This window comes from Brachypodium distachyon, chromosome 3 (genome assembly GCF_000005505.3).
Source record: "Brachypodium distachyon strain Bd21 chromosome 3, Brachypodium_distachyon_v3.0, whole genome shotgun sequence".
NCBI lineage: Eukaryota > Viridiplantae > Streptophyta > Magnoliopsida > Poales > Poaceae > Brachypodium > Brachypodium distachyon.
Genome location: NC_016133.3, coordinates 30,761,688 through 30,868,683, shown reverse-complemented (window position 1 = coordinate 30,868,683; position 106,996 = coordinate 30,761,688). Strand labels below are relative to the sequence as shown.

General features: G+C 44.2%; 9 protein-coding genes and 1 long non-coding RNA gene across 12 annotated transcripts; 5 read left to right on the top strand and 5 right to left on the bottom strand.

Moving 5' to 3' along the window:
- Positions 1 to 15,049: 15,049 nt before the first annotated feature.
- Positions 15,050 to 16,452, bottom strand: LOC100836656 (protein RESTRICTED TEV MOVEMENT 2). Its single transcript, XM_003571856.4, has one exon. The coding sequence runs from the start codon at positions 16,320 to 16,322 to the stop codon at positions 15,318 to 15,320; it is 1,005 nt and encodes a 334-aa protein (XP_003571904.1). The 5' UTR covers positions 16,323 to 16,452; the 3' UTR covers positions 15,050 to 15,317.
- A 5,079-nt stretch (positions 16,453 to 21,531) lies between these two features.
- Positions 21,532 to 24,228, top strand: LOC100836351 (probable N-succinyldiaminopimelate aminotransferase DapC). Of its 3 annotated transcripts, none has more exons than XM_024461610.1 (10): positions 21,532 to 21,853; positions 21,969 to 22,099; positions 22,214 to 22,299; positions 22,396 to 22,490; positions 22,694 to 22,790; positions 22,879 to 22,993; positions 23,113 to 23,219; positions 23,363 to 23,488; positions 23,584 to 23,684; positions 23,797 to 24,228. In XM_024461610.1, exons 1-10 carry the CDS (start codon positions 21,672 to 21,674, stop codon positions 23,903 to 23,905), a joined length of 1,149 nt encoding a protein of 382 aa, XP_024317378.1. In that variant the 5' UTR covers positions 21,532 to 21,671; the 3' UTR covers positions 23,906 to 24,228. The 3 variants fall into 3 exon arrangements, with proteins under 3 accessions (XP_024317378.1, XP_014755661.1, XP_010234839.1); XM_014900175.2 differs by having other exon boundaries at positions 21,533 to 21,853; positions 23,113 to 23,267; positions 23,584 to 23,656; positions 23,769 to 24,228; XM_010236537.3 differs by having other exon boundaries at positions 21,533 to 21,853; positions 23,113 to 23,267.
- A 3,172-nt stretch (positions 24,229 to 27,400) lies between these two features.
- Positions 27,401 to 30,132, top strand: LOC104583673. Its single transcript, XM_010236536.3, has 2 exons — positions 27,401 to 28,745; positions 29,714 to 30,132. Exons 1-2 carry the CDS (start codon positions 27,834 to 27,836, stop codon positions 29,747 to 29,749), a joined length of 948 nt encoding a protein of 315 aa, XP_010234838.1. The 5' UTR covers positions 27,401 to 27,833; the 3' UTR covers positions 29,750 to 30,132.
- Positions 30,133 to 30,269: 137 nt separating this feature from the next.
- LOC100835425 (pentatricopeptide repeat-containing protein At1g09820-like) lies at positions 30,270 to 33,164 on the top strand. The gene is given in 3 exon segments (XM_024461609.1): positions 30,270 to 32,025; positions 32,028 to 32,186; positions 32,475 to 33,164. Coding segments are annotated over 2 exon segments (1,725 nt in total). The 5' UTR covers positions 30,270 to 30,336; the 3' UTR covers positions 32,064 to 32,186; positions 32,475 to 33,164.
- Positions 33,165 to 34,562: 1,398 nt separating this feature from the next.
- LOC104584158 lies at positions 34,563 to 38,510 on the top strand. The gene is made up of 3 exons (XR_002965062.1): positions 34,563 to 36,978; positions 38,040 to 38,083; positions 38,231 to 38,510. It is a non-coding gene; the product is annotated as an uncharacterized LOC104584158 (long non-coding RNA).
- Positions 38,511 to 40,029: 1,519 nt separating this feature from the next.
- On the bottom strand, positions 40,030 to 41,042 carry LOC100821945. Its single transcript, XM_003574035.4, has one exon. It carries the CDS (start codon positions 40,915 to 40,917, stop codon positions 40,324 to 40,326), a length of 594 nt encoding a protein of 197 aa, XP_003574083.1. The 5' UTR covers positions 40,918 to 41,042; the 3' UTR covers positions 40,030 to 40,323.
- Positions 41,043 to 54,854: 13,812 nt separating this feature from the next.
- On the top strand, positions 54,855 to 58,946 carry LOC100834814. The gene is made up of 5 exons (XM_024462178.1): positions 54,855 to 55,006; positions 55,488 to 56,978; positions 57,053 to 57,266; positions 57,382 to 58,309; positions 58,388 to 58,946. The coding sequence occupies exons 2-5, from the start codon at positions 56,432 to 56,434 to the stop codon at positions 58,826 to 58,828; spliced, it is 2,130 nt and encodes a 709-aa protein (XP_024317946.1). The 5' UTR covers positions 54,855 to 55,006; positions 55,488 to 56,431; the 3' UTR covers positions 58,829 to 58,946.
- Positions 58,947 to 66,583: 7,637 nt separating this feature from the next.
- Positions 66,584 to 70,911, bottom strand: LOC100834512 (cytokinin dehydrogenase 3). The gene is made up of 5 exons (XM_003571850.4): positions 69,876 to 70,911; positions 69,622 to 69,749; positions 69,266 to 69,526; positions 68,924 to 69,186; positions 66,584 to 67,261 (listed from the first exon to the last, which is right to left on the bottom strand). Exons 1-5 carry the CDS (start codon positions 70,447 to 70,449, stop codon positions 66,922 to 66,924), a joined length of 1,566 nt encoding a protein of 521 aa, XP_003571898.1. The 5' UTR covers positions 70,450 to 70,911; the 3' UTR covers positions 66,584 to 66,921.
- Positions 70,912 to 84,010: 13,099 nt separating this feature from the next.
- LOC112271892 lies at positions 84,011 to 88,378 on the bottom strand. The gene is made up of 8 exons (XM_024462110.1): positions 88,049 to 88,378; positions 87,788 to 87,937; positions 87,551 to 87,697; positions 87,305 to 87,453; positions 86,795 to 86,895; positions 86,169 to 86,239; positions 84,543 to 84,663; positions 84,011 to 84,446 (listed from the first exon to the last, which is right to left on the bottom strand). Exons 2-8 carry the CDS (start codon positions 87,795 to 87,797, stop codon positions 84,329 to 84,331), a joined length of 717 nt encoding a protein of 238 aa, XP_024317878.1. The 5' UTR covers positions 87,798 to 87,937; positions 88,049 to 88,378; the 3' UTR covers positions 84,011 to 84,328.
- Positions 88,379 to 92,959: 4,581 nt separating this feature from the next.
- Positions 92,960 to 97,825, bottom strand: LOC100834213 (cysteine-rich receptor-like protein kinase 2). Its single transcript, XM_010236533.3, has 7 exons — positions 96,885 to 97,825; positions 95,990 to 96,115; positions 94,986 to 95,113; positions 94,614 to 94,827; positions 94,143 to 94,374; positions 93,921 to 94,071; positions 92,960 to 93,485 (listed from the first exon to the last, which is right to left on the bottom strand). The coding sequence occupies exons 1-7, from the start codon at positions 97,660 to 97,662 to the stop codon at positions 93,174 to 93,176; spliced, it is 1,941 nt and encodes a 646-aa protein (XP_010234835.1). The 5' UTR covers positions 97,663 to 97,825; the 3' UTR covers positions 92,960 to 93,173.
- Positions 97,826 to 106,996: the final 9,171 nt, after the last annotated feature.

The following is a 106,996-nucleotide window of genomic DNA, read 5'->3' as shown; positions in this document are numbered from 1 at the left end:
GTTCTTTCATAATTCCTGGTCTCTGATTTGAGAAATAAAGTTACTTCTAAGTCCTAACAAACAAGTTTTAGCAGAGTTTTCTTGTCATGAGACATTTGTCTCCTATTCTTGCATCACATCACATTCTAATTATCCCAGCAAAATTGAACTTCATTTTCTGAAAGAACACTGACCTTTATGTCCATTTGGGGAAAGCAAATTTGAACTTTGTGATGACTTTATTTTCTGAAAGAAACTGATCTTTATGTCTGGAGAGTAATAGACTGGCAATCTGTTTGTATGCCAATTGTGAGGTTAATTGAGGTCGACAATTTTAAAAGATGTCATTTGCATACATTGCTTGAAATTCAATGCTATTGCAGATCTTGAGGTGTGTCTTGGCAAATGAAAGACACATGAAGAGAACTTATGCAATGTTGTTATGATAAATAAAAAGGATCTTAAGCTGCAACCATTTTGCTACCTGCACCATTTCTTTTGAAAAATTGGCAGCTCTCTAACTTTTAAAATGATGGTGCTGCAAAATGAATCGAACTACCCTACCTATACATGGCTATCCTCTTTTGAGATTTTATGAATATCCTGACCCGAGCTGCACTTGTCAACCTGCCTCACGTGAATGATTGATTACTGCAATTTAATTCTCTCAGTTGTATACTGTTGTTTCCAACATTGCAGAAAGCCAAACTAGCTAGCTCACTTGCAGGATATATCCATCTCATGTTGTTGTGGATGCAGATGGGCAAGAATAATTTGTCAAAATTGTCCGTTGACCAATTATGATTTCTATATGTAGGATAATATCCTGAATTACATTGATGAATTCTCATCACTAGGTAACTCTGAAGTCAGTTATAGTATGTTCATTACTCCCTCCGATCTATTAATAAGTGTCACTGATTTAGTACAACTTTGTACTAAAGTTGCACTAAATCAAAGACACTTACTATTTAATATGGAGCGGTCTGTCCATGTTTTTGCGTATTTGTGTGGAATTCTAACAATCTATCCTTTGATGATGTATTTGTTCTTAATTTGCTATTCTGATCAGAAGAATATATGTTGAGCTTATGTTTTACTTCACGAGGTTCACCACTGGTATTTGACATCCTACAAATTTCGGTGCATTTGACTATTCAAGTGACTCACTGCGGTTGTTTTTCCAATTCTCTATTGTTGTTTTTCTGAGTGGGAAAAGTAGTTCTAGATGAGCTATTTGTCTTTTTTTTTTCCTTTTTGTGTTATGTTCCTATACTATTGCTTACTAGATAGGCTCATTGTCAGGAGGAACTCAGGACCTGCCTGAATGCTCTGAAATCTGAAACTTTGGTGTTACGGAGAAGTAGGAAAGACAGTCTAGAATCGATTCAGACGAGTGACGGCCCAGCCTGAACATGGCATGTGACGTGGCATCTGAAGGTGGAGATTTTAGCATGTATGTTCATAACTATCTTTTACAATCCATCCCTAAAAAAAACTATATTTTACAATCCAGGCTGAATCGGAACATAGTAGTCTTGAGATGTCTCATGAACTGAATGCTGCACCACCATGTAACTCAGTAATCGGTAAATCTTATTTAGACAACCGCTTATTCTTTCTTCAGTATGAAAAGATTAAGGAGTTCATCTCAACAGCAAGAAGTGAGGGTGGCACAGTTTCATATGGGGGTATCTGACCAAAGGTAAGCATGGATCATTATGTTACATATTCTTGTCCCTCGTTATTCATCCAAGCTACATTTGTGATTTGGCAGCATCTCAGAAGAGGGTTATTTATCGAACCTACATAAGTGATGTTAGGATCAACGCAAATTCGGTGAGAGAAAGTCTTTGGACGAGTCATCTGTGTTAAAAGTATTTAGGACAAAGAGTGAATCGGAGAGCTTGCAAATGATAATCCGTGAGTTGCTTGACATTGCAAGCATAAAAACTTCTGTAGCTCTTACTTCGTTGTCTTGACTTCTCGACCACTCTGTTTTCAGCTATGGCTTGGATGGTGCCGTGGTTTCTGATGATCGGGAAAGGTGTGAGTGCATTGAAAAGATAGATTGAACTTGACTTATAATGTGCCCATCAACTTTAAACCTACATTAGAACAACTCAAGTATATCTAACGACCTGATACATGTGCAACTTGTCAATCCCACACCTGTTGGTTATCACTCGGGAATTGTTTGGATAAATTGCTCGCAACCAAATTTGGCTCAAGCTCCATTGGGAGTGAACAAGCTGAGTGGTTTTTTGGTCGAGAGCTCGGAGAATGCTGAGTTCTACCTCCATTTTAAGATGTTAGCTGTAAAATTGTTCAAAAAAAATGTTAGCCGTAAATCTGTCCGTGTTAAAGAAAAACTGCAAGCATGTCATTAGTCTACTTTCACAAAGTGCTGCTGTGATGAAAAAGCAATGGCTCCTAAACCCTATATATATATATATCCTCTGAATCATTTGTTGTTGTTGAAGCCAGTATCCTCTAAATTTCAGGGTCCTCGAAAACTACTTGAGCGTGAAGCAAGTCACCAAGTACCGCTCATATGAAAAATTGGTATAGTGCATGTCTCCATCTAAGTTGTACATGACTTAAGGTGAGCTACTCAGGTCATGATAATGGAACTATCAATTTCTGAAGACTGAGATAAATCCTCACAGTTTGCACGGACTGAATCTGATGTACATTGCTCTTGTAATAAGCCATTATATATGATATGAGTATTATATTATTTGAGTTATGTCTATTTCCGTTTTATCTCTACTACTATAGTGTAGCAGTTTTGAGTTCGGATTTACCACCCTCGCTTCGGTTTTCCAGCTGCCGTAACAAGATGAAACCAATCCCAACCATCAATTTCTTCTCTTTCAGTGATATCCACCCTCCATCAAACACTGAAATGTTGGATCCGACGGCTAATCTTCCCCGGATTCGCACCTCCGGAACACCTGTGCTCGCTCTAACCAGCTCTCGCACCTTCGCGATAGCTCCGGGCACGGAACAGTCCGGCAATCTAAATTTGAATCCAACCCGTGCGTGGAACACTCCTCGGGCACCACACACGAACCAGCATGCCAAACGCCAGCGTCTCCATCCCCTCCATCTCTTGTCTACACACAGCTACGAATCCATCTCCTTGCTTTGCTTCCATCTGCATCTAGGTTGGGAAGGAGCGGAACTGCCCCAACCCACAGGTGAGCACGTGTGTGACCCCCTCTTGTATTTTCTGTTGATTCCATCTGCATCCATCCCTGTCAACGCTTCTTCCTAACAGCCATCTATTCTTATCCCATTGCAAATCTCAGCGTTTTCTATCCTTTGTGGTGGCTGTGTGTCTTTTTTGCACATCACGTGTTTGTGTTTTTGTCTAAACTGCTATGAGATATTGGATTAGTGTGTGGTTGTTAAGTTGCATAAGGTAGTCGGATGGATGAGTGGAATGGTCTTACTTTTGTATTTTCTGTTAGTTAGTTCAGTACGTGGCATCCATTTGATGCTTCATCTATTTTCTTTCCTTTTTATTACACATGAACACCGTGGCAGTTTAAAAGGTTGACCTATTTGGGAATCTCCGGATCTTTGCTTATTTTCAACTCCCCGAAGCATTTCGTCGCTTGCTACGCCCTTCCTCGTCTCTGGGTGCCTAGGTATCCACCGCAAGCCTTTCTTCTTTTGAACCTCGCCATTAACGTTAAGGCTATGCCATCCTAAGGTGCTACTAAATGGAAGGATCTTATCAACGTCCATGAATGCGAAATCATAGATCGAACTGCCGAATTGGCAAAATTCGGTGCTATCATAGTATCCGCTAAGTTCACGGGCTGGAGATAAGCGGACTCGAACCGCTGACATCCGCCACAGGGTAAACCACCGCCTCTCAGGCCTCCCCGACGGGTTCTACCATAGAGGCCAACGATAGACAATAACTCCCCCCCGAACACAGCTTACAACTTTCATCGTACAATCGTCCGCAGGTACATAAACCGCTTGGATCGAAGTTATAGATCCCTTTTTAGTAGAAGCAATTCTTTCTTGCAAAGAACCCATTTCTGTACTAAGAGTAGGTTGATAACCCACCGCGGAGGGCATTCTCCCTAATAAAGCGGATACCTCCGATCCTGCTTGAACAAAATGAAAGATATTATCGATGAATAAAAGCACGTCTTGCTTATTAACATCTCGGAAATATTCCGCCATAGTTAGGGCAGTTAAACCAACTCTCATACGAGCTCCCGGTGGTTCATTCATTTGGCCATAGACTAGAGCTATATAAAATGTTTTGGTCTGTTCAGAAGTTATACTCATTTAAGAAAAATTGCATATGACCCTCAGTGGTGAGAAATGAGATATTATATGGATAATAATGTTGTAAGTGTTCTGTTATTGACGAGATCAGAGAATAAAAAGTGCAGTTTCATGATTTGCACAGAACTAAATTCTACTTCAGTGACCACTTACATATTTCATAAATTTCTTTGTCCAAATCTCCACGTGGAAATATATATTTTCAGTCAGAGCATTAATTCATAAATTAACTTTATTTACTTTCTAATTGAGATATCCTTTGTTATGTGTATGTAAACGGGGCTGATTTTACTGAGCTAAATCACCATATTGTTGAACCAATAGATGCGCCGATGAATCGTGCAGACCGTAAGCGTTATCATGACCGGGATAGATACTTGCAAATGACACCAAGTCAAAGAGAAACTTACTTACAGAGGAATCGTGAGTACAAACGAGCTAAACGAGAGAGCAATGCAAGTGGTTGAGTGCACAGTCCACAACTGGCCAAACAAATGTGAGCTACAATGACAACATAGACATGCTCATGGAATCTGCTCTGATGACAGAAGATTAGCTTTCTGATGAGTTATAATGGTTGTAATTTAATAACTACTATGTATGCTATGCTGATGGAATATTTTCCTTTTTTTTCAGATTGTTGCATGCACAGTTCAGTGGTCGATCAACAAGGATGTTCCTCAAATATGAAACAAGGTTTGGTAAAATCTATACTGTTAGAATCTGTTGTTTAAATGGATTATTAATTATAATAGTCTAATTCTTTCCCTTATTCCTCATGTGAAAAGCAGTGGCCACATTTGGTACTTTCGAGATATCTGAATCAGGTAAACAGTACATATCTGATTCAGACCATCACATATTTATTCAGTCAAATATGTGCCACCCAATGAAACTCGGCTGACTGTTAGTTCATCTGGAGTACATGGATCTTCTACTTCTCTTAAAGATCAAGCTGCAGATATTGCATTGACAAATAGCAGCCGACGTAAGCGTCAACGTGGCACTAGCTGGTACTCACACTTGGCACCTGAACAAAGAGAAGCATGCTTAGAAAGGAATCGCGAGTATAAGAAAAGAAGAAGGTCTAATAGAGAGGGTTGTATTGATGCACATGATGAGACTGATTTGGCAAGTTGTAGTAATAGACAGAATATAGCCAGACAAAGTGACATCTTTCTTAGTCAACATACTCATATGGAAGTTCAAGAGCATATCGTTTCTGAATCTGAAGACACAATCTATGTGCCAACAATGGATATTTTTCCTACTAGCCAAGGTAATTTCAGCACCATATGAAATGTTTCTAATAAATTACTTGTGATCATGAATATTTTAATATAAATGTGACCACTAATTTTATATTAAACGATTTGATACTCATCAGATAATATCAATGAAAATGGACATGATATAACAGGTGAATATGGGCAAACCCAGGATATGCTTGAAGGTGATGATGAAGATGATGAGAGCTACATATTCAGTGGAAGAGGTAAACATGTTAGTACATATGTAGCCTAATGGACAAAAAAAATATTGATATCGTCATGATCATTACATATTGTTTTCTCACTTCCCAATAATAATGGACAGGTTCTGATTATGTATCATGTCAAGAACCAAACCGTGCTATTTGTGAAGCGCAAGTTGATCCGTATGATCACATATATCAGGATTTACCAAATGGTCATCATGTCTTGGAGGCAGTACCCAATTGCAAACATTGCGGCGCAAAAAGGTTTCAATATGAGAGACCAACATTTTGTTGCATGGGCGGAAGAGTCAATATAGTAACTCCATATGTTCCCGAAGAATTGCGTCGCTTGTACTCAAGACAAGATCCAGAATTACTCAAGACAAGATCCAGAAGCAAATTATTTTCAAGATAACATACGGTACTTCAATTCACACTTTTCCTTTACCTCTCTTGGTGTTATGTTGGACCAACGATATTGCAATAAAAGATCTGGGGTTTACACTTTCCATGCACAAGGTCAGATTTATCACGGAATTGACCAATTGGTTCCAACAGGGGATGGCCCTAAACATCTACAACTATTACTTTTATGACACTGATGTGGACTTGCAACATAGATTCAGACATTCCCCTAATCTTGATAGAGTTCTCATCCGAAAGTTGACGCAGATACTTTTACAAAATCCTTATGCCCAATTATTTCGAAGCCTTGGTTCAGTCTCAAATCTTGATGAATATCAAATTGAGCTGAACATAGACATTTGGTTAGATCAACGGGTATATAATACACCTACTACGTCACAAGTAGCAGCAATCTAGGTAGAGGGAAACAATCCTCAAGGTCACTTCAACAGGAGTATAATTATATACGGTAAATCAGATAAGCCGCAATACATAAAAGCATACCAAGGTTGCTATGATCCACTCTCATACCCACTTTTTTTCCCGAATGGGGAAGTTGGTTGGAACTTGAATATACCAAAAGTGGGAACAAATGCAACTCTTAATATTAACCATCAATTAAATGACCTCACTGATGAAGGTAAGAATAGATATTTTATATTTTGATGGTGTGGTCATTTCTATTTCTTTCGTATTTTTTTTCGTTGTATAGGGCAGGAGTACAACTCTGGTTCTTGTGTTTCACCAAGGGAATATTATTGTTTCAAATTGCAAATACGAGCCAGAGAATTCAATGTCTTACTTTTCGGAAAACGACTCACTCAACAATATGTTGTTGATATGTACATAAAGATTGAATCGATAAGGTCGGCATTCTACTTAAAACCAGCAAATCAATGTTTCATACGAGCAGATCTGTATCAAGGGTTGGTTGATAGTGTTGTCGCTTGTGAGACCCATGCATCCATGATTGGCAAGCGTATTGTACTCCCTCCATCTTTTGTTGGGGGTCCAAGGGACATGCGCCGAAGGTATCTAGATGCCATGGCCTTGGTACAACGGTTTGGGAAACCGGATTTATTTATTACAACGACATGCAACCCTAGGTGGGAAGAGATAGTAAAAGAGTTCGCACCCGACTAATCAGCACAAGACCGACCAGACTTGGTAGCACGAGTCTTTAAGGCAAAATTAGAGGATTTGAAGAAGCTTATATTCAAGAAGAAATTCTTTGGCGAAGTTGCTGCTCACGTGTATGTGATTGAATTTCAGAAAAGAGGACTTCCCCATGCACATTTCTTGATAATTCTCAAGTCAAATTACAAAATAAACAACCCTGATCAGTATGATCGGATTATATCCGTTGAGATCTCTGATAAAGATAAGTATCCTGTGATACATGATTTAGTTATTAAACACATGATACATGGTCCATGTGGTGTTTTGAATAGAAAAAATTCTTGCATGCAAGACGGAAAATGTAAATACCACTATCTCCGCCCGTTCTCGGAGACTACGTTGCAAGGAGATGACTCATATCCAGTCTATAGACGAAGGGATGATGGTCGTCAAGTGCACATTAGGGGAACAGTTTTGGATAACAGATGGGTTGTTCCATACAATCCATACCTGCTTATGAGATACAATTGCCATATCAATATTGAAGTTTGCTCCAGCATCAAGGCTGTTAAGTATTTATTCATGTACATATATAAAGGTCATGACCGTGTCTCTTTTATTGATGAAATCCGTGCCTCTTTTAGAAGCCGCGGGAGATACGGCTATTGATGAAATCCGTGAGTACAGAGATGCCAGGTTTATATCACCTCCGGAGGCAATTTGGAGGATTTATTCTTTTAATCTCAGTGAGATGTCTCCTCTTGTTCTACAATTACAGGTTCACTTGCCAAATATGCATACTGTGCGTTACAAAGATTCTGACAATTTGAAGAATGTCATAGATACAGAATCATCTTCCAAGACAATGTTAACTGAGTATTTCAAAATGAACTCCATTGATAATTATGCCAAAAAAATTATGTATAAGGAATTTCCTGAATTTTATATATGGCAAAGAAACCATAAGACATGGAGACGTCATATGCAGAGGATTCAAATAGGTAGACTTGTGGCTGCTCACCCTGCAGAAGGTGGGCGATATTACTTGAGAGTATTGCTAAACCATCTCAGGGGGGCTACTTCTTTTGAGGATTTACACACCGTTGAAGGTGTTGTTTTTTCCACATTTAGAGAGGCTGCAGAAAAAAGGGGTCTCATTGAAGCAGATAATAGCATTTCTGATTGTCTCACGGAAGCTGCAACATTTCAAATGCCTTATGCACTTAGAAGACTTTTTGCTACGGTATTGGCCTTCTGTGAGGTAACGCATGTTCGTGAATTATGGGATAAGCACTTTGAAGCCATGTTTGATGATTTTCGTATGGAGAGCGTAAGTAATGAAGCAATTGAGCAAAGGGTGCTTAGGGATATTGGAGAATTGTTGTACTCTATGGGGAAGGAGATCAGGAGCTTTGATCTTCCCAATCTATTGGATGCAGATGATTTGGAAAGCTTAGAGCGGAGAGAGCTAACTGATGAGATATCTATTTCAGTTGATAGAGAAGACTTACATTTGTGTGGATATTTGAACAATGAACAACAACTTGCCTTTGATGAGATAATGAGCCATGTTTTAGGAAACAAGGGTAAGGTTTTCTTCATTGATGGTCCAGGAGGTACAGAAAAGACATACCTTTATAAAGTCTTACTGGCTAAAGTGCGATCCATGGGACTAATAGCCATCGCAACAGCAACATCAGGAATTGCAGCTTCACTCATGCCCGGTGGTAGGACTGCCCATTCTAGATTTAAGATACCAATAGATATTCAAAAAGACACTATGTTCAACTTCAGTAAGCAGCGTGGAACAGCAGAATTACTTCGAAGATCGTCTTTAATAATATGGGATGAAGTTGCCATGATAAAACGATAAGCTGTTGAGGCACTTGATAGAACCCTGCAGGATATAACAGGATGTGGATCGCCGTTTGGAGGAAAGGTAATAGTGTTTGGGGGAGATTTCAGGCAAGTACACCCTGTGGTAAGGCGTGGCACTAGAGCACAAATTGTTAATGTTACTCTTAAAAAATCCTATCTCTAGGAGGGTATGAAGCAAATAAAACTCCAACGCAATATGAGAGCACAATCTGATCCATGGTTCTCTGATTTTCTCTTGAGAATCGGAAATGGTACGGAAGAACCAATTGCTGAAGATTATGTGCGACTACCTAAGGAGATAGTTATAGGTTACACAGATTCAAAAGCCTCGGTTATTAAATTGATCAATGATGTCTTTCCTTCTCTTGATCAGAATGGAAGATCATCATCTTATATAAGTGATCGTGCCATTCTTTCCACCAAAAATGAATATGTGGATGAATTAAATGCAATGCTCATAAACCAATTTCCAGGAGAAGAAAAAATATACCACAGTTTTGACTCGGCAGAGGATGATACACACAATCACTACCCATCTAAATTCCTCAATTCACTCACACCTAATGGTCTGCCTCCACATGTTCTTAGATTGAAGATCAATTGCCCGGTCATCTTGCTTCGGAATTTAGATCCATTTAATGGGTTATGCAATGGCACGAGGCTTATTATTAAGGCATTTCAACGTAATGTCATTGATGCTGAGATTATCGGCGGACAACATTCTAGAAAGCGAGTTTTCCTTCCACGAATTCCTTTGTACCCTTCTGAAGATGATGTGCTTCCGTTTAAATACATAAGAAAGCAATTTCCTATCCGTCTTAGCTTTGCAATGACAATTAATAAAGCTCAAGGTCAAACTATTCCAAATGTTGGCATCTATCTTCCGGAACCTGTATTCTCTCATGGTCAACTATATGTTGCTTTGTCTAGAGGGATATCAAGGCAAACTACAAGAATACTTGCCAAGCCAAACAAAGATATCGACCCACTTGGGAGAAGTACTAAAAATATTGTCTATAAGGATGTTTTGATATGATAATGTATTACAGACGTAGTGATGTGCTGGAATGACAAAAAAGGTAATAACTCAAATCAGTATTATTTTGAATCATGTGAACAACACGATGTTTCTTAGCTCCTTTATTTGTACGTAACATTGTGATATGGAAAAAATACTAATTAAGGCTCTTTGTCACATGCACAGCTTTAGCACATTGTTTTAATGCGAAATCATGAATTCGCTTAACTTGGCTTCGTTTTAGATATCTAGGTTGATAACTTTTGCTAGCGATCAAAGATTTCGAGCCCATGTCAAGGTTGCAGATTTGGTCATACTTCAGAATATGTCATTTTTCTTTCCATTGAGCGATGCACTGTACCCTGATCATGAGAAGACTGACTTTCCTTTAGTTTAGTTTAAGCCCTATTTTACCTTCTTTTTTACAACGTCCAGTTGTTATTATGTGCCTTATCATTAACAGAAACTTCTTATCTCACATATTTTATCTCTTTTTAGTTTGAATCCATGGTTCATTTATATATTAGTCAATATTTCCCATGGAGTAGATCACTCAATACTTATAATCTGTATTTTTGTATGTTTTCTACAGGAAGAGGCCAAAGCTGAATTATTTGAGCCTTCTTGCCACATGTATGACATGATCAATCATGTAAGGTGACTAGCAAACATTCAGTTACGTGGTGGCAAATGAAGGTGCTTCACAGCATGTCATCGTGTTCTCCTTCATGTGCATCACATATGTGCCCACAGTTTCTATAACTGAATTGCTTCTTTTTATGTGGATAGACACACAGCCTCTGATGTATAACTTATTTGAGGAAGCTTCAAATATCAAGCTGATACATATATCCTGATCTCCGTAAGAAATTTACATGTCCATTGCTGTAATAATAGTATAATTTCTTCACAACCTAGAGGGCTTGGGTAAGACTAGGTAACAATGTGTGCTCAATAAAGACTCAACTGTTATTTATTTATTTGGAACTGAACATCTGAGGTCCGAGAATCCGCAGATTGCTTATAAATTCATGATATACCACACATCAACTATTGGTTGGCTAGACAGTATAGTAACAAACTTCCTGAGACCAGGGCATCTATGTATTGCCCAATTCAACATGTGGTCCACGAAAAAAATTTGGTTTCAGTTGTTTGTACAATAAAACAAATAATAGCATATGGTATTGTAGAACATGTACCGGAGTGTATTGTCAATGAAACATTAAACTCATTCACCTTACATATATGTATTAACGTCTTTCTTTTGCCGACGTGCACTGCACGTGCATATGTACTAGTATTTGATAGTTACTTGCGAATGTGGTGCATCTGACAAGTTGAGCAGGCTGCTGCATGAATCATTTGCGAAGGCACCGATCCCATATAAACTCTAGGTCACATCTTATGAAAATGCACTACTACAAAACGGTCTATATCTCACGATCTATCAGTAACGGGTCGGGCGCGACCGTTAGTGATGAACAACATCACTGTCGGTCGTGGCCCCGACCGTCACTGAAGAACAGACGGGGGTCTGCCCGCCCTAGCCCAGCCATACATCAGTGACGGTCGTGCGAGGCGACCGCCACTGATGTCCCATCATTCCCCGCGAGAGTCATCAGTGACGGTCGTTGAATGGTCGACTGTTAGTGATGAGTGGTACATCACTAACGGTCCCCCAAACGCGCCCGCCACTAATGCCCCGAGCATATCAGTAACGGTCGCTCGTGGCCCGACCGCCACTGATGTTTAGTACATCACTCGCGGTCAGCCAGACAACGACCGTCACTGATGTCGCCCCTATTATCAGTAACGGTCGCAGGTGTCCCGACCGACACTAATGATGGGACGCGTTTAAATACGCTGGATAGAGCCGCAGCGGTTCGTGCTGTGCGTCTTTACTGACCAGTTGCGGCCACTTCCGCGTCCGGCGTCGGTGAAGCCATGCTGAAATCAACCATGCCAGCCGAGCCCAGCTGAAGGTATCATCTCCTTCCTCCTCTCCCTTCTTCCTCCCTCCCCCAGCTGGCCCCTATCTCTAGATCCGGCCGTCGGCCGCCGGTGAGCTCCATTTTTGGAATCAATAGGTTCCCTTGCAATTAGCAGTGGATACTACTGCTGTCACATCCTTATGAAGAATGTCAGCCTCTTCAAACCTGAGTGGAAGGGGTCAATCGCGGCTGTGTAAGAGTACTGGCGGCCCCGAATGACAATGGCACACAGACCTAATTGGATCATGTAGAACATTCAAAGGGAGTTCGGCCATCTCATCAACAATGAGGTCATCAAGCCGAGTGGGGACTTCTTCGAACGCATGGAACACGTGGTTACTAGGGTTCATCCACAATAATAGCTTCAAACTTGACTTTGCTATGAAATTTTTAAACTTTGTAATCAATGTCGTGAAGTGAATGGTGCATGAGATATATTTGTATGCTTTAAATGATGTGGCTGTGGTTTTAATTCGAAATATATGTGCCATGTATTTTATGTATACATGCTGTGTATTATGTGTTCATATATGTACTGTATATTATGTGTTCTGAAACAATTTAATTATTTATTTTATTACTGAAAACGTATCAGTGTCGGTCGCTTGACCGACACTGATGGAACACAGCGATCGTGAGTGATGATTCCAATCATCAGTGACGGGCGCGTAAACGTGACCGTGACTGATGATGAGAATCATCACTAACGGTTGGGCAGCCCGCCACTGATGATTGTATCATCAGTAATGGTCGGAGCGACCATCAGTGATGATGACCATCATTATTGGCAGGAAGTTAGTAACGCAACAAACAATATATATATATATATATATATATATATATATATATATATTTATTTATTTATTTATTTCATGTTTAAAGAGCAATGTAAGAGGTTCCGAAGCAGCGCAGTGGCACCTTACTAGTGTGGGTAGATATTTGTTTACCTGAAACGTGGTTGATGCTGTGAGCTGTGGGCCGAGAAATGCAGTTGCAGCATGCTATACTGCTGCATCCATATAATCACCGATTTGTTAGTTAAAGCGAACGTCCGTCCGTGCCATGCCAGTGCTCTGTTTGACACCAGCCCGAGATTTTGGAGCTGGAACCTGCAAGGTTTTGTGCTGCCCTAGGATGGATATGCACGCTCTAGAACGAGCCGGAGGTGCGGCGCGGAGCAGGCGGCACAGGCAGCGTTGGCTGCAAAAGAAACGGACAGGAAAAAGGTGCCGAGAGTAGAGGTGCAAAATTGTGACCTTAGGATACCTTTTGACTCTTCTTAGTTCAATCAAATGAACTAAAATTTTCAAATGACACAAATTTTTAAAAAGACTAATTCATTTGTTTGAACTAAGGATAGTCAAAGAGTATCCTAAGAGTCACCATGTTGCACCTCTAGTCGAGAGAGCAGATACTGCACAGAAGCTTAGATCCCTGTTTACTATCTGTTTCCGCCTATTAGCTTTGGGAACACTCTGCAGCCAGGGAGTAGATACTGTGCAGAAACTCCGACCCCTGTATAATGGCACTTCCCTCTTGGAAGCAAAACTCAGACCCCTGTAGAACTTCGACAAAAGAAAATATCAAATGGAAAGGAAGAATCTTTCTCTGGATGTGAAACGTATCCGTGTATGCTTCATGTGACGAAACACCTGAACGTGGTAAGAAAATCCTTCTCTGATTGTGAATCTACCCATCTATGTTCATGCAAGAATATTGTTCTTGGAAGTTGGATCATTAAATCTCCTGTAGCCCAACTTCCTTCATTTCCAAATTATTACAAATATCACTTAACTGAGCGGCCTGTTTGGTTGGCACCCTGGCCGGCTGGCCTCCATGCCTGTGAAAAATCAGTGCCTGAACAAAGCCTGAAAGTCATGACTTTTGTGCCTGGTCAGGCACGGAGTGTTTGGTTCCAAACCTTGCCTGAAGAAAGCATATTCTGACAGCAGCACGTTTTGCAGGAGACAACCAGCTGATTAGATGGAGATTAGTGGCCAGGCTGCTGCACAGGCACGTCCATAGTAGCACCTTAGCATTTCTTTTATTTCAAGCTTCTCTTCAACAGTTCGATTACCTGAAGCACCTGAGCATGATGAACATTAGTTTCACAGTCCTTTTCGATTCATGCATCTAGAGAAATTTCGGACTCAATTTCATTAAAAAAACTAAGAACACTACAACAAAATCTGAACTGGTTCACACAATGTAGAAAGAGCAGTAGTGACAAAGTAGAGGCAAAATGTTTAATTCTTGCCCTCAACGGAGAAGGGGCATCATAATTAACAATGTGCCACTTCAAGAGTGTGTCCACTATCCACTCTTGTAAGCAATCTATCTCAGTGAATCCAATGAAAACTTGCCAGTGATGATCAATTGCACATGCCCCTCACATCCTTGAAGTTTTCTACTAACAGAGCCTACTAAAGAAGCCGCTGATTTGATTATTTGCCTCATGTCCAGAGTCCAAAATAGGACCTGGGGTGCCAGCTGTCCCCAGTTCGTAAAATGAGTTCCAGAAAAGCAATGGAATTTACCCATTCCTCACCTTCTGTTGGAGTTTACTGATTTGTTGGATGAATTGCCGGTCCTGCAGTCTGCAGAAACATATGTGTCGGGTGAAAAGATTGACATTGTGCCTGGCAATCTAAACCAAGCTTAAGAAGAATAAAAGGGAAGCCACCCTAGCTTTGTACAAAGCACCCTCTGCAGTCATGTTTCAAGATTCTGTCACGTGTAACGTTCTGATATATGTCCAGTTTCAACACTGCAGGGAAGAAGATCTCCAATGGTGTTTGGGATAGATTTTCGTGCAAATGGTATGTTGCAGACTGTACACTATACATCACCTGTGGAGATATTGTGTATGCCACCACCTTACTGCAGCTATATGTTGTATTCTCTGGTTTCACCAGTGGAAATGGTAATCTTGGGTGTAGTAGATGTACATAATGTTCAGTTTTTCTAGAGGGTACATTTACATATATGGTATTTACTCCATTTTTTGTTGTGACAATGTACACTTTAATACACAAATATCTTTACATGAGTACATTTATCCACATGCATGTGTGAGGTCGTGTAGATATGTGGCATGGTCGATTGAGGGTCTCATGGACTACTGCAGTACTGCTCACTTCCTGGAGAAGAGCTTCTGGGAGACGAAGAAGCCGAGAGAGAAGGCGGCGATGGCGGTGGCCACCACCTCCTTGTTGTTCCTCGCCGTCTCCACCAGACCCTGCGCCCACTTCATCTCCGCGAGCTCCTCCAGCTCGCTTGCCACACGCTCTTTCCAAGCAACGCACGCCGACGTCATCTTCTTTTGCTCAGCTGCGGCGGCAGCAGCAGCAGCCGCCGCCTTGGCCTTCTCTTCTTCGCTGCGCTGCCTCACTCTCTCCGCTAGGCTCTCTCGGTCAACCGCCTGCCTGGGCTTCTCGCCGCTGGCAACGTCTGGCTCCTTGAGCGGCGCCGCCGGCTTCGCCACCGCCGGCTTCGGCTTCTCCTGTGGAGCGGCTGCTGCCGCCTCGGTCGCCTTGGGCTTCACTTCTTCTTCCCTCGCAGCAGGCGATGGCTTTTGCTCTTGCTCTTGCTTGCGTCTGTCCTCCTCCTGCTCCTTCTGTTTAACAGCCTTCCTCGTGTCCTCGTCCAGCGCTTTCTTCAACGCGCCCTCCTTGTCGGTCTCTTCCTTCGGCTTCACGCCGGCGGCTTCCTTCTTCTCGGCTCCTTCTGTTGGCGGTGGCTTGGGAGCCGCCGCCTCCTCCTTGGCCTTGGGCTTCCTGATCTCCTCGATGGTCGTCGGTGGCGCCGGCGCGGCTGCAGCAGCTCGCTTGGGCACGGTGAGCGTTAGCACGCTGGCGTCGAAGCGTCCGGTGATGTCGTCGAGGCTGGCGGTGGAAGGAAGCTGGAAGACCTTGTGGAAGCTCGGGCCGGAGGCGGGGCGGTGGCCGCGCACGGTGAGCCTGCCGGCGCCGTCCACCTGCACCCTGAAGTCGTCCTTCTTGAACCCCGAGAGGTTGATGCGGAGGACGTAGTTCGTGGCGTTCTCGATCCACTCGAACTTGGGGTCCAAGTCGCCTGCAGCAGCTGCTCCTGCTCCTGATGATGCTGGCTTGGTTGAGCAATGTTGCTTGGCCGCCATGAGGAAGTACTGTAAGCAAGGAATGGTGTACGTGTTGCTGCAGATGTAAGAATGTAAGAATGTGGCTATAATGCTATATGTATGGTCGGTCGACTGAATGATGTTGGGAGAGAGATGAGAAGATTGGAACCATGCGCAGGGCATATATATAGATCGATATGGTTGTGAATGTATACTAGCTTGCCGGTGGACGGAGCTAGTGGTTATTCGAAACGTGTTGCATCAGGAGAGAAGTAAACGGAGGAAATTTTGGATGGAGCTAATCGATCCGGCCGGCGATGTGTAAGGAAGAGCTAGCTAGCTGCCTTTCAGGTGACGAAAGGTTGGGGATATTTGCGCTGGAGGTAAATTGGAAGGGAGGTGAGGAAACAATCCGACCAAAGAATGCATTCTAGCACCAGTAGGATTTGCGCTTGACGCGATGTCGTGTTTTCTCAATAATAGTTACTCCCTCCGTTCCATAATTCTTGTCTCAAATTTGCCTAAAAATAAATATATCTATTTCTAAAAGGTGTCTAGATACATGTAAGATTTCGACAAGAATTATGAAACGGAGGTAGTATGTGAGTAAGAAGTGTTGGTTTTAGCAATATACATGATGTTAAATTTAGAGTGTCTTACGGTACCTTAACCCTTGATTTCGAGGGGCCAAATAGACTTTCTCTCAAAATATATATTTTGGTTTTGCTATATCTAAGTGGTCTGATTTTTAGTTAGAGATAATTTGATTTTTCAGCCATCAGATATGATTTATGTTTTAAGATTCGGAACGGAACGATGGAAACATAAGAGTGAAACGACATCCAAATATTAGTCCAACTCTTTTGATGCATCAACTGAGATTTAAGTTTTTTGCTAAAAAATAAGGTGTCTGAGACTTTTACGGTAGGGATGAATTAGTATAGACCGTCCACCCAGGTCAATCGTAAGGACCAAATCCATTGATCCTAACCCACACCATGAGTAGTATTTGATCGCTGAAAGTATAAAATTGGAAGGCAACGTAGACAAATTCCACGGACATGGCAAAATAGGAAAGTTTGGACCTACCCGACCTGGTCCATCCATCCATTCAAAAAATCCCCCTTTCCTCGGCCCTCCGGTTTTACTATAAACTAGCGGGGTGACCCGCACAGATTGTGCGGCTAGACTTGTGTAACAATATATTTCCTTCGTCCTTTTTTTGTTGGCGTGATTTATTTTCTCACATATCAAGAAAACTTCTGCAAGGATACCGATGATATGTCTATTGACCGTATCATGTGGGTTTCATTTTTTAATTAAATATTTACTTTGCCTATAGAACTCGATATATTCATGTTTTCGTTTCATTCTTCACCTTCCCTGGTCGTGCTTTCTTATTTTCACTGCCATCCAGTAGCTCTTGCCTAACGGCCTCCCCTTGTTTCGGTTGACGGCTTTCATTTATCACCCGTTGTCAGCCTGTTGCATTTAGCTTTGTGTCGTAACTTTTAAATTTAGATAATTTAAGAAACTTTTTTAGGCATCTATCGTACATGTTAATATATGTTGTTTAATCCTTAATTTTTATCTTTTTATGCCTATTATCTATTGGCTATCACCCTTTGTCCGCCTGTTGCATTTAGCTTTGTGTCGTAACTTTTAAATTTAGATAATTTAAGAAACTTTTTTAGGCATCTATCGTACACGTTATTATATGTTGTTTAATCCTTAATTTTTATCTTTTTATGCCTATTATCTATTGGCATGTACAACTTTTAGATTTTTTGGACTACGTCCACACGTAGTTTCTCTTATTCCATCATGTGCTTATTGATCCATAGGTTAAAATTATGTCAATTATACATGTGAAGGTTTGTATAATATTGTTTATATTATTTTCTCCGTTCCTTAAATTAGGACGTATATTGTTTTTTTTTTACCGAGCCTTTGACTAAGTCTATTAATATATATTTTTGTAAAATAAAATTTATATCATTGCATTCGTATTCAAAAGTACTTGCTTGTGATTATGATTTGTATCACATAAGTTGCACGTTGATGGAATAATCCTTGGTCAAAGAAAACAATATAGGTCTTAATTTAAACGGAGGTAGTATAAAATTTGCACGGATACATATAAAGGCCTCGTTTGATACGATTGTATGCCCAGCTACAGCCCGCTATGTATTTTTCCCGTATCCATCGTATTTCTTATTGTAAAAATTTACTCACGTGTAGGATTCTCATGGCACACTCACCTAGCGTTGCACATCGATTCTCACGCACAATCACCTAGCGTTGCACCACTGTCCACTGCTTGCCGCCGCTCGCCGACCGCCTGCCTGCGCTATCTCACCGACGACCGGCCACTCTCTCATCCTGGCCTCCCGTCGATTTCTCCTGTCAGCCGCCGGCCGCCCATTCATCCCCTTTCTTCCTTCACTCGCCGGCCGCCGCGACCTCCCGGCTCTCGGTGTTTCCTCTGGTCCTCCACTTGCTGGGCCGCCGCGGCCACCCGGCACCCGGCAGCTCCATCCCGGCTCCGGCGTCTCCTCTTGCTATCCTGCGAGGCCGATTGGACTGGATATGGATTGATTGCCCTTACCCGAAATTGATTTCCGTACGTAGCAATCAGATTTTATTCGATATGCCTTTTTTGATTGCTTTCCAAGTTTCCATGGCGCACACCGAGCTTGCTTTTCACAGTACTCCGGATTGGATTTCCACACGTACCGAGACTATATAGCAGCCGTATTGGATTGATTTGTTTTTATTGTAATCGGATTGGATTGATTTGCACTATCAGGTGGCTGATCCGGGCACAAATCGTGTATTTAGATTGATTTCCATAATTAGAGCACTTAAATCTAATTAAATCACAGTCCTCCGATGACTTTTGTAAAATCCAGACCATAAATTTTGTGCTACTTTAATTAGATATTAGATTCACTAAGCAATTACTATACAATAGTAGAAAAAACTCCGACGAGCCGGTTACAGCCACGGACCAAGCTACTAGGCCAATTTATACTCAAGATCAAGAACGACTCTATGGTTCGCCCGACGAGCAGCGGGCCGGCGGCAAGACGTGAGATTGCCGACCGTATGATGGATGCAGCCTGCAGGGACGAACGCCTCCACGGATATGCTCTATGGGCGCATATGCGCTTTCTACAAGCTGAACCTTGCGAAATATGAGGGCCAATTTACCCTTTCAGGAAAGGAAAGTAGGGTAACAAAAATCTAAAATATCCTGCAAGTCAATGGTGAATCTGGTTCAATACTACTTCCCATTAGCAGTAGTAAATTGTACCGTAAAAAACTTCGATTCTATATATTTTGCTGCCAACAAATCTCTTAGCAATCTAAAACATTGCCGTGTGGGACAGTTTGTCACCTCCGTCGTGCTCGTTGTCTCACGGCAGCCGCCGGAACGCAAATCTCTTCTTCCCTGCCTCAAAGTTTTCTAATTTTGTTAGGTTTGGTGTATTGCTGTAAAAAATACGGATAGATTTTGTTGGTTGTCGGAACGATAGGTCAAGAAATTAATATTTGCTTCCATAAAAAAATGCCTCACTCCTTACAAGTACGAGCCCTTTGTGCCTTGCTTCCTATGGTTGTTTGTTCTGATTTCCTTCGATATATTCCCTCTATTCCATAATTCTTATCGAAATATTGCATGTATCTAAATACTTTTTAAGAATAGATACATCCATTTTCGGCAAATTTGAAACAAGAATTATGAAACGGATGGAGTACTTCGTTTTGTGCAATGTCCTAATCAAATGCCTAGTGGCATGATCAAAGCCGATGATCGTAAGCTATGTCCTCCATCACGATCTCGAATGAAACTATCCATGGAATCGTGCGCCGTGTGAAACGTAGATCATCGCCGGGAGGATTTGGTCAGGGGGATGCAGAAATAGTGCTTCAGGATCCATTACGCGTCCAAGGGCTTTTGTTCTTCTTCGCATCCGTTATTTTGGCACAAGTTTTTTTGGTTTTCAAAAAGAAACAGTTTGAAAAGGTTCAATTGTACGAAATGAATTTCTAGGTCCCGGGATTTCTTACCATCAACTTGGTAAAAAGCCGGGATTTATTGGCAATTGTTAGAATTATCTATGATCTATTTTGGAAATCCTTTTTTTGTTTAGACTTTTTTTTGTTTGCGAGATGTCTGGAATTCCTTATTTCTATCTCATGCAAAAGAAGAGAATCCAAGGCAAAGGCGAGAACAATAAAAGGATTTCTTCTGATATCAGATATCATGGTCGTAAGCCTGGCTGTTGCCGCTCAAGAGGAGATTGTTATAAGAGCTGACCACATCTTGCCGGTGCGGCTTTGTCTTGGTCTGATCCCCTTCTGAACTTACAACTCGTTTGGTTCCATCGTTGAGATATGGAATGCTGAAATTTATTATAAATTCCAGACACCAATTTGTTTGGTTGGCACAAAATTAGATACAGAAATTCAATACGAAATTTCATAGAATTACACCTATACGAAATACCAATGCTTCTCTCAAAGACACAATTTCTCTAGAATTGTCTCTCATTTTACAAATCCATGTGACTGACAAACATGATTTTCAAATCTAGAATTTAAATTCAACCACGAGATCCTAAAAAAAATTAATTTCATTTCATTTCTACCAGATGAAGGAAATGAGGGTTGCCAAATGATTTGCTGGTTCTTTTTGGATGTTTCGAACTTAGGATTTATATACCTGATAATTTGATGGAAGAATCGCACTGTTCGTGTGGCTCCCATCTTGTAAGCATGGAACTTTTGAACTCATTTTGGATTTTAGGAACCAAACTTGTTTGCTAGCACGGAATTAGACATGGGAATTCAATCTGAAATTTTGTGGAATCACCAATTACTCTCTAAAAGGCATACATCTAGTTCTACAAATCCATGTGACAACACACATGTTTTTGAATTCAAAATTCAAATTCAACCAAATGAAATCCTATCAAAAATTTGATTTCATTTCTACCAAACGAAATGAAATGAGGGCTACCAATCGAGTTGTGCCAGTTTTTTTTCCTTACCAAAATATGTGATATGACTTATATAGTGCGATAAAAAGAACTTTAAGTAAGAGATCATCTCTTGGTCAAAAAAGACTCTGCATTTTTCTCATTTCTCTTGGAAGCAACATCACTCCACAGTAACGCGGGGAAAAAAAAGCATCGGTCTGTCCCAAGGCGTTTAACCATCGAAAAATAAACAGATTGCCAGACATTTGCTTCCTTTCGCTAACATTTCGAGCTCGCGCCGGCGCCTTATCCAAACGTCGCGAGCTTCGAAGCGACTCGAACAGTTCGGCGAAGCAATCGTCTCACCTGGAGCTCGGCGGGACGCCGGGAGCAACGCGAAGCCATGGAGGGGAAGCTGTCCGAGGCGTCGAGGCGGGCGGTGCCGTCGCCCATCCAGCAGCTCTCCCACCTGGCGCAGAGCGTCGGCGCCGTCAACCTCGCCGAGGGGTTCCCAGATTTCCCCGCGCCCGCCCACGTTAAGGCCGCCGCCGCCGCCGCCATCGCCTCCGACCTCAACCAGTACAGGTCCGCACCCTTCCTCCTCCTCTCGCGCCGTCCTACGCGTATCCAGGGGGGAAATGCTCACACGACTATACTGCTACTGATTTGATCAACCCGGATTTGGTTGGTCTGGTTCAAGGCATGTGCAGGGGATCTGCGACGTGCTCTCAGAGACGATGAAGCGGGAGCACGGCCTCTACGTCGACCCCCTCACGGACTTCGCCATCTGCTGCGGGCAATCCGAGGCCTTCGCCGCCGCTGTATTTGCAAGTAGTATACCGCAAAACTACCCGCATTCTGTACGAGCTACTGAATTGTGGCATTGTAAAGGGGAATGCTGCTTAGTACCTGTCGTTGATGCGTATGCGGTTTCTATTCTTGCAGTTATAGACCCAGGGGATGAAGTTCTGCTCTTCGATCCGGCTTACGAAACATATCATACATGCATTGAGCTGGCCCGGGGTATACCTGTAAGTCTGTCATCTAATTCAGAGGTTTATTTTCACATGAATGATGGTGATCTTTTGCTGGTTTTTACATTTTTCTGTAATTTCCTGTACATAAAGGTGTATGTGCCATTGGATCCACCTTCTTGGACACTGAATGGGGATAAATTTTTGAAATCGTTTACCAGTCGGACAAAGGCAGTGATCTTAAATAGGTGAATATTTCCCACTGTTTTTTGGCTGCTAAGTAGCTTTGGCTCTACTACTAACTGAATAGGCATCATTGTTTTGTTCATTGTTATGATGATTGATGATCACCTTTCTAAGTACTACGCAGTGATTTGCACTCAATGTACTAATTGGTTGAGTCCAATGGTGGTGCTTCAATTCGTCACATGGCTAAATCTCACTGCTGCAGCCCACATAATCCTACCGGGAAGGTTTTTAGCAAGGAGGAATTGCTTATTATTTCTGAGGCTTGTCAGGAAAAGGACTGCTTTGCTATTACTGACGAGGTAAATCAGCGTGATGGTTTAGACGGTAACAGCTTGTAGTAGATTAACATCTAAAACACTTTTAACTGAAATTCTGGATATGTTCCAGGTTTATGAGTATATTACTTACGATGAGAACAAGCATACCTCACTGGCTTCTCTTCCAGGAATGCAAGAGAGGACCATCATCACATCCTCACTGTCGAAAACTTACAGTGTAACTGGTGGGTATTATTACTCAGTTGTACAGCTTTGCCATGATGTAGACAAATTATATACCTCATCTTGATGCAAATTCTTATGAGATATTGGGATGTTAAGAATCACTGTCTAATTTGACTAGGCTGGAGAGTTGGCTGGGCTTGTGCTGCAGCAAACATCGCTGCGGCAATAAGAAATATCCATGTCAAGCTGACAGATTCAGCTCCTGCACCATTCCAAGAAGCTGCGGTGATTGCGTTAACAAGCACATCAGATTACTATAAGTCCCTGAAAAAAGTGACCTTTGATGCTAACCTCTTATGATTACCGTCATACTATCAATATAATAATAATCAAATAGCTCATCACGTGTCCATCTTTACTATGGAAAGGACTATGCAGTGAAAAGGGACTTCATCCTTCAGTTGCTGACAGATTACGGTTTCCACATTAGCTTCAGGCCACAAGGTTCAGTATTTGTATTTGCTGAGCTGCCCAGATCGTGGCAAATTTCAGATGTGAGTTCCCTTTGCATAGCGAACTGCTGTTGAAGTATGCAAATATGTTTGCAAATAACATTGCATTTATGCTTTCTCTGTGCTTTGCAATGCAGATAGATTTTGTGACCAACTTGATCCAGAATGCTGGTGTGGCGGCCGTACCTGGCCGCGGGTTCTTCCACACAGATTCTGACGATCAAAGCTACAATCACAGGTATGTCAGGTTTGCATTTTGCAAGAGCGATGAGACCCTTGAGGCTGCTGCCCGGAAGATGAGGATGCTGGCGGTTCCACACAGATTCTGACGATCAAAGCTACCATCGCAGGTATGTCAGGTTTGCGTTTTGCAAGAGCGATGAGACCCTTGAGGCTGCTGCCTGGAAGATGAGGACTCTGGCGGATAATAATGGAACAATGAAGCTTAATGGCAAATAAGATACCGGAAAGCATCATTCACCTCGTTGATCAAACGAAGTCTCAGGCTCTCAGGCATAATGTGATTGTGCGCAACAAACTCAGGTGAGAAGAAAATTGTCTCACACTACCAAACCAAAACGCCGGCAGTGTTCGTCCTGAAGCAAATGGAAACTTGGCTGATTGGAAGAAGGCCTTCTCAAAAGAGTAATTGTACTACTCGGGATGGCTGGGCTGAAACTTCTATTTTCTCCAAAAACACATTTAATTTACACAAGGAAGCCTGCCCAAAATCTTTCTATAGCACCTTTCATGCTTGAATATTCATCAGGATTTATGTTCTACCAGCACTGTAGAAACAGAATATGTCTTCGAGTTTTTGCATGATCGTTTCAAAAAAATAAAAAAAATCCACCTAGAGTACATGTGCTTAGAGAGTACAGGCAGCCAATCACATGCATGATTATGTTACCAAAAGGTTCAAAAAAATTAAATATATTACCAAAATCACTGAAGGGTAAACGATAGTGCTATGCATGTATAGAACCTGCTGACTACTCGCCTAGACTCATTTAAATATGACTTTCAAAGAAAACAGAGCGCACAATAATCTATAAACAATAAAAAAAGAGAGGTAATTTTCAAACTTGGTGATGATTTGCAAACTATTGTTATTCCATGAACGGAAGCACTAGGCTCTCTTGGCAGAAAACTGGACAGAACTTGTACCCGGGTTCAGAATCACCGACGCTGTAGATGGTTTCCAGCTCCACCTTATTCGGATCATAGTAGCCTAGTGAGCAACCTGTGTTGAGCAAAATCCGTCCGTCCGTCGGATCAATACCCAACAGCGTGGTTTCCTCTGCCGAATACTCTGGCGAGAACTTGGCAAGCTCTATGCGGTACACCACGCACCACTCCCCGCCGTCCTTCATCGTCCACACGTCAATGGCGTCCGCGTCCCGGTCCGACCACGCCACGCAGATCCTGCCATGGAGCTCGAGGATGGACACACGACCGAGGCTGCACGGTGGACCTTGCAGGACCTCGAATACCGCGTCTTTGTCTGTCGTGTCCATCGCCATCATCTCACATGCCTCGGAGCTGATCGGCCCGAAGTTAGGATCTACCAGCCAGTAGATCTTGCCGTCGACGTAGGCGGGTGGCACGTCAGCCACCGGCCTCGGCGGGGGGTCGGCCAGGTACCACATGTGGTCACTTAGCCAACGCTGCTCGCAGCGTAGTTTGTAGTCCCGAGTCTCGGGGTTCTTCTCCTCATAAACGAGAGACACCAGCACATGCTCGTCGAGGTCGAAGTCGTACCCCAACGCGACGGGACGGGACAGGCCAACGGAAGCGGAGAAGCGGCGGCGCCATTGTCGTCATATTCCTTGTGGAGCTCTATGTGCTCCTGGAAGTTCATGGCAGGGTTGCACATGTAGTTGTGGTGGCCAAGGTTCCAGACGTTGAGGCCGTGGCAGGGCGGGGAGCAGTGGACCGGTCCGGACGCCAACCCCGGGAGACCAGCGATGGCTTCCACGTTGATGAACAGGCCATTGCAGGGGCACAGGATGAGCTTGACCCAGGGGCGCCTGTGGGCCGAGTTGGCATGGATGGCGTGCGATTGGATGAAACGGTCCGTGGTGACCAGGGCGCGCCATTCCCTGCACACGAGGCTCAGCTCCGAGACCGTCTTGGCTGGCAGCCACTTGAGGATTTCCGACCAAGCCTCCGTGGCCGGCGACGAGAAGACTGCCTCCTCGCGAGTGCGTCCCACTGGCACGAGGCTCTCCTCATATATGCCTATTGCGGGAAAACTTGCGCTGTAATCATCAAAGGTTCCGGCGATAGTCTCCTCCGGACTGAGCAGAATCTCTGGCGCGCTGCCGTTGAGGTCCACCGCGAACATCTTGCGAGTACCCGTCCCGAACATAATCCTCTCCTCTTGTTCGTCGCTGCCGCCGTTGTACATGGCGAGCGGAGTTATCCACTGCGATTGCAGCTGCGTCTTCTCCGGCTCCGGCCAAGCGTTCCGATCGATGCAGCAGAGCATCTCCCACCGCCGCGTCTCGTAGTCTCTGAGCAGCCATACTTGATACGGGCCGTCGCCGCCGGTCTTTTCACGGCAGACGCATAAGCACCCGTCCAGCTCCGTCATCCTGGCGGCGGGAGTTTTCTCCTCCGGGTCCGGGTAGGGCGGCGGCGGCGGCAACGAGCCGAAGGTCTCGTCGCCGACGTCGAAGGACACGAATCCCCCGTCTTTGCAGAGGAAGTGCAGGCACCCGTGCAAGAACACACCGGGGTTCTGCTCCTCCACGACGAACACGGGAGGCTGCTGCGCGGCCAGCCTCCAGCTCGTCGGCGCGCCGAGGACGAAGACCTCGCAGCTCGGGACGACCTGCTCCTGCTCAGCATAGCTGCCGCTGAACACGCGCACCGCCTTGTACTCGCGGGTCGCCGAGCAGTAGCCGAGGCCGTACGCAACGTGCCACCAGTAGGACGGCGCGGGCTTCGTCGGCGTCGACACCCGGAACTTGGCCTTGAGCGGGGACCGGCCGTCGGGGAGAGCCAGAGCCTCACCGGTGGACGGGTTGCAGACGCTGTAGCCGCCGACGAAGGGGCAACGGATGAGGACGAGGCCGTGGAGGGGCCGGGTGACTGGCTTAGGGATCGTGAAGCGGTCGGCCATGAGCTCCTCAACTGGCCGGCCAAGCTGCCAGGCGTAGTAGAAGCGCTCCCCAGAGGGCTCGCTGGTAGGGGTGAAGAAGAGCTTGGGCGCCTGGTTGTTGTTCCTGTTGGCGCACCGGAGATGGAGGTCGATGAAGGACGGAGACGAGAGTTCGGCGTTCCAGGAGCGCGACACGGTGCGGAACTGGCCCACCGACTTGGCCGGCAGGTAGGCCAGGATTTTTGTGATGATGTCGTCAGGCAAGGGTAAGGCCCAGGCGTCGATCTCGTCCTGCTCGTGCGCCATTGCTACTGTAGTGATGGAAGGTCAGGTGGAATCGCTGTTGCGTCCTAGATGATGGTGCCTGGTCCTGTCTTTCTCTTAGATACGTTCCGCTTATGTAGGCAAGGCCGCGCAACAGCACAGATTTTTGTAGGACTCTTCTTTCTAAACGAAATACCTAAACACTCCTCCAGAGACCAGAGACCAGACTCCTGCTCCAAAGAAAAAAGTCCAGACTCCAGACTCCAGGCGTGTTTCCGTTTCCTCCCGCTGGAAAATACCCGGTTGCTCCGCCCCGCCGTATCCTCCGGGGCTGCGGCGGTTGGTGATATCTCCTGCTACGAGTACCTGTTTCTTCCCTGCCCGCACTGGGCCTGCACCAACCATGCAATTTTTCATCTGTTTGGTTTCCTTGGCCGCATCTCCTAACTGCAGCCCGCCGCATGCAGAAATGGGCCTCTCAGCCAGGATCGAGCGTTTTTTCGGTGCAGTCTCTCTTCCTCGGCCTTCTCTCTCTCGCTGCTCCGCTGCCCGCCGACCGCCGCGGCGCCGCTCTGCCCCCCGCGTCTCCGCCAACCGCCCCCTCTGCCCCTCGCGGCTCCGCCTCCGGCAGGCCTCCCGCTGGCCGCTCCCGCCGACCACCACTGCTGCCATTCGCTAATCCGCCGCCCGCTGTCGTTTGCTGTTCGACCTCCGCCATTCCTCCTCCTCCTCCTCCGTTCCTCCGCTGCCCTCTCCCTCCCATCGATCGAATCCGACGGCCGCTCCGCCATCCGCGGCTCTTCGCCCAATCCACCTCCGCCGCCCGCTCCTCCTCCGTTCCTCCTGCTCCTCCTCCTTCGTTCCTCCTGCTCGTCGGCTGCTCTTATTTATCCCTGCATCCTCCCGGTTGCAGCCCGTAGATGCAGTCTGCAGGTACGGTCTGCACACGCTGAGCCTGCATCCGAGATTCCGAGCTAACGCTTCTCCGGCCAGCACGCCCGTGGGGTGTTTGCAGAAATGTCACTTCGGCACCTGCTTCTCCAAGCACGGCGGTGCGCGTCTCAGCCGCCTCCGAAGCTCACCGAGTTTCTCCCAGTCTGCCGTTCACTCTCCATTCTACCATCCAGAGCCTTGGCTGCGCCGTCCCGCTGCTCCGGTCCGCAAATTCAACTGCCCCAAACCTTGCCTTACTCCGATGGCAACCCCCTTGGCGCCGGCTTCCACATCGACGTGGTCGACTCCGACCTCTGGCCCGCTTCCTTCTCCTTCTCTTCTGACAAGGCACGGGGTTTCGAAGAACATGAAGAAGAAGTGCATGACTCTGATGATGAGATAGATGACATGAGGCACCGCAAGAAGCTGTTCTACAAGCTGGATAGGGGGTCCAAGGAGTTTGAGGAGAATAACCTTCCCTTACGCCGCAGATGGAAGAGAGATAAAGGCGAGGCCAAGAATCCATCGGAGTCCAAGAAGGTGGAGCCTGAGAAATCAGCTCCTTCCAAGGTTCTAAAGCTGAAAACAAAGCCTGCAGTGCGCAAAGACGATGTGGTTGAGGTGAAGAGGGAGCGAGTGCCGACGTTTAATCAGATGACTGATCCTTACCATCACCCCTTCTGCCTGGATATACATGTCTCGAAGGGGTCAGTGCGTGCTTGCTTTGTTCACCGAGTGACCAGCAGGGTGGTGTCAGTTGCTCACTCCATATCAAAGGACATGAAGTTTGATCTGGGTTCAAGGAAAGGTATAAAGGCATGTGTGGCGGTTGGGGCGCTTCTTGCAAAGCGTGCATTAGAGGATGACATTCATAATGCAGTTTATACACCTAGGAAAGGAGACAAGATTGAAGGGAAAATTGAGATTGTGCTGCGTGGAATTATTGAGAATGGAGTTGATGTGAAGGTGAAACTCAAACAAAGGAAACCGACAAAGGTATCTCATGATTATGTGTTACTTTATTTTGTTTGTTTGATGATGGATTGCTGTGAATTTATCTACTATACATTTTAATCTTCTTAGCATATAAAATGTGGAAGCAGTTTACAGGACACTATTTCGAGACTAGAAGGATTAACAATGCTTTGGAAATTGAAATGTACAACTATTTTGAGAAAAATTTCAAGAGCGACATGTACAACTAAAATGAAACGGAGGGAGTACTTGGTTGATTATCAAGTGTGTGAATTCATATAAAAAATATAAATAGCATTTCTAATGTAGTACTCCCTCCGTCCCATATTTAAGTGTCGAAATATTACATGTATCTAGACGCTTTCTAGGCATAGATACATCCATACTTGGACAAATTTGAGACACTTAATATGGGACGGAGGGAGTATGTGCGAAACATGTGAAATTTAAAATAAGTTGTAGAAAATTAATCCACACGGCTTCTTGTCGAACTACACAGAAGCATCTATTTATATACTTTATGTTGCAGTGAAGTAGTTTTGTTCATCTACAAACAAGGGTAGTTTCTGAGAACTTAGTAGTAGTATAGTGATACTCATTTATACATCTTAATTTTGGCATGCTGTCAGAACTTAGAAGAAAGATATCACATTTTTGTTTTTGTCAAATTCACAAGCTCACTTTGATGGTTGTCATTTACTCATTTTGGTGGAATGCTCAACTTAGAAAACACTTCAACACAGAGAAAAGCAAAATGTCCAGCATGTTGTGCTACTAAAAACATGCTCTCGTCTGGTATAGTTGCACGCAATATTGTTGTATTGCAGGACAACTCTTTTGTTTTGGTGAGCCCGTTTGTCTCAGGTAAAACTATTTTGGTTTTAACTATGATGCCCAACAACTAAAAACGAGCTCAATTTCAACTTGTATTTCCCGTATTTACCACAAATGCTTGACCTCACTGTTTGGAATTGGACCTTCACTTGCAGAATAGGCCGGTGGTGCAGGACGATCAGTCTCGGTGAGGACCCCCATGTCCTTCACCTGATAGCATGAGCTGCCCGCTGCAGGGCCCGGTTTATATTATTTGGGAGAGAAACCCTGAGATATAGAGCAGCCAAAGAAAATGTGGCAATCCTATTTCAGATCTTTAGCATCCGTGTCCCCTAAGCTTGCAGTTGCAACTCTGATGTATACTCTGTAGTTTGTATACCAAGCTTCCAGTTCCACGCTTCTGTCTTTCGCCTGTTTCAGAACATCAGCGTTCAGGATTGCAACGTACATGACACAGTTTGGTATCTGTAATCTGTAGTACTAGGATTCTGACGGCCTAAAATCATGTAAATTGTTGCTCGCTCAAGTTCAGAGATTTCCTCTGGAAATAATTCATCTTCGGAATGCTCTGTAAGCCGGATTTCTAAAATAAGTTTAGAGGTATATTGAGCTTCCTGTAAAACTGGAGGCATAAAAATGGATTTGCCAGTCCTCCAAAATTCTTACGAAAATCATACTGAAGAGCCCTCTGGTCAGTTCATGAGCGCTCTATTTCCAACCTTTGCCGCACTCACACGGTCACACCCAAAGCGACGCCGCCGCGGCTTCGATTACCCTCATGCCGCTCCGCGCGCTGCTCCGGCACCTCGCCGCCGGGCGTTTCGCGCGCGTGCAGGCGCTCACGGGTGCGTCCACGGAGGCGGCGGCGCACCGCGTCCTCCACCTCCTCCTCCGCACCGCGCCGCTCCCTCCCCTGCCCCACCTCGTCTCCCTCGCGCGCTGGTCGCGCGCCCACTTCCGCGCCCCGCTCCCGCTGCCGCTGCACGCGCTCCTCCTCGCCCGCCTCGCCTCCCACGGGCTCCACCCACTGCTCCGCTCCGAGCTCCACGCTCTCGCCGCCGCCCGCCTCCACTCCCCGGCGTCCATCGTCCGCGCCCTCCCCGCCTCCTCCTCCCCGCTCATCGCGGACTTGCTTGTCCTCGCGCTCGCCAGCGCCTCCCAGCCCCTGGCCTCGTACGAGGCTTTCCTCCTCGCCGGCGATGCCCACCCGCGCCACCGCCCCTCCGCCTTCTCGGTGAACCGCCTACTCTCCGCCCTCGTCGCCGCCGAGCGAGTCGACCTCGCCGAGAGGGCTTTCAAGGCGGCCCTCCGGCGGCGCGTCTCGCCGGACCTTTTCACCTTCAACATCGTCATCTCCGGGCTCTGCAAGACCGGGCAGCTCCGCAAGGCCGGCGACGTCGCCAAGGACATCAGAGCGTGGGGTTTGGCGCCCTCAGTGGTCACTTACAACACTATCATCGACGGATACTGCAAGAGGGGTCGTGCCGGGAGGATGTACCATGTTGATGCGCTCTTGAAGGAGATGGTGGAAGCTGGGATCTCACCGAATGAGGTAACATTCAATGTGTTGGTCAATGGGTATTGCAAGGACTCGAACACTGCTGCTGCCGTGAGAGTCTTTGAGGAGATGAAGCAGCAGGGGATTGCAGCGAGCGTGGTGACGTACAGTGCACTTGTTTGGGGTCTCTGCAGTGAGGGGAAGGTAGAGGAAGGGGTGAAGCTGGTGGATGAGATGAAGGATTTGGGGCTGGTACCTAATTTGGCCACTCTGAACAGTGTGCTGAATGGGTTTTGCAAGAAGGGCATGATGACAGATGCTGAGGGTTGGATTGATAGTATGGAACAGAAGAATGTCAAACCTAATGTGGTTACTTACACTATATTGGTCGATGGGTATCGCCGGCTCGACAAGATGAAGGATGCATTGGCGGTGAAGGAGGCGATGTCAGGGAAGGGGGTTAGGCCAAATGCCAGAATATACAATTGCTTGATAGCTGGGTTTACCCGTAACGGGGATTGGAGGAGCGTTTCTGGACTTCTCGATGAGATGAGGATGAAAGGTGTTAGAGCTGATATTGTTACTTACAATGTACTTATTGGCGCCTTGTGCGTCAAAGGGGAAGTGCGGAAAGCAGTAAAGCTCTTGGATGAAATGTTGATGGTCGGCTTGGAGCCAGTGCATCTGACGTACAACACCATAATAAATGGGTACTGCGAGAAGGGGAACATTAAATCTGCCTATGAAATTAGGACTAGGATGGAGAAAGGTAAGAAAAGGGCAAATGTAGTCACATACAATGTGTTCATCAAGTGCCTTTGCAGAATGGGGAAGATGGAGGAGACTAATGAGCTCCTGAATGAGATGTTGGAGAAAGGTCTTGTTCCAAATGGGGTTACATATGATACTATCAAGGAGGGTATGATGGAAAAAGGTTACACTCCTGATGTAAGAGGATTCACTTGCTCAGAGCCTCAGACGCCTCTGAAAACCTGACATCTTCCTGAAAAGTATGGCACTTATAATCTACTAACATAGCTTCTTTATACCTCCTTATACGTAGCAAATAAAGCAAGCCAATGGAACTTATTGTTCAAATGAGAAATTTTGGTGATCCCTTCTTCTGCAAGGTTAGTTTACCCCCTTCTAGGGTTGGATGTGATCATGCGGCCGGTATGGTATAATGTACTCCCTCCGTCCCATATTAAGTGACGAAATATTACATGTATCTAGACGCTTTTTGGGTATAGATACATCCATATTTGGGCAAATTTGAGTCACTTAATATGGAACGGAGGGAGTAGGAGTTACTCTGTCCTTTGGTATGTTTCAGTCAGCAACAGTGTACTTGGTCCAACTACCTTATCCTGTCAGTTAACAGTTGTAAGTCCAAGTGGTGAGTATTTTTTGGATGCCAGGGGTTGACCTAATTTGGGATTCCAAGGCTCCCACGAAATGCAAGTGCTTGCTCTGGCTGGCGATTCGCAATCGTTGTTGGACTGCGGATAGACTTCGAAGACGTGGATTGGATCATCCTCAATGGTGCCCGCTTTGTGATCAAGAACAGGAGTCCATCTCTCATCTGCTGCTTGACTGCGTGATGGCCAGAATTGTTTGGTTCGTTTGCTTCTGGTATGGAACAAACTCGAATGGATCCCGACGCCGGACAGCTCAATTGCCGGGTGGTGGTCTGGGCTGCAGGTTGCGGGGCAGCAGCGGCAAGATCTGGCTACCGCAGCCACGCTCACGTTTGGTGCATTTGGAAGCAAAAACAAGGTTGTCTTCGATAGGGAGACCGCGACCGCCAACAAGATCCTTCAGGCGATCAATACCGAAGGCTCATGCTGGAGATCTGCAAGGCTCTTTAGAGGTTCTATGTTCAGTGTATTTGGTGATAGCCTAGTAGATTGGAGAGATGCTGCTGGCTGATCTGCCTTTTTACTTTTGTTGTTGTTCTTCGGGCATGTAGCTGCTAGGCAGCGTAACTTTCTTCTTTAATTGATGATACGCCTTGCTTAGGCGTATTCTAGAAAAAAGTATTTTTTGGATGCTGTCTTTTTTTGGTGAATATCGTATTAGCATTGAAGGAAGCAAATTGAAGGGAACTAGTCAAGCCTGAGTATTTTAGTATTCTTCTAGCACTCCCTCTGGCCCATATTTGTACTAAATCAGCGACAACTAATATGAATTGGAATGGTTTTCAGAGTATCTAGCATGACACAACCCTATGCTTCTGATTTAGCATCAGGCCGGAAGTTGAATACTAGAGGTAAGCACTTGCGCAATCCATGGATCTGAAAGTGCTCACCTGGTATTGTGCTTCCTGGACACTATGCTATTGCAAAACTTAGTTTTGGGCCTCCCTTTATAGGTGATGGAAAATAAAACTTCTATTCTATTTAGATTAAAAGGTTATTATGTTATTTGGTTCTTCGAGGCCACAACGAATCTGATGAAAATACCTCACTAGTCCTTAAGCAGAAGACTGAACATGTTTCTCTGGAAAAGAAGTCATGTTCGCAGTCAGCTGGCAATTCAGCAAACACGCCTGTGTCCGCCCTTCTACTTCTTGGTGGCGGCGACGAGGATGATGACGAGCAAGAGCTCGCTCGAGGAGAGCAGCACCACACATTCTTTCACAGACTCACAGTGCACACATCAGATGGCTTTCCTATTTGATGCACCACACAGAACTCCATAGGCTTTGAGATTCTCACTCGTGTTGTTCAGCTTTGCATTCTACGGAGTAGGTATTTTTGAAGACCCAAAATCCAACCCGGACGCCGGACAAGACCGCACGCCGGTTTCAGAATTGGGGAGCGAAGGAAGCTACTCCGTATTTAAACCGTTGAAGCTGTTCGCTCTTGAGTCTTGGACGATTTGAGCTCCTGCTCAAAGACGACATGCGTTAGTTGTTTTTGGACTTTGGTGTGGCAGAGGAAACCAAACATTGCGTCGCATTCGCTGTACAACGTACCACACCGACGTAGACCTTGGACGGAGCATTTGCTCAGTTGCTCCTGCTCCTCCTTCAGCTAGCTAAACCAGGCTGCCACAACCTGCTACAATTGGGGATTGGTTGGTTTTTCATAAAGTGATGACTGTTTTGTTGAAAAAAGATACTCCGATTCATATTAATTTTTTAAATTTGTTAAAATATGGATGTATCTATGCCTAAAAAACGTCTAGATACATGTAATATTTTGACAATTAATATGGATCGGAGGGAGTAGCTGTATTTGGACAAATATTCATGTATCTAAATTTGTTTCATAAGTTTTTAAATATACATGTTTATGACTTTGATAAAACTGTTCTCATACTTTCTAAAAAATATTCATATAAACCGAACATATTGTTCATGTATTTTTGTGCTTCGTATAAAAGATAGGAAAGAAACTGGGTCTTAGTCGGGCCGGTCCGTTTAATCCAGTGGGGAGGGCTAGGCCGGTCCGGCCCGGACAACGAGCCCATTAAAATAACTCGACCTAAAAGGCTAAAATTGATGGACATCCCTGCCGTAATCTATTTTTTCCAATTCCCCATCGCCTTCCTCCACGCTCCACCCCGCCGCACCGCCTCGAGCCCTAGACTGCGACGTCGCCGCAAGTTCCTCCTCCCCCTCGTGTCTGCCGCTTCGGTGCCGGCGTCCCTCCTCTCAAAGCAGCAGCATGGAGCCATCAGAGGCGACAACGGCGGAGGAGAACCAGGACGCCACGCCGCTGCCCAAGGAGATGCTCAATGAGATTCTCGCGCGGCTCCCGGCCAAGTCAGTCGGCCGCTCCCGCTGCGTGTCGCCTGAGTGGGCCGCGTTGCTCTCGTCGGCGCACTTCGTGGACCTCCACGCCCGGCGAGCCAACAGGTCGGATTGCCCTAGGCTGCTCCTTGCTCCAGTGGGCTCCTTGTACGATGACTACATCTATTCATGGCAGCCTGGTGGTCAGGTTGAGAAGCTCATGCCGGACGATTTCGCGGCAAAAGGGTTGCTTGCTCCTGTCACCAAGCCCTGCCATGGCCTTGTCCTGATCCGGTGCACTGACTACGGCGGGTACTTTGTTTGCAACCCTTCTACTGGTGCGGTCTTACCTCTCCCTGACAGCGAGAATCCATTGAAGATGATATGGCGGCGGTCCTCATTCCATGGCGAAGTCGAATTACCGTATTTCCATGAAGTATCTTACGGCCTTGGTTACTGCTCAATGACCAAGCAGCATAAAGTAGTGCGTTTTTTTTTGCCGCAATGACCTGTCAAGCTGTGAGGTCCTCGTCCTTGACACACCTGCATACTGGAGGCCTGCTGCCCAAGAGTCTCCGTTGTGCTATGTCAACGAGGAGAAGCCGGCTGTCTTCTTAAACGGACATCTGCACTATCTCTGCCGTGATGCTGAAATAATCACTTTCAACACTAGCAGCGAGACCTTTGGTTCGTTGCTTCCGCCGACAGGTTTTGAGAATGCATCACCAGTGCTAACGGAGCTGGATAGCTGCTTATGCTTCTGTTATGGAGAGCCTGACAGTGATGATCCTTACCATGTCTTCCTGCTAAAAGATTACATGGAAGGCCGGTGGGACAAGCTATGTTGCATTGACCGAATTGCTTGGCCAGAAACTGAGCGCATGTTACTGCGATCTCTCTGCATTTCCCCACTAGGTATGTATCATTCAGGCGATGGACAGAGGAAGATCATGTTCGGGACAGGATCTTGTAAAGTTTTTGCAGTGGACATTGACAGCAACACCCCGGAGATTTTATTCACACCAGATGGGACCATCATTGGGAGCTGTGAGGATGACTATACCTTGCCGCTTTGTGTGTTTGAGGAGTACCTCGGTCCAGTTGGACGCACACTTGAGGAGATGATCTTCTCGTCACTGACAACTAAAGCTTGGTCAGACATTCTTAAGTGGATGTCTGCACGCTCGGTCTCTGAGTTGAGTTTGGTCTGCAGGGAATGGCGTGCAATGATCATGACTGACCGTTTCATTCAGTCACACGTCATCCATGCAAATTTGAACAAGAACCCTCGGATCATGATAGTTGTTGATGCCCGTTTTGGACACTATATGAATATGAAGGACTTCTTTGATGCGGGTGCACCAGCCTTGTATGCAAATCTTGTATGTAACGCCCAGCCTTGTCACGGCCTGAATGTCGGGAGTTGCGGTCCATGGGATTTTGTGTGTAATCCGGTGATGGGTTATTGTCAGCACATCGAGTCTGTCGATGATGATGTCCCTTTGTTTGCTGGGCGCATTGGTTTGGGTTACGACTCAGAAATTAACAAGCATGTGCTAGTCCATACCACCTACAAAGAGAAGAACCTGGACACGTGAGATTATGAGCTGCAGTGTAAATTGCGTTATGTGAAAGAGCAGCAATGGCGTTCAGTAGATCCTCCTCCTAGACCAATAGCTGATATGCCTCCCACCTATGTCAGTGGCAAAATCTACTGGATGGTAGAGCCTAATCTTGGACCAATTTCTCTAAGGTGTGAAATCGTGGCGTTCAATGTTGCGACAGATGAATTTGAGGTTCTGCAAGGTCCTCCATGCAGCCATGACAATGGCCGTATTTCTATCCTCCAGCTTCAAGGAGCACTTTGTGTGGCTTGTTCAGACAAGAGCATGAATGTACTTGACATATGGATGATGAAGGACATTGACACCTGGTTAATGGAATACCACATAGAGCTTAATGAGTTCTTGCCAGAGTATTTGTCTGAGAATACTACACCTTTGCTTGTTGATCCTAAGGATGGACGAATTTTGCTCAACACTGGTTTGTCACTTGGCTACTATGACCCCAAGATGCTGGGATTGGAGACCATCTACACTGCGGGCATGCCAGAGCATGATGCCAGGTTCTGGCCTATTATCTGTGATGAAAGTTTATTGTGCCCGCTTGGACCGTCCTAATCTATGGTATGTGCTCTCCTACATATATGTAGTACTTGCATCGTCTTGAAATAACCTACTTCCTCCGATCCATAATAAGTGTCTGAGATTTAGTACAAACTTTGTACAAAGTTGTACTAAATCTGAGACACTTACTATGGATTGGAGGGAGTACTTTTGTTTGAAAAAATCCTTAATGAGTGTAGCAGAGTCCTTATTAAGTTTTCTTGACTATATGCTAACACAAGCAAATACATTTCATTTATATATTGATCCATTTTTAAAATTATTATAATCTTTCTGTTGAGGTTGTTTGTGGTTCTATAAAGTATAAACAGTTGTGTTGAGAATTTCCTCTTTCTTATTTTTGAGATGATTATGTAAACTAAATCTGTCTGGCGATACAGATGAATCATGATATGCTCTTAACTTTATCCCAACAAATAAGCACATAACTTTATGACAGCACCCAAAGAACTGATCCTTTGACTGTCTTGAAACTAGCTAAATACATGTGTTGCTATGGGTAAAACTAAGATTGCTCCAACATCTAATCAATGTCGCTGCTGGTTCCATGTCACACCCTCGACTTTGTCTCATCTCTTAGGGGAGATTCACCTTGGACATAATTGGGAGTTGTTTGTGGGGTGCAACACAATGGGCAGGTTACATTTTCCAATTTGGAGTCGGCTACTGAGAAAGACATTTACTTAGGTCTTCCTTTTTACAAAAAAAATGATATAATCCTGAAGAACACACTGCCTGCCACATATTGGCATTTTTGTAGCAAAGAAAATAGTGGACTGAAAGTCCTGAGCGCAGAAAATAACCACGTTCAATGAGCTTTTGCTACTAAGAGTTCAACAAGTTACCTATTAGCAAAACAGAATGTGATTTTTTTTTATCCATAGAGCCATAGCAAAACAAGGAAGTTTCACCTCCCTGGTTAATAGCAGCATTGTTCATTACAGCACATCCTTCTATTTTCCTTCTCTAGATCCTAATTTCACTTTTATTTGCAATATAATGCTTTAGCCTTATCCTGATCCTATGTTTAAATATGGCATGCCGTGTCTGTCTATTTTCAGGTGGAACTACAGCTTCAGCGACCATCTTTCATGACCACGTCTCTGTAAGTAGAACTTTCATCAGTCCATGTAGCAGTGTTCTTTACTCAGCAGTACTTCTAATATATATGTGTGTGTCAGGTGCCTTCGACTCCACCATGTTTCTGTTACCAGAGTCTAATTTTTGGAACCCTCTCTTATGTATGGTGCAGAAAGGGAGCCCTCAGCGAACGCTAGCTTGACGTTTCTGGATGTCTCTTCTATCTTCACTCCCGTTCACCCTTCCTCTATCATCTGCAAAAACTTTGCATTTATGTTACCAAAAATTGTAGTGAAGTTTTAATAATTATCTTGTTGATAGATATGCTCTTAGTCTATATCGTTTCTGCTGGAGAGGTAAAAGTTGTATGGATAATCAAATCGTAACATCGATTATTCTGTAGTCATGCTGAGGCCTGGTCGTGAAAGAAACTACTTGTGGATGCTTGGTTAGGGAGTGAGAATCGTGGCTAGTGTTAAATTCTTAACGAAAATCTGTGTGGCATGGAGCATTTCGTGTGATTGTACAGAACCTGCTGCCAAACTACGGACAAAATTTAGAAACTGAAATGTATATTCTCACTTTGAGACAAATGGGGAAATCATTGGCGAGTTTCATGATACAATAAGATCGATGTACAAGAAAATGAGCTTCATTTTAACTCTGAATGTGTACTACGAAAGCAGCAAGTTAAAAACTGTTTCAACATCACATTTTCTATAGGTTAGTAAAGAATCCCAGAAACTCAAGCTTCAGATAATCTGTAGGTTAGTAAAGAATCCAAGATGTACAAGTAAATGGGGAAATCATTGGTGAGTGTAACATCACATTTTCTATAGGTTAGTAAAGAATCCCAGAAACTCAAGCTTCAGATAATCTACAGTATTGATGAGCAGTATATCGCCTGACCTCCTTGACTGAGCATTAGCTGAATATGGAACAGGCAGTATCTCTCGAACCTCTGACTTTCCCCAATGGAAACTCCGCATAAAAGCAACTCCAGATCTCGCAAGAAAAACGGAACGACAGCATTCAAGCTGCCTTTCCACACAACAGAAGTGTGCATCAGACAAGTATTAACGATACCTGATACAGTTAATTCTGTTTCTGAAGCAACAAAAATGCACATAGGAACTTGAGTTGGCAACAATGGACTGGGCTGAGATGTCATCCAAATCAAAATACAGATACCCAACTCATCCACAACAAACAATGGACTGGGAGTAGAACAGTAATAGAACATGTCCAAGGCTTCTCCAAACCTTTAACTCTCAGGGCAGATAAGAAAGAAAAAAGGACCTATTCCACAGATTGGAGTAATAAAGATTATCATGCATCTTCTGGAGCCCCTTTGCTTGGAAGAGAGAAAGTAATCACATGTAACATGTACGTAATCACCAACTATGGGAGTAGATGCCATGGACATAAGGTTCATGGAAGCCAAAGAGTCAGATACTACTTGTCAACAGCACAAAAAAAAGACCCAAGACATGGCTGACACTACTCCACAGGCCATAGGATCATCAGGTAGCCAAAGCAGCAAAACTGAATATAAACCACCACCCTTCTTCATTCACAATGTTGTGATGATCACCATCCTCTCCTATCACACCAACTGTGGAGACTCCACAAGAAGGCCAAGAGGGGCAGCCAGCACCAGCAGTAATATGAGCTCAAATAAAAATTGAGATCCTTGATGTCATAGACAACCTTGACAAGGAAATCCTACGAAAGAAGAGCTTTTTGTACAAGCACTCCAAAGAGCGGTGGCCGAAGCTGTTGCCTGTGGCCTGCTACTCACCGAATTGATACATTATGCTGCGGTAATGGTGGGTCAGGTTCTGATCATCAAGCACATCTACTACCGTTAGCACATGCTGGCAGTTGGAACTTGGAAGTGCTTGTATCAGCACAAAACTATTAAGATCACCACAGATTCAAGCATCACAATACGGAGGAACACCCGGACCCTTACGAATATGGTTGACACTTTAGCAATAAACAACAGAGCAAACTTGTAAGATTTCACAACATCACCAAGCTTGTGAATCCATAAGTTCATTGGAAACAAAGCACATTTCCCAGCTTAAGTGTGCATCAAGAGCGTGCGTATTCACATGGAGGGCACAGCACTACTAAACCCCAACTACACATCATCATAAGACATATTAGTAGTACGATTTATTACGGGACACATCAACAGCAAATATATAGGTCTATCACGGTGCTTTTTGCCTCTCCTGGGAGAATTACTAAACCCTGGCCCTAGTTCTTACCGCCGTCCTGGGCCTCCATGCCAGGAATGATGACATAGCCGACCTTCTTGGGGCTCTCGTAGTCGGACGCGTCGTCTTCCTCGTCGCCATATAGCCCGTCGTAGTTGGAAGACGCGCCTGGGCCGGCGATTACGGACCAGACGAGGTACATAGAGGCGGCGGTGAGCGCGCCGCAGCCGACGCCGAAGAGGATGCCGACGACGATCACGAGGATATCCTTGACGCGCTCCTGGATGCCGGCGGCGGCACCGGCTGCTGGGTGGGGGAGCTCAGGGCGGCGGATCTGGATGTTCGCAGGGATGGAGTGGAGGTGGTGGTGGTGGCGGTGGTCGGGGTGGGGGTGCGCGTGGCCGCCAGGCTTGGCACGGAGGAGGAGGTGGGAGCCGAAGCGGCGGACGCGGAAGATGGTGAGGACCGTTGCGGTGAGGGGGGCGCGGTGGTCGGGGTCGTTGCTGGGGTTGGCGTTGGCGGAGTAGGAGACCAGGAGGGTGTGGCACGGGCGCGCGGCTGCAACTGGGGAGGGTACGAGGACGGACAAGGCGGCGGCGGCGACGAGGACGAGCAGGAGGAGGCGGTCGGCCATGGCGGCGATGGCGTGGCGCAGCAGCAGGAGGTGGTGGGTGTTCTGATTTCAGGGAAGGGGACTAAGGAAGGAGGGGATCTGTTTTTGGCAAAAATCGGCAGGACGCAAGGGGATCCAAGCAACGATAATTTTGGGAAAGTCGACGGAGATAATATTTAACACTTGATATACTAACTTGAGCGAAGACAAGAATTCGACAGATTATTCGTGGTTTTGGGAAAGTTGACGCAGATAATATTTAACACTTGCTATACTAATTTGAGCAAAGAGAAGAATTGGATAGATTATTCGTGGCATTCTTTTCGAGTGACAATTAATATGTAACAGAGTGAGTAGTATTTTCTCGATAGTTGAGGTGTTTATTTCGTGGATAAGAATAACAGCTTTTGATTGGTTTTGAGTAAAACGGCGAAGGATCCCCTAACGTACTGATCAGGTGTAAAATAGCAGTCGGTATTTCGTCCAAACTGCGGGTTGTCGTGTTCAGCGAAGGATCCCCTAACGTACTGATAGAGATTAGGCGATCAACAATCGAGCTACGACTAAAGCTAGGTCGAGCAAACGCAGGGGTAATATTCAAACCGAAAAAAAAAATCTAGCACTAAACAATACTTTTGTGATTTTCGTTAATGCAAACACCACTGGGCAGATACGATTACTAGGCACAATAATTAATCACAAGCAAACATTTAAGAAAGAGATAGAAGCAGGTTGTTTGAGAAAGGGATAGGATTACATAACATGGCATAAACATGTATATTATCACAGAAAATTAAATCACATTCACTAGTAGATATCACACACAAATCTCAGGCCACAATAGAAAACACACTGGACAGATTTCACAATTATATATCACGTTGACGAAATAATGGCACAAAGTACTCACGACCACAAGCTAATCTGACAATTAACACAATACTACCTCCGTTCCATAATTCTTGTCGAAATATTATATGTATCTAGACGTTTTTTACGAATAGATACGTCCATATTTAGACAAATTTGAGACAAGAATTATGAAACGGAGGGAGTACAAATTATAGCAAGTTTCAACTCAACGTTCCCAAGCACCACAGATTCAGCTAGTACTCAAATTCAGTACACACAGACAACAGCAACAAGCAGCAGGGAGAAGGGGATTAACCCAAGAGATGGGACAGCAAGGAGTTGGGGAAGGGAAGAACGAAGTTGCAAATTTTGGTGAAGAGGATGCAGCAAGCGTCGTCCTTGACTTGGCTGGAGGGCAGGGGCAGAGATGAGCAGCAGGTACAGTCATCGTCGTCGCTTCTCTTGATTGCAGCAGCTTGCAGAGGAAAAGCAGCCCACTGTCCGGAGGAGTGGAGGAGCAGCAGTAGATCGGCGCAGCAGTAGGCTGGGCGGCGGCCGTGGTGGAGCAGCAGTACAGAGGAAGGGGAAGAAGTGACATGCAAAGTTGCACTCGTCAACAGGATAGAAAAAGGAGCCCTAGCCGCCACCCACCGCCGCTTCGATCAGATTGATCTCGTCTCCGGCCGGTTGGGGAACGAGGTCCCTTCTTCTGTGTTTTAGTATGTTTTCAAAAATTAGGATTTGGTCAACCGGCAGCCGAATTATGGTGGTGATGGCGGCACTGTGTGGGTCAATAATAAAGTTTGCGCTACTCCTCATCCACCTCGTCGACGGCGATCCTGCCAATGGCGGTGAGGAGTGCGGGATGGTTGGTCGCTACTCTTCTGGATTGGTGGATCTTGTTCTGTGTTTGTGCTTTGCAGGTTGTCTACGCCTATCGCTTTATTGGTTTTCTTTTTTTTCGATCGATGAGAATCGGCCAGTTTCGTCCTCATCGTGGAGTTAGTGCGTCCAGCTCTTTTTGGATCCGTCTGGCCGGATCTAGGATGGCCATCCAACCCTCTTCGTCGTCTTCTTCTCCGGGACGATGGTCTATTTCTCATACTGTCGCCTGACTCCTACCGGCGACTTCCCGGCTGCTACGTCAACAACGGTTTTCTGGCTCCAATGTGGTTCGGAGGTTCAGAGACAACATCGAGCTTCGCTCACGGCGCGCCACCGGTGAGTGCAGGAGAAAGACAACGACGTTTACGTACAAGAACTTGAGTGTAATTTTCTTTTATTTTAAAGACGGTTTTGTAAGGGTTGGTTGATCTTAATATATGGCCTTGGCCTTCTCGCAAAAAAAAAGATGAAGGGGAAGAACTAACACGCTCAGCTTCGTACGTGAACCGCTAGGGATTTTAATCCCCAATGGCAATTTTTGCATTCCGGTCCTTCTACTGTTCGCTTCTTGCACAAGTTGGTCCTCTTTTCTTTCACTTAAGCACTCGCTTTCTTCTTTCCTTTATGCTCAGGTCCTCATGATATAGCTTCATCTGCAGATTGTCCAAAATGAGAGGAATTTGTGACTTAATGCACTAATCTGCAAAAATAATACACATGGTGTAAATTTGTTCATTTGATCAAATATTGTACTGCTAGCATTCAATTTTGAGGCATAATTAGTTTTAAATGATGCTAAAAGTTAAACTAATTGAGGCAAAAATCATGCAAATATGACTCTTATCACGTGCGGCGCTGTGGCTAACATGTGTGGCCCGGCCCACCCATGGCAGCAACCGTACGTCAGAGGAGCTGCGTCCGACAAAAACGTGTGCTTGCATGTGCGTCGGTACGGCGGTTGATATCATCCATACTTGCAAACTACTTCAATACATGAACAGCTTGATTTGTTGCTTCGTACAAAGTTCATATAGCATATTTGATAATTAAATCTCTCATTGTCATGATTCTATAATTTTAATAAAGTGAGTACAACGTATGGGTAGTTATATCTAAAACATTTAAGATGCATTGCATACGTTGTGCAGTTGATTCACAAACTTGTATGACGAGGACATCACGCTTACAGATATAACCGCAGCGCCTCCAGCACCGGAGAGACACTGACAAATTACAAGAGCTCGTGTCCGACAATTAAATTGTCAGGTACTTCCATTCCTTCATACTACGGGTAATCTAAATGAGAATATGATGCTGCCTAAATCAGACGCTCTTATTTTGATTAGGAATAAAGGACCAAGTCATGAGAGAGAGCATCATCCCTCGGGCACCAACCAACCATCCCTGGATCCCGGCGACCCCTCACTCCATCCCCGGGTCTTGGCAACCACTCACTCCCGGGCGCCCCGTCCCGGCAACGCACATCATCCCCGGGCGCCCCGTCCCGGCAAGCGGCACCATCCGCGGGCGCCCCATCCCGGAAAGCAACCACGCCCAGCGTATCATCCCCAGGCGCTCCCGTCCCGGAAAGCAACCATGCCAAGCGCATCATCCTCGGGCGCCCCCGTCCGAGCCGCCAAGAATAAGAGAAGCTGCAACCACTTAAGTCGCAGGAAGAGAAGAGCCACTTGGGCTGCCACTTTCACTTCGTGTGGGCCTAGGCCACCACCTCCTCCTCTATATAAGAGCAGCGACCACCACTTTAGCTAGTTGGGTTTTGTTTAGTAAAAGTTAGCCTTTGTTGCAATTTCGGATCCACAGTAGTGTTTGCTAGACCTACTGGAGGACCGCTATCGGAACCCCACCTTGTTACTGTCTCCTTGAGACTATTGTACCTCATATTTGTATCCGCAATTTCAGATTGCCTTATCTCGGTTCATGCTTGTTCTCGATTGCAAGCAAGGATTGGAACTTCGTGTTCAAGTCGATGGCTCCTTCGGTTCCGTTGATAACCTCAGGGAGTTGGTGTAGCGATTGTTAAGGTGCATCATTCTTGTGCTCAGTGTCGTCGGGTCGTCAATGTCGACTTCCGTCCAAATGGTAGTTATACTTCTTCTTTTTTGACCGGAAACTGTGAGGGAGGCCCCCGCAGTGCATTTTATTGGAATAAAAACAAACTGTACAGGATAATTACAAGGGGATATATACAACGAGTTAAGTCCATATAACCCCCTAAACTTTGAGGATTGGACTACTTTACCCCCTAAACTGTAAAACCGGGTACTTAACCCCCTCAACTTTGCAAAACCGGATAAATCACCCCCCGAGACCAACCTAAACGGTTTTTGTAGGTGGTTTTGCTGACGTGGCGATTGAAAAATGCTATGTTGTTTTTAGGGAAGGAATAATTGTTTTAGACAAAAACAAAACCTCAACTTCCCCTCCTCTTCCTCATTATTCATTCCCCTTTTCTTTTCTCCCGTTCCAGTTCCAGAAACAAGAGTTCATCCTTAATATTGAAATTAGACAGAAACTTGAGCTCAACGCGGATGTCAATATTGTCTCGTTAGTTAGATGTTTGGATACGTTAAGCATGCTCAGTTCGTGCTATTTTAGCTTTTGCGTAAGTGTGTGATATTTGTTACTTTGTGGTAAGCATGCTCTTTTTTGTTTTAAGACGCAACTGAAATGATCATATTTTGCTACATAAACAAAATGCTCCAACCGATGACCACTCCAAAACTGTGCCATTTTGTCACAGATGGTTTATCTGGTTTTGCAAAATTCAGGAAATTAAGCACCCGATTTTAAAGAGGAGGTAAAATTGAAGGGGTTTCCCGCCTAAACCAACTGATCCCCGCACTAAAACTGACAACAAAGTATTTGTCAGTCGCCACATCAGCAAAACCGTCTACAAAAACCGCTTAAGTTGGTCTCAGGGGTGATTTGTCTGGTTTTGCAAAGTTCAGGAGCGTAAATATCAGGTTTTGAAGTTCAGGGAGTAAAGTAGCCCGATCCTCAAAGTTCAGGGGTTATATGGAGTTATGGACTTAGCTTTCTTTTTTTTTGAAAGATCACGTTAGATACTTGGACAAGTGTGTTCAGCGAAGGACTAAATTTACCGCCATACTACTCTCTAGTGGTGTGTCTTGTACTGTTTTCTTCAGCCTTTGTATATGCCCGTCATCGTTACATTGGCCCTCATCAACGAAACAATTTCTTTTAGGGATGAAGTAACCAAACGGGCTTGGGGCAGAACTAATTTAAGCCCTGGGCTTCGATAAGGGTCACTTCATCGATAAAGTAGTAATATATAAGTACTACTCCCTCCCTTCTCCCATAGTATATGGGAGTCAAATTTGTTCAAATATGTATCCATAAAAACATATATTTCATCACGGACGAAGTACTAGCTAACATGAAAATCTCGGCCTTACAAGAAAATCTCGGCCGCCCTCGATCTTCACCAAGCTCTGCCGGTGCCCCCTACACTGCAACCGGCCAACAAAGCAAAAGATTTCACGGGTACGGCATCAATCTCAAGTGGGCATCTCCTTTGTCTTTTCCCTGCCGCTCTTGGGCGCCGCATGCGCCGTACCCCACTCCCTCGCATTCCCCAACCGCACGAGACAGTATCAGCGCGCAGGACAATACACTGCTCACTCTGTCCGGCTTATAACACACGTTGGGAATTTTATGCCGAATTTTGATAAAAATTAAATTGGTAATACGAAATTATTATGGCTTAAAGTAGGTATTGTTGTTCGTTTTTTAAAACTCTTTCTAAGGTAAAACTTTTATATACATATACTAAATATTATTTGCATAATCATTGGTCAAAGTTTGGTACAAAATTTTATAGAGGCATTATAAAACCGGACGTACTACGTTTTCCGTTTCAAAATTTAGGGAATAATTTTTATTGACTGCTAAATATTTTAAGTATTTTAAAGTTGGACCAACTATATAACGAGAAATATCAACACAGTGGCATTATCATGTCCATTGAGAAATATATTTTCATAGTCTTTTGGTTTGACATTCTAGATGTTTATATTTTTTGCTGTGAATTTGGTTAAACGTTTGAAAAATTGTCAGTCAACAAAATTATACGTCCTATGTTTTAAAACGGAAAGAGTAAATATTTTTCTACTTCCTCCGTCAACAAAGGATGTCTCAACTTTGACTAAATTTGAATGCTTCTATACAAATTATGTCTAGATACATTCAAATTTTGACAAATTTGTAACATCTTTTGTTGGACGGAGAAAGTAGATTTTTTCCCACGCCCCTAGCGGATCTCACGATCCCTTTCAAAAATCGATATAGTATGTATGTATTGTAGCGCAGCTGCATACCGATGGTGCTGGTCATTTGGCTACAAACCAAATGGACGCCGTGTGTTTTTGCCAATATTTGACAGCCTTCAATGGCTACAATCCAAACATCCTAAACTTGCTAATATTTTGGTCATGTAAAAAATTTGGTAAGGCTAGATGGGGCTCAAATCCAAACAGCTCCTAGGATTCTGGGTCGCTTTGGCCAAGCGGGAGGTAAATGCCATTGTATCATTTTGCTGGGTTAAGCGCTACACGTGTTGGTCGTACCTTGGTTTCCTTCGATGTTTCTTAACTGCAGTAGAACTGTTCGATGGTGGACCGACCACGTTAGATATTCAGACAAGTGTGTGTGTGAATCAATGCGTGATGTAGTTGAACCAAGGACTAAATATACCGCCATACACTACTCTCCACTTCTCCAGTGGTGTGGTCTTGTACTGATTTCTTCGGTTTCTGTATAAACCGGTCACCGTTCCACTAGCCCTCCTCCACGCAATCTACCTGATTGTGTTTTCTTCGGCTGTGTGTGTGCCCTTTATCTTGGATTGAAACAAACTTTATTTAGGAACAGCCTTTGTTAACCAAACGGGCTTCAGCCAGAACAAATTTCATTGATACCCTAATGGGCATTGGTAATGCTCACTTTATTCACATACTAATAAAAACCTAATGGATAGACATGCATTGCACTTTTTAGAAATACTAAAAATACGGAGTACATGCGTTAAAAAAATGGCCCCCGAACACAACGAGCCTTCAAAATGCATGGGAAAGCAATGTTGAACGAGACTTCCTTGCGTCCCACGTCAATCGCGTCCAACGCCCACGTAGTCTAGTCTTGCGCCATGTTCTCCCGTTCAGTTTTGACCGTGCGGTTGTACACCTTGTACTCTATATATATGAGGAGCAATACATCAAGAGCACGTAAGGTGCATTCTCCCAATCTCTTTCCCCTCTACACGGTATCAGTCGCCATCGATCTCCTGTGCTAACCGCTTCCGCTGCACGCCCTCGATGACAGACACACCCAGGGCCGCCGGCTCTGTCGCGGCGTCCGACGAGCTCCCTGATGCTCCTAGCCGCGGCCTTTCCACGGCATTCGACGCCGCCGCGCGCCCGCTCGGCTCACCGGGCCTCTTCACCTCTACCGCTAGCATCCTCCTCACTTCGCGCCTCTCTGGCGTGCCCGTGGTCCCTCCGCCGCCGGCTCCCCCTGTCGATCGTCTCGCCGGCGCCGTCGTGAAAGACAACGTCCACATCGTCCTCAGCCTGCACCCGCCCAACTTCTCTCACTGGCGGACGCTCTTCGAGCTCATGTTCGTCAAGTATGATGTGGTGCATCACATCGTCGGGCCGCCGTGCCCCACTGACCCTGTTTGGGTCCGGGAAGACGCGCACGTGGTCTCCTGGCTCTACAGCACCATCTCGCCTTAGATCCTCGGGATTGTCATCCAGCATCAACCCACGGCGCCCGCTACCTGGAACGCCATCGCCAGCATCTTCCTCGACAACCAAGAGACGCAGGCGGTCGACATCACCACCCAGTTTCGCAAGCTCGAGCAGGGCGCCCTGTCGATGCACGACTACTTTGCCCGGCTCAAGGATATCGCCGACCAGCTTCACGACCTCGGCAGCCGCATCACCGACCGCGACCTCGTCCTCGCCATGTTCCAGGGCCTTCACCCGCGGTACAACTACGCCGTCTCGATCCTCACCTCCATGTCGCCGTTCCCCTCCTTCCTCCGCTACAGGGCGTTCCTTGTCCTGGAGGAGCTTCGCGAGGGCACCCCGACACGCTCCACCGACACTGCCCTGCACGCCGCGCCTGTCAACCACGGGGGCGGCACCGGTAGCGGCCACAACACCGGGAACGTCAACTCCTGCAACAAGGGCAAGGGAAAGCAACAGGGGCGGCCGCAGACCAAGACCACCGGCAGGGGCTCCTCCTCCACATCGACCGGCTCCTCCTCCCGCCAGTCGGCGCCAACCCTGCCGACTCCAGGGACCAACCCGTGGACTCGACTGGTTCCTGCTTGGCCTGTCCCTTGGCGTCCCCAAGCTCTCGGCGCCGGTGTCCTCGGTCCGCGTCCCAGCGCTCTGCCAATGCCCAACTTCGCCGGCATGCACTACACGCCGCCTCCTCTGCAGCCTGCACCGACCGCCGCACCAGCTTGGGATCAGAAGGCTCTCATCTAGGCTCTGAACGCCATGTCGGCGTCCTTATCCTCACCCCCGGCGCCCGACGAATGGTACATGGACACTGGGGCGAGCGCGCACATGTCATCACCCTGGTATGTTGTCATCTCTCAGTCCCTCATTTCATTCTCGTATAGTAGTGGGCAATGGATCAACTATGCCTGTCACACACACTGGCCAGCTCTCCATCCCCACTTCCTCTCAACCTCTCCACCTGCACGACATCCTAGTTTCCCCCTCCCTCGTCAAGAACCTCATCTCTGTCAAACATCTAGTTCGTGAGAACCCAGTTTTCGTTGAATTTGATGATCTTGGTTTTTCTGTCAAGGATCGGCGCACCCACCAGGTGATTCTCCGCAGTGATGACATCGGCGACCTGTACCCGCTCGCGCCGCGCCCACCTATCAGCATCCAAGCTTCTTCTACCGCTGATGATTGGCACGCCCGCCTCGGACACCCTGGATGCTCGTCACTCGCTCGTCTTCTCCGCACTGCATCACCGGCCACACCTCGTCGCTCTGCGCATACTTGTCACTCGTGTCAGCTAGGAAAGAATGTTAGGTTTCCCTTTTCAGACTCAATTCATGTTTCGTTTGTGCCATTTCATCTTGTTCACTGTGATGTATGGACCTCGCCAGTCCCAGCTTGTCCGGCTTTACCTACTATCTTGTAGTTATTGATGATTACAGCCATTTTGTTTGGTCTTTTCCCTTATGGCACAAATCCAAAGTCTATAGCATGTTACGTCAGTTTATTGCTTTCGTCCATACCCACTTCCACCTTCCCCTACTCGCTCTGCAATCTGACAATGGCCGTGAGTTTGACAACGCAGCGATGCGCTCCTTCCTTGCTAAGCATGGTGTGCAGCTCCGCATGTCTTGCCCGTACACTTCCCCTCAGAATGGACGCGCCGAACGCATGCTCCGCACGCTCAATGACACCATGCGCACCCTCCTCCTGCATGCCTCCATGCCTAACTCATTCTAGGCAGAAGCCCTTGCCACCACCACTTTCCTCGTCAACCGCCAACCCTGCCGTCCACGCCAACACACGACGCCTTTCGAGCTCCTATACGGCACCACCCCGAACTACTCCTCCTTGCGCAGATTTGGTTGCCTGTGCTACCCAAACCTCACCGCCACCACTCCGCACAAGCTCGCACCCCGCTCTGCCCCGTGCACGTTCATCGGCTACTCTACCTCCCACAAAGGCTATCGGTGCTATAACAATGCAACAGGCAAGGTTGTCATCTCCCGGCATGTGTTCTTCGACGAGTCCCAGTTCCCCTTTCGCCCATCGCACCCCCTCCCGAGCCTTGCATAGCGGCGAGGTTCTCCCCTCGCTGCCCCTTACTGCTGCCTCCCGCTACCGCGGCTGCCGCGCGGCTTGCCGTGGCAGCCCCCGTTTCTGCCGTGCGACCTGCCGCGGCAGCCCCCGTTTCTGCCGTGCGACCTGCCGCGGCAGCCCCCGTTTCTGCCGCGCGCTCTGCCGCGACAGACCCAGCCTCTGCCGCGGCAGACTCTCCGTCTGCCACGCGCTCACCTGCGGCCTCTCCTTCTGCCACACCCACCTCCCCATTTGCCACTCCTCCACCCATACCAGCTGCGCCCGCCTCTCCATCCGTTGCGCCTGCCACCACCTCTCCCGCGCCATACTACCCTTCTGCCGCGACAGACAACCCTCCAGCTGCCCCTACCGGGACCCTAGCACCTACCCACACAATGATCACCCGATCTCAGCGCGGTACGTTCAAACCCAACCCCAAATATACCACCCAGACCAACCTCGCCACCACTGACTCAGACATCATCCCAATTCCTAAATCTGTGCGCTCGGCATTACGCAATCCTTGTTGGCTTGCTGCTATGCAGGATGAATACAGGGCTCTGATGGCCAACAACACATGGCGGCTGTTGCCTCGCCCACCCGGCGCCAACATCGTCACTGGCAAATGGTTGTTTCGACACAAGCTCAACCCGGACGGCACGTTGGCTCGGTACAAGGCGCGCTGGGTGGTGCGCGGCTTCTCGCAGCAGGCTGGAGTGGACTTTAATGAAACCTTCAGCCCTGTGGTGAAATCGGCAACCATCCGTGCTGTCCTCTCCATTGCAGCGTCACGAGACTGGCCGGTGCACCAGCTCGATGTCAACAATGCCTGCCTGCATGTCTTCCTCACCGAGCATGTCTACTGTCAACAAACGACCGACTTCGTCAACGCCACTCAGCCAGGATATGTCTGCCTCCTTGACCGGTCCCTCTATGGGCTGAAGCAGGCGCCCTGCGCCTGGTATGATCGCTTCGCGGCATTCCTCCGGTCCATCGGCTTCGTCACCACGAAATCCGACCACTCGCTCTTCGTGTACCGGCGCGGCCCCGATGCTGCCTACATCCTGCTGTATGTCGACGACATCGTTCTGACGGCTTCCTCCATGACACTGCTCCGGCTCATCACCAGCAAGCTCCTCGGCGCGTTCTCCATGAAGGACATGGGGCCTCTGCACTTCTTCCTCGGCATCCAGGTTGCTCGCACTCCAGCGTGTTTCTTCCTCGGCCAGCAGCAGTACGCCGACGACCTGCTTGAGCGTGCTGGCATGACTGCGTGCAAACCAGTCAGCACGCAGGTGGACACCAAGCCCAAGCTGGACGTTGCTTCCATGCCCGTCGTCGCCGACCCGTCCGAGTACAGGAGCATTGTTGGGGCCCTGCAGTACCTGACGATGACACGCCCCGACATCACGTACGCGGTGCAGCAGGCGTGCCTCTTCATGCATGATCCCCGAGAGCACCACCTCACCTTCGTCAAGCGCATACTCCGGTACATCAGTGGCACCAACGGGCATGGACTGCACATTCAGCACTCCGAAACGCTGGACATCGTTGCCTACTCGGATGCCGACTGGGCGGGCTGCCCCGACACGCGCCGTTCTACTTCCGGCTACGCCGTCTACCTCGGCGACTCACTGGTGTCCTGGTCGTCCAAGCGCCAGCCCACTGTGTCGCAATCTAGCGCCAAAGCCGAGTACCGCGGCGTGGCGAACGTCGTTGCCGAATGCTGCTAGCTCTGCCAGCTCCTCGGCGAACTTCACCTGCTCCTCAACAGAGCCACGGTCGCCTACTGCGACAACATCTCTTCGGTCTACATGGCGGCCAATCATGTGCATCATCGCCGGACAAAGCACATCAAGCTGGATATCCATTTCGTTCGCGAGAAGGTTGCCCTCCGCCAAGTTCGTGTGCTGCATGTTCCTACGACACAGCAGTTTGCCGACATGATGACGAAGGGATTGCCCACTTCAGTGTTTGAGGACTCCGATCCAGCTTGTGCATCCGCTCGTCGCCGTCGACCATCGGACGCTCAACCTGCGGCGGGGTGTTGAACGAGACTTCCCTGCGTCCCACGTCGATCGCCTCCACAACGCCCACATAGTCTAGTCTTGCGCCATGTTCTCCCGCCATGTTCTCCCGTTCAGTTTTGACCGTGCGGTTGTACACCTTGTACTCTATATATATGAGGAGCAATACATCGAGAGCACCTAAGGTGCATTCTCCCAATCTCTTTCCCCTCTACAAGCAGAAATACTACAGAACTCAGTTTTTTTTAAATACAATTAATGTGGACTTCCAATCTGCAACTTGTCCATATACTGCAAGAACGCTCAGAGGTATATTGTTGTTTCAAAACAACCCATATCAAATCTTGATCTCAACATCGGAAAAAATGAAGCATGAAAAAAAGGTCTGACTAACTTAGTTACACATCTCTTCCTGTTTACGGAGGAAAGATGACATTTATAACTCATGAATAAGGTTACAATCCACAGCTACTATTGCTAGGATACACATTCCTAACATAACACGGAGTACTCTATGTGTTCCACAAAACACCTTATATAATTTTTTTTCTCTTTTGTTCCGCAATACATCTCATTTTTCTCTTGGCCCCTGCATCCAACAATTAACTACTCACACTCATTTACTTTTAGTCCAATAAAAATGGTTACGCAGTAGAAACGAAATATATCTTGTTCCAAATGCACAAATAAATATGAGTTGTTTTGTGAAACTTATGAAGTAAGTACACATCAAAAGACGAATCGTATCTAGCAGGGAGAGGGGCTTAAATAAAAGACTTTTAAATTTAGCCCTAACCATTTGTGCTAAGCGATGGAAAGCATTAAAGCCCTACACAACAAAACTCAAAGGAATATATTTGCAAGAAAGTAATGTACTCACTCCGTTTCATAATTCTTATCGAAATATTACATGTATCTAGACGCTTTTTAGGAATAGATACATCCATTTTTAGCAAATTTGAGACAAGATTTATGGAACTGATGGAGTAAAAATTTAGCAAATAGACAGATAAGGAATTATAACTCAGATTGTTGGCAAGATCCTGCAACTTTGTTAGAGAGGTTTGGTCACGGAGAGCTACAAACACAAAGAGCCCTCACTTTAAATCCCCTTGACGTAAACACATTCATGGTGAATCTTTGAAAATTATCGAACCCTCACAAACTCCATGGCTTCCTCACAATTTGACGATTTCTATGAGGTCAAAGCATTATATTCTCTCTTATCCATAATAAGTGTCTTAAATTTTGTACTAACTTAATAGAAAGTTGTACCAAGTCTGAGACAGTTATTATGAATCGGGAGGGAATATATACTAGCACGATACATGTGCGTTGGACATACTAAAAAAACATATTACCTGACTGTTCTTGATCTCCCTGCGTGGGTTCATGTGCAAATCAACAAATACCTGTGTAGCTGGCTCTGGCGTGGGGAATTGAGCTGTGGCGGTGGTAGCTGCCTCGTCCGATGGTCGGTTGTCTGTCGCCCCAAGTGCTATGGGGGCCTCGGCGTCCTCGACCTGACCAAGTTTGGCCGCGCCCTCCGCCTCCGTTGGGAATGGCTGCGTTGGACTCAGCCTGACAAGCTTTGGTCTTTGGTGCCCATCCAGCTTGACGGCCTAGAGATGTGCCTCTTTGCGGCATCTTCCACCATCATGGTTAGAAATGGAAATTCACCAAATTCTGGACCGACGCCTGGCTCCATGGGCGCCGGCCGATGGACGTCGCCCCGGATCTTTTCTCGGTCGCCCGTCGCAAGCGCAGATCCATCTGTGATGCCAGGCGCGACTTCAAATGGGTCAGTGACATCTCCCATGGCATCGTGGCCGGAAATATTGATCAATTCATTAATCTCTTCATGCTCATCGATTCGGCCCCTATTCTTGTTGACGGTGATGACTCCATCGTGTGGAACCTGACGGCCTTCGGTGTTTACTCTGCTAAGAGCACCTATCTCGCTCGGTTTCTTGGGCTTACCCGGTAGCCGTTCGAGCATGTTATTTGGAAAATTTGGGCCCCTGAAAAGTGCCGCTTCTTTGGTTGGCTCTTGATCAAGGACATAATTCCAACATTTCGAGTAAATTTTACAGAACCACATTTTTTAGGGTTAGGGTTTCATCGGGCCACAGTTATCGCTAATTGTCTCACAGAACCACACTTTTTTGGACACGTCGTCTCAAATAATCCAAATCATCCAGATTAGGCCATTTGATAGAATTCCCGACAGGTAGGTCCCACCTTGTCAGGTGCCACGTTGGACGACCCGACCCGTTTTCTCCACGTCAGCTCACGGACCCGTTAACCCGAGCCGTCTGCCCGAATCCTCTCCCGAATCCCCTGTTCAAGTCCCCATTCGCGACTCTCCCACTCTCGACCCGGACTGGCGACAGGGGTGGCGAACCGGGGGGAGAGGGGCGGCCGCCGGCGGTGAGTGATGGCGACGACAGAAATTGACTGGGCCGACCCCACCGCTGGACTCGAGTACGTTTCCTCCTCCCCTTGCTCGTTATTCGATTTCGCCGCCGCCGCATTGGGGTTTCGTCTAGGCTTCGGGTAGACCTAGGGTTTATATGTGGGTAAATCGGCTTCGATCGACGTCGATTTGATGGGGTTTCTTGTTGATCTATGCCGTGGGGGACAACTATGAACAAATTTTATCAATCGATGTTGCTATTTGGTGTCAATGGTAGGTGTCGCACAGGCAAATCCCTAGATTTTCCCTCGATTTTCAAAGTGGAGAAATCAGGTGTGATCGACGTGTAATTGTTGGGGTTTCTTATTCTTATACGCCCTCGGGCTCTTTGATTGGGTTAGTTGAGCAGTTTGTCTGCCAGGTTTGAGGCCAAGTTCGGCATCCCCTCCGCAATTTCTGTTCTTTTTAGGGATTGTATGTAGGTACTAAGTTGAGTGCATATATAGAGTCAAATTTAGTTTGTTCTTATTTGTGTTTGTGTGGATGCAGTTTCGAGGACCAGTTGTGGCTTGTGAAATTGCATTTGCCTCTATCAGGAAGAGTAGTGCAGCGGACAGTTGGGAGGGCATATTTGAAGCACAAGAATTTAGTTGAGTTAATGGTGGCCAGTGGATTTACAGCAGAAGATGACCTGTACTATGTTAGACAAGATGGCATAGGGTTAACTGGATGGTCATTGTTAGAGTCAGATGATACTGTGAAAGAGGTTATGGAGCTGTACAAGGCTACTAGGTGTATCAACCTGCACGTGTTGAAGAGTTGTGCTTTTCCAGAATCACCATCCAATAAGTGAGTCGAGTTCTACAGTGATGTGCCTACACCTGGAAAGAAAAGAAAGAGGAAGATGGTATCTTTTGCACAGGAAGAAGTGGTTGGCACACAACAAAGTGTGAATCAGCAGGCCGCAACTGGGCTTCAGGTAGTTTGTAAGAAAGCCCCCCCTAGTAGGGCAGATAAGGGGAAAGCCAAAGTAGCAGATCCTGACACTGAAAGCTCTTACTCAAGTGATAGTTCATTGGAATCTGATAGATCTGAAGAAGGCATTGACCCTAATGATGTATATGAAGGTGACAGTGAAGCTGAGGAATTGTTTCCACTGCAAGCTTCTGTTCAAGAGGATATTGCTGCAATGAACAAGGCCAAGAAGCCAAAGAAGGAATATGCTTTGAAGACCAAGGCAGCAAAGGAAAGAGTAACAAGATATCAGCAGAAGGTAGCAGCTGGTGCTTTACAGGACCAGTTTCTTAGTGATGTGGACAGTGATGACAACAAAGAATTAGAGCATCCAAGTGATGATGATGATGCACAATCTATTGATCATCAGTTACCAAAGAAGAGAAAAAGTAGAGCAAAGAAGCGGATGCCTAGGGTTTGGTATGATGAGAACAAGCCAAAGCCACATACCCAGTTTGTGCAACTAATGTGCTTCAAGGATGAAGAACTATCACATACAACATTCCAGAGATTATGAATATCTCAGGAATGACAAAGACAGAGTGATGGTATGTTGCAAGTCAGCAAGCTCTTGCCCCTTTTACATGGTTTCATCACAAATCGAGGGAGAGGATACACACTGTTTGAGAGTGTGTGTGGAGCCACACAAGTGTGGTGAGACTCATGATACATCAATGATCAACAGTGCATGGTTAGCTAAGAGATATGAAGAGAGTGTCAGAAGTGATCCAGAATTCAAGATCCACTCTATGATGGACAAGACAGCAAGGAAATTTGGAGTTGACATAAGCAAGCAGATGGCTTATAGAGCAAGAGCAAGAGCACAGGAAGTTGTGTTGGGCAATCACAAGGAGCAGTATAAGAGGATTAGAGACTATGCTCAAACTGTGAACAGTACTAATCCAGGCAGTAGGGCAGTTGTGACAACAATTGAGAACCCTCAAGCAAATCCAAGATTTCATGGTCTCTTTATAATGCTCAATGCACAGAAAGAGGGATTCATCAATGGATGCAGACCCTTCATAGGTAATATGTTTTCTTTACTTGCATTGCAATCTTACTAACAATCCAAATCACTAATGCTCATGTCTGCTATGTAGGAGTTGATGGTTGTTTTGTCAAGCTCACAACAGGGGCCCAAGTGCTGGCTGCAAGTGCCAGAGATGGCAATAACAACCTGTTTCCACTGGCTTTTGGTGTGGTTGGCAAGGAGGACACTGCCTCATGGTGCTGGTTTTTACAACAACTGAAGTATGCTTTGGGTGGAGATCATGGGAAGTTTGGGAAGTGGACCTTCATGTTGACAGACAAAAGGTTAGTTTTTTAACTACATGTGCTTTCTATTTTAAAACCATAGTGCAATGACTCATAGCTCAAAGTTAACCTACTACTTTAAAATGTATCGGGGTCTGTTGACTGCCATGCATAGAGTATTTCATGATTGTTCTCAAAGGTTCTGTCTACGGCACATCTATGCCAATTTTAAAGTTGCTGGTTTTAGAGGAGGGGACCTCAAAGCACATGTAGATGCAGCAGCTTACTCTTATAGTAAGCCATACTTTGATGATGCAATGGCAAGACTGAAAGAGGACTGTGAAGAAGCATGGGAGTGGTTAAGTAAGATAAATCCTAAACATGGGGCTAGGCATGCAATGGACACCAACTGCAAGACTGATTTAGTAGTGAACAATCTTAGTGAAATCTTTAATAATTTCATTATTGATGTGAAGGACAAGCCCATAGTGACCATGATAGATGGCATTAGAACCAAACTAATGGCCAGGTTTGAAGCCAAGAGAATAGGGATTCAGAAAGCAGGATGGGATATCACTTCTACGTTTGCAGAGAAGTTAGAGATAGAGAAGAGTAACTCCAAGTACTCTAAAGCAATTTGTGCAGCCAAAGGTTTGTGGCAGGTTGCTTCTGGAACCAGAACATATCCAGTCAACTTGAGAGCCAAAACATGTGGGTGTAGAAAATGGGATTTAACTGGCTTACCCTGCAAGCATGCAGTGTGTGCAATATATAAAGCCAAAGGGCACCCTGAAGACTATGTGAGTGACTTCTTTAAAAAGCCATTATACATCCAAACACACAATGAGATAGTGTACCCTGTCCCAGGCCAACATGATTGGGTTCAGACAGATACACCTGACATAGATCCACCACACTTTTTTGTCCATCCTGGGAGAAGGAAGAAGAATAGGAGGAAAGGTCAGGATGAGCAAGGAGAGCCAAGGGGTAAAGGCAGGATGTCAACAAGCACATGTTCCAATTGTAAAAAGCAGGGCCACACGTACACTAGTTGTGCAAATCCATTGAAGCCAGAGTTGGCAATAAGGAAAAGCAGACACAAGGTACACATCTATTGGCTTGTTAATGTTCTATTGGCTTTTACTGTTCTATAACCTGATTCATTCTTCTTACTGTTTCAGAGTAACAGAGGATTCCCAACTTCAGCTGCAACACCTGCACCAGCAGCACAGCCTACTCCTGCATCTGCTTCAGCACCAACACCTTCAAAATGCACTGGTAGGAGAGGAGGGGCCCAGTTCAAGCCACCAAGAGCAGCTTCTGCAACTTCTACATCTGCAGCACCTGCACCAGCTCCATCTTCATCAGCCAGAGGAGCAAGAGCCGCATCTGCACCAGCTAAGGCAGCACCAGCTCCATCTTCATCAGCCAGAGCAGCAAGAGCAGCATCAGCTAAGGTGGCAGCAGCAGCGACAGCAAGAGAAGTAGCAGCATCAACATCAGCTCCAACTGCACATGCTACTTCAACAAGGCCTACTAGGAAAACAGCAGGGACACTGCCAGCTAGGTATGAGAACAGCAAGATGTGGAAGTATTTTAACTGCTCAAGGAGGACAAATTGAAACTGATGTATTCTGTGTTAAACTGTGTAATGCTTGGGATGTGAACTGTGAACTGTGAACTCATGTATTTTGGTTAAATTGAAACATGTATTTCAGATTCAGGCATTTCAGATTCAAATCTGGCGACATTTTAGATTCAAATTTCCCATAATTCAAACACAATCTTAAACCAGCACATGTTCTTTCAGATTCAGGCATTACAAACTCAAACACATACTACACTACTGGCACATCACCAACAGATACAAATCAAAACAGAAGCTACAGCTACTGCAAATGCAAAACACCTCAGATCTGACTCCTTTGCATCTTCAATCTTCACCTCCATCTCTGCTATCATCTTCTTCCCTTCTGCCACTTTGCCTTCTAATTCCTCGATTAGCTGGTCCTCATATGCCAACTCAAACTGTAGCTGCAGGTTCTCTTCATCCAGTTTCTTGTTTTTTTCCTTCTCATCGCTAACCTCTACTTCCAGATTTGAAATGTAATCAATGTAGTAATCACCAGCATGAGATTCTGGCTTCAACTCCTCACAAAGTTCAGCCTCCAAGCTTTGCTCTAAATACAACAAGTAATCTGGATCTTCCAAGTAGCGAAAATACTGCAGTGCAGTTTGATCCAATCGTTAGAAAGCCCAGAGTTCAGGGATGGGAGGGTTCAAAATCGAAAACTCACCTCATCCTTCGACAGAGCACTGCTATCAACAGAATCCCTCAGCCATGACATCATCGAGGCGCCACCATCTTCAGTGAATCCGCTACGGCCCATATCCAGTCGATAGCAGCGGACGCGGGGAGGCCGGTGGGCGAGGGGAGGGCGGCGGACGCGTGGATGCCGGCGGATGCGGGGAAGATGCGGACCTCCTCCGCGCTGTCAATGCCCGCAATCGATTTTCAATCGGGCGAGAAAGCTAGGGGGAGCGAGCTAGGGTTCATGGCTCCGTCGCGAATGGGGAATTGAACAGAGGATTCGGGAGGGGATTCGGGAAAGGATTCGGGTAGACGGCTCGGGTTAACGGGTCCGTGAGCTGACATGGAGAAAACGGGTCGGGTCGTCCGACGTGGCACCTGACAAGGTGGGACCTACTTGTCGGGAATTCCATCAAATGGCCTAATCTGGGTGATTTGGGTTCTTTGAGACGACGTGCCCCAAAAAGTGTGGTTCTATGAGACAATTAGCGATAACTGTGGCCCGATGAAACCCTAGCCCCAAAAAGTGTGGTTCTGTGAAATTTACTCCAACATTTCTAATGACAAATGGTGCCCTTTTTGTCATAATTGTGAGGAATCTGCTTGCCACATCATGTTGGTTTGCCCGCTCGCAACGCCTGGTCCCGGGTCGCTGTTTGGACATATAAAGCTTTGTTTTGCCCCTCTACTGATATGGACACGCTAACCATGGATACGACCATTAAAATCATAATCGTTGGTGTATCTAATAACAATTATAATCAGGTGAATTCAATTACAAAATGTTTTCAATATGTTATTTGCAAAGAGACGGAGCTACTATCGTGTGTAATCTTATTATGTAGGCATCTTATTGAACTTTGCAAATCCAAAGTGAAGATGAAGTGTGATAGCCTGCAAAGGGAGATTCAAAGTGAAGCCTATCAAGTCTACTTTCCAACAAATCAAACGGCACATGATTCGGAGCTTGTTAGAGAAAAATATCACGAATTAAAGTTGAATCCGATTCGGGTCCGAGCTGTCAGGAGACCCGAATTTGTTTTAATCACCCAGGCCGCATTCTGAGTCCAAATCAAGCAAACAAGTACTTTTTGGAAAGGTAATTACAAGACCTTTCTAACGAATCTGGCCCCATCAAAAGATTCGACTCGTGCTGATCGTGACGGACAAAACAAGCTGACGGATCTGTTTTTCTGTTTCCTAAAGAGTTGTAGTTTGTTAGGAAAGTTAGAGATAGAGTTAGATTTCGGCCAACTTACTCAAGGTGAACGAAAATATCTCTCTCTCCTCCTTTATATACCCCATGAGCCCCCCTAAGGAGCCTTGGGTTTTGTTTAGTTAAAAATTAGCCATCGCTACTACTTCGTGTAATCGCGTGTGTCGGTTAGACCACCTGTTTTACCGCTTTCGGAACCCCAACTTATCGTCTCGTTGAGACATTGGTTTGATATAGTATATTTGCAATTTGAGATTGCATCCGCTATTTATCTTGTTCTTGCTTGTTCTTCGATTGCTTGCAGGAACAAAGACCTTCGTGGTCAGGTTGATCGTGTCCCCGCGTGATCAATAACCCTCTGGAGTTGGTGTATCGATTGCTAAACCGCTGCCTCTTAGGCCGTAGTCGGATCGTCAATGTCACCTCCTACCCAAATCGAGAGTTATCAATCTCATCGAAAGATCGGGCCACCCACACCCACATCACGTGGTATCAGAGCTTAAGGTTGCTCGGTGAGATTTTTCCAGTTTATCCGTAGTTTAGATCTGTTTTTACCTATCATCCAGAAAAAGCCAAACAAAAATTAGAATTAGTTACCTTGTCCTACAACCAATCTGAGCCTTCTAATTTTCACATTAGTATTAGCATTGTTGAATCTTTGCTGCATTAATCGTGTCGAGTTGCTAGATTAGATTGGATCGTTTTTCAGATTTTTTCTACTAGATCGAACTTGCTTTTGGTTTTCTTGTTCTTCGTGTGACGCAGGTTTCCTTCATCAATCTTCCGCCGCCAAACTTCTTGCCACACCACCGCCATAATCTCCCGCCGCCACCATATCTTCCACCGAGTCCCTCTTCGAGTCCTACACCGAGTCCCTCATCGAGTCCTACACCGAGTCCCTCTTCGAGTCCTACACCGAGTCCCTCGTCAATTCCTACACTATGTCCCTCTTCGAGTCCTACATCGAGTCGGCAAGTTATAGTTTTCAACCGCGAGTTTGAGTCCGAGTCCAATAAGGAGTGCTTTTGGAAAGTGTTTCATAATAGATCGAATTTTGTTTAGAGATCAAGTTGTTCGGAAAGTTGAAAAAAAAAGAAAGGAAAGAAAAAAAAAGGAAAGAAAGAAAGAAAAAAACCGAAAAAAAAGAGAGAAAGAGTTCGAGTCAGTTTCGGACCCGAGTCCGAGTAGAATTTTAGTTTCGGGTGGGTTTGACCCATGTTCAGTAAAACTGGCGTATCTTTTGCGTAACAATTCGGATTTGGACGTTCTTGGACTTTTTGGAAAGCTCACGACGAGGCGCATCAGGAAATATCTAGGGCGTTGTCCTACACTTTGACCCTCAAATTCGGTTTGTAAGGTGGACTTTCGAAGCTTCCAATATTTTTTTGCATCCGTTTTCCGGCGTCGCTGCAGCCCGGTGTTTCTCAGTTTTCTCCACCGTACGACATCCGTTTTGAGTGATCTTGTCCTTTCTGAAAAGCTTGTGTCGATACGCTTCTAACCCATATTTTTTCATATTTTTCTGAATTTTTCTTACTGCAGCCTTTGCTGTTCTTCGACAGACCGACGTACAGTTTTCCGGTCCTTCTTTTGCGTGAGTTTCTGGGGTTAAAAGAAAAAAGAAGAAAAGAATAAGAAGCCAAACAGAAGGCCACAAAAAGAAAAAAAAAGAAAAAAAAATCACAGGGATTTACTTGTTGTGCCATCTTTTGATCTTTCTATCCTATCTTCTTCAGTATCTAGGCTTAGATTATTTCTGTAATTCGTTCTTTTCGACTCCAGCAGCTATGACTAGCATTATTGAGCATATTTTCAACTTTGCATTGTTGATTTGATTATTTGCTATTCTTTGCTACTCACAAAACCCTCCAAGCTCCACAGATTCTACACCTAGGTTGGTTTGTTACCGCGGCATCGATACATTTAATCTTCAGAGGGCTTGGTCACGCCGCTGGCCATCACCTTCCTGTTTTGCATGGTAAGAACTTGTAAGAACTTGATTTTTAGCTTGAGAGTTGAGCGACTTGTAGCCACATCCTATTAGTTGATAGGAACATATTCCTATGTTTTGTTTCTTGTCTTATACTAACCATGACAGGACTTACACGAAGGATGGAAAATAGGCCTATGCTATCAAGTGACCGACATGAGCGTTTTTCACCACATCCATCCTCCTCGTCTCTTGTTGACATTGGCAAGGCAAAGGTATATCGCAATCCTTGTAATGTCAATAATTGTTTTGGACCTTTCTTTGATGGAAATAATGATGTTGAAGCTTATATTGATTGGAAAATAGTTCTAATTGATCAATTCACATGCTTCCATGTACTAGATAGTTGTAAGGTTCAAATTGCTAGTAGTAAATTTACTTTTGTTGCTTTATCTTGGTGGAGTGAGATAGTTAGAGAAAACAAAATACCTCACACTTGGATTGATATGAAGAAAATCATGAGAGGAAAATATGTTCCTCCAAGTTATGCTTATGAGTTGCGTTCCAAATTACGACGTTTGACACAAGATGATAAAACTGTTGATGATTATTACCATGAGTTCCAAATTTTAACCTTGCGGGCTGGTTTAGATGAAACAGAACAAAGAAACATGAATAGGTTTTATTATGGGCTTAACTTTGAAATTTCTTACATGATTGAATATGGACAATACGACTCAATATTGTGTTTGCTTAATCTTGCTCGTGAAGCTGTGAAAAAATTGCAGAGAAGGCGTAATAGAAGTGAGTTGAGCCTACAAGGTAATGATAAAGAGGATCATGTTGATGAACTGAATATGACGTGTGATGAAATAAATGAGATACTTGATGAATTTTCTGCCCCATGTAAAATTGTTGATTTACTTGCTGATTTGAGTACACCCATTTATTCAAATGATAATGATTTATGTGAGGAGTTACCTACTGTTTTGGAAGAGACTTGTGATGCGATGATTAAATTTGATTTATGTTGCGTCGAATTAACTAAACATGAAGAAGTGTTTCCTATGGTTAAGCCTAATAATTCTTTGTGTTCTATTAAAATTGATGCACCTATATATTTGTCACATGCAATGGATAAAGTTTCTGAGTTAACAATTTCAAAATCTTTTGCTAATGCCCATGGATACACTATTCAATTAAGTGGAGAACATGATGTCAACAATAAATTTTGGGTGCATCAGATTTGCATTGCTTGTGATAACTTTCTTGATTTGAGAGACAACAATATTTTGCATATGCTCAATCATTTTGATATGACCTCTAATATTGGTGATAATTGTATGACAAATAACTTGTGGCATGATTGCACATTGACGCATATTGTAGCTCGCCATTTGCGAATTTTGAATTATTGTTCGCCTACATTAGGATGGTTTAATGATGAGAATTACAAATTAAAATGTGATACTTGCCGTTGGAATATACTATTAATCTTTTGCACTATTATGAGTTTTATTTATGTGAAACATCGAATGTGCAGCATTGGAGTGGAGTTAAAATTGATGACATATACATATACCATGCACATACTTTGTCTATTTTGTCAGTCTCTTTTCAGCACAAACGACGCCAAGGACGGTTTTCCTTTCAAGAAAGGAAGGATGATATGAACACGCTAACTATGGATACGACCATTATAACCATAATCGTTGGTGTATCTAATAACAATTATAATCAGGTAAATTCAATTACAAAATGTTTTCAATATGTTATTTGCAAAGAGGCGGAGCTACTATCTTGTGTAATCTTATTATGTAGGCATCTTATTGAACTTTACAAGTCCAAAGTGAAGATGAAGTGTGATAGCCTGCAAAGGGAGATTCAAAGTGAAGCCTATCAAGTCTACTTTCCAAGAAATCAAACGGCACATGATTCGGAGCTTGTTAGAGAAAGATATCACGAATTAAAGTTGAATCCGATTCGGGTCCGAGCTGTCAGGAGATCTGAATTTGTTTTAATCACCCAGGCCGCATTCTGAGTCCAAATCAAGCAAACAGGTAATTACAAGACCTTTTCAACGGATCTGGCCCCATCAAGAGATTCGACTCGTGCTGACCGTGACGGACAAAACAAGCTGACGGATCTGTTTTTCTGTTTCCTAAAGAGTTGTAGTTTGTTAGGAAAGTTAGAGATAGAGTTGGATTTCGGCCTCCTTACCCAAGGTGGACGAAAATATCTCTCCATCCTCCTTTATATACCCCATGAGCCCCCCTAAGGATCCTTTGGTTTTGTTTAGTTAAAAGTTAGCCATCGCTACTACTTCGTGTAATCGCGTGCGTCGGTTAGACCACCTGTTTTACCGTTTTTCGGAACCCCAACTTATCGTCTCGTTGAGACATTGGTTTGATATAGTATATTTGCAATTTGAGATTGCATCGGCTATTTATCTTGTTCTTGCTTGTTCTTCGATTGCTTGCAGGAACAAAGACCTTCGTGGTCAGGTTGATCGTGCCCCCACGTGATCAATAACCCTCTGGAATTGGTGTATTGATTTCTAAGGCGCTGTCTCCTAGGCCGTAGTCGGATCATCAACGTCACCTCCTACCCAAATCGAGAGTTATCAATCTCATCGAAAGATCGGGCAACCCACACCCACATCATCTACCTAGATTGATGCCTCCTCCATCAGAGCTTGGTGGTTGGATCGTGGCGCTGCTGCAAGCTCCCTTGGCAAGCCCACGTCTAAGGCTGTCGCCTCTTTCATCTTGCTCACTACTTGGGAACTATGGAAAGAAAGAAACCGTGGCATTTTCCAGAACAAGCTCCAGCGCCCCAAGTCTGTCTTCGCCCTTATCAAAGATGAAGCTGCTGCTTGGCGCCAGGCTGGTGCTGGCCTTGGCGAGCTCATTGCTGGCTCCGACGATGTCCCCTAGCTTTTTTATCGTGTTGTAATCCTTTAGACCTCTTGGGTTGATTCTCTCGACTCTCTATTGGCGATAAATGGCTCGTTGAGGCCGTTTCGTAAAAAAAAAATTGTATGATTATGTATTATCTTTGATGCTATGATCTATATTCATCATCGTAATGGTTTGTGCCAAAACAACATGCATAGCAAAAGAAAGTGACACGGTCCAAAGACGACAAACCACCGCCATCAATAAAAGTAAAGATGACTATAGTTGCTTTGGAAGCAAACTCTCTAGTCAACTCAAGCAGAATTATGCTACTCTCTCCTATCCTAAATTGTTGTCGAAATATTACATTTATATAGACGTTTTTTTAAGAATAAATACATCCATATTTTGACAAATTTGAGTCAATAATTTAGGATCAGAGGGAGTACATTGGAAGCATAATTAATATTTATATTCAACACAACGTTTATTTGCACTTGAAGCAAATTATCTACCACTGAAGCAGATTTTCGCTGCATTGGAAACAAATAAAATTTGAAGTGGACACAAAGTTATGTCAGATTGTAGCAAATTTGACCCGTGAGCACTGGGAAGAAAATTTTGTTGATTATACTTTTCTAGAAGTAAAACAACATGAAATCAGGAGATTGGTAAATAAACAGAAGTGCATTTTTATCCTTGTATGCTTTTCAGGACCGGTTGCTTTTATAGGAAACAAATTGGAAGATCTTTTATATGGAAATAACCTGGGAGGCCCGTGCACATTTTCACGAACTAATCCAAAGAGACACAGGTCACACCACTCTAATCCAGCGGTGGTGGGCTAGTCCGACGGGATGCTCGCCTTTAACTCCTAACATCGCGTTAAAAAAACCCTCCTAAGATCATTAAAAAAACTAACAGCCTGACAGGGCAGCCACCCCCGAAAATAGCGTGGCAAAAACAAAGCCGGCCATAGAACTGAGCTACCAATACTTGGCCACAGAGGCAAAGGGCAATGTCTGAAGGAGTCGAGCGCAAAGAATTTCACCCTCGTGGGAGTGAAAGTGACAACAATAGCAACAATTCTAATGGCAACATCGAATATGGATTACTGATCGAATAGAAATCACTATCTCTATCCCTAGAGCCGTGCTTCCTCAGCCTGTACAGAGTTCCAAAATTCCCAGTGGCACTCCACCACCAGGTTCACCCAACATCCACCACCATGATAATCAAAGCCGACGCCTCAAAACCGCCAAGGAAACTATCGGCCCGAAACAAACTACGAGAAAAAGGAAAAAAGACCCCACCTTAGTCACCTATCTATATTTCTTATTTTACCGCAGCAATTTCTGCTGTCAGCTTGCATACACTGCATCGCTTCCCTTGGGGAATATGCCTTGGCCTGGCCCGAGGATGGCTAGCGGGTCGAACCGGGTTTTGCGGTCCGCGAACAGCTCCCACCGCCGACCAAAGTGCCGGTGCCAGCCAGCCGGAGTTGGATGGTGAGCCAGGTACTGTTTTGCTCCAATGCGTGCTCCAGCGGTGTTAGCTACATGGCGGTGATGGCGTAGAAGCTCTTGGAGGCAGTGGTGGGAACATCCTTCGTCAGGGTTTGCGGATCGAAGAATGCCAACCACGTACATTACCTGGTCCGACCCGGATTCTGGTAGCACAACCGATGTGTTGGTGCCCCACCTGTCGGATAACGAGAGAAAGTTAAAACCATAGCTTAGAACCTACTGGATCATCATTTTGATACAAAAAATTAAGACAGAGCAAAAAATTATATAGCTGACACTCTGCAGTTCGATGTATTTTGACTCAGAAAAGTCTGTTTTAACGTTTACAGCGACACTGTCTACATTGGGGCTATTGAAGAATTTCAGTACATTGAACGTGTAACTGAAATGTCTTGTTGAGGCTCAATCAGTTCTGAACATGTAACTGAGATGTCTTGTTGTGGCTCAATCAGCTCTGAAAATGTAACTGAGATGTCTTGTTGAGGCTCAATCAGCTCAGAGTTGACACATATTTTAAACACCTCTTGCATGTAAACTTGTATAAACTTAAAGGAATACAAAAGCTCAAATGCGAGGTCAATGGGATCATAAAAATCTTTTGAGGCCACATGGAATTTGTGCCTTGTTGTGGATAACGTCACAGAAAATAATTTGTAGTCAGTCCAACATTAGTTTCATCCCCAATTAACCCAGCTTACTTGCTGATGTTTGACCTGGCTTGAAGTAATTGTTTATCATGCATTAGTACAAGTATATCTTATCTAAACATAAAACAGGCCCCAATATAATTATTCTTGTAACTACAAAAATCTAAATTTAATACAAGTCAAGTACTTTCTGTCGACATATTTCGCTGTTACCTGTTGCTACTGAACAAAGGTTTCACCAAACAGAACAGATGCCCCTGATTGAGCTAAGCTATAGTTTCAGTTGATTCACGCTATGCTGGTGACAGATGTCATTCTATTCGAAGGACCCACGAAAGATGCAACAATCATTCATAACCATGCAACAATCGACCAACAAAGCCACTGTAGGTGTGGACTTTATACCAAAAAAACATTGTAGACATACATAGAACTTCCCAACAAACAAAAGTTGGCAGCATTAAACAAGACTGATCTTATATTCTCATTTTTGCGTGTGCCCAATGTTAGCAGGTAGCAAGGCTGCAACTTTTCTGCAGCACTGCAAGCCTATGTAAAGGATGGATCCCTCTATACCCACCCCACAGCCCTTTGCTTCCGAAAAAGAACACAGTCGGGACCAAAAGGTCAATTTGGCTATATACTAATGAAGAGTCTGAGTAGGCGACTAGGCGTGCAGCACACATCATTTAAGAAAATTGTGTTCTTTCTCAGACCTTTACAGAATAGAAGAGAACAAACCCAAATCATGAATGCTCTGCATGAAAAGCTCAACGGGTGCTTCCAAAGAAGAGCAGACTGGTGCCCCACGTTGAAATTTGGAATAAATGCTATGCAGTATACAGATGGCAGAAAAATGGGCCAACATGCTGATGCCAAAAGGGTCTAGCGTCTCTCATTCTCATGCATTTTTAACCAGTTGATTAATTCGTCACCACTTCATTATATATAAGAATTTGTTACTAATAAACACAAATGCACACCACGTCAGATAGTGCAGAGAAAGGCTGATTGTCCAACTAGGACTGCTTGGAAGCTGATGCAGTGGTCACGAAACAGGCGTCAATTAATAATTAGTAGATAATATTTGCTCCATAAATAATACTTCCACGCATTGATGTAACCCCAACTTGGCATATCTTAATGGGATGTCTATTTTTGCGTTAATAAGTAGTAGCAGTAGAGCTTACTTGTCTCTGAGGAGTGGGTAGATGAGGATGAGGCCTTCAAAGTTATCCGGTGAGATGTTGTCCATGAGAAGGTCCCTCAGGTCTTGGATACCAGCCTTTGGCACAAACATGTTGAGCCATGGGTGGTGCACATCCCAGAGCCCACTGTTCCTCAGGCTCATCTCCTCCATCCTGACCCTGTTGAGGAAATCAAAGTAGGACACCTCCACACTATACAAGTGGGATGCTATGTGGCTCATCTGCCTTGAGATCACTTCCACGACCTGAAATAGATGCTTACTCAATCATCCCCAAGCCTGGACAATGTTTACCAAAAAAAAAACAGTTTTGGTATTGCTTTACCTGTTCCACATTGGTGTTGTCATGCTGGTAATCATGAACTGCAAACTCTATGCAGTAGTAGATCTTAGGCCAGCTATTGGTGCCAAAATCTGGGTTGAAGTCCATATTTGCAGGGAAGGCGATGGAGGAGCTGCGAAGGGATTGTTCATTCAAGACGATGAAACCTTCAACATAGTCCACCAAATCCGGCATTGATACCAGCAACTCCTGGTCTTCGGTGAAGATGTCGAAATCATCATAGAAGGCTCTCACCCACTTCACCTACATGAAGTTTAAAGAAACGTTTGGTTAATTATCTATGCATGTCATAAACTTACACTAATGAGAGCATGACAGTTCTAAAGCTGCGTACATACTTTCTGCGGAGCTTCCTGGAGCAGGATCCTTGCCCTAGTTATGATGCCAAACTGGCCAAGGCCTCCCAGAACAGCATTAAATAGCTCTGCATCCTTAGTGGGTGAGCATGTCACAATCTCCCCCCTGCCTGTTAAACAATGAGGAACAGAAAATCTACTGCCCATCAATTAAGAGATGTTGGCCAAGGAAGACAGAGCCAAAAGCCAAATAAGATTTTGTCCTTTTATTCCCCTCATCCATGCATTTATCTTACCTGTGACTACCTCCAGCTGTAGAACATTGCTAATCTGAGGCCCATGCTTGAATGTCTGTCCACTGATGCCGGCATTGGACAGAGTTCCGCCAATGGTGAGATAGAGGTAATCAGTCCAAGACCTTGGAGCCAGGCCAAGCTTCAAGCTCTGCTCCAGGAGCTCTATCCACATAGCTCCACCACTCACATCAGCATAAGAAATATCTCCTCCTCCTCCTTCGTGGAACTCTATCTCAGAAGGCAAGGAACACATCTCCACCACAATGCCATCAAGGGCCTGGGCCTGGCCATGAATGGAGTGACCCGCACCCCTGGCTGCTACTGTCACCTTGCTTAGAGATGAGGCAGAGAGGAAGCTGAGAAGCAGGGATATGTCCCTTGGAGACTGGGGCTTCAACACTGCAGATGGGGAGTGGAAGAGGATCCTACCAAAATCACTGGATGCAGTGGTGGTGGTGGGGAGGAGGTTCAAAGGACCAAAGTCCATGGGGCTCTGAATGAACTTGTATGGCGAGCAGAGAGAGAGGATGAGGATGAGCAGGTTAACTCTTGTGCAGACCATGGCAATCTCCATGGCGTGCGTTAGTGATTCTTGCACAACTATGGGAGGTTGGTAGGAGGAGAGAGAGAGAGAGGTGTATGTATTACCAGCAGTACCACACCGTGTAGTTTGAAGGAGGGAGGAGGCTGGAACAAGGATCAGAGCATTATATGGGGCAAAGGCGAGAGGATGAAGAAAGGAGCTAGTATGAGAAGGAACTCTGCAGCTGATGAGGCGATTTGAGGTTTTGAAAGGGGTTTCATGAGGAGGAGATAAAAGGAAGCACTAAAAGACTAAATGAAGAAGCTGTCACATACCCAAAAAAAGGCCACCATGTGATCTTCAACCCTCTTCTCTTTCTCCCCCTCCCCTGAGCAGTCTTTTTCTCATATACACACTACAGAGAGAGAGGCAGAGGAGGAGGAAGCAGCTGAAACAAAGCCGCGCAATATAAATGAGGTTAGAGAAAAAGGACAAGTGCAGGGAGGGGACTCCTCCCTGTCAAAAGGAAGAAGGGCAAAGACAATATAGATTTCCTTCACACTGCACCCTCCTTTCTGTTTTGGAACTATACTTAAATGAGGTCCATCTGGTTTTATTTTATCAGCTCCATCTCCCTCTTAACTCTCAAGTTAGTACTAGTAGTATATTATCAAGCATATGCATTAAAATATGATCCATCAACACATGGAAGTGGCCTATGGAGTAAAATATCTTACTCAGATTAATTATCGAAAGGAAAGCCGGATCATCTTCCTCACCCCGGTTGTTCTGTGAACCACCTGTACAGTCTTTTAAGGTGAACCGATCACCGTGGCTCCTCCTGTTACCCTTGACCATTGATCACGAACTGGGGCATGTATGTAGGGCTCAGCTCAGCCCTAGATACCGAATCTTTCGCAGGCTTACTGTTGTGTGATACTGTTTACAGGGGCCTCACTGACGAAGATTGGCCACCACCCACGTCAAGGAGGATGCCCATCAGTCCGTGTGTTGCGTGGCTGGAATCCACGAGCTGTAATGAAAATTATACCAAGTGCAAAGTCCATTTATATTGTGAAGGAAAAGGAAAATAGATAGAAATTATGCACCAAAACCAAATGATGATGTTGGAGGGATACCTGATTGCTTGCTTCTAATATAGAAAGGAACTTCGAGGACACCATTAAGTAACACCAATTAATGTAGGCCCAGGGACCAAAACATGGTTGACTTCCTAGTTGTTATTTTACCCTTTTTCCTAGTTGTTATTTTACCCCTCCGTCCCATAAAGATTGTCGCGACTTTCCTCAACCTTAAATATAGTACAGCTACATATGCATAGGGTTTACAATAACTAAATATTTTCTTTTGATAGATTGCAGTTGACAAATCCAAACCTTTAACATTGATTCTCTCAACATAATGTGTTAGCTTGTCTTCATTTGACGCAATCTGCTGCTAAAGTGCGAAGAATAATCCAGTCAGCTCATTAGAAATGTCAAGAATAGAATCCTATAGCAGTGTCAAATCGCTGAAATTGCTCGTCCGGAGCTGCAAGGTCTTAACAAAAGAAGGATAAATGCAATATCAGCAGAGATTTCTTCCACTATGCTGCCAAGCACCACAGCCTTCAAATCATCATATCATATATGAACGTTAAGTCAATATCTGGATACCTACTGCACCATGACGGCACTAAAATTCTTCCCTTTCTAAATCCCTAGATAAGAGTGCTCGAAAAATAACAGAAATTGTACTGAAAAAGCACTTCTCCACTAAAAGTTTCTACATGAAAGAAGATATGACATGAAGTATACTCTAGTTCTTTATGGAAAAAATATACTCTAGCCGTCTACCAAGTGTGGCATGAAATAAATTCCTTAATTTACTTGCATAATTAAGCAGATAAACTTCATTGTATCATGCCTAGATCTGCCCTAAACCTTGCAAACAAACCACTAAGCACGTGAAACCGACTAACATTATTGTTCTAAAGAGTTTCAACAGAAAGCTTGCAGAAACAAAGATAAGAACCACGCAAGCCTTATGACACCCATATTCCTAGTGACCAACCCGATCTCCTACACCGATTTGTTCTGTAAGCACGAGCAGAGTCAGGATGCCATCATGCAGTAACAAAATGCCGCATTGCCGATTGAGTGGAGAGTACACAACTCGTGATCTTCCGCAAGATTTTGAGACCAACTCAGATCACTTTCCCTCTCCAATCCATGAGCTCCCCCTCGTGGAAAAAAAAGGTGGGCCACTAAGTCCTTCCTAGATCTCCCTTTTTCTCCCCACTTGCAAGAGCCCAATGACCTCACGAGATCCCCTTGGTCATTGCTGAACCCAAATCTGCATGGAAAAGAGCAGGCACATCCTTTCCACTCAGGCCCCCCCTTTAGTTTTTGGAACTACTTGGTATTGGGAGGATGGAAAGACACGGTGGTGTTGGGCCCAAGGAGATTCGGGCTTTATAGTCTCAGGACACTCACCAAGCGCATCATCATATATATGGCTGGTAGAGTACAATGGTGGTCCTGACCTACTACGATTTCAAGTTTTTATGCCAACAAAGAACAATCCATGCTTTCCTTTCTTCCCCTCCAGAGTGTGCAGTGCCATCCACCAATGGAATTTGGTGGTGCTAATGGACAAAGGTATTGGTCGTCCACAGGATGGCTGAATGCAGCTAGTAATTTTTTACAGACTAGCTTTATGCCCGTGCTTTGCTATGGAATCGTCAAGAAAAAGAAAATTTACAACTAAAGACAACATGATAGTCAGCCTATGAACCAATGCCATAAAGCCTGATGATAGGCTTTTTGAATTTGAATTCTGAACCCAAACTCGTGGAGATTTGAGAGAAAAGGCAGCAGTAGAGTCGTAGAGACAATGTAAGGAAGGGTTATGATTTGATGTTTTAACTCATGGATTTGTACAACCTATTTGTCAGGAGTGACAAAAGAAGGGTTAGGAAGAAGTGAATTGACGACTACCAACTCCAAACTTTATAATTAGAAAAAATTACGGTAGTATGTGTTTCTTGACTATCTAAGCAATTATTCCATAAGAAATACTATCTTGATCTGCCACTTTATTTATTGAAGATGTAAAAAAAATAAGCACCAGGCCTAGTGGCTAGGTTGTGGGAGTGTTATAATTTTGGTTTTCTCACTGTTTCCTCTATTTAACTGGGTAATTCTTTTTATCTTTATTAAGATGCAAGCACAATGTTCTTCATAACAAGGGGACATGTTATGTAGTACCATCAATTGTGTCTGCCGAGTAAATCATGAACAGTCTAATACTCTAATAACACCTTTTGTAACTGTGATCTTACAAGTTTCCAGGTGCAGAGTGATCTCTCTGTCAGCAGCGAATTTCTGAGAGGTCCTTATTTCATAGCACATGCTGGAAAAATTTCCCTGGCAAATATACACCAATGATGTCAAAGAGAAGTGGGTATAGAGATTCTCGAGTTTAATGATATATAAGATAATGGGACCATCACACAACTAATCAGAACAAGGAACAGGAAGGTGTACATAAAGTTGAGCTAAGGTTCCTTATCTTGTGCTGATGCACTTGGTCAGCATACAAATCTTACAAACAGTTCACTTGGAAAGGTTCAATGTTAACTGTGATTGTCTGTGCTAAAAAAGGCAGGTCACACAATACATTTGCTATAGACTTATATGCTATTCAAGCAAAAACAATCATTTTTTGGGAAATACAACATGTTTATTCCCTTAGGTATCCTTTTTAGGTATTCCAAAACAGTATATAGCCAAACCGATTCCATCCATTCACATGCACTTACAAGTGGAGACGAAATGGAAGGAAAGGGGAACAGCAAATAGATATATGGTGTATTTCCCAAATGGTCATGCTTCTTTTGGTGACATGTCCACCACTTGCATGATTAAACAAGAAAAGCTGTCATGTTCAGTCATATACTTCAGCAGATGGTCCTGTCTTCCTACTATCTTTTGCTTTAATTGTTTAGATTAGTTGGTGTCTTATATCAGGCTTCGTTGTCCGTCTTGCCTTGATCTCCTTTTCACCTTTGGACATTTCTCAGCAAACCAATTTGGCCAAGGTTAACAGCTCTGACAGGAAACGAGCCAGCCTTTACCAATCAAGCTAGAGCCACCCTTGTTTCTTGCGTGCTGTTCTCTCATTACATTATTCAATTTTTCGTATCTCCCCCTAAACTGGAAGGCTAGGTTTTGCGATGTCAGCATCAAGCCGCCTTAATAATGCACACTTAAATATTCAGTTGCTAGTGCCTAATGTTGATAATTAAACTGATGATGGGATACATGTTGTTCTCAAGTATGCATGTTGCATAGAGTAGTGTATTGCTTACACTCAGATGTGTATAAGACACTAATTTTTAAGACATGGTTATGGCCTACCTCTTCTAAAGCACACGAAGTACAAAAACAGAAGACACAAAAAAAACCTGTCTCCTGATGGGCATAAAACAGCTGTTTCCAACTGTTTTTAACCACATCCTGGAATTGTGAAGGCAAAGGAAGACAACCTTTATCCCACAAGAAGTATGCAACACAAATTAGTTGTTATCTGTCGAGAAAAGTATTACTAAATAATGCATCTGAAGAGGCAAAACATAGTATATTTGTGTTGCATAAGTGATTGGAGTCTTCCAACATTTCTACACTCATTCTAAGCAGGTACATTTGTCATTGTACTTGTCTGAATTATGATGGCAGCCTGTCTTTTGCATGCGTGCAGGGACATTATCAAGCTGTTTGCTTGCATGAAGGGTCGATTTATCTTTGTATCTTCTTTGAAGATAAAATACTGCAAAAATCAGACGTCTCCTAAAAAATAAACTCAAGATGCAAAAACGCTCTTTCTCTCATAGCTTAAGAAATGTAAAATTCAAAATGCTAATATGACTTAACCAATTCGACCCAACTAAGTCACAAAGCATGTAGGAACTATGAAGTAGCAGCAACAAACTAAACTCTGAAAAGAAACAGCTATTTTTTAGAAATTGGAAGCTTTATTACCTCCGGCCTCTGCATCTAGGATGCATACGGCCTAAAGTCTTACATTATTTGTGACAATTTGTAAACACATGACACCATCAAAAAGTGTGACAAGCCACATATGAAACCGCTCTACATACTAAGTAACCTAGAGCTAGCACGCCACCCAAACCGGGACATAAACTTCCTGGTGATTCACTCTAGTCGCTTGGCGCCAGACTCCATCGGTTCCTTGTGCTGCACCTTCTGTAACAACGCCCATAATCGGCAGCCAATTTGTACATAAGAGCAACACCTGCATACAAGAATGCACTTTTTTCCTATCAAAAACAATGTCATTACGGCATAACCAAATGGATCAAAAAACTGCCGCGGCCCCTACTAAAATGAGGGCATGTAAATTCTTGTCCACCCCCCACAACCAAGGACCAAAAATATGAGCTATATTGTTCGGAGGTAAAATGTTAAAAGCCACCTGGGCTGCTCTCCAAGCAACCTTCGCCATCGCACAATCAAAAAAGAGGTGCTAGATAGACTCAAGTTCGAAGCAGAAAACGCAACGGGTATCTCCTTGTCATCTACGCTTAGTCAAGTTGTCCTTTGTTAGAATAACTCCTCGACAAAGAAACCAAAGAAACACTTTAATTTTGAGTGGTAGCTTTAAGCGCCAAAGCAATTTTGACCTAAAGTGGACCCGTGTGTCCATAAGCCTTGAGTACATCGATTTAACGGAAAAGATCCCGGAGGGCAGGAGGCTCCATCGAAAGGAGTCTTGCTCGGTCGATAGTATGACAACCATTTTCTTAAGCTTCGACACTTACCATATCGTAGGATGCCTTAAGTCTGCAACTTTTAGTTTACTCCTTTATATGTTCCACATAATTGATAATACTGTGAGCATCTCAGCTAAGCTCCATCAGAATAACAGTGCCCCTGGACCCAGCTTGGTCACCCAAATTATTGAACACTAAAATGCGCAGATCTTTCTATGCCACATGAGGATGAGAACGTCAGAAACACATGTTGAGAATCTGCATTGTCAGCAATTGCAAAATATGTATGTAAGCTAAGACACATCCCGTACCAGAGACTAGTACTATATCACCTCAAGTCGTATTTACAAATATAAAAGATAAGCCGCCTAAAGACCTGTCCTAATCTGCTTCAGTTTAAGTAATTTAAGTTCAACATCACATGCAAATCATTCATCTTTCTGCAAGCATAAGCACTTCTAGATGTGTTGTAATCTGACATTGAAATTTTATCTCAATATGAAAAGTTGACAGAAAACGTAGGTGCAGTTTAGTGAGAGAGATCAAACAATTGCATGGAACAGCCACTTGATCGCCCATTAACAGGTCATAGCGACCAGCACCTCATCAGCAGCACCTATCATTTTGGTCTGCATATGCTTCCAGTTTAACTTATTTCTAGTTCTTATAAGCACTACCTCAGCATTCCAATATACTCGTCACTATGGCGGTAACTGACATCTGAGTGTTGGGATTGATATAGACCCTATAGAAGTAAATATTACCAGTTCACTTGCAGACAGCTAATTGTGTCAGTCAGTTAATTTCCCTGTTATAAAGCAAACGTGCTCTTTAAAAATCATAATGTGTTTACCCGCAAAAAACTTTTGCTTTCTTTTCTTTCCTTTGGTTTTTGTCTTTTTGGGTGTACATAAATTGAATTTGAACTCTGTAACAAGATGATGCGTGTTGTATCTATGTGATAATCGTTATCAGCATTTTCATGACTTCTATGGAGATAAATGCTGAATGTGGGAGTACCCAGAGCACTCTATGCACGGGAGTTGGGATACTTCCTCGGTCACTTTCTGTTTTGAGACCACATGACCCACAGCTGTGATTCATTCAGATTCTGAAAATTGTTGCCCATCTTTCAGGTTTGGACTGCAACAGTAATCACTTGGAGAGATGCCAGACTTCAGAGTGCTTGCTGTTGAGAATAATTATTTATGATCGATTAGGATTAATTATTAGTTAATTAATAGTTAATTAGGCAGTTAGTGTTGTAACTGTTCGTGTCCCAATTTTGGGAAACTTGGGACGCGAATGCCCAAAACTTGGGACACCAATGCATGTATTCGTGTCCCTTCCCCTTGTATAAATATAATCATCAATCAATGAAACAAGACACAGATTTCATTCATAACACGTTATCAGCCACGTTAGTTCTACAATCACAGAAAAGAGAAGAAGGAGAGGAACATGGCGATCTACGATCTGCCTCTTGTTTTTGTTGCTCTTCTTGAGTTTTTCGGCCATGGAGGATACTGCCGGGGTGCTTACCGTGGACGCCGGCCCCGCCTAACTCGTCGCCGGTGGGCTCCTCGCCGCCACTGGCCACCACGCCGCCGACCCCACGCGGGTGGCCGCCGCCCACGCCCAGGCCGCAGGGCTATTGTCACGGCAACCGGTGACGGCCCGAGTGCGGCTGCACCGGCCTCCTCGCCGTCGGCCACCGCGCCGTCACCAACTGCGCTGCCGGCCTCCCCGGAATACACTCCTTCCATGGAGTGGATGATGGCCGGACCGGCGGCGCCGCCCCTGCTCGGAGACGACGATGACTTCGTGCTCGCCCTTGCACCGCCTCCGCCGCTGTTGTAATGCCCCATCCACGGATTCGGGCCGTGCCCGGCGAGGGACGGCACGGCGCCGCCACCTCCGTCGTCTACTCCACCCGCATCGGCCGCCGAAGCCCCCGCGCCTCCGACCGCCGACCTCGCCCCACCGGCCAACAACGACGACAACTCCGGCGAAGTGCTAGACGAGGTGCACCCGCCAGCCCGGCGCCTCCACCGGAAGTTCGCGGCTGCCATGGCCGCCAACCGCGCCGGTCCGGCCGTCAGCGGGTGGGACCCGAAGGCCCTCGGCCTCTCCTCCTCCAACGAGGGGGGGCCTCCATCCCTCTAACCGCGCCGGCGACGTGGTGGAGGGGAAGCAGCGGCGGCAGCGGCATAACGGCGGCGACGACGGGACGACGACGGCGGCGGGATGGGCGGGGGAACCCTAGCCCTAACTGCCGTCCCCCCACCCCCTTTATACCCACCCGCCCGCGCCCCTCGGCCCGACCTGGGCCGGCCGAAAGGCCGCCGAGGCCCACGACCCTGCGCCCCCCTCCCCCCTGGCAAACGCCATTTTGCAGAAAAGCCCAAAGTTTTTGGCTATTTGCGATTTGGTCCATGTATCTATTTAACAGTAGTATTTTTACATACTTATAGGTCCCTGCACTTATATTTATTTAGATTTCAGTGGTTTTAGGGTAGATTCCTATCAAAAGACATATTCCTATGTAAATGTCAATCTAAATATTGTCGTGTTCAATGTGTTTGTATAATATACATCCCCTATTACATGTGATATTTACACCTTGCAATTGAGATCTTTATTTCTTGCATATTTGAGAGTTTTGCTTCAAGGATTAAGTCCCAAAATGGCATCAAAAAATGCCCAAATTAGACTTGATTCAAGAAAAATCTCCATTAGTGATAAGAAAAATTATCACCATGTGACTATCTCAATTTAATATATGTGAAACACAAGGTACTATAAACTTTCAATAACGGTAAAATGCTAAATGGTGTTGAATGTTCCGTGGGAACATACACCTTATTGAAAGTAGCGAATTATTTCACGTAGTGCTGAGAGGTCTACATTGTGTCGAATACACAAAATGACTACCTTCAACGTGCTCTTCCAATATTAAATTAAAAAATAACACAAAAGGTGCTATAGTCTTTCAATAACGGTAAAATGCTAAATTGCGCTGAATGTTCCGTGGGAACATACACCTTATTGAAAGCAACGAATTTTTCGCATAGAGCTGAGAGATCTACACCAATAACCGGTGATTATCTTCAAAGTGTTATCTGAGGTCTACACTATATGAATTTAACATTGATTAAATTACATGCATTTTATTGCAATTTAATTACAAGAATGACCATAATATTTTGGTTTTACCTACTAGTAATTGACAAAATCCATGGTTTTTAAACCCCATGTAGGACAAAATGACAGGGAAAGAGTTTAAGGAACTCGCCCTCGACAATTCTAAAGAAGCTGGTTGTTCGCATGGTATCAAGGAGGAACCATGCAACAACCCGACAATCCGATCGTCTGAGGATCTAATGAGCACGGAGAACATGATCATTGAATTCACTTACAATGATATGTTTGGAGACCTAAATTATTTCACCTATCTCCAAAATAGATTTTATCTATATTTACGTTCCTAAGTATTGTTGTAAATAAATTATAGTGACCGTTGTCATCTATATTGTAATATTACATTATTGTATCAGCACTTTGGTACCTACATATTTGACATATGTATTGTAAATAACGATATTGTATTATCAATTTAATACATAAATAAATTTGTATGTATTCTATATATCTATTAAGAATGATATCCTTTTCCATATATAGTTTTCTACCGGAGTCAATCCAAAATGGATGAAGAACTTTGCCTTGTGGACAGCGCCACCACAAACACTATACCTAGAGAAACAAAATATTTTCAAACCCTTACTAAAACGCGAGGGAATATTTTGACAATCGCTGGACGCGATACATTAATTGTTGGCTCTGGACGTGCCATGATTACACTTCCTATGGGTACACAAGTAATAATCGAGGACGCTTTATTGTATCCCGATTCAACTCGTACCCTAATAAGTTATAGGGATATCCGTCAAAATGGGATTCATATTTAAATGCTCGATGACAACAATGAGGAATTTCTCCTATTTACAAAAAGTAACGGATATTGCAAACAAATTCTTGAAAAATTTCCTTCTTTATCGTTCGGATTGTACTATACATACATAAAACATGTAGCCCATGTTGCGTATAAAATAATTTTTCAGAATGTCAATACATTCCAGACTTGGCATGATCGTCTTGGTCACCTCGGTATCGGGATGATACGGAAAATTATTAATAATTCTGTTGGTCATAATCTTAATAAAGCAAAATTCCAAAAATCTCAGGATTTTCTATGCACAGCATGTGCACAAGGCAAGCTCATTTTAAGACCTTCTTATCTTAAAATACAAGGGGAACCACTCCAGTTCCTTGAACGAATTGAAGGTGATATTTGTGGTCCTATCCAACCATTATCTGGACCTTTTAGGTATTTCATGGTATTAATCGACGCATCCACAAGATGGTCTAATGTGTGTCTACTTTCCACACGTAACCATGGATTCGCAAAGATAATGAGCCAACTAATTGAACTAAAAGCTAATTATCAGAACATCGAATTAAAACAAATCGAATGGACAATGCCGCTGAATTCTCCTCACGCGCCTTCAATGATTATTGCATGGCATTAGGAATCGAAGTTCAGCACTCAGTCCCATATGTCCACACACAAAATGGTTTGGCTGAATCTGTTATTAAGAGAATTAAATTTATTGCAAGACCTTTATTACAGAATTGTATTTTACCAACAACTTGTTGGGGTCATGTGGTTATACATACCGCTGATTTAATTCAACTGCGACCAAGTATTTCCCATCTGCGAAAATTCGGTTGCGCTACATACGTACCGATCTCACCACCACAACGTACATCAATGGGACCACATAGAAAATTGGGGATCTATGTCGGGTACAAATCAGCATCAATTATCAAGTACCTAGAACCTCTCACAGGGGATCTATTCACTGCCCGGTATGCTGATTGTATTTTTAATGAGGATCATTTCCCGGCATTAGGGGAGAATTAAAGTACCAAAAACAAGAATGCCAGGAAATCAATTGGAATGTCCAAGGCATTTCCGCCTCAGATCTACGTACTTAAGAAACTGAACAACAGGTTCAGAAAATTATAAATTTGCAACATATTGCAAACAATCTACCAAACGCATTTGTTGATTACAAAGGTTACTAAATCCTATAATCCTGCACAGAACGTACCCGAAAGAGTGTAGGTACCTATAAAAACTACTCAACCTCCTGCACCTACCTTTCAAAGGAAGAGGGGGAGAGGTATGACAACTAAAAAGGATCTAGCTTTAAGCAAGGAACAAAAGGAACAAACAAAGGAGCCGCGGCAAAGAAAATAGAAGAATAAACCTTCTGAACCTCCTTCAACAACAACAAATGTGAGTCAACATTTGATTGACCGAGATCAATTGGATAATATACACCCAGTGGATAAACAACATCCACAACCCAGCTCAATAATGCACTCAATTACTGATGTTGGGACATCGGAAAACCTGGAGTTAACCGCAAAGGAAAATCGCGAACAGTCACCAAAGATAAACGAAATTTCCACAAATTACTTTGACACTGGATCAATATACAATAGAAAGACTACGTTTGTCGACACTTATTTCTCAACTAAGATTGCAAACAACCTTCTAAATGATCATGATCCAAAGACCATAGCTGAGTGTGAAAACGCTCCGACTGGCCTAAATGGAAGGATGCAATTCAAGTAGAAATAGCCTCGCTCAATAAAAGGAAGGTATTTACAGAAGTAATACCTACACCTCCAAATGTTTTCCCGGTGGGATTCAAATGGGTTTTTGTCCAAAAAAGGAACGAAAACAATGAGGTGGTGAGATATAAAGCGAGACTAGTAGCACAAGGGTTCATGCAGAGACCCGGCATTGATTTCAATGAAACATATTCTCCGGTTATGAGTGGAATTACTTTCCGATATTTAATCTCATTGTATATTGAAAATCGTCTATCTATGGAGTTGATGGATGTCGTGACTGCATATCTTTACGGGTCATTAGATTCGGACATTTACATGAAGGTTCCCGATGGAATCCAAATTCTGAATACTAACGCAAGACGCAACATGTACTGTGTAAAGTTGAATAAATCTTTGTACGGTTTAAAACAATCGGATAGAATGTGCTATAACCGACTAAGTGAGTTTCTCATTAAAATGGGTTACTCTAACAATGATGACTGCCCATGTGTATTCATCAAGAAATCCAAAACATGATTTTGCATTATCTCTGTATATGTTGATGATTTAAACATCATTGGCAACAAACAGGATATAGATGAAGCTTGTAATCATTTAATGACGGAATTTGAAATGAAAGATTTGGGTAAAACCAAGTTCTGCTTAGGTTTACAACTTGAGCACCTTCCTTCGGGAATATTGGTTCATCAAGTTACATATATCCAGAAAATCTTGGAGAAATTTAACATGGACAAATCCTATCCATGCAAAACACCTATGGTAGTTCGATCTCTAGACGTAGAGAAAGATCCATTCAGACCAAAAGATGATGGAGAGGAAATTTTGGGATTTGAATTCCCATATCTTAGTGCCATTGGAGCATTAATGTACTTAGCAAATTGCACCTGGCCGGATATTACATTTGCGGTAAATTTACTAGCTAGACACAGCGCAGCTCCAACAAAACGCCATTGGGTAGGAGTCAAGCAAGTTTTTCGCTACCTACAAGACACTAAAGATTTAGGTCTATATTTACAAAAGAAAAACCAAGACTCTGAATTAATCGGATACACTGATGCTGTCTATTTATCTAATCCCCACAATGCCAGATCCCAGACCGGTTTCGTGTTCCTATACAGTGGGACAACCATATCGTGGAAGTCTTCTAAACAGACCCTAGTGGCTACATCCACAAATCATTCGGAAATAATAGCCTTATGCGAAGCATCTCGTGAAAGTGTATGGCTACGCAGAATGGTTAACCACATACAACAATCATGTGGTATTGGTTCGATTGAATCACCAACAATTATCTATGAGGATAATTCTGCTTGTGTTACTCAGATGCAAACAGGTTATATAAAAAGCAATATAACTAAACATATTGCACCTAAATTATTCTATCCTCATGAATTACAACAAAATGGGAAGATAAATATCTTGCAAACCAAATCATGTGATAACCTCGCAGATTTGTTCACTAAGTCCTTACCCAACTTCACATTTCAGAAATGTGTATATGGGATTGGTATGCGACGACTTAAAACTTTGCAAGCATTAGGGGAAGTATTCACCTGATTTTAACCTGTTCATAACATCATATTGCACTCTTTTCCTATTATGAGGTTTACTCACTAGTTTCTCATAAAAGCTTTTTAATGAGACAATATTAACATAAGATTATATGTCATATTTTCTATTTTCCCCACCGGGGTCTTTGTAGATAATATACAAGACATATTTATTGTTCACATAATTCGACATGACTTATCAAGAGACTGTATTCAAAATATGTTATACCATTTTTCTCCTTATTTTTCCCATTGGGTTTTTAAAAAGAGTTTTCATAACATATCGATATTATTATTATTTCCTCAGTATTTTTTCCACATGGTTTTTGGAGGAAATTACAAGATTAAAAGATTCCATGATGATTCAAGAATATACAAATCAACCGAGCAAATTGATCAGGAGGAGTGTTTATTTATGATCAATTAGGATTAATTATTAGTTAATTAATAGTTAATTTTAGGCAGTAAGTGTTGTAACTGCTCGTGTCCCAATTTTGGGAAAATTGGGACGCGAATGCCCAAAACTTGACCCTTCCCCTTGTATAAATATAATCATCAATCAATGAAACAAAACACAGATTTCATTCATAACACTTAGCATCACAAATCTGATGCCAGGCAAGTATCATGCTATGCGCTTTTACAACTCTTGTGCACGTGTGTTAGAAATTAATTACTCCTAGCTTCTTAGCGAACAAAACAACTTCAACCAAGTGCAAATTCTTAGCCATATATATTTTTCTGGAACTTCTGGAAAATATTGGCGTGTCAGGCAAGGCAATCCATTATCCAATTGACCACCCCCTTTTCGTTGTTCTAGCCTCTGTTCCTCCAAAGCACTGCCAGAGGCCTTCCCGCTCAGCTTATTCTCAGATTCTCACCTCCAACGGGGACTTGTACAGTAAGCTGATGACACGGTCCTCATTATGCAGGTTCCTTTCGCTAGCTTGTCTGCCTCAAAGAGCTTCTTGGAAACCTTTCGCCAATCCACCAGCCTTCGTGTCAACCATCAGAAATCAGGCATGCTTCCTATCAACGGTAGCAATGATCGAATGGAGTCCAGACTCTTCAGCTACAAGGTTGGATCATACCTCTTCACCTGCCTTGCCACCTTGGTGTCCATATGTGTCCCTCTTGTCCTAGAATCAGAGTTTTCACCAATGATGGATAGAACCAAACGCCATCTAGCTTCGTCTCTGCATAGGACCTGATCTGCAAGCCACAAGACAAAGGCGTGCCTCTCTCTACATAATGATGCATTACTGGTCAAGTTTCTTCATACGTTCTACAACAAAGTAGACGCTCCTGGCTCAACCTCATATGGCGCCATTCCACCAAGTCCCTAACAACATCCCCGGTACTGCCATGAGGGTCAGTCCCTTCTTGTGGCAAGATCGTGATGGTATGTTATTTCAATGTTCCTTTAGCCCCAGTTCCTGGCACTACCTCGGTACCTTGGAATTAGCCGGCAACCTTCTCACGATATAGAGCATCCCATTTGTATTTTTGACGAAAAACAGCAGCGCTGTTATTCATTAATTAAGGAATAGTATAATACAGAACAGAACAAAAGGTGAGGCTATACAGGAGAAGAGGGCAACGAACAAACAACTAAAAGGGAAGAGTAAAACAGCAGCAGGCAGCTCAGGTGGCCGACAAATCTGGAACCAGAAGCGCATAGAGCATCCCATTTGCTCTGGACACACTGCCTTCTTCAAACCCTTTTCCTTGTAAGTTTTCATCACCGTGGCATGACACATATGGGAGAAAGGAATGCTAAGATCTTTTGAGAATCTATCACCTAGCTTTTAATCCCAGAAGACTCTATTTAAGAAGCATCTGCTCCCGCAATCAGATAGATTTAGGGGTGAGTCTAAGACTTCCTACTTATCTGGATAGATTCTCTCTCCTAATTATGTAGTAGTAGGATCTTTCAGGGTATTTACCTTCTACATCCTAACCCCTCGTGCTTAATACACACAACAATATATATGCTCTTCTCTTGTTAACTATTAATAATATTATTATCATATAACGGTGGGGTCTCCAGTCCTCTGTCCAAAATATAACATACAGGTATATAGCAACAGGCTATTTAATATATTTGAATGCCCTACAACACAGACTGTACATAAGGCATAACAGATCTGAAACACAACGGTCAAAACATGTCTAAGCTTAACCGTAACCAAGACAACTTACCTCAACAACCTAGTATAAGAAACAAAGAAAGCAATAGGTTATTAATTTATTGTGGTTGTCACTATCCTTTTTTCCTAGAACTATTAAGGGTCTGTCTACCAGGCAGTCGCCTAGTTTTGCAACAGAAATCAGTCGCCTGAATTTTGATCTTCTTCCAGTCGCCTGATTTTGGCTGTTAAAAGCAGTTGCCTGAAAATTTTGACAAAACCGATCAACATGTACTATTTGGAGGCGAACTGGCCAAACATTCAAAAAGCAGGCAGTTTTGGTGCTTTTGTGCCCTAAGTCAAGCCCACTGGGTGCATTCTGGCCCAAGCAGAAGCAAAAAAAAGGCCCACACATAGCTAGCCCGTCAAAAAAAGACCCCACGCAGCACAAAACCACCGCTAACACACCCCAGGACAGATCAGCGGCGTGCGGATCCCCAGAAACTCACCTGGCGGCGAGGGGGGGTGACTGGATAAAAAGATCACGGCGACCGGGGGGCACAAAATCGGCGGGACATGGAACCTAACCTCCGATCTTCAAGGTATGTCCCTTTGTTGTTCTTCTTGCCCGAATCCCCTTCTTCTTCTCTGGAAGCTGCCTGCATGCAAGATGACGTTATGTCATTATCACAGTGCAAAAAAAAGTGAAAAGGGTATGGGTCAACTGTCGAATTGCTGCTTGCTAAACACCCTGAATCATGCTAAATCATGTCTTATTGGGCTGCAATTTCACTCTTTCAACCGCTAGAAACCAAGAAACACCCTGAATTGCGCTGTTGTACACAGATAATTGCAGAAAAGTGAACCAAGAAACTGTATGTTGTTTTTACTGAAATTACAGAACAGTTCATTACATTTGACCTGTGAAAATTTTGGTTGCATGCTATCAAATGAGGAAGCTCAACAACAGGTATGGTGTTTAAAAGCGAAAAATGAAGGACAATTGAACTGTGACTTGTACTGTATTAAGTTGATGACTGCATTTTGGTAACAAGCAAAATTAACAAAATTTGCAGATGACACTCTCTCAAGAAATGACATATACACAGATTATGCGAGAGCTGGCTCAAACAACTGTAAGTGTGGCTGTTGAAAAAAAATAGATGTAGGATAAAAATACAGAAACTTAGTTGTCTCTCAAAAATTTCAGGTACCTGCTGCTGCGGGAGACGCCCGGGAGATTGGTGGGTTTATGCACCTCCTTACTGCTCCATATGACCAGCTGGATTTGGGTGACGACACTTTCTCTGAATATCTTGATGATGTAAGTATAAACAAAATCAATAATAATTCATTGACATGGCACACAAAAACAAAAAACAATGATGTGAGAACAAAAACTCATAACAGTTACGTTTACTGTATCCTTTGCAGCACTCTTTTTACATGACAAGCGATCGACACATCAATGTTAGTGAAATGGAGCAAAATGAGCTTGAGGCAATGTACAACATGCAGAATGATATTGGTATGTCATCTAGTTTAGAAGAAGAGCGTGTTGAAGATCAATATGACTGGATTAAAAAAGATGATGCTCTTGGCCAGTCTAATGCAATGTCAGAAGGAATAGAAAGAGCATACGAAGTGAACTTGGGAGAAGAAAACTCAGAAACAAAGAGCGTGTTGAAAACTCAGAAGGAAACAATGAAGTAAAAGCACAGCACCTGCAGTTTTCTGCATGTTAGAATCAGGAGGGCTAGAGGTTGCAACTGCATGACCGTGGCACGTTGGCAGTGCAACATGACAATCATCAGAGGGGATAGGCACAAACCTCGAATGGTACTAATTTTCGGCAGTACCGCATCACAATGGCCTGTAAAAAAAAATAGAACTCAGATACATAGTAAAAAACAAATTTCAATTTGAATTACATCTATTCCAACAGTACCTAGGAAAAAAGGTCATAGTACCTGAGGTTTTAGAGTCAACAAGATCGGAATGCATATTCGTTGGCATTAAGCGACCATGTTCAGAAGTTTCGTGATCGTCGATGTTAGGGAGGGCATCATGCGCAGAAGCCAAAACAGCGCTAGTATTCGATTGAGAAAGAACAACATCTTGTACATCCATGCATGTCAAAAAACCCACAATTTATAATTCATACTAATGACAATTAAAAAGAGAATCAATTTCAGCACAAATAGTACCTTTGATCATACTTTCGTTACAGTTAAAATTCACACGCGTCGACTGCAGTTGTTCTGAACTCAGAGTTTCAAGTCGATCAGGTCCACGGATAGTGCCAGATTTATTGCTTTCATGGGGAAAAACTTCATTCACAAGATTCCGACATGTTCCTTTGAACGAATGATCAGGTAAAAAACAGAGTGAGAAAATTAACAATGCTCGCTAACATAAAAAGGATGAATTAACCCAACAAAACAATTAAGAAACCACACACAGAATACCTTGATTGCTTAATTGTTCCGTGTCAGAATTAACTACCAAAGTTTCAGCATCAGACGGTTCGTTTGGCAAATCATGTGCCCGTTCGGTGTCATAGGAATCTTCAATCTTTTCAGTTGCTTGAGAATCAACAGCAGCATCGGTGTCAATCGCTTCAAAATTTCTGTTGCAGTTTTGAACAGTTCCAGAAAATGCAGCCAGGTTTTGATTAACAACAGGGGACAGCTCTTTCCCACTTGAAGTAGACCCTTTCAGTTTATAACTAGCATCTCGAATACAGTTGAGCGCAGATAAGAAAACTGCCCCGCAGCATTCATGACATCGCGTCCAAGATTATTTTCAGATCTTTCAAACAGATTGCATATGTCTTGTACCACCTACAAAACACAAGAAAAATACTACTATATATCAGCCGTTAATGCAAAAAATAAAGGGATGACGGCTACATGAACTTAGAAAAAACAACGTTGAGTCATTACTTTATCATGTAGCGAATCGCGAAACAAATTCTCCAAAGAAGACTTAAAATGAGGCAGATATGAGCTGACACAAGTGGATTTGGAAGCAGAAGCATAACAAGTCCTGGATAAATCTCTCACCTTCGAAAAAGAAAAAGAACATCTATAAGCAAATCAGTTAGGAATGTTTTTTGAAAAAAGTCAAAAAAGATCACAAAATTGATGCAAAAAAGAACTACACATACATTCCGTAAGCCATACTCATGAGCACTCTTTTGGTCAAGGCGAGCGAAATCTTTGATAAGATCATGTTTCCAAACTAGAGTCCTAGGGAAAGAATTATCAAGTTTCACTTCGCCAAAATCGGCGAAATCCAGGTACTTGACCTGAAAACCAGAAATTAGGTCAGGGGAAAATATAAAAAGAGCCCTTCATAATGCTGCTAAAATAAAAACAAGGATAAAAAGGTTTAAGGAGAGTGAGACGTACTGCCGCGACATACATGCATCCCCCCAAAGTGAGATTTGACCTTGAAAACAAAGCTTTTGATTTACTCTTATCCTTTTGATATTTAATGACACTCTCAATAAACCACTTGTGACCAGATGATGCCCAATTGTAAATCCTCACATCATTGGCGATGAGCAACGAACCCAAGTACTTGACGCTGGGGTATGTACTTGAATTAGGACACAAAAAACTGGACAGAAAAACAACCATAAAGCAGATAAAATATTTATCATTTGCAAGATCATTGGTGAGGAGCATTTTGCCAAGCTGTTTGATGGTAGGAAGCTCAGAAAATCCCATTAGTGAGAGAAATTGCTCCTTTGCACCCTCAAAATCAACTTTCACATCGAAACCAGAATTTCCAAACCCAATAACGTCAGAAAAGGTGTCTGGCCCCAGATGAATAGTACCACTCTCAACAATAATGTCAGAACTCTCAGGCTGGATGTGATCATCTATCCATTGGGCAAAAGACCGAGGCACGCCAGAAGAATTGAGATGGAAAACAAAGGGGAACCCATAACCACAGATAATCTCTTTCTTGACAGATGGTATACTATTGATGATGTGAGACAACCAAGCCAAATTTCCCCTGTTAGTAGCCTTTTTATGATCAGGCACCTGGTTGGCTTCATGCCTCTTTTGCCTCTATCAAATAAACAACGTAAAAATAAAAAATAAAAAAGGGACACAGCAAAATTTAGTGGAAAAAAAAATCAAGCAAAGCAAAAAAAGAGGCGTGCTAACTTTCAAGTGGTGACATTGAGCATCACAACGTTTTCGCTTTTTACGAAAACAAGATTTGAGCTGCAAAAAAGGGAAAATATATATCACAAAAAAAAATCTGCAAGTCTTCAAGTTTTACTGATGCATGAACGAGGTCAAACAAAAATCAAAAGTTCCATTCCAGTGTGCTAATATTGTCAATTATCAAATCTATGTCTTTTTCATCACAAGAAGAATAACCATCCTGAAAAGAAAACAGATGCAAACAGGAAGCGCAAATTAAATGAAAAAACAAATGAATGAGACCACGGGGCAGAGGATCGCTTACAGCATCGGCAGCTGCTGGACCGCCAGCATTCGCAGCTCCATGCCAATTAGCAGGTGCAAAATCAGAGGACTCAGAAGGGGGATCTGAGCTTGATCCATCATCATCGGAGGCAGAGTCAATGTCAGGCATGATGCTCCTGCATCAAAAGAGACAAATTAACGAGAAGCAAAAACCGAAAACAATAAGTAACGAATGGCACAATTCAGGTTGACGTGCTTTCAAAAAATTCATACACTAAAGGTACCACCACCCCCCCCCCCCACCCCCCAGCCCAGACGGAGAAGGGATACGCAACATTGATCGACCAAAACATCACAAGCAGAATGAATTTGGACATATCCAAAAAATCACATGCAAAATGATTAAATCAAAAAAGGGCGCTAGCTGTCATCCAGGGGTGGAAAAGACCCCCCATGACACAACTGCACCTATACAACCACACACGCAATTGCCATTTTTCAGGTGGGTGTGCAGAAAAGCCAATTTAAATGGTGGAGTTACAAAAAAATCGCTACCTGTAATTCATCCCTATCGCTAGCTTGCAGTACCTAAAAAGCTGAACATAGTCTGCAAGTTGTTACAAATCAAAAAATGCAGAAAAAAAGCATCAGCTTAAGCGATCAAAAAACCTATCACTGCGCTTGTAACGATTAATCATCAGCTTAAGCAATCAAAAACCTATCAAAAAATTGCATGTATATGTTACGTTTTTCATAACGAGTTGCAGTTATAGAACACTAGATAATACTGGGGGATGTGATTTCCTCACGTTTGGAGCAATCGGGCTAAAAATGAGTTGTCATTGCTCATGAATTGCTATGCCCCAACAAACCAACACCAAAAAGTGTCATGACAGTACTGCTAACCCAACAAAAATGCCATCGGCAAGCAAGCTCAGCCCCTCCTAACCACCCCAGGGCAACTACCACACATCATCAAGTTGGATCCCCAAAAAACAGATCATCATTACAGTAGTACACCTCCCCGCTCTGTACCACACACAAACAATTCCTCTCAAAACATTTCCCCGCACGCCCTTGGAGATGCCACTGCAGAGCACGAAAGCCCCACGCGAGGGGGGGAATGGCGTCCTCCCGCGACGCATAAACCAAAAAATCATCGCAGCCGATGAGCAAACCTCAAAACAACGGACGATCTGCTGTAGCACATCAGGAAACGAGAACCCAGACCCTCACGAACAACTACGCCAGATCCACAGAGCAGCGAGCTCCTGCCCCCGCCCCCCTCCCGCTATTTCGCCGGGCAGGAAGCAAAACGAACCGCCGAGAACAGTGACACGGGCACAAAGAAGCTGGAAGAGAGGCGGGGAATAATAAGGTGGAGCTCACCGGACGGCGGCGGCACGGCCGGGACAGAGGACGGTGACGAGGAACTCAGAATCGCCTCAAGCCCCTCCCCGCCCGCCTCTCCTCTCTCCGTTTTCTCGATAGTTCCACCAGCTAACAGACAACTCGGCGCAGATTTCAAAAAAACAAAGCTGCGAGCGGTCGGACGAAACAACCAGACGCATCAAAGAAACACAGATCTCAAAGCAACGATCGGACGTGCAGCGCGTCGCCTGGTTTTCAAACAAAAACCAGGCGACTGGTGTATAGCAAAATCGAACTATTAATATCCAGTTAATAAGAGCCCAATGATGCGACAATTTATTGATAGTTTGATACAGTACAAGGGATTCCGTATGAGGGTTGGCAATCTGTTTACATCCAGCAACAATGTTAAAAACAAATACAGTTGATAAATTGTCTCCATCAAACAATGTGAAAACAATATATTGGTGTGCAACAACTTGGATGCTGCCATGTGATTACTATCTGGACGTTGTCTAGTGAGGTTGGCTTATGTGGCAAACACAAAGACAGGGGAAGCAGATAAGTAAACCAATCCATAGTGCTAAGACACTACCACATACTCCTACTTAACAGGATAAAATATGAAATAATCAGAGTATGAATTTCTTGATTCAACAGATAAAGCCACTGGTAGTGAGGCAAAAATAGACGGGTAATTATTTATCAACAAAAAGCTGATGTTCAGGAGTTACCCAGTGTTGAAAATTAATGATTACTTATGTGGCAGTATTGAAAAATTTCAACAGTTAGCCAATAGCACAAATCATCTGGAACCTTTTGGACAATCTCAAATATGCAAATAATCAATGCATGGAAAGGTTAGCAGCCCATGCGAGCCAACATAAACAATGTCTTGTTGTTTTCTAATCTTACCCTATCCTTCGGAGTTTGTATCACTACCTGTTGTCAGATTCACCCTAACTTATCAGATATAGTTTTGTTCCGTTGTGTCCAACGAAGTGCAGGGTCGTGTCGCCTCTGCCAATTGGATGCAGTTAGCTGGAGCTTCAAGTACTTTGAGACTATACAAATGAACTAAAGATTTATTAGGTTTATGAAAACTGAAAAAAATCCAGAAAATACCTTTGTGTAGGTTTGTAATCAAAGTCAAGACTTCCTGAAGGTGTTGGGCAAGGCTTGTACAAGTCGTCTTTACCATAAATGAAATTATGATACAAAGAGCCTGCCAGGCTGTCACTTGTCAGCACCATCTAATTAGGGGGTAGCTAAATTTTCTTGAACCACATGAAACGGTGCCTGTCCATGCACACACAAAAAAACAAGAGTGCCTGTCCCCAGAATGGATTTATTTCTGGTGTCTTATATTCAGTTGTATATGTTCCCCATTAAGATTTAGGTGAGTAGGTGAATAAATATACTATAGGGTTGTTTCACTATAGCAACTGCAACTCAGAACACAAAATTCAAATTCACAAATGACGAGCTTTGATATCAAAACATCGAGGTACATTTTTATGGCTAAAATGCAGACTAAAGCATACAACATGGGGCACAGAATGGTTTCGAATAGACCGTAGACCACGTCACATAAACACAATCTTGTAACATTCATAAATCATGAGTCATACAGTTACATGACCAAAAGAACTTTTTAAATAATTTACACTGCTCTCATATATAATGACAAGTAACATCTACAATATAGGTATAGAACTATAGTTACAAACATATCGCTATTACACAAGAAATATGCAGTCGTATGCAAAGCCTTTTACCTGGCCGAAAACTGTGAAAATGAAACAGTGGCCCTGGATGCAGAAGATGAACTGGAGGACGATGTTTCACCTCGCACTCTACTTGTTGCATCAATAAAAGTGGGTCTTGTGGGCTGTTTCTCTGGGGCATTTTTTGTCAACAGCAACACAACTACCTCTGACATCGTTGGCCTTGAAGCAACGGCTGACTGAGTGCAGAGAAGTGCTATCTCTATTATTCTTTTTATCTCTTCTGGCTTGTATTCTTCGGGATCTAATGATCCGTCCACCAAACTAATCAAGTTCTCATTTTCATATAGCTTCCATGCCTGTACAATCAACAGTCATAATTAAATGGTTACCTCAAGCTACCATTAAGTGCGTGCACATAAATAAACCCCAATATAGTCAATACTCATTACAAAATGGTCATATGAACTACCAAAAGCCTTTTCCTCAAATAGCAACGGAATACTGAAAGTATGTAATCCTGATCTAGATGAAGACCGATTCTGGAGTAACAATAACATCACGGCATGCTTACTTAGCGAGAATTTTCTCATTTACTTGTTAAATCTTCAATGGGTATAATGAAAACAAGAAAAAGCATTCTTATCACCAAATCAGGAAGAAGTGGAACTGTAGAGAAGTATACTTATGAGGACAAATTAAAGAATTGTGAAGTCATTATGGGGAATATGCAAGTCGTATGGGGTAACATATGGCACCAAGAGAAGCCAAGTTTTCAGAAGAACGATGTATACCGATTCAAGTAAGTACTGTGTTTCAGGCTCCAGCTTTGTATCATTGCTCTTCCGACCACTTATTATTTCCAAAATGACTACACCAAAGCTGTACGTGTCAACCTTCTCTGATAGTTGGCCATGGATTGCATATTCAGGAGCAGTGTAACCCCTGTTCAATAGTAAAATATAATCAAAAAATAAGTTATATGTCTAATGCAATATTTGAATGCTTAAACTTACAATGTTCCTGCAAATCTAGTGCTGAGATGACTATGATCTTCAGGTAGGAGTCTTGCCAAACCAAAATCAGCAATCTTAGGCTGAAAGTCATCATCAAGAAGAACATTGCTAGATTTAATGTCACGGTGTATGATACACACATGGAACTCCTCATGAAGATATGCAAGGCCACGAGCCATGCCAACAATGATGTTAAATCGTTGCTTCCAGTTAAGTATTCCGCGTCTATCACCTGTTATGCCAATCAACTGTGGTTTGTAAGATTAAAAAATAACGACTTCTCAAAATATAACATGGGGTTTAGTTTTAGTCTGGCAGTTGAGGTGTGAATATAAGATTCAGTTTAGATTCACAGGACCTTCTAGAGCAATCAAATGAGGAATATCAGATGCACGATACAGGATCTACTTCCACATATCCAAAGAGTACACAAAAGAGCCAAATAAAGGAGTAAGGACCAAAGGAACATACCAAAGAGGAACTTGTCAAGGCTACTGTTTGCCATGTATTCATAAACAAGCAGGCATTTGGGCCCCTTGCGAGAACAACCAAGAAGACGCACAAGATTTCGATGATGAACATTGCTAATCAACTTCACCTCACTTTCAAAATCAGCTTGGGCCCTGCTAGTTTCCATTACAGTCAACCTTTTTACTGCAACAGTTTTCCCATTTTTCAACAAGCCCTGTTACAAATGGACTCTTTGAAGAATCATTTTGTAATAAAATACAGTAAAAATTAACTTGGTGGTTTTGATGTTATTACTCTAATTTTTCCATTCTGTATAACTGCCTTTTGCCTGCAAATCTTCATGGAGGACTAAACATTTGATGATCATCATACCTTAAATACATCTCCAAAACCTCCTTCCCCAAGTTTACTTTCCTTACTAAAATTATTGGTTGCAGCCTTAAGATCGTGATAGTAAAAACTTGTTGGACCCTGTAGTTCTGTTGCTCCAAGTATATCACCTAAGAATATACAATGAGACAAGGAAACACAGAAGCAAAGAGAAAGTAGTTAATTTTTTCTTTTCCAATTAACTTTTTAGAAACAAATTAATAATATGCAAGATAGGGTAAAAACATAATTATGGAGCTAATTATACTTGCAAATACAAAACAAATGTGAATTGGTCATTACTAGACCCCAGCACATTAGTACATTATGACCTTGTTAAACTAGCCAAACCCTGGAGTTCCACGTTACTGTTCACAACCCGTGGACAAACACAGTCTCCCCTACTGATCAACACTTGATACTTGCTTGAAATAAAGAAAAGAAAAAGATACAATTCAAGATAAAAAAGGAGCATAAGACACACAAAAAATCTAGTCTTTTTTACGTCCGGTGCAAAAAAAAATTAGTGATCCAAAATTGCTTTATCCTTAACTTCTTTTTTACGAGTGCACAAAAGTGTGTGTATTTTCATGAAAATTTACAGGCATATAAAGGAGTCAACATTTTCTTGTGTCTTTTATTATTATTTTTATATTGGAAAGTACTCCCTTGTTCACAAAATGTAAGTCATATAAGTTTTGTCCTAAGTCAAACCTTCTTAAGTTTGACCAAGTTTATAGAAAAAAATATCAACATCTAATATTAATAGATCCATCATGAACTATGTTTTCACAGTTTATTTATTTGGTATTGTAGACGTTGATATTTTATTTTATAAACTTTGTCAAATTTTGACTTAGGGCAAAACATATATGACTGATATTTTCAGAAGTAGGGAGTTTCTTTTCTATATAGGAATCTTGACCGTGTTACTAAGATTACCCTGAAAAGTAGACAATAACCAAAGAGCTCAAGTCCAAGAAAATAGTGTACTTCACAACATTTACCTCTCTGGGGTTTCTGCAGCTTTCTCGACCGCCGGATCCACAATAAAGCTACTAACCCTACAAGCAGCAGGAAGGCTACACCTCCCAAAATTCCTCCTATAATGGCTCCTTTCTGGCTTGATTCCCCTGTATCAAAACATGGATTGTGAACTCTGAACTGAAGATGAGCTTTGAGCTGGAGAAATAAATTTCACTGACTTTATTTCTGTAACTTGTTACAGCAATACACTTGACATCAAACTTCAAGCAAAATGTTCCCTGTAGCAAATATACAGATCTTAACTTGCTGATGAAAGAGAGAACTTCAGAGTTCTCACCTGGTAGGCTGAAACATTGGGTTCTAAAATTCTAATGTACAAAAAATATAATCCAGAGCCCTAAACAGATGTCCTGACCTATTTTCACCAGCACTAGTGCACTACAGAACTACTAGTTGTCCATGACGTTTTAAACTTGATGCTTCTACAACCAAGATTTTCACATACAGTCCATCCCCATCAATATAGCAACATGTTTCTAATATTATTATTTTTACTTGGTTGAAAATGAAACATCCCCGCAACAAAAGCATAATCATTGGTTTCGAGAAGCGGGAAAATGATAAATCTTGCTAAATCGCTAACGTCCGGCTAATAGTTTAGGACAAAACTTCACTAATGAACTTCGACAAAGAGAAAGAAAGTTAAAGAGGATTTGCTACAGGAACGAGACTTTGCGAGCTAGTCAATAAATCAGTACCAGTCGTGCCAACAACAAACATGGGCACACATGGCCCCAATACAACAGAACGCTACAAAAACTTCTCAAAGCAACTAATGAAGCTAGCCTAGCTAGGTTAAAAATCCAAGGAAAAAATTTATGAATATAATACGATCCGCAGACGAAGTGAACTCACCTGAGCTCAAGTATGGCGTCAGGTCTACGGTTGCATTAGCTGGGAAGAACGGCTTATCGGAGTACCTCATGAAGCACCCAGCATCCACGGCGCGGCCGTCGGAATTGGGCGAGCACCCGTCAATGTTCCTCGAAGCCACCTCCAGGCACTGCGCACAACCGTCCGCCCCGACCGTCCGCACACACTGCGCCACCGCGTACACACCGCCGCCCGCGGCCGCCGCAGCGAACCCCGGGACGCGGGGCACAGCGGCCGCGAGGTTGCCGACCAGCGCTCGTACAGCGCCGTCGAAGCCGGCGGCGGCCACGGCGGAGCCGTTGCAGAGCTGCGTGTTGCCGGGGAGCGTGGCCTGGTCGAAGAAAGCCGCGCTCTCGTACCGTATGACGCAGCCGTCGAGGATGACGCGCCCGCCGTTAGCTGCACCACAGGCGGGGCGGAGGCGCGCCACGGCGGCGTCGAAGCAGGCGACGCAGTCCCTTCCGGCGATATACGGGCGGCACTGCGCCAGCGCGAAGGCCGGCGCGGAGGCGCGCGGCTCCGCTGCGGTGGCGAAGCCGCCATCACCTCCTCCACCGCCGGCGCCGGAGGAGAGGTTGGCGCGGAGTTCGGCGAAGGTGGAGTTGAGGGCGGCGAGGAAGGCAGCCGTGGGCGTAGCGTTGTACTGGCTGCACCCCAGGTTGAGCTGCGTAGCCTGCGGGTCGGCGACGGCGACCGGGAGAACAAAGGCCGCGGAGGCAAGGGCCAGCACTAGAGCCAGCAACAGCAGGAAGTGAGCCATGCGGTGGATCGGCACCGCCAGCGAACGGAATGGCACTATGGGAGGGAGCGGGGAGAGGAGCTGAGGAGATATCACCGCAGCCGCTGGGTTTTGGGACGTGGGCGGCGGGGCGGGCGCGTGTGGTATAGGGTGCCGTGACCGTGATGGGGATGGAAATTTTTTGGTTGAACTGCGAAGTCGGGAAGAGGTGATATCTTCTCGTTCGAGGTGGTACTGGCCTACTGGGACACATGTTGGCTCTGTGTGTTCATTTCTTAAACACCTTTTTTTTAGAAAACTAAACATTTTCTACTCCTATATCAATACTCACCTGCCCCCAACTGTTTGTTTTTTTTCATTTTGATTTGCCTTTCCTTGTCCTCTCCCTCTCAAACGTCATTCTGTAGTCTATGCCTTCGACGGCAGGTCGTCGTTGACTCGTCGTCTTCAATGCCATCGGGACCACGGCTTCGCATGCTCGTTGTCGTTGATCTTTCGTCTCTCAGGTTATTATTATCATCACGACCTGGTTTACTTTGATCCCCAACTTTAAATACATCAAAATTCAAACTACTCATCTTTTTTGAGCTTTTTTTATTTTGGTTCCTCTTTTCATCTCACGTACTTCCTCCGATTTTAAATTATTGTCGTTATTTTAGTCCAAATTTGAAATAGAATACGTACTTTTGTGTCTCTCGCCTGAGCCCTATCACCCCTCTGGTGTCATTGTTGTCAAAAGATTTATGGACTTGCCCCATTAAATTAATTCTTGGAAGTGATATTAGAATTTGGACTATATGCGGGCCTGACAAAACCCAAAATCTAATTAATTTCTGAAAATATCAAAAACCCACGTATGAAGTGGATGAAGAGAGTGAGAATAACTAGCGGTGACCGGTAGTGGTGACTGGTAGGATTTGTAGACATAATATAAAGGACGCTGGTATCATATTTATTATAGCAGGTGAACTATATTTGGTCAAAAAATAAAAAAGCAGGTGAACTATAAGGGATATCCCACGCGCTTTCCTCCTACGTGCTCGCCTCGCATCATCATGATGCGCTTTGTGGATCGAGTCAGTCGGGCGGTATACTAGGGTTCGCCTGCAGCTTGTTGCCTTACTTCTTAATTCGAGGAGAGTCGGGCGGCTGGTATACCAGTGTCCGCCTACAGTTTGTTGTCTTACTTCTTTGGCGGTTTGAGCTCGGGGATAGCAACAAGGGAGTTTGGCAAAGAAGATCCTAAGGTTTTTCTTTTTTATTTCCTTTGTGTTAGGGGTCTTTTTTGCAATTGTATCATGTTTGCGATCTCTTCGTGGATTTTCGGTCGTAGTTAGATACTCTCTCCTTCTATACTTACTCCGTCCAAAAAAAGATGTCTCAACTTTGATTAAATTTGAATGCATCTATACACTAAGTAATGTCTAAATACATCCAATTTTTAATAAAGTTAAGACATCTTTTGTTGGATGGAAGAAGTAATACATCCGAATCATGCAAGGGAAGGAGCATATTGCATCGTGTTGTTCGATGATGAAAATAAATAGACGGTTACTCCAGAAAAAATTAGAAAAATTGCATTCGGAACCAATGTAAACTTAGAGAGGCTGGGGGCTTCTTCCTTTTTGGAAAAAAAAAATGTAAACACATATTCTACCCAATCAAAAAAGGCATGACTGCACGAAGGCGTGTTTAATGGTCACTGCAGGAGTCTCTCGGAGAGCCTCGGTGTTCTAGGTACGTATCCAGGTATCCTCCATCACTGACCTGGAGTCTGGAGATACCGCCGCCGCCGGACCCGTACCTTGGCCACCACCGGGGAGGCGGGGACGAAGTCCAGTGTAATCACGTCATGGAGGACGCACGAGAAAGCAGTCACAACGACACGTCACACGCATGCATGATCGAACGAGGTAGCAAACTGAGCAATTGCTACTCGCATCAGGGGCGAAACAGGACCCAGCACCGCGTGCGCGGTATTAGGTGGTCAGTCTCCGCGATCATCCTATACAATATCAAGAAGACAAGATTAACAAGGTTAATTACGAAAGGGACTATGACGGACACTTTCTCTTTCAGCTATAATCCATACTCTAGTCAGAATGAATCTGGGTACCACTTTTTTTTTCTCTCTCCCGTTCTTAATTTGCAGCACCGTGCAATTTTCCTGTTTTCAGTCATGCATGATGCATCACCCCTTTTTGGTTGCTTTCTTCACCCTTTTGAAAGTGTTCATTAAGAAGTCATGAGTTTTTTTTATCATGCACCCGGCCACTGACATAGACACAAACACAAGTAAAAGTTGCACTACGTCGAGTTCACGGTTTTTTTTTTGACATGCACGGAATTTAGATTGAATGAATTCATTTTGTCTTAACGAGCAGCTAGAGCTCCCGGCGGTCGGTCGCTCAACAGAATTCGCGAAAATTAAAGATTGACGGTGACCGACTCATATGCTTCAGGTTTTCGATGTACTTCTATATAATTAACTTAGAAATTGTGATGGTTTACCAAATTCTACGCCCATTGTTCGATATACAGCTATCCACTATGCTACCGTACGTCCTCGGCTAGCCTTCATAATGTAAGCACAAAACATTGTACGCGGCCTTGTCCGTTGCACAAGCTAGAGCAATTGCGGCGGCTGAGGTTTTGACTTTTGACTTAATTGCCGCCCCCGCTGCTTTCCCTGTTGATGCATAGATTACTCGGCCGGCCGAGACAGACTAAAATCTCGTACGGGGGTACGTATTAGATTCGGTCATTCACGGATGCAATTATGCAAACGTGAGATCATCGTGTGAATGTTATGACAGGAAAATTCAAGGTGAAGGGGGGAAATTCTCGTGTGAATGAGTCAAATAGATATTGACATACGGGCCCGAATGATATCGTGATCTAGGAGGGCGACACCATCATGCATTCATGCCCAGGAATAAATCTAGTGAAAGACGAGGTCCCACAGAGACCGAGACACCGATTATAAATACGAAGGTGATGCTATCTTCATTTGGACGGAGTTGTCCCGATCTTGCGTTCTCGTGGCCATGCGACCCATGCGGTTGCAAGTGGTCTCCCACTTTTTTTTTAAGGACGCAATCGATCCACCTGATTTGATTACAAGAATTAAGAGTTGGCCTTGTTTAGGAGAAAACCGGTCCCGAAACCGATACAAATGCACGGCTTATTTAAGGAAAGCCGTGCGAAAAACTCTGACAAAGAGCTAGCATACACAAGAACCGAATAAACAACCCGCTTCCGTCAAGACGAAGACCTCCTCCGCTCAAATGACGCCGAACAGGAAACGGCTCCTTGCGTCAGAAGAAGGTAGGCAGAAGGGGGCTTCTTCGATGACCGGAGCCAGAAGAGGTTGCTCCACGGGAACGGCTCGCGCATCGGCAAGCCCGTGTAGCACAAAGTCGCCCTCCCTGGTCAGGATCACAGCAAGCAAACTCTACCGCCAAACGAGGTCTCCAAAGGCAACGCCTCCAAAGAGAATCAGAGCGTTCGATCGGAGTCACCTCGTTTGCGAACTGTGGGATGTGACGGAGCTGCACAACGATGCCTTCAAGAAGGAAGCGACGTCCGAGGAAGCCGTCGTCGCTGACACCGACCACGTCGCGGACAAGAGCGAATAGAGCAATAGCCGAGTCTGAACAGAGGCAACCGCACCACAGCGACCGCCGGCGAAGCTCGCCGAACCGCCCGAACGCCACGCGCCAAACCACCCCCGGGCACCGGCCAGGGCTCCGCAACCGCCCCACGCACTGGATCAGGCCACGCCACCCTGGCCACACAATCAGTGGAACAGGGCAGCAAGGCCAGGCCCGCCAGGCCCAGATCGGGCCCGCACCATCACGGACGGCGGCGCAAACTCCACCGACTAGGTCATGGCTCGCCAAGCCCAGATCAGGACCGCAACACCGCCGACGGCAACGCGCCACCGCGCCAGCACCGACCGCCCCGCCCCAATGGCCTCCTCACAGCAGCGTGCCACAAAGCGCCGTGGCCTCCTCGCGCCGCCCCCTCCTCAGAACGGCGCACGCCCGCGCCTCCACATGCCGGCGACCACACGCTGCCACGCACACTCCTCATGCAAAGCTGCCACCGCCTCACGGCACCGGATCCGACGGCAACCTCTTCGGATCCGGCCGCAGATTCGGCGTCGCCAGCCACCATGGCACCCGGAACCGGCTGAGAGAAACCAGCATTGCGAATGAAGACCCTGCCGCTGCCATCCCTGCGCGGGCTTTGCCCGGCGGCGGCGAGGGGACGAAGGAGGGAGGTAGGGGCCGGAGGTGGAGGCGTTGGGTTCGCCGCCCGTGCTGCCCGAGAGGAGCGACGCGGGGCTGTCTTTCACCGTGCAGTGGTCTCCCACTTAAGTCCCACTTCTGGTTCATTTTTTTAATTTTAGTTCAAATTTGAGATAATTACACCACTGGCCTAACAACTTGAGAGGTGTGAGCAGTTTAACCCAACAAGTTGCAAAATGAGGAAAATTAGTCATATAAGTTGAGGCTCAGATTGCTTAGAGGTCCAAACCAATCCGGAGTTAACACGTGTCTTTTGTGTCTTGTGTTTTTTTGCTGAAAACTCCCTGTGGTTATTGCGCCTCCCACTCACCTCCTGAGACGTGGCCAGCATGTCCAGAGAAGGCGGTGCCGACGAGGTGGGCGACACTGGGTGACTCCTGGGCGAAGCAGGCCGGTGCGGCGGATCTAGTAGAGGAAGAGGTCGGCGAGTCTCGGACGAAAATCGTAGAGAGGGAGAAAGACAACCGAGATAGAGAAAGAGCGCAGGGGCTCCAGCGGCGAACGGGGTCGGGGTCAGCGGCGCAGGATCCAGCGTGGCGCTTGGTCGAGGCCGACGTAATCGGCAGCAGTGGACAGCACCTTGAAGGCGTGGGCACAGTTATGTCCTTGGCGGCGTGGTGGAGGAGCATCTCTGGTGTTGGTGCGCCGCTCCAGCATCGGAGGTTGGGAAAGAAGGGGTGGTGTGGTATCAGGAGAGAAGGAGTGGGGTGAGGTGGCGTCGGGAGAGATGGAGGGGGCCGGTGCAAACCTCGACGGGCCCGTCTCCCCCGTCCTCGTGGGCCTGGCCCTCGCAGACGGCCTCTCGCGCTTCGCGTTATTGACCTCTTTGCCAACCGCCTCGCCGACGCGCTCCCCTCCTCTTCCTCCTGCGCCGCCATGCTCCAGGATCTCTCCCTCGCCGCCAAGTCCTTCATCGGCGCGCTCCCTGCCGCGCTCTTCGGCCTCGCGGGCCTCCAAAAGCTCCCCTTCGCTTCCAACGGCCTCACCGGCCGGCGTGTGTACAACTTGTTCCTGTCCAGGGGGCTTTTTTGCAAAATTTCCAAGGCCCGACGGGACTCCATCTAGCTTCCCTATGTCCAATTTGGACTAATTGTACTAAAATGCTCACAAGTCTCAACTTCTGGAACCAGTTTTGCTCATTTTGTTACTTGTTGGATTAAACTGCTTCCAGATCTGAAGTTATTAGGCCAGCGATGCAATTAACTCTCAAATGTTGAGCCAAGATTTTACTGGCAAATATCAAATGAACTAGAAGTGAGATTTAAATGTGAACCAAGTTGCAACCCTAGACCCCTTACGTGTTGGATTTACTTGAGATGATTTTTCTTAATCTTCAGTCGATATTGCTCTAAACTGGAAACCATCCAGCATCTTTTCTTTCTTTCTTTGTTCTGCAGAAAAGTAATATGTGGGGAGTAGAAAGTTTCGCTACGGATGCTCGCACACGTCCTGGGTGCTTTACTCTATCCTTTCGTATATGCAAGCCCCATTTCAAGTTTGAGTTTTCTAAAATCATGAGGCCTCTCCCAATAACTTAACACAATCATATCTTAGAACATGCCACGTAGGCAACAAGCTACTGTGGAGGAAAGAGGACGATGCAATATAAGTAGACTAGATCATGATGCCGTCTGATGACGTAAAGGATTGAAGTTCATTTTTGCATGAAATTTGGTACTCCGTCCGTTTTATAATTCTTGTCTCAAATTTATCTAAAAATGAATGTATCTATTCCTATAAAACATCTAGATACATATAATATTTCGACAAGAATTATGAAACGTAGAGAGTAGTAGTGTTCCTCTGAAAAAAATTGTTAACAACTCTGGGGGTACCAACGCTGGTGAAGGAGGGCCATAGTGAGATCGGGCAGCTAACGAGAGTGCATACACGTTGATGTTTGAAGTTAGGCCGCACGTGGCGTTTGTTCATGGAGTATTATTACTCCCTAATAAACAGCGGAGTCGGGTTATTGTAAGATGGGGTTCATTTCAATTAATTGTTGATTGTCTAATAGAATGAATAGAAGTGTGGAGGCTATTGGCAACACCACGTTAGCTATACGAGGTAATTGCACCACTGGCCCAACAATTTGAGAGGTGCGAGCAGTTTAGTCCAACTAGTTGCAAAATAAACAAAATTAGTCCCAAAAATTGAGATTCGTGAACATTTTAGTCCAATTAGTCCGAATTAGACACGTGGCAGCTAGATGGAGTCCCGTCGAATAGTGGAAATTTTGCAAAAAAGCCCCCCAAACATGAACAATTTGTACACACCCGAGCCAGTGAGGCCATTGGAGGCGAAGTAGAGCTTCCAGAAGGGGTTTTCAACAAAAAAGAGACACGTGTCAATGCTTGATTGGGTTGGACCTCTAAGCAACCCGTTTCTTAACTTCTGAAACTAGTTTTGCTCATTTTGCAACTTGTTGGACTAAACTGTTCCCACCTCTTAAGTTGTTGGATCATTGGTGTAATTACCTCTTAGCTATACATCCAAGCACTTTGGTGCGTGTGCGTTTTGTCGGTATTGTAAGCAGTCCATCTTTCAGATTTTTTTTACTACTCCCTCCAACCCATATTACTTGTCTCAAATTTGACCAAATATGGATGCATTTATGTTTAAAAAGCATATATACATGTAATATTTCGACAAGTAATTCCGGCCGGAGGGAGTACAATTTTTAAACAATGAAAACAAATTTGACTTATGTATTTTTTTTAGCATAGTGGCTAATGGCTAGAACAGGAGGATCTCTAGTTATTTAACAGATATTCGAAAGTGATGTCAATAAAAGATATGTACAACAACATATACTTCAAAATGAGGAACTATAGTTTCATAAATACAGCGTGGAAATTATGCTACAAGATAAGGTCTCAAATGAAGAACATACACAGGCATACCTCAAACTTGTTAGAACCTATATAGTACACAAACTAAAACATCAGTACTCTTTAAATATCACCTTGACGTCATGGATGGTTTATCAAAGGTTCTTGCATCTTTTCTAGACAGACTCTGGAGTTGAACTATCACGGATTAAACCTTCAGAAAAAAAGGTAAAAAAATTAAATGAGTATTGGAAATGCAAAAAAAAAAAAAAAAGTTGGACGTCTCAAGGTAGCAAAGAAAGGCTTATTGGTGCACAGTTTCACAAAGTTGTGATTTTTGAACACCTAACTGGGTTGCATTGAACCTTTTCTAAACCAAGCAGATGCCCCGTGGCGGCGTTCGATATAACAAATCAATAATATCACCAGAGCATTGCGTACATCTCATATATCAATCCCATGACTAAACCATGAACGCACCGGGCACTTCTTGATGTATCACTTAATTAGGTTCCTATATTGGAGAGGTTTAGCTTCTCAGAAAGCAAAAGGAAGATTTATGTCAAATGGATCATAAGGAACCAAAGTCATCTAGTCCTATAAATACAAAATGGATTGTACTAAGAAACATAACTATTGAGACTGCAGAAATGTACAAAATAAAATGCTTTACATAATGCAATACCACCAATTCATCAACTTTTGCTCAAATTTTGCAAAATAAAGCAAGCAGGTAGAAATTGTGGTACACTGAAGCATAATTAAGGATGACAGAATATAATATAGAAGTGAGATTTCTATATCCTATCTATATGTTAATGAACATACAAATTACACATGGAATGATGAAAATATTTCCAGACATCATTGTTTTATTCATAGGATCAAAAAACAGAAGCTATAGGAGAAGCAACCTGGGCATGATGTACACCACAGAAATGAAGAAATAATAGTTACAGAAGACCCAAAAGAAAGTTATGCAAAGCAACCATTGGTCATGTATTACTATCTGAAATTAAGAAAAAAGACACCATGATTCTTTTTGTGCTGAACCAACTGATGTTTATGTTTGCCAAAAGAGGTGTTGGCAAATGATGCATGAACTTTAGTCCTCATGACAAAGTAGGCAACTACGCAATTGATTTCACACAGTAAGACTCTTAAGTTTTGGTTCGAGACAGCTGGAGTTTTTTTTAGCTTCTAGAAGCTGCAAGTATGATATTGGCTTATGTAGAATATGTTTCACCCTAAATAAATGAGATATTGAGGCCTAAATAACGACAAAAACTTCACTGACCAATTAAGAAAATTACAGTTTCCATGCAAAAGACAACTCAGGACATACTTTCGGTACAAGCATCACTGACAATGATCTATATTTTAGGGACCATAGAAGAAACAACTCAAGCATTGTCAAATATATGTAATCATAATAAAAGTTGTGTGGCTGCATGGAACTGACAATATTGTCAAATAATTTTCCTTTCAGTAAATTTGTTTGTCATCTTTCTACCAGCTACCATAGTTATCATATCTCGTTGTTTCTTTACTTTCAGATTGTAAGATCACCATATCAGATCTCTTTATGACAGAGAAAGATCAAGGGAGGAAATTTTGGGTTCACCATTTAGGAAATAGACAATTTACAAACCAGTAGCGTAGAAGAAAGTCTTTGTGGGCACCGTACAAATAGCAGATAAGCCACAACAGCTGGCTGGACGTTGAATTAGCAGATATCAGTTCATTCCATTAGTCACCTGAGTTTCTTAGAGTTAATAGCCCAGCAGCTGAGAGCAAAATCAGATCAATAGAAGGCGATAAGGTAACCTACTTGTGTACTTTATGGTACTTCTATTTTTTTACACCATTTGAAGTGGGAAAACAATGTTTTTAGTTCCTGATCAAGACCAACAGCACTTTGATAGTTATCGAGTTATTGCCAACCCTGGAATGTTTATCTGTCCAACAAAATTTAAATGCTCTTGGAGCTATTTGCTAACCTTGGAATGTTTATCTGTCCTACAAAAACTTAAACCATATCTGTTCAGAATATTAGCATACCTTGTTTGTGTGTATTTCACCTAGTTCTGTTTGTTAACTCTTTGGGTTATGTCAGGTCCAATGGAATCGATAGGAAACTATAAAATTTAGTGAGGATCGTAACCATGTCCCCCTTATTTGTTCATATATTACACAAAAAACAAAGTTCTC

Bases quoted from the DNA above. Each gene is read 5' to 3' on its own strand.
- LOC112271892 (XM_024462110.1), bottom strand. The intron at 86,896-87,304 runs GTGCTGTGCTTT...TACATCATCAAG, and splicing joins TAACATGCAGAAAACTGCAG to ATATTCAGAGAAAGTGTCGT. The intron at 84,447-84,542 runs GTATGATCCAAC...GTTGACACGAAG, and splicing joins GTGGCAAGGCAGGTGAAGAG to GCTGGTGGATTGGCGAAAGG.
- LOC100836351 (XM_014900175.2), top strand. From the start codon at position 21,672: ATGGAGGGGAAGCTGTCCGAGGCGTCGAGGCGGGCGGTGCCGTCGCCC. The intron at 22,300-22,395 runs GTAAGTCTGTCA...CTGTACATAAAG, and splicing joins AGCTGGCCCGGGGTATACCT to GTGTATGTGCCATTGGATCC. The intron at 22,791-22,878 runs GTAAATCAGCGT...GATATGTTCCAG, and splicing joins GCTTTGCTATTACTGACGAG to GTTTATGAGTATATTACTTA.
- LOC100834814 (XM_024462178.1), top strand. From the start codon at position 56,432: ATGAAGAACTATCACATACAACATTCCAGAGATTATGAATATCTCAGG. The intron at 56,979-57,052 runs GTAATATGTTTT...TCTGCTATGTAG, and splicing joins TGGATGCAGACCCTTCATAG to GAGTTGATGGTTGTTTTGTC. The intron at 57,267-57,381 runs GTTAGTTTTTTA...TGCCATGCATAG, and splicing joins TTCATGTTGACAGACAAAAG to AGTATTTCATGATTGTTCTC.
- LOC100834512 (XM_003571850.4), bottom strand. From the start codon at position 70,449: ATGGAGATTGCCATGGTCTGCACAAGAGTTAACCTGCTCATCCTCATC. The intron at 69,527-69,621 runs GTATGTACGCAG...AACTTCATGTAG, and splicing joins TCCAGGAAGCTCCGCAGAAA to GTGAAGTGGGTGAGAGCCTT. The intron at 67,262-68,923 runs GTAAGCTCTACT...GTTATCCGACAG, and splicing joins TACCCACTCCTCAGAGACAA to GTGGGGCACCAACACATCGG.
- LOC100821945 (XM_003574035.4), bottom strand. From the start codon at position 40,917: ATGGCCGACCGCCTCCTCCTGCTCGTCCTCGTCGCCGCCGCCGCCTTG.
- LOC104583673 (XM_010236536.3), top strand. From the start codon at position 27,834: ATGTCACTTCGGCACCTGCTTCTCCAAGCACGGCGGTGCGCGTCTCAG. The intron at 28,746-29,713 runs GTATCTCATGAT...CTTCACTTGCAG, and splicing joins AACAAAGGAAACCGACAAAG to AATAGGCCGGTGGTGCAGGA.
- LOC100834213 (XM_010236533.3), bottom strand. From the start codon at position 97,662: ATGGCTCACTTCCTGCTGTTGCTGGCTCTAGTGCTGGCCCTTGCCTCC. The intron at 94,375-94,613 runs GTATGTTCCTTT...TTGGCATAACAG, and splicing joins CCTTGACAAGTTCCTCTTTG to GTGATAGACGCGGAATACTT. The intron at 93,486-93,920 runs GTATACATCGTT...TTGATTGTACAG, and splicing joins CACAGTACTTACTTGAATCG to GCATGGAAGCTATATGAAAA.
- LOC100836656 (XM_003571856.4), bottom strand. From the start codon at position 16,322: ATGGCGGCCAAGCAACATTGCTCAACCAAGCCAGCATCATCAGGAGCA.